This window comes from Rousettus aegyptiacus, unplaced genomic scaffold (genome assembly GCF_014176215.1).
Source record: "Rousettus aegyptiacus isolate mRouAeg1 unplaced genomic scaffold, mRouAeg1.p scaffold_m13_p_14, whole genome shotgun sequence".
Classification (NCBI taxonomy): Eukaryota; Metazoa; Chordata; class Mammalia; order Chiroptera; family Pteropodidae; genus Rousettus; species Rousettus aegyptiacus.
In genome coordinates, this window is record NW_023416289.1 from 34,349,782 (window position 1) to 34,493,960 (window position 144,179).

Below are 144,179 nucleotides of genomic sequence, written 5' to 3' on the forward strand. Positions count from 1 at the left end.
TGGTCATCCCCAGGAGGAATTTTGTAGCTAAAGGTTGATTGTCAGGGATCTTTAGTCCTTAAATGGCCTACAGGGCCCTGCAAGGTCTGCCATGTCTCCAGCCTTTGTCTAGTGCCAGTCTGTATTCCAGCAACCTGGCTCTCCATACTCCTCTTGTACACGCTGTTAATTAGGCATGGCATGTCTTTGGTCAGCACTGGGTCTTGGTCAACCCTCTTTGTACTTGATTATAGCACAGAGCATCTTCATCACACCTACTGCCTTCTCACTCATATTATTTGTGTGGTTATTTGATTGTTTGGCCTCATCAATGGACTTTATGGCCCATAAAGGCAGAGACGACGTCTCCTTTCTTTATCACTGTATCCCTAGTGTCTGGATGTAGTTGGTACTCAATACCTATTGATTGAATGGTTGAATAAATGAGCATCTACTATTTTGCCAGTTCAGGATTAGAGCTTTGTGGAAAACCAATATGAGAAAAAAGTCTGTGAACAACCCAGCATTTTCTAAATAAGTATTTTGATTAGCTTGTGATAATGTGACTTCTGAAGGTTTTTGCTTCCTATGAGAGAAGGTGCCCAGTGCCTTCTTGGATGAGGACGTGTGAGCAGAACATTGGGGAGGTGAGCCTTCTTGGCATACAGGAACTCTCAGTGCTGAACCATAACACCATCTGCTAGATATTTGCCATGTTTTCCTTTTATAACATCTGATTTGTGACAGGGTTGTCTTTTGCTTATCTTTAATCTTATATGTTATTAATTACTTTTTCGAGTTCTTCTTTTAATATCTGAATTTAGGAGCAGTTTGGTGAAAGGGTTGGTTGCCTTTAATATGAATGTTGGGTTTTCTGTTGTCCTAAAATTCCTTGAGAGTGTTAACAAAGTAAGTTTACCTTTAAGGAAAACTGGTTAGATTTGCATTTCTGAGGAACTGTATACAAATTTGTATTCTAAGATATTTACCTATCTTGCACTGAATGTATACACAAGAGTCTTAACCACTGAAGAAATGATTTCTTTATTTTGTAAAGTAGTGTTTATTTTAACCTGACTGTTCATGTAGCAAACCGGCTCTGTACAAAGACTTCCAGAGTTAGACTGTAGCAGAGACCTCTCCAGAATCCCTACTCAACATCTCCACCTGTTTGAGTGTAAGCATTTCAAATGTAATATATCCAAAAGAGAGCTCTCGATTTTATGCTCTTCCCCTGCCCAAATCTGTGACACTAAGACTCACTAAATAATACTTTTATCTACTGAGTTGCCCAAACCAGAAACATAGGAATCATTTCTGATACTGTTTTTCTTTGCTACACGTGCATGAATTATAAGCAAGATTTGTCTATTCTGCCCCAAAATATATCTCATATGCATTCACTTCTCCCTCTCTCCATACTAGTTCAGAGTACTGTCATCCTTTGCCTAGACAGCTGCCTCCTAACTGGTCTTCCTGCTTTCTCTCTTACCTATCTCTGGTCCCCCAGTTCTTCACACAATAATGTGAATCATCTTAAAATGGATTATGTCAGACCTTATTTAAAAGTCTTTAATGTCTCCCCATCACATTTAGGATTAAATTCAAGACCATTATCTTGACCTACAATTCCTAAAGAGCTGGCTCTTGAATATCTGCATATCTGTACAATCTCATTTTATGCCTCTCACCCCCATTCTTGCTATCCTCCACCCATCGTGGTATCTTTTCTATTTTTTTTTCCTTTATGGTCTTTGTACATTGCTGTTTTATCTGTCTGGAATGTTCTTTCCCTTGTTCTTCCCAAGGCTGGCTCTATCTCACAACTTAGTCTTAGCTTCTCTTCCTCTGAGAAGCCTCCCCTGACTATTCTATGAAACCACCATATAAGCACAGCCCTCCTAATTTCAGTCTCTGATTTTTCCTTCAAAGCCCTCACTACAATTTTTAAAGGTTTCTTTTGTTAACTTATTGTTGAAGCTTGAAGCTAGACTGAAGCTTGAAGACATATGGATCAAATAAACTGATTAGGGCAAGGGCCATTTTGATTTCATTCACAATGAACTATGCTTAGTAGTGAGCCTTACATATAGTAGGCACTTAACTCTTTGTAGAAAAAATTGATGAATAAGCATTTTATTGAGAGACTTGTAAATATTAAGCTCTGAGCTAATCTGTAGGATCATAATACCCAGATAGCCCAATCTATCACAAGGAAAGTTTTAACAAATATGAAATAATAATTTATAGGCCATATCATTTGGCTATAATGCAGTTAAATTGTGAATCTATAATCAGAAATATTTTAAAGAACTTGGGAACCTAAACACATTCTGTAATGTTACTTAAGAGGAAATCTAAGGCAAACAATGTAATATACTAAACACTGATGAAAACATGTATCTGTATCTGTTAAAAATTAAAAGAAAAGATTAAAGGTAACTGAGTTAAATATACAACTCAAGATGATAGGAAAAGAAAGCCAAATAAGTAGGAAGCAAATAACAAAAAAACAAATTAAAAAACAATTAAATGGAAAAGAAGAATTGGTCAAAAAACCAAGAGTCACCTTAAAAGACATCAAATGGTCAAATCTTTAGCAAAACTGATGAAAACAAGAATAGATTAACTGATATTAACAGATAAGGGGACATAATGACTAAAGAAGCAATGGAAAATCAAAGAATAATATGAATAATTACATGGTAATAAATTGAAGGGAAATGGACAATCTTCATAGAAAATATAAATGACCAAAACTGACTCAAGACAAAGCAGAAATATAAATCCAAAATTAAGAAAACCAAGTCTAAAATAGTCCATGCAAAAAGCATTAGCTTTAGATAATTTTACAGTGAGTTATACTAAATTTGCAAAAAGCAGAGGATTTCAATTTTTTGTTGTTGTTGTTGTTGTTGTTAACTGTTGTGGAACATATAAGCAGCAAGATAATAATCCAAATTATTTTCTAAAGCTAATATAACCTTGATACTGAAACCAGATAAGGGTAGCATAATAAAATAAGAATTTAGATGCACAAAAGTAAAATGTAACCCCGTAGTATCTGCTTGCATGTGTATATAAATCAGACCCTTGTAATCAAGTAGGGCATAGGATGCAAATATGTTTCAACATCAGAGAATTTGCCTTAACTCTTCACATTAAGAGAGTATATAGAATAATGTATAATTTTTCCAATAGCTATAGAAAAGATTATATAAAATTAAACTTATTATGATAAAATTTATAGAAAACTATAACTTAGGGAATTTCCTTAACCCTCAATAAGGAGACTACAAAAAAAGCTTGTCACAAACATTTCTACTTGATGGTGAAAAAGAAATACCCCTTTCAAGTCTAGACTGAGACTTATTCCATTATCACCCCAAAGGTCCTAGCCAATGCATTATGATAGTGAAATGAGGTATGATTGTCAATCCAAGTAAAAAATGATCATTAATAAAGGTGTTAAACATTTTTTAAAATCCAGGAAAATCTGTAGACAAACTCAGAATTAACACGAGAGGTCAGCACGTTCATTGGATACAAAAACAACAAATAAAAAGCAATAACAGATAATTCTTCTAAAAAATTCATAACCTAAGACATATCATGAAATAATATTAGACAAACTCAAATCGAGAGACATTCTACAAAATACCTGACTAGTACTCCTCAAAACTGTGAAAGTCATGAAAAACAAGGAAATACTAAGAAGCTGTCACAGCCCAGAGTTGCCTAAGGTTAGAAATATAACAACCATATGTAATGTGGTATCCTGGATGGGACCCTGGGATAGGAAGGAAGGTATTTCTGGAAAAATAGGTGAAATCCAATTAAAATCTGTAGTTTAATTAATAGTTTTATACTACCATTAACTTCTTCATTTTGACAAGGTAGAGGAAAATGAGTACAGAATCTTTAAACTATCTTTGCGACGTCTTTTTAAATCTGTTAAAGAAAAAAAAAAAAAACAACTATATATAACCAATTAGATAAGTAACAGGAACAAAGACTTCCTAAAGTAAATAGGACCTTTATAGGAAAAAAAATTACAATATACTGTTGATGGCCATAGAAGACATAAATATAAATGGGTGGCATATTCCATAGTCAGAAATGGGAGGCCTTAATATAACATTTTCAGTTTCTCTAAAATACTCTATGGATTTAATAAAATTTCAAAAATCCTAATATGATAGTTCATCAGGCCTGACGAGCTAATTCTAAAAGTCGTTTGAGTACAGAGGGCTAACAATGGCCAAAGACATTTGAGAAGGTAGGGCAGTTGCTCTTTCAGATAGCAAGATAATGTAAAGTTGTAATAATTAATATATGTTAACGCACAGAAGTAGATGTGGGCCACTGGGACAGACTAGAGAGTTTGGGAATAGGCCCACTCATGTACAGAGAAACATAAATATGTTTGGAAAAAATTAGATCCCTACCAGAGACCATACACAAAAGTAAACATAAAACAAAAACAAAAGGCTTTCAGAATATCTTTATGACTTTGGTATAGGGAGGGATTTCTTACAATATGAAAAGCAGAAATATGAAGGAAAAGACTGTTAAATTTTACAGCACCAATATTTAACACTCTTTATGACAAAAGAAATTGATGGCTTTCCTTTTAACCTTGTTTATGGTACGGATTTTAGACTTATGTTTAAGTGTGATTGGTGTAAGGAGCAGGAGGTAATTCAAGCTCGAACACAATGTCTTATTTGCTTTTGAATAAGATCACCCTGAATGCTTTGTAGAGGATATTGGAGGGAACAGTTTGGAGTGGAAGCAGGTGGTCAAGCGAGTAAGCTAATATTTAGGGGAAATGATTTGGGATGTGGCTTCGATGTAGCATCAGCAGGACTTGCTGATGAACTGGATGCTGGCGGTAAGGAAAGAGGAATCGAGAACAATTGCAAGGTTTTCGGCTACCACAACTGGTGCCCATTTATAGAAATGGGGAAAATGCTTTTAGTTGCCTAGTAGACATTGAGGTGGAGCAGTCAGCTGTTAGGCAGACAATTTGGGTATATGAAACTGAGCTTCTGTGGGACAGTCTGTGGCAGAGGGTTTACATTTGAGAGCTATAGGTGTGTAGGTGGCATTTGAACCATGAGACTAGGTGAGACTGCTGCATGGGGAGCAGACATAGATGGAACAGTCTAGTGACTGAGCTCTGAGTAGTTAGAGGTTAAATAGGGCAGAAGCCAGCTAAGATGACAGGGAAGAGGCCCTTGCCATGGGGGGAAAACCAGGGTAGTATAGTATCACAGAAAATAAAATAGTCTGGATTTTTTTTTATTATCATTGTTTTAATGAGGACGTCGAATGTTACTGATGAAACAGATTTCCTAGCTACATAGGGAACTGCTGAAATTGAGCAATTTCAGGGGTGTGGCATAGTAAGGGGAGAGAATGTGATGTAAATGACAGAAGACAACTCTGTCAAAGGGTTTTTTGGGGTGGGGAGTAGTAGCTGGAGGAGCTCTGAAAGAATGTGGTATCTAAAAGGAATGAATGATCCAGGTGCCAAGGAGAAACTTGTATTGCAGAGAGAGGTCTGAGGAGAGGGAATGGTGTCTATAGAATATATTAAAATCACACCCAAAACCATAAGCAAATGTCACTGGGCAGCTCTAAACTGTAGAGTGCTGGGTATCTGTGCTGTCTAACAGCTCCCCAAGTTCTCCCAATGTATAGCCAGACTTGAAAACCTCTGACCCCAAAATAGTACCATATTCACTTTCAGTGGTGCCTTCAGAATTTCTGTAGAGGCTGCTGAGAAATACATTTCAAAGGTGCATAGCAAACACTGTTTTCATTCACATTTTGTTTCTGTGGCACTCCTGGGTAAGAAGAACTGTTGAAGACTTGAGGAGTTTAAAACATCCCCTACGCCCAGCCAAGACCTTCTTCATGTAGTAAGCAACTACAGATTTATATTTATACCTACTAAGTATAACTACAAATTTTAATTTGAGGTATCATATTTTATGTGCTCTTAGATAACCTGCATTTTGTATAACTATCTTATGAATTCTTTAAAATTAAAATCATACATTTTTATTGGCCCCATAAAATTGCAATATATGGATTGATGAGAATACAATTATTCTGTGGAGTATATTTTTCTGATAAAAACGGTGCTCCATGAATATGCTCGCATATAATCTTTTGTACATCTCTGCTCATTTCCTTGGCTTTTTTTCCTTCAGAGTGGAATAGTTAGTTGTATCAAAGGGTACATAAACGAACTTTTTGTAATTCCTTGATTTTAGTATTAGAAAAGAAATACATATTTCTGACAGGGACATTCAAACACTACAGATTGGAGGAGGGAAAAATCCCTCCTTCTTCCTCTCCCCAATCCCTTTTCCCTAGAGGTAATCAGTTAACAATTTCTTGTATACTTTTCCAGAAGTTTTACCTGCACAGGTGTTCATCCTTAACAAACAAACAAAAACACTTACCAGTTTATTTCTAAAAACTTCATCAACTTGTGTATTTCACTAACTGTTGAGTCGTGAATCCTTATTAGTCCCCGACAGCTCTACCTCATCTTTGTCACAAGTGAATAGAATTTCCTGGTGTTATCTGACAGTCTCTTGCTCTGTCCTACAAGGCATTCATTGCCTTGTGATTTTTTTTTGTGGAGAACGTCCCATGAACCGCACTTGTCCGGATTTCGGTTTAGTGTTTAAGAATCGGGTCGGCATTTTTCACCCATAGGTCTGTCAGCCATTTGTATTTTCCCGTGGCTTGCCACTTTCCTCCCCTTTTGCCTATTTTTCTGGCTTGGTTTGGTCTTTAATCTTACTGATTTCCAAGAACTTTTCGTTTATTAACAAGCAAGCCCCGTGTCTTTCGTTTGTCCCAGGCAGAAAAGTCTCTTCTCACACTTTGTTGTTTGTCTTTAGACTTCAACATATATGTTTTTGTCCATCAGATTTTCATTTCTTAGACATATATGTATATTTTTTCTTACGCAGTTTTACTTTTGGGAGCCGTCAGTGGACATTTCTCCGTATTACTCCTTTTTCTTTGTTTGGGGGTTGCAACCCCTCCACCTTTTTCTAGACCCCTCTCGGGGCCCCTCGCGTGGGCTCAGGTGACGTCAACCTCCAGCCTGGGCGCCAAGCCGTCGCCACGGCAACTGCAGCCTGATTGGCAGGGCCTGGAAGTGTGGCGAGGGGGCCCAGGGTTGGTAGTGCGGCCGCTGATTGGCCTGTGCTGGAGCCACACCTCTGCGGAGAACCTCACAAGGAGTCGCGGGCAGGGGCTCCCTGCAGAAGCCCGGGAGCTGCAGAGGACGAAGACGGAGAAGAGCAGCAGACATGTCCACTCTGGGCTGGTGGCGTCTCCAGGCGTGGGGGGCTGTGTAGGCACGCTAAGCCATGCACGGGCTGCGCCTCGGTTGAGCCGTCGGGCGCAGCGCGGTGTGGTGAGGTGAGTCGGGTTGTTCGCCCGTGCACCTCTGTGTCTGGTGGGGCGTGTCGGTCACATGCCGCAGGTGTGGAATCCCCCCCCCCTCCAGCAGCCCAGGCAGGCTGGCGGCCAACATCACCTGGCGGGGGTCCTCACAAGGCTGGCTGCCGCGCTTGCCGCAATAGCGCCATTTTGCGCGGCCGGAATTGGTCGTGGAGTCGGGGGCTGCCGCGCCATCTTGCTAGGGTGGAGGTGGGGGACGGATATGGGACAGCGGCAGCGCCGCGGACTCTTGTCACTTTGAGCTCGCCTGGGTGGGGTGTTGAAGAAGCGGCCCGCTCCTAGCGAGCATGGGAAGTGCGGTCTCGGTTTTGGGGCACCCTGCTCTCGTCTGCTGAGTCGGGGGTGCTGCAGAGCACTACCGCTATCCCACAGGGCCCCTGATCCTTGGGGCACCATGCATTCCTGCCGATTTTGGGGGTGGGGCTTGATTTGCTGCAGTGGCGGTGGGAGGGACTATGGGCTGTTGGGGGCGGGGCCAAGGGCTGTTGTGCCTGAGTGTTTTCTCTGTCCGTGATGGGTGGGTTCGGGGCACGTGTAATCTCGCGCCATCTTTGATATGGGCAGCTAAGGATTGCTGTCGTAGGCACTGTCCTCATTGGTTGACTGCGGATTGAGGCGGGGCAGAGGCTTATCCCTGGCCTATGATGAGCCTGGTGAACCCCGCCTATCTCTGCCATCTTTGATGGGATTGGCTGAGGTTTGCCACGCAGGCGTGGTCTTGGTTAGGTGACTGCAGGGGGCGGGGCCAAGGTCTGTAGTCTCCGCGGTGGCCTGGTGTTCATTGCAGTGATTGAGGTTGTGGGGTCCTGTTGTCCTCACACCTTTTTTGCTGGGCATGCGTTAACCCGCAGAGGCTTCCCGCGTCGGTACCACCCTGACTGGCATGGGTCAAAACTCTGACTTCTGAGATTGGATCACGGTTAGCAGCCTGATTTATTGGCCAGTTCTGTGGCATCTTGTGGTGACACCAGGCACTATGCTTGGCATTTGCTGTAGCTGATGCCGTTGTGGAATTATTTGTCCTGAGGGACATAGCTACATGCTGTCAGTGTACCTGCTGTTTCTCCTTGCCTAGGCTCACCCCTTTCCCCTGTTGTCGTCCCAGGGCTGTTTTCACTTGAAGACGTGTCTGGCTCTATCTTTTGACTGGGGGGAGAGCTAGGGGTGGGGGGAATAGCCAAGATGCATTGTTTAAGTGAGGGGCTGAGGGGTGGGGCCGTCCTTGGGCAGCCCTGCAGTCCTTCTTACTCTGCAACTATGTATGTTGGTCAATAGGTGGCAGCCGAGGCTTACTGTGCAGGGGCCATCATGAATGATGGAGGGTCTGCAGGAGCGGGCCTGGGGTTGGGGCTGCAGAGCCCCGCCCACCTTACCGCTACATTGGCCAGCAGGTGGCAGGCGAGACTGTGCGGGTACCGTCTTGAATAACTGCAGGACTGGATGCAGGGAGTGGGCCCAAGGGAGGGCCGCGTGTCCTGAGTGACTGATAGGGTTTGCATACCCCTCCCCGCTCTAGCATTGTGTTGGCCGATGGATGGCCACCGAAACTTACAGTGCAGACACCATTTTGAATGATGGTGGAGCATGGGGGGCAGGCCTGAGGGAGAGGCTGACGTGTTTTGCTTGACTGGCTGAGGAGGAGTGCAGACTCTAGCCCATCTAGTGCTGCGTTTGTTGGCCAGCAGATGGCAGCTGAGGCTTAACTGCATAGGCGCCATCTTAAATGACAGTGGAGCTGCAGGGGGCAGGCCCAGGGAAGGGGCTGTCTTGTCCCGAGTGACTGACGAGGTGCTGCAGATGCCCTGCCCGCTCTAGCTCTGTATTGGCTGACAGGTGCCAGGTGAAACTTATTGCAAGGGCACCGTGATGAATGCTAGTGGAGCTGGAGGGGCGTGCCCTAGGGAGAAGCTGCGGAGCCCTGCCCACTTCACTGCATTGGCCAACAGATGGCATCCGAGGCTTACTGCATGGGCATGCATCCTCATGAATAACCGTGGGGCTGACTGCAAGGGTGGGCCCAGAGAAGAGACTACTTTGACCTGAGTGACTGGGGCTGAATACCGGTGTTCAGCTCGGCTTTGCATTTGTTGTTGGTGGGTAGGTGGCCGCAGAGGCTTACTGCGCAGGCGCCGTCTTTAATAAGGCAGAGCTATAGGGGGCGGCCTGGAGGTCACTGCCAAGGCTTACTGAGCAGGCGCCATTGAGTGAAGTGGGGCTTTCAGGGGTGGGCTGAGGGGCTTCGGTGTCCTGAAGGACTGGGTACAGAGCCCGCTTCTGCCGTCTGTGTTGGCTACTACGCAGGCGCCTATTTGGCAAGCCTGGTGCGTTTGCTGCAATGACGCCATCTCCCGGTGGCCACGCGACGTGGTGGTCGGTGGCCTGTTTCCTGAGGTGCCAAAGCCAAGTGTTGGGAAATGTGGAGACAAAGTTCAGCTGCACAGTTCTGAGGGTCAACTAGTAGAAAAACGGGTTCAGAATTTAGGAATTTTAATAGATTTGGGAAGGGCAGGATCTTTAGTGAGAGAACGGAGGCGGCGGGCTGTGCATATAAGTTGGGGTTTGGAGGTTCCAAGTGCAGTGGGAGTTTGTGCAAAGGGGAAGGCATGAAGCCGGTGGAGTGGAGAATTCAGTAAATGGTCATGATGGGCATGTGGCGTGGTAGATGTCCAAAGGAGGGCACTTCCTAGGCCGTAGGGGCGAGGTTTGGAGTTGGGCTTCTCAAGCCCTGGAGGGGCGGGCTGTGGGAGAGCTAAATGGGGTGGGGCCACCTCCTGGGAGAGTTGGGGGAGGGGCCACTTATGGGCAGAGCTGCTTTTGACGCTGTTGCTGCACCTTCCATTGGACTGCCAGTAGAGGGCGATGGGCAAGGGGTGACATTGGGGTAAAGGGAAGAGCTTCTAGTCCTAGCTACACCAAGACTCTTTAAATCATTAATCAATCAGATCTCTCTGTTTTTTAAATAGGGAAAGTGACACTGGATTCTTCTTTCCCCAAGTAGGTGGTGGGAGAAACCTAATTATATATTGACAGTGACAGCTTTAACTTAAACCAGAACCGTTACCACGGAGGCCTCAGGTTGAATGCATGCTCTGCCACACAGTGGGACTTAAAGTATATAGTGTTAATCTATTGGGAACGTGTTGATATCCTCTAAAATATTACATAAGATTAATGATATCATTACTTAGTAATAACAGCATTAAGATCCTAATGTAAGCTAGCCCCTTCATGTTACTTAAATTTTTAGCAGAGTTAAATTTCTGGCTCTGCATCACTGGCTATTAAATGGCAGAACTAGAGTTTCAACTCACTTTCATAAGGGATGCCTATGTCATTATTCCACAAGGCCTCCATGAGAAACATCAACTGATGTACTGTTTTTTCAAAATGACTTAAGGTTGATCTATACTAGTCTGCCATGAGCTCTGAGATTGAGTTCTCTGAACCTCTGTTTTTCTTTGAAGTGAGAGCCAGAAAATAGCACTGTGGTGAGGATTAACAGACAATAAAAGTAAGGTGCGAAGATCAGTATGTGGCATGTAATTAGCAGTAAATAATAGTATTCTCTTAGCCATTTTTTTCCTCCAATTTTTAACTTGTAACGTGTCCCTTTCCTTAAAAGGAATGGCCATTGCCACATAGCTAATATGTGGGGAATTGGGTTCTTGAATTGATTTAATCCAATCAGTGTCTTTACTATTTTGCTTTGCTTGTTAGAAAAGGTTCTAAGACATCCAGAGATTGACTTGCACATCCATGGACATAACCTCATTGGGAAAAGATTGTGATTACAGCCAGGTACAACATGTACCTCAGGATGCACAGCCCATTCATTGCCCTTCCATTCTGGGAAAGGGGTGGGGGAAGCAGTTCTTCCTGGTCTCCTTTGACCTATGTCATTTACTATAGGAGATAAAGATAAAGCTGTTGTGGGATCATTCCAGCCTGAGGTATCCAGGAATTGCAAAATAAATTTGGTGTCTTGTGTTTTCCTTCCCCAGCTCTGCTTCCTTGCACTTCTACCCTTCTCAGAGACGACTGGCAAGAGGAGGAGGGCCTAGCTCCAAACACTAGGTGGCTTATTCCAGGTGAGCTGAATTTTCTTTTCACACTGCCACACCCATCCTTGGAGTGAGCACATCCTTCCTCATCCTGACACTTGTCCTGAGCACGTGTTCCATGTAGCCACACAAGCACCGTTTGTGCTCTCTGAGAATGCACAGACTCTTCTGGTTGATCATGTGTTCTCCAGAAATTATTCTGGCCTCAGGCCATCCTTCTCAGTGTCCTAACTCTTCCCAACATTCAGCTACTTCTTCCGGCCTACTCTTTCCCTGTTATTGGGTGATTAAAGAAGCATGAGCAATTCTTCATTCATCTATCAGACATGGCGCCAAGTAGGAAATGAAGTGTTCCCCTTAAGCTCATAGTCTCTTAGGTAATGAAAGACAATGAAAAAATAATTGTGTGGCTCCTGCCTTTAAAAGAGAACACTCACTGCAGGCAGTTAACTTAATCTGGCAGAGTCCATATAGAGCCTCCCTGAGAAAGTCAGGGACATTAAAGTTGAGTCACAAAGGATAGTGGATGATAATCTGTCATGGGAAGAGTAATCTTAAGGAAAGGGGACAGGAACCTTCCTAAGGGATCCAGAGAAAGGAACCAAAAGTCCAGGATGCCTAGGGCAGAGTGAAAGGACAGAGTTAGAGTGGCATGGTGGGAGAAGGTGGGGCTGTATTGTGAAAGGCCTTGCAATCAATTGGAAGTATTTGGGCTTGATCTGAAGTGCAGTGGAAAGCCATTGAGGAATTCTGACTATGAAAAATCAGATTTCAGTTTTTAAAAATATCATCTTATTGAAGGGTTCAGAAGAGGAAGGTAGAAACAGTGGGTACAGGGAGACCACCTCAGGTTCAAGTGAGAGATGAGGGTTGCAGCAGGGGAATAAGTGAAGCAGATGGATTTGGGAGCCACATTAAGGAGACAGACTCAGCAGGGATTGCACACTTTGTTCATGGCTGCTGGCTGACTCAGATCAGACTCATGAATCATGCTATTACCCAGGGAAGAGAGCAGAATAGCCAAAAGTTATTCATTCCAACAGCAAGCTTTGCTGTGCTTGGCCTGGGACAGGACAGAGTCATGCTGGATTTCAGGTCTTCAGAGGTGTGTGGCATAATCCCTGGACTTGATGTCTTTAGAATGAGAATTCCTATCAAATGAAATGTAAGGAAACATAACATGCTCACTACAACGATAGGTGGCTATGGCTATGCAGATGGTGTTACCATCTGGGGAAGGGCTGACATACCTTCTCACATGGGCCCTGGGGGATGGGTTGGTTTATTCGTGGCCTCAGTGAATGCTCCAGGTATCCAGTGTCAGGTGCTCAAGCTTGTGGAAACTCAGGAACCTTGTTTTGCCTAATGACACATCCATATTAATAAAGCTCAGAAGACTTAGTGTGAGCCATGCTGACATCAGTTTATTTTGGAAAATAATATGACCGAAATATGGTATTACTGGTCTTTCAATTTTGGTTTATTGGTTTATGATAGGAGATCACTATAGCAGGGTATGATCAGCAAATTCTCTCCCTATAGGCAGACCTACATGGGAAACAAAACCGTATATGCAGGTGGTCTGGTGAGTATGGAATCATGAAGATAAGGACAAACTTGGATAGCACTGGCATGTAAGGCAGCTTTGTGCCACCATCTGGTTGCAGTGAAGCTCTTGCTGGGGGTACCACGATAGCAGAAGCCCCAGCCCATAGCCCCCACCCCACAATCTCCATTCAAGTCGGGTCTGATAAGAGTCACTCTTTCTTCTGGATGGTTAGATGAGCAGTGCTTTATGGCCTGCCTTGTCATCCCCTCCTTCCTGTAAAAAAAAATTCTTATCAGCCAAATTTTGACACCTAAGTCTGGTCAGAGATGTTATATGGACTCAGAAGGTATTTTTTGTCTCTGTAAAGTAGCCTTCTTTGTGTAGAACCATATGGGGGTTGATCATAAAACTAAACTTCCGTTTTTCAGGATTTGGGGGGAAAGTCCTCAAGAATGGACAACAATAAGGAGTTTTGCTGGATTGTAGTAAATGCTAAGTGTACATGCTAGAGGTGAGCCTTGGGTGATATGGAGATTATCTGAGAGGAGCCACCCAGCAGACCAGAGTGGAAGATAGTGGCCAGTGTGGCACACCTGGAGAGGCAGGTACAGTTTTCATAGGTACCGAAGATTACTTTTTGGCACCTCCAGTTCGAGTACCACAGCCCTAGACAGTTGAGCTGCAAGTTATACTGGTAGCCGCAGAGAGTTTGGGTGAACAGGCCCCAGACTGATGAATCTTTTTGGCGTTAAGTATCTAACCTGAGAGGTAAGGGAGCTCGGGGCTGGGTTGGCATTTTCCTCAACATGCATGCAGATGTAGAGAATGTCAGTCTGCAGAGAGAGGCAGGAGAATGGTACGCATGAGGAGAGAGAAGAGGCTGCACAGCATGCTGTCTGTGAGAAATGAAGACAGTAACTCCCTCCGTTCCTCACTTTAAAGGTCTCAATTCCAGCCCCTTTCACAAGGTAGGTAGAACAAGTGAGGGGGCTGAGTCCAGGAGTACTTGATGAGGGACCAGAGTGAGTAGGTAGACACAGGTTGATGAAGGTGTCATGGAGCTTCTCTTGCAACTGACTAGATAGATGTAGGCAGCCTGAGGGCAAACAGTGGGGTCATGGAATTTCTTTGTCTCCAGGCAGCCCAGCCACATTTCCAGCCTCTGATTCATGTTCTTTGAGTTCTTCCCAGTTCAGTTGAACACTGGAGCCATTCATTGATCCTTTGACTGAGGCCAAAGACCCCCCCAGTTGTGCCAGGAAGGCCTGACAAATTCTTTCAGTTAGATTGCGAGACCCATGCTTTTGTTTTCTACTCATTTTTATGAAATAATAGTAAAGTACTATAAAACACCCAAATGATAGAAGTACTGCCAGGTAAACCACAGTGGCAGCACCGTTATCCAGCAGGCAGCACCACTGTCCTGTGGTTTTAGACAGTGTAGCTCATTCATGGTACTGCATGCAGTGCTTACATTTCATGCTTAGATGTCCAGTGTCTTTAAGAACAGATACTTGGTGGTAGAAGAACAGCTAGAAAACCTGCCTGTATGGAGGGTGACACTTTACTACTGGTTCCCATTATTTGTCCTCTCTCCTTCCCTCCCCTTGGCATTGGTGGCGTATCTAGGCCCCTAGGACCTGTTGTGCCTATTTCCTGTGTGTCCCAACCTATGTCTTCAGACTTTTAAAAATCTTGCCCTTGACTACTTAACTCATGCTAGGATTTCTGCTCCAAAGAGAGTAGAGAGAGATGTGAAACTTTTAGTAACTAGGGGTATGTGGGAGCCCACTAACAAGTCAGGAAATGAAGGTGATAGGTTTGCCACGCAGCCAGAATTCAGTTTGAACTACCAAATGGGACAGCTGTCGGTGAGGTCAGGGTCTGGGTATGGAGCCCCATCAGCAGTGCACTGGCCCAGAGGGACTTGAAGATAGCCAGTGGAAGACTCCTGGGACCATTACGGGGTAGCCAAGGGGGCAGGTGAAGTGGTCAGTGAGCTGCAAGTGTGTCTTGGGGACACTGCAGGGGATAGGGGTACTGATGAGCAATAATAAGCAGAAAGTAAAAGGGAAAACAAACAGCAATTGAACATACTTCCAAATCTTTGAAATTTTTTTCTGATTGTGAATTTAAAATAACACTAAATTGAAATTCAAAAAGAAATGGAAATAATCATTTATTGATCATTCATTCTGATTTTCCCCATTTTACGAATAGTCTTTAGAAAAGTTTATATGGAAGTTTTCTTCCAGTTTAATTCGTACATACTGCCATATGTTTAAGTACCTGTGTACATGTTTTTTTTTAATGTAAGTGAGATCATGGCCCCAATCCATTACCATTTCAAATTCAGGCTGTAAGATCGAATATGTAAGGTGTTAGACGGTGGTCGGGGGAGGTTCAGAGACCTTATATGATGTGTTCATCATGTTTTTAGTCTCCATTTATATGGATGTGTGTGTGTATACATGTGAGCTTATACATACTACTTTGTAGCTATTTAACAGTACAAGACCTTCCATATAAATACATCTCCATTTATATCTTTGTTTTCTAAAAACTTCCTTACATTCCATTGGGTGAACATTCACATTGTTTTCTGTGTATCTATAAATGGATATACTTAAATTAAAAATCCCACATGTGCTGTATAGTTTCATACACTAATATTTTCATTTAATGCAAGCTTTTTTTTTTATATTAGTCATTTTCCATAAACTGGTATACCCATAGAATGGAATATTCTGTGGCCTTTAGAAAGAATGAGGTAAATCTGTATGAGCTTTTATAGAAAGATACTCCTCATAAATTACTGGGCTCATACATGTGCAGAACTCCTGGCATAGTCTCATGTTTGTAAAAACAAAACGTTAGTGTATGTATATATAGATTTTCAAAGGTTTAATATAATAACATGTGATCCAATGGGTGTGGCCTACAGTCTTTAAATATTCCTTAGTGTCTGTTTGTATTACCTTGTATGTTTATGATCAGAAAATAAAGCTACAAAATTTCTTGGAAACATGACTTAATGTTACATAACGTTCTATTAAAGATTTCATGTTTTAATTCCTCGTTTGGTGAAATTTTTGAGTGCACTGATTTATTTTAGTGAGAATAAAGTGTTTGTCATTGGCTTTAGAGGCCTTAGGCTTCTAGAGTACCCATGGCTGAAATACAGAATTTCTCGAGAAAGAGGCCAGACTCCAGCACTGGCTTTATTGGTTCCCTGATCTCTAAGGCCTACTCCAACCTCCTCGGAAATACCTACTTACCATTTAGTTTTAAGAAAGTACCTAGTTTGTATTTAATAATTAATGCTGTTCTTAATTTTAAAACTGTATTATCGACTAAATTCCCACGTGTGTGTATACTTAAATATAAGTCAGTTTCAGGACTGTGTTATGCTCCATTCGTGTATGTCCTTGCACTCATATGGTTGTGTTGGAAAGAATTCTTTGTTTTCAAGTTTGAGTCATTTTACAGACAACCCCTTCACCCCTGCCACCCACCTACCTTCTTACTCAAAATTGTCTTGATATTTCTGTACATTTATTCTTTTAAAGGATCTGGATTCTCAGTCTGTCAAAGCTCCCGCCTTTTTATTAGATTTTCATTTGTATTTAAGGAAAGATTGATGACAATTTCCACGTTCTTGTCCCAAAACATTTTCATTTATTTAGAACTTGTTTTATACTCTTCTATACATTTAAAAAATTTTGTGTGGGGTTGCAGACTGTTGAATTTATTTATGGGAATTTATTTTGCTATTAATAGAATTTTTTTTTTTTTTTTTTGCTGTATTTACTGATAAGGTTTTTCAGGTCAGAATAATGCTTTTCCCACAAACTTAGGCCTTTCATTTCTTTTTCTTCAATTGCATTACCTAAGACTGCCAGAACAGCATTGAATGGTAGTCGTGGTGGAGGGTCAGCCTCCTTTCTTTGTCCCCTCCTCGAGGTGCAACACCTTATGTTCGCTTACATTTATTTGAGATCAGTTTTTTTGTGTGTGTTTAGATGGTCTCCTAGCCTCTTTGCTAAGAGTTTATAAGAAAAGACTGTTGAAGTTTGTCAACGTTTTATAACATGTGGCAGTGCCATGTGTCCCCTTCCCCCTTTAAACCATGGTATGTAACAGCCTACCCTAATAGAATGTTATCCTTGTGTTACTGGAATAGCCTTTCATGGTCATAGGCTATTATGCAGACTTACCTAGATGGGATTTATTAAACGTTTTACATCTAAGTACAAAAAAGTTTCTCGAACACCTTCTATGTGTCAGTCTCATAAAGGTGGAAATACAGGGATAAGAAAGATGGAGGTCCAGGCATTTCTTGTCTGTTGTAGTCATGCATCTTCAAGCACATTCCTGATGATATGTGGAAGCTTACTGATGGACTGGCCCTGGACAGGCTTGTCCTCAACCTCTACTCCCTGTGATCAGATCAAACAAACCTTTACATGACTCCTTTTTGCTGCTTTCTTAGCTGCCTCCAAACCACTGTCCTCTATTTGCCTCCATGGTGGGCGTGGCTGTTGCTGGTGGAGGCCGAAGCCAGACTGAGGAAGTGTATGGAGAGGGTAGAGCAGTTATGCTTTTGATTGGCCAGAGACTCTGTCCTGGAGGTGTTGACCTGGGAACCTGGTCTTTCCCAGGTGAGGTGAACAAGGGCCCTGGCAGGTACTAACTCAGTGTATGGCCCCACTCACAGTATCCCTTTAGACTGTAAATGGAAGACAGGGTGAGCTAGGGGCAAGGGGCCCCCAGCCTCATCTTGTAGGTATCAGTAACCCTGTGGGACACTGTTGACCACCATGAGTGTTTCCTTTTCATGAGTATGACTCTTGGTTGTTCTGTCCCATGTCAGGACATCAGTCATATAACAATGCATTAACAGGACATATACTTCTCTGACACATGCTTGTCCCTTCCCATGGCTCCATGTGTAAAATCCTGTTACTTGCCATTGTTTATTGCAATAGCTTTTTAGTGCTAAAGGGTTTTTCCCTTTTATAAACTGGAAATTAGATGTATATATACAAGGACTGAATCATGGTGGGTGGCTGACTTTTTAGCCTTTTCGTTTCTAACACTTTGTCTTGATTATCTTTGTACTTAAGTAGAGACTTGCTGATTTTTAATTTTTTTTTTAAACTTATGTCACAGTGACATCCAGAAATGTGGTTCACATCTGAACCAGCCAGCTTCTCACCACCGATTTTTATTTTTTGAACTATTTGTCTGAATGGTGGGCAAACAAGTTTTCATTTTAATATTTTGCATTTTTTTTGATTTCTTATGTAATTTGGCATTTATTTATGATGTAAATACTAGTTCATTACTAATTTTATGAACCTTATATTAATGTTCTTAATTTTAACATTGGGCTACTTATCTTACTGCTGTATAAGAGCTTTTTCTATTCCAAATAATAGCTGTTGTCCATTATCAGCTACTTCAATGAATATATTCTTAAACATATGTCATTGCTTATCTCCAGGATAAAGTCATAGAAGTAGAATCTATAGGACAGGATATGTACATTTTTAATTTTGATAAAAGCCAGGTTGCTCTGCATAAAATTGACATTGCCAAACTGTGAATATTCCAGTTTTTTCACGCAGACATGTACGTCATCTACCTTTATGATGAGTCTATTCCTGAGGCCCTTTTTTACTCTCAGGTGAATTTCCTGTGCCATCGTGGGCAAGGAATAGTTACAGTCCCATTTTTCTAAGGTTTTCCTGTTAAAAATTTTCATTTTTTAAAGCTGTTACTGATCAAGGGTTGTTTGTTGGCCTGGTTGTAAAATCTTGAGCATATTTAACGGATCACACGTGGTTACTGCAGTCCTAAACCTGAGGAGTGAGTGAGTTCCATAGGAGCTGGCAGGATACTTGGGAGCATTCAAATAGTTGTATTACTAATGAATTATGAGGTCCTCCATCTCTGTTCTATGCCCCAGAAGGTTTTTATAACATGATATAATGCTTTGGTCTTTGAAACTTTACTTCCTCAGTTTTCCTCTGCTTCCTGAGTCAGGATTGCCTATTTATGTTTTCTTCAGAGAACTATTGATTCCCTGTCAAATTTTTTAAGCCTTCAGCTCTCATACATAGTTTTCACCTATTCATTCTTTATGCTTCAAATACATGCCTATTAGAAAAATTAACGTAATAGAGAAGTATATGTGTAAAACCAAAGCTGTCCTCAGTATTTTCTGATTTTATTGTCAGGTGTGAAGAGCCCTTTCCTGCTCCTGGATAATAAAAATTAATCTTTTCATTTTGTTTGTTTATTTTGATTTTAGTTTTAGCATTCTTATGTATGTGTGACCTTTCCCCCAGTTGAAGATTGGCTAGTTTTCCTATTACTGTTTATCGAAATACTCCTATATCCCTTACTATTTTTTAATGCCACTTTCATAGACTCAAATATTTAACTGTATGGTAGCTTTGTATTGTGATTCTTAAATGAATCTGTCTTTTTGTCATAAGTTATAAGTGACTTGTTGTCTTATGTGGCCTCGATGGTATAGAGAAGACCATCCTTTGTTATTTTTTTGTCGTCTTTCAGCCTTTAGTCCTATTGTAAAAGAACTTTTCTTATCCCGAGATTATATTAAAACATTTCTTAAATTTTGTGTATGGCTTGTTGGCCTTTTCATATGAATTTTCAAAATACCAAGCCCAATGGAATTCTTCCAGGTCAATTTTAGAACCATTGTCCAGCTTTCCAAAATAAATATTTTTTGAAATTCCATGAGATAATATGGATTAACTTGGGAGAGGATTTAGAGCTTCAATATACTGGATCCATATGTCTCCTATAGTTATCTTATGTGCCTTCAGTTACTGCCTTTTATATTGCAGTATAATTTATCATTTTAGTCACATAGGTGCTACTTTTTCCATTCTTTTTTTATTCTGAAAATGGAATTCTTCACATCTAAGAAAAATTGTTAATACATACTTGAGTCTGCTACAAGTGATTTTCTTATTAAATTACTACAAGGTCTGTTTCCATGATTCACAGTATCCAAGTGGACAGTCTAATCAGAAAATAATAGTTAAAGATAGTTATATCTTTTCTGTGCCTCAGATTTGTTTTTCTTACCTTGTTGAAGCAGGGTAGAACTCTATAGAATAATGATCAATAGTGATAGCGTTAAGGCTTTTACTTATGCTTTTATAAGTGAGTTTGGCCTGAGGTTTGTTAGTACTAATCTTTGTCTTGGATTTTTGAATTATTCTGGTTTCATAAAGAAAATCTGAAAGCGTTGTTTCTCTTTTCTGGTTGGTTTATATGACATGGGAATTGACTTTTCCTTGAAAATGATAGAAAAGGCCTCACCTGTAATGGTATCTGAGTTCACAGCCATTTGGAGAATTAATTCTCTGATGCTCTTTTTACATTTCTTTCATGTTTATTTGTCTGTGTGTTTATTTCTTTAACATATCTGCAGGTCCCTGGCATTTTGACTCTGTTCCTGTGGGTAGCGGCCTGTTCTGAAGTTTCAGAAACGGTCCTGTTCTCAAACAGGTGATGTGTGTACCCGAGGGTGTCCTGTTGTCTCTGAGAGGTTGGGCTGGTGTCACCGAGGGAACTGGAGTTTTCTCTTGAGTCTGGATGCCACAGGGCAGGCTTGAGCTCTCTGCCCTCCCCTCTCTCCCACGTGGGCACTGGGTTTTGAGGACTATGTTCTGGTCAGGGGCAGTCCCTCTTAGGTCTTGGGTAAGGTTGTGCTCTCATCCAAGATGTCATACCAGTGCTCTAGAGCCCTGGCACTTGCCCTTTCCCCTGCTGTGGAACTCTTCCGTCCAGCAGGGTATTAACTAGCACCCTCCTGTAGTCACCTCTGCTCCCTAAGGAGGACAGGGAAGGCAAGGAGGAAGTGGCAGCCCCCACAGAAGTACAAAACTATCAGGTAAGTTAATTCCGCCACCCAGACCTGGATTGTTTTCCTTATGTTGCCTACTTTAACACCAGTTGTGGCTGACTAACAATAAAAAGGCTACATAATAGAACTTATTTGCAGCTAAAATGGTTTAAAGGGAAATACATAGCCTTAATGGTTTCATGAGGAAAAAAAGATTGAAAATCAGCTGTTATACTCAGCCTAAAAAGTTTTTTTTTTTTAAAGGGAGGAAGCAGCAAATTAAAAATTATGGCAGCTAAGCAAATAAATGGTACGGAAGATCATCAAAGTAGAAAGCTTGTCCATTAGCGATAAAGTAAACCTTTAGCAAGACTTGCAAGGTGAAGGCGTGTGCAATAGCATGAAGAAGCCCGATGGCTATTTCATCACATTTGCACTGGTTATGTGGATAACATAGGTTTGTTTAGGGTTTCTACGGATTCACTAAAATCTCATTAAATTTCCCCCCAGGGTAAGGCCCCATTGTCAAGAGAGCTTCACAGACATATACCTGTCTGGGAAGGGACTGGTAGAAGAGTAGGTGGGTGAGGCTACTCTTGGAGATAGACCTAGAGGTTAACCCAGGGTGTTCCCTCTCTCTGACCTGTGCTGTGCTTATGCAGGCCTGTGTCTAAATCCAATTGTTAAATGGGTTTGCATAGGTTATTCAGCATGTAGTATCAGTGTTGATACCTGGCTTCGTGTCTGGTGTGAGGGGATACAGTGATGGAGATGTCTATCCGCAGTCCCATCATAGAGTTGACAGATTGCTATGGGGAGACAAGCCAGTTAACTCAAGGATTTAAAAAGATGTGATCAGCGCTTGGAACACCCAATAAAGTGAGTCTCAGGAAAGATCTAAGTGGCAGGAGCCTGAAGCTGGGTTTGGGGACAGATGCTCTTTAGGAGGGCATGCACTACCTCATGAGGGATCATCCTATGCATACCTGAAGACACAGACAGTCTACAGCAAACAGAACTTGCCACCATGATAGAGATGTCCTGTGCTGTCTGGTGAAATGTGACTAATGGGGCTGAGGAGCTGGATTTTTAATTTTACTGAATTTTGTTTGAAGTAGCCACACTTTATGCAGCAGCATTGGCACAAATTGTCTGTGAAAATAAGAGCACTAGCCATCCTGTCACCACCTGGAGCTGAACAATTGTGACATTTTCATGTGTTTTTCCATCTTTCACACGTCTGCTGCCTTTACAATTGTGTTAAGGGAAGAAACGCTCAGAAATGGCAGGGTTGGTCCCCATCCCCTAATTTTTCTGTCCATTTTTGCTAAGAAAACAGTTGACACCCAGTTTTAGTAACAGCTAGCACCCTGATCATTTCCCCTGTGCAGGGCTTCTATAGTTATACCTTTTAGGTATATTAGCTTATTTCACCTTCACATTTCTCAAAGGGGGTTGGGGGTGTCTGTTCTTTATTTGCAATATGGGGACAGACTCTAGGACATTGGGTAAGTTGTCCAGGGTCACAAAACCAGTTAGTAGAGCTGACTCCTCAAACAGGTCCTGGGGTGCCCAGAGGTCATGCCTTAGTGCCTGTGCTAAGGCACACTTGGTGTCCTTTGTGTGTCTGTGTATGGGGGGGCTTGTGCGTCTCTCCCCCATGTGATGCACAAAGCATTGTAGATGCCCCTTGTCAGGCAGCAGCACACTGCTGCCTAGTCCTCGACTTCTGGGACATGTGTGTATCTCCTTACGATCTGCAGGTCCCTGAGTACTGACTGTCACAGGCTGCTGCATCTTTCCTGTTGACTCATGTTCGGTTCCAACACTGAAAATTTTACTTAGAGAAATGCTGCCTCCAAAGTACTTGTCTGCCAGCAAACCCAAGAGGTCGTGGGCCCCAGATCTATATGAGCTAGACAGTGACTTGACTAAGGAGCCGGATGCCGTCATAGGAGGAGGTGCAGCTGACTCTGAATTCTTTCATCAGAGGTTTCGGAATTTCCTCTACGTGGAGTTTGTTGGGCCCCGGAAGACCCTAATCAAACTCCGAAACCTCTGCCTCGATTGGTTGCAGCCGGAGACTCACACCAAGGAGGAGATCGTCGAGCTCTTGGTTCTTGAACAGTACCTGACCATCCTCCCCGAAAGGATCAAGCCTTGGGTGCGAGCAAAAAAGCCACAGAGCTGTGAAAAGCTAGTTACTCTGCTGGAAAGTTACAAGGAGATGTATGAGCCAGAAGGTGAGACCAAGAGGATGTTGGGGCCATCAGGAGGCCGTGAGCCCCTGGGCCTCTCAGCCTTGGCACTGCTCGTGTCCTGGGCCAGATAGTTCTCTTCACGGGAGGGCTGTCCTGTTGTGGGGTGTCTAGTGGCACCGTGACCTCTATACCCACAAGATGCCACTGGCACCACGCCCCCAGGCTATGACAGCCAAGTGTGATGTTGCCAGTTTCCCCTGAGGAACTGGAGTGCTTCCATGTGGCCCCGGCTCCCTCTTGTGAAACTGAGGAGTGTGGTGCCCCCAAAGCTACGGTTGTTGGAGGTGAGGTAGCAGTCTTAGCCATGTCCCCACAGAGCCCAGGTAGGAGGCAGGGGCGCGTGAGGCTCCGATCACTGCAGCCTCTCCTGGAGGTATGCTCCATTAGGGGTGGCGACCTCCACTTTTGCATTTGGGGAAACTTGCGAGTGGGTACGAGGTACCAAAACATTGAGTCGATGTCTGCTGTCCTCTCAGACAGCAGTGGTGACGGCCACAGCGAAGACAGCATGAGCCGAGAGGGAGCGGCATCCCCACCACCACGCTCTGCCTGTTTCTGCAGTGAGTAACCCAGGCAGGCTGCACTGCCGCCCATTGGGGCGCATTCCCAGACCTGAGCCCAGTTTTCTCCAACTCTGCCGTGTGTGCTCGTAGGGATGCTCAGTGAGGCCATCGCCACCTTCCCTGGGGCAGCCCTTTCTGCTCAGAGATCTGAGGGGCAAGTAATTTAGTGACGTAATGAGACTTTATATCAAAGTAAGTACAATATATGGAGCAAAACACTGTTTTAAATGCTGAGAGAAATGTTTGAGACTCTTGGACGCTTATACAGTGGGCTTTCTCAGGCTGTGTCCAGGCTCTCCAGGAGGGGTGAAGTCCATTGCCCCTTGGCCTCTAAAGCCATTTTATTTGTTAAAGGTTCTTCAGAGAACTTTTTAAAGCATCACTTTGGGTGGGAGTTGTAGTCAAGGCATCTTGCACATTGACATGGGTCAGGCTGAGCCAGACGTGGAAGGTGTACAGTTTGTTCTTCTAAGTGTGGTCTTGACCATGTAGAAACTGGGAACCCAGCAGGAATGTTGGAGGCGGGGCTGAAGCAGGTCCCCCTGCCTACCACTGGGCAAAGCCCCTGAAACTGCTCCAGGTCCAGGGTGCTGGGAAGGGTCTAGATTGCACTGGGGCATCCAGAGACCTCAGCCTGGGATTTGCCCTCCGAGAGTGTGCATGTGGAGGGCAAGTATATGCATCACAACTCCTTGTTAATGCCTCCAACGTTTGGCTTTCTCAGGAGACCGGGACCGGGACCGGGACTGGGACCAGGAATGGGATCGTGACCGACACCGGGACTGGGACCGGGAGCGGGCCTGGGAGGAAGACTGGGACCGGGAGCGGGCCTGGGAGCGGGCCTGGGACCGGAGGGGCAGGAGCAGAGACCTGGAATTTCGAGACCGCTGGCCATATGCCAGGAATCCCAGAAGCAGTGAGTCCCACCCTCTGACCTCCCTGGCTCATGGGCAGGGGTGACCAGGCTTGGTCCCTTTATGCTGCCTTTCTCTCCCAGGACTTCCTCAGCGGGATCTTTCCCTACCTGTGATGGAGAAAACTTTTGCCATGGAGAGAGGGCACAGACGTAGGGACTGTATGATGGATTATGAGTCGCAATCCCAGGTATGTTCACATTTTTTCTCTGGAAAGGCCATCTTCATGTCATGCCAGAGATGCTTTCTTTCCCAAGAAGGTGGTGTGTACATTGATCCCCTGAAATCCTACCTGTGTCGAGTGAGAGCCTCAGTTATTCCTTTAAGGAGCCCAAGCCTGTCCCCAGAGGTGACAAGTGGGTAGGGATAATGCCACCTGTTTTCTGATTCATCCACGTAGTCAGAGGAACTCTTTGCCACTCAGCATTTGTATCACTTGGTAGATTGGTCATGCACAAGTAGGCCAAGGAAGCACAGCGATTCTGGAGATGTGTTTGGCCCTCAGGGAGCCAAGAAAGTCATAGGTCCACAGAGCAGACAGCAAAAGAGAGCAGAGACCCTGGAACTGACATGAGAGGAGCTGGTTTTGGAGCTCGGCTCTGCCACCTGCCAGCAGTGCAACCTCAGACCAATTCCTTAACTCAGCTGAACCATCTGTAAAATGGGTGTGTTGATTGCCTCATCAGGACTTTAGTGAGGAGCAGTGAGATTCATACATACATGTCAAGTGTTTAATAGAGCATCTGGTGGTCGTGAAGAGGCAGTGTGCTAGGGTGATTGCTGAAGGGAAAAGGATGTGGGATTCAAGCTGACCCTTAAGGAAGAAGGTAATTAGTTTGTCACAATGCGGTGTGGAGGAGGGTCACAGCCTGGGCAGAACTTTGAAAGGAAGGAAGATCCCAGTGCACTGAGCCTGTGTCTCTTACAGTGAAGCACCTGCCCAAGTCAGGCCCTGGAAAGTAAGGCAGTAACTAAGATGGTTAGGATCCCTGTCTTGGAAGCTTTCTGTCTTAGAACAAAGGACATCACCAGTCATGCAGTTAGTTCTGCATATAAATATGCCATGCTACTATTGATTGTTTAGTGTATTGTTAAGGCAAAATTTAAGGTTAGCAAGATATTGGTAAAGGGTCCTGATTTGGATTTGAAATTAAATGTCTTGCAGGAACACTTGACTTGTGAAGGATGGGGAGCCACTGGCCCGGTGGAGCCTTGGGGCAAGGGGATTCCAGGCATTAGGGAGAGCTCAGGCAAAGGCTCCAAGGCAGGAACTGACAGATGCTGGTTAGGCTATGACCCAGGGTCGTAGGACCAGCTGGCCTGGAAGTGTTGTTGGGCTGATCACTGGTCTCCATAGCAGAGCAAGGAGCTTAGCTCTGACCCACTACACTGAGATGTATTAATAATAGTTTCTGTACTCTAAGGCAGGGTCACAGGATAGAGGGCTTTGGATTCCTCTGGAGGTGACAGGAACCTATAGTTGTGCAGAAGGGATATGGGTGGAGCTTCTGCCTTAGTGGTAACTGATGAGGGAGGGGACATGGAGGTGGGTGGGGTCAGAATAACTTGGGTTCTCTAGCCCAAATGTAGGTTATGTCCTCTTCCCAGGGTTTGGTAGCACACCTAGTTTGTCACTAACTTTGATTTCTTATTTGGAAACACAAAGTTGACCAAAATTTTAGGAATCCACACAAAAATATTAATTGTAGGAACATTGTCTTAAACTTAATTTTGAAAAAGAAGCTTCTCTGGCATGCATTTGCCACCTGTGAAGACAGTAGAGTGTTTTCTGAACATAGTTCTGTGAGCTAGTGACCAGGTTTTCAGTGGTCTGTGGAGAAGTGAGAAGCACAAGTATCATTTTAGGGTGTTAAACTACTCTAGTAAAATGAAGATGATAGATTGGTACTTGGATTTTGTGTTCTTTGCTTTTTAAATGCCTTCTTTGCCACTAAGGAGTTGGCACCACATCTGTGTGGTCCAAAAGTCTGGGCAACACTGATTCCCACTGACTCAGAATGGTACAAATAGCCACGCACAAAACAGAAAATTCTCATCTTCTTTTATCATTATGTGTAAATCTCTCAATGTTTCATGTCTAGGTCATGTGAAAATGAAATTGTGCTAGCACTGTTTTACGGATAGCATCTTTTCATGTGGAACTTGAATGTGGCCTGTGCATATTCAGACGCCATTGGGGATTAAAATACAACGTGAACAGCTGCTTTAGAGCCACCCACTAGCAATAGATGGACAGTTTTAAATCAAAGCATCATTTTCCTTTCATAGGAACAATATAGTTCAAAATTTAATGGGCATTTATTTTTCTCAGGTTAGGTAAATGGAGACAACAATATACGAGAAATTATCCTCTGCTTTTGCCAACACCAGCCCCCAAGTTTTTGACCTCATCTGCTCTCTGCCAGCCACCAAGTTAGGAGCTCTGGTTTCCTCCCTCTTGCAAATGCGTCTGCTCTTTCCTCCATCGCAGTAAACCAGTGCTAAGACCTCGGGAACACTGGTCTCACCTGAGCATGGCAGCACTCCTGTCTTCAGAAACATGCCATCTGAGCACCAGAAATGGTGCGATTTTGCCATATGGGCAGCAATTGTACCAATTTTGCAGTGCCTCCTCAACTTTTGTAGCTCATCGCTGTCCTAGAAATTTTCAGCCCTGTCCTAGAGTTTCATTTGTGAAGCTCTGCTTAGTGTGGATGGTGCTTTTTGGCTGGTGAATTTCTGGATGTTGGCAGTTGCATGAGTGAGGCTTTCCTCCTAAGTCCCAGGGCCGGTGCCTGTTTCTCTTACTAGCAGATGTAGCTCATTGTGCAAACACTATCTTTGTTACATTTCCATGTGGCTGTAAGGTCCATATCACTTCTTGGCAATGGAACTATGAAAACCTTAATGTCTCTATATAATACTTAAGAGTAATAGTAGTATACATTTTCTTTACCTTATTATAATAGTAATACATTTACATAAGTGTTCTTAACATTTAAACAACATACCACATTGCAGAAAGTCCTCACCCATAATTTGGCAAGGCGGGCTAATGCCCTTCTCATTTTACAGATGAACCTAAAGCTCAGAACAGTCTTAGGGTTGTGTGGCTCATAAATGGCGCAGTCCTCCTTTACCCCTTTAGTTTTACCAGGCTCCCAGGCCTGCAGGCTTCCCATGACACCATCCTCAGGCCTGGGTGCCATGCTCTTTAGGATCACAACTCTTCGAAACCAGTAATGTCCCTCCCAGTGCAGCAATGAGAAAAGGTTCTGTGAGATTATGCACAGAAGACTCTCCTGAGTAAGGCAGGGAATTTAAAAATTATTTTGGGGAAAGTACCCATTAAAACAAAAAAAAAGGCAGCTATAAGAATGAAGGTACTCAGAGCTTCAAAGTTATTTACACTTGGGTTATTTGGACCTGCACACCATAAGAGCCCACAGTGTTGCCCTATTGTATAGTGGTGGTGTGTGTAGGATGTGGAGGGCGGTCTGGAAAGGAGGCTTACATCACACTTCCTGACCAGGTGTCAGCTAAAATATGTTTTCTTTCTATTCCCTGCATAAGCCAAGTGTAGTTGATATTTAGCCTGTTAAAGCTTTCCCACCAGTTCCTCTCTCTGTGTCAGAATCTTACCCACTATCTGATGCCCCACCCAAGGCCCTCTACAAAACCTTCGCTCACTACTCAGTCCTCCATGAACTGTCTCTTCACCAAACTTGTTGAACACTGATTATCTGTACCCCACTTTATTGTTTATTGTTCTCTAATTGTTTCATGAGTCTTTTCTCTCCAACCAAATTATAAGCTGCATGAGGGCAAGGAATATGTGTCATACGTCTTTTGGATCTTCCTCAGAGTATAGCGCCAAGGTAGGTACAAAGTAGGTCCCTAGTAAACCTTGGCTTGGATCACTCAGAACCCCAAATGCTGTGACACTTTCTACATGCCTTTATATGTAGCTCCCATATTGCCAGCATTCTCTTTGGATGCCCGTGGGAACAGACTCCATTGAGAGGTCTTTGTTTGCTGTTTTAGGATGCAGTGTCATACCAGGACGTTGTGGACCTTACTGAGGACAGGAAGCCTCAGAACCCGATTCAGGACAACATGGAGAACTACAGGAAGCTGTTATCACTGGGTAAGCAGCTGTTTCTCCAGTCTTAGGAGCACTTTGTCACCTTGTTAATATAGTTGGACTTTTAAGGGTAATGAGAGGCCATCGAAAGATTTCAAGCAGAGGAGACAATGACGAGATTTGTGTTCTTAAGAAATCACTCTGGCTCTGGGTGAAGAATATATTGTGCAGGGTAGGGGGACAGGGAGATAACTGGCATAAGAGTTGATACTTTCTCTAGAGTGCTGGCAGTAGAGATTTTAAATACACATTTAGAATGGGATCTGAGCTCCAGATTGGACACTCCTACAGGACAGCTATCGCCAGTCCTAGTAGGCAGGCAGCTCTGCAGGTCTGGCTCTGGGAGGAGAGAGCAGTACTGGGAATGATTGTCAGTCATTCAACCCTGGAGGAGTTCCGCCATGAAGAAAGAAGAGTCAGTGAGTAGGAGGAAAATCATGGTTGCTGGTTCAAAAGAGGGTGTCAAGATTTAAGGGATGATTGTGAAAAGGCGAAGACTAAAAAGGATGTGCTGAATTTAGGGACATGCGGAGGTCTTTGTACAAATTTGTAGGTATAATCAGGAGAATAAATTTAAATTTGGATCAGAACGGGCTAAAGAATGATAGTAAGGAAATGAAACAGCAAAAGAAGACATCCAAAGGATTGATATGGGCCACTTCATATGTAGTGGCCCAGAGAAAGACAGGCATCAATTTATGGTGATGTGTCTTGATCCCCAACTTGAGTATGAGCCGTCATGTTATTTTTGTGAACAGGGGTTCAGCTTGCTGAAGATGATGGCCACTCCCACATGACACAAGGCCATTCATCGAGGTCAAAGAGAAGTGTCTACCCAAGCACCAGTCGAGGTAAGCACTGGTAGAGCATACATAGTGGCCACTTTAATCAATGAGATGGGCGCTATGTATACAGATAGTAAGTCCTCACTTAACGTTGTCCATAGGTTCTGCAACTTACGTGAAACGACGTCTAACGAAACCAGTTTTACTGTAGGCTAATTGACGTAAACAGAGTTAACTTTCTACGGGATCTCATCAACACTGAAACAACGTTGAACGAAATGATGTTTTTCAAGGACCTGCTGTATTCACAAACCTTTTACAATTGACATTCACACCACCATCACAGAAGTCCTGTTATTTTGCACAAGTATAGGGACTAGGGAGTATTTACATTTGGGGTTTCTTTTCAGGTCTGAAAACTATTCCTGAAACCAAAAAGTCAGCCCATCGGCGGGGAATTTGTGAAGATGAATCTTCTCACGGGGTGATAATGGAAAAATTCATCAAGGATGTTTCGCGTAACCCCAGATCAGGAAGGGCGCGGGAATGTAACGATCGGTCACCGAGGTTCCCCAGAAGGCCAGACCATGATTGGAGAGACATTTCATTCAACAAAAGGGAGTCGGTGATTCAGGAAAGGGGCTATGAAGGGAGTGCCTTTGGGGGAGGTTCTAAGTGTAACCCAAACCTTGTCTCCAGAAAGAGAGTTCTTGAAAGAAAAAGGCGCTATCAATTTGACATAGATGGGCAGGGCTCAATTCATGATCAGAAGGTCCGTCCAAGGAAGAGACCCTTTGAGTGTAGTGAGATGAGGAAAGCCACGAGCACGAGCAGCCTTAGTTCCCCATCCTCCACCGTGTCGCAGCCACTTGATTTTGGAGCCATGCCCTACATGTGTGATGAGTGTGGGAGGGCTTTCAGTGTGATTTCAGAATTTGTTGAACACCAGATCATGCACACTAGGGAGAATCTCTATGAGTATGGTGAGTCCTTTATTCATAGTGTGGCTGTCAGTGAGATTCAGAAAAGGCAGGCGAGAGGGAAATGCTTTGAATGTAAGGAGTGTGGGGAAACCTTTAACAAGAGTGCTGCTCTTGCTGAGCATCGGAAAATTCACGTGCGGGAGTATCTCACGGAATGTAATGAGGACAAGTACGAGGAGCCCTTCATGCCCAGCCCAACCTTTAGTGAGCTTCAGAAAATATATGGAAAAGATAAATTCTATGAATGTAAAGTGTGTAAGGAAACTTTCCTTCATAGTTCTGCCCTGATCGACCACCAGAAAACCCATGGTAGAGACAACAAAGATACTGTGCATAGGGAGGCTTTTAAACCCAGCCCGCGCCTCAGTGAGCTCCAGAAAATGTACGCTAAAGAGAAAATGTATGAATGTAAGGTGTGTGGAGAGACCTTCCACCACAGCTCAGCCCTGAAAGAACATCAGAAGATCCACACTAGAGCAAACCTATTTGAAAGTAAGGGTAAAGTGTGTGAGGAAACCTTTATTCCCGGCCAGTCTCTTAAAAGGCGGCAGAAAACTTACTCCAAAGAAAAGCTCTACAACTTTAAAGATGGTGGGGTTATCTTTAGGCAAAGCTCAGAGTTCACTGAGCATCAGAAAATTAATTCTCGAAAGAACCTTTATGAAAGCAGAGGTTATGAGAAGTCTGTCATTCGTAGTGTGCCTTGCACTGATTCACAGAAGAGTCATACTATAACTAGACCACCTGAAGATGGGAGCGAGAAGGCGTTCATCACTAGCTCTAATCCTGATGACAACCAGAAGCTCCCCACTCAAAATGTCTGCGAGAGGAAGCCATATGAGAGGTCTGTTATTCATAGCTTAGCCTTCGCTAAAGCTCAGAGAAGTCACAGCACAGGGGGAACCAGTAAACCAAAAGTGATTGCTGAGTCAACCATCCAGAGCTCAAGTGTTGTTGAACATCAGAAAGTCCATGCTAGAGAGAATGCTTCAGAAAGAAAGAAATATCAGAGGTCTGTTATTCATAGCTTAGCCGCTTTCAGATCTCCCAAAAGTCGCAATGGAAATGAATTTGAGTGTAGTGAGAGGGGAGAATCTTCCATTTATATCTCAGACCTTCGTGAAAAGCAGCAGAAAACTCCTGCCAGAGAGAATCCTTATGAAGGGGGTGAGAATAACAACAGCAAGGATTCCGTCATATGCAGCGTGGCCAGTGCTGAACCTCAAAAAGGTGTTAATGCAGAGGGAGCCAGTGAGTATAAGAGGGACAGCCAGTCTGTTTCCAATGTAAATGTCCGTGAACATCAGAAGGCTCGTGCTAAGAAGAAAAACATTGAGCATAGGAACTGTGAGACCTCTGTAATTCACTCCTTACATTTTGGTGAACCTCAAACATTTCTCCCCAGAGAGAAATTCTATGAATGTCCGGAGTGTGGAGAGTCCTTTGTTCGTAGGTCGGACCTCACTGAGCATCAGAAGATTCACGATAGAAAGACCACCTCTGGAAGTAGAAACTATGAACGATCTGTCATTCGCAGTTTAGCCTCCACAGACCCTCAGACAAGTTATGCTGAACAGTCAGTGGGGACGAGTTATGCTCAGCAGCCAGCACAGAGAAATTACAGTCAGCAGCCAGCGCAGGCAAGCTATAGTCAGCAGCCAGCATGGTCAAATTATAGTCAGAAGCCAGTGCAGACAAGTCACAAACTTGTTCAACAGCCAGCACAGACAAGTTATGCTGAACAGCCAGTGGGCCAAGAATGTCAGGAATGTGGACAATGCTTTGCAACCATCGAAGACCTCAGTGCACATCAGAAGATCTATGCCCAGGAGGAGTTCCATGGGGGGAAGCAGCTTGGAGACTCTGTGATTCAGGGCATAGGCCCGGAGCGGCCTGAGCAGGATAAGCCTGAGCAAGACGAGCTAGAGGAGCAGGATGAGCAGGGTGATCCTGAGGACACGATCTATGGGTGCAAGGATTGTGGACTTGGCTTCGCGGATCGCGCAGACCTTAAGGACCACCAGAAAGTTCATGGCAGAGAGCATCTCATTGACACTCATGAGTACACTCACTCTGTCATTCACACCCATTCCGTGAGTGAGTATCAGAAAGATTACACTGGTGAGCAGCTCTACGAGTGCCCGGCATGTGGGGAGTGTTTTATTCACAGCTCATTCCTCTTCGAGCATCAGAAAGTCCATGAGCAAGATCAGTTTTATGGCCGTAGGAGGTATGATGAGCCTTTTGTGCAGCCTTTGGTCATTAACCCCCAGAGGCCTCGTGCCCCACAAAAGAACCCTTCTACAGGGTTGTTCCTTCAGTGTCACGTATGTGGACAAGATTTTATTCATGGCTCTGTCCTTAATGACCACATGATGGTTCATACTGGAGGGAATTTACCCGAGCAGGGTGAGGGCAGCGGCAGTGCTGTCAGCCCAGGTTTGGCCCTCACTGAGTTACAGAGAAGTCAGGCTGAAGAGAAACACTACGAATGTGAAACCTGTGGAGAATCCTTCCTTAGTCAGTCAGACCTTAAGGATCACATGAGAATTCATGAGAAAGATGAGCCCTATGATTATGGGGCTGCCTTTGTTCACACTTCATTTCTTACCGAGCCCCCCAAAAGAGATTCATCATTCTTTGAGTGCAAAGACTGTGGGAAGTCTTTTATTCATAACACTGTTCTCACTAAACATCAGAAGTTTCATGTTGAAGAAGAGGAAGCAGCAACCCAGGAAGTTGAAGCCAGTGTCCTTGTTCCAAGAGAAGTTCTCCGGATCCAGGGGTCAAATGTAGAAGCTGCAGAGCCGGAGATAGAGGCCACAGAGCCAGAAGTGGAGGCTGCAGAGCCAGAAGTGGAGGCTGCTGAGCCCAATGGAGAGGCTGAAGGGCCAGATGGGGAGGCTGCAGAGCCAAATGGGGAGGCAGAACAGCCCAATGAGGATGCTGATGAGCCGGATGGTGCAGGGATTGAAGACCCTGAAGAAAGAGCTGAAGAGCCAGCTGGAAAGGCTGAAGAGCCCGAGGGAGACACTGATGAGCCAGACGGTGCAGGGATTGAAGACCCGGAAGAAGAAGGTGATGATCAAGAGATTCAGGTTGAAGAACCATATTATGACTGCAGGGAGTGTAGAGAAACCTTCACTTCCAACTCGGCCTATGGTGAGCACCTGAAAACCCATGCCAGGGTGATAATATTTGAGCCTGGAAGTATCTATGGGGAAAGCTCACACTACACTGAGCATGCCAGTACCAGTGCTAGTGACAACGATAGGGCTGATGACAAGTATTTCAAATGTGACGTTTGTGGGCAGCTCTTCGGGGATCGCCTGTCTCTTGCTAGACACCAGAATACTCATACTGGCTGAGAAGACGGTGTAAAGGTTCAATAGCCCCTTTACCTAGAACTTTACCCTTATTTTCTAAACCACAGAGAGATGAAGCAACCCATAATATCAGAAGGAAACCTCTGTTGTGGGCACACCTGACTTTTAACATCAGACAACTCAGAATGTAAAGAAACTGAAGGCAGAGATCCCTTTGATCCCTTAGCTCTCCCTCCATTAAATGTCAGTGTGTGCATGGGAAAGCTATAGCACAGAGCTTACTTTTCACCCAAATAATCAGATTGAGGGAAGATCCTAAAATATTCTGAGACTACAGAAATTGCCCCCACCCACCTATTAAGTGATACCTCTGTAATCTACATATAATGTTTCCTGAGATGTATGTAAAATAGCATATCATAGCAAAACAGTAGATCGCAAAAACTTGGACTTCATTTCGTATACAAATAGTTTACTGTGCAGAGGTACCTGACCTGGTACTATGATTTTTTTTTTTTTTTTTTTGGAGGACGAAGAGGAAGAGCAACAAATTAGAATATATATGTAAGCGTCTTAGATCCTGAGCAAGATTAATTGTGTATTATTTTAACCCCATCAGTATCTTTCTGAATAATTGTGTACTGTTTCTTATTCTTAAATAGTCTCATAAAGGTGTAAGCATGAGAGAGGAAATGCCTTTTGCTCTTGGCTGTTTGAAAAAAAAGAAGTGTTTAGAGCTTCCTTTTCAGCCATTCTGTCTACACTAACACTTTGGAACCTAATGCTGTATAAGCTTTTACAATATGTTGATTTACCTTTGTGACCCAATATGGTCATTTGGCACACTGTACCTTGCGGTGATTCTCATGCAAAAATATTACAAGTTTTTTTTTTTTTTAACTGACTTAATGTGTGTTGGATAGTGAATTCACAAAAGCTGACACTTTTCTTTGTAAATCTTCTTTTCATTTTAAAGAATGGGTTGCAACCATCACGAGCTCATAGTAGTGCCTAATGAAGGTTGAGAACCATAGGGAAAGACTCTCATGTTGTAAATAAGGATGCAGGCTAACAACTTTCTTCAATTCCTTTGTGTGCTTCCTGCCTTAAGTGACAAGTAGCAATGTGGCTTTGTTAGTATGTATTGCCACAAGTCATTTTGCACCCTTGGTGCCCAGGAGCTAGTATCCTTAGAGCTTTCTGTCGCTGAACTTAATTTTCCTTCACCTGTCTGACCCTGAACCCCATGTTTAAGTTGCATTTTTAAAAATTTAAAATCTTTACAGTCAACCCAAGCTTAACATGGACTCAGGTTCCCTGGCAGCCTTAATTTGTTTTGTTACCGTATGTTTCTTCTTCTTTCCGCTCTCCTGAGTATTTCTGAGCTATCCATTAGTGTTGTGTTTGTCTGATCGCCTCAGTTTCCCACTTAATCACAAGTTGACCTCATGGCTTGAGGTTTCCTGTGGCTTATTTTGTGGACCACCTGTGCTCCTTTGCTCCCCCTACCCTCGCATAATGACTATTAAGATATTTTTTGGCTTTGAGTTGGCTGGCAAAAAAATTTAAAAATTTTAAAAATGCTTAAAAAGTATATTTGTGGAAAAGTGAGCAAGAGATAAGAGCAGACAGTTTGGACAAGCGGAATTAAAATACCCGCTGGAGGAATGAATGTGTGTAGATCGCTCTGTCCTAGATCCGCATAGTTAAGGCTTAAGGTGAGCACGTCGGGGCTGCTGAGAGTGCCAGGGTATGGGGAGGCAGGAGGGTAAGAGCGTGAAGCAGAAACAAGTAAGCCAAAGAAAGGAGTCCTAACACTTCACCAGATCTAAGAGGGTGAGGAAGCAGACAGGAAACATCAGAAACAGGTTGGAAAGCCCAGGTGATGAGAATGAATCGATCAGGATGTCCTGGGCGATTTAGAAGAAGGGGCCATTTCAATGGCATGATGTAGGTGAGGGCCAGCTGCATAAACCAGAAGTTGGAATGGACATTCAGGAAAATGAGGGCAATGGGGCAATTACATCAGAGAAAGACCCTTGACATGGAGCCATTGCTCATGTCTTTGGGGTGAACGTGGGTTCATCCCTGTTGGCAGTATTACTTGGTCAAACTTTTTCAGACAATAACTTGCCAAATGTCAGGGTGTCCATTCCAACCTTGTGATAATGAAAAATTAGGAACAACTTAAATGCCAAACAATGGGAGAAGGATTAAGTGAACAAATCTGTGGACTCTTTTGCAGCTGTTTAAAAATGATAATCATGGAGAGTTATTTAGCAACATGGAAATATATTTACAGAATATTAAGTAGAAAAAGCAGGACACAATTATATTTATACTACAATTATAACTTTTAAAATATATGCTTATAGTCAAAAGCTGTTGCGTTGTAGGCTTATAGTTGAGCAGTATTTTTTAAATTCTTTGTTCTTTATGGTAGTGTTACTAAAAAGTTTATAATCATGTTTTATTGTGAAATAATTTGAACTCATTATCAGACACTTGGAAAATACAGAAAAGTGGAGGAAAAAGAAACATATTCCCACCATCCAAAGACAGATATTCCAGCATATTTTTTGTTCTCATTTCTGTGCACACATTTATGATTATAACTGTGTCAAAATGTGTATTCGAAATCCCTGTTACATTGTCTTTGTGGAATTATGGTTAAACACTTTTATCTTAATGTTTTCAAATGTTCCTTATAATAGTGTTCTGATAACAAAGTTTATTATGTTTGTTTCCATCACAACCATAATACATACCCAGAGGAGGAATTAGAAAATACAATAAAGTAGAAAAGGAAAAAAATGACCCATATTCCCAACACCCAACAACTGCTGTTAACATCTTGATCTGTTTCCTCCATCTTGTTTCAGTACACAAGCTTGTGATTATGACAGTGTTGAATATGTCTGCATAAAGTCTAAGGTGAAAAAAATATGGGGAAATTAATTAAAATAGTGTTGTCATTGTGGGATTATGGTTAAATATTTTGTCTCAAATTTCTTGAATGATCATTGATGTTTTGGTATTAAATCTTATGTATATTTTCATTGCAAATATAGTACATACTCCCGGCAAACTTTGGGAAATTCAGTAAAGTGGAAGAAAAGAAACTCACCCATATTCCCGACACCTAACAATAATTCCTGTTAACATCTTTAATCTGTACACCAGTCTGTGATTATTAGGGTGTTAATGATAAGTATGCATAGAGTCAAAGATGGGAAGAAATATGGAAAACAGTTAAGAGATAGTTGTGTGGTTGTTGTGCGGTTATGGTTAAATATTTTGTCTTGATTTCCTTGAATGATCTTTAGCACAGTGTTGCAGTAATTCACCTTTATTATGTGTACTTCCATTATAAACACAGAATGTATTCATTGTAGAAACTTTGAAGCTGCAGAAATGTAGACGAGAAACTCATCCATATTTTCACTATCCAAAGACTGTGGTTAACATCTTTATATTTTTTCATCTTGTTTTGTGCACAGGTTTTTGGTTTGTTAATATGGTTGTGGTCGTTCTATCTATCTGTAATAGTGTCAACAATAAAAATAAAGTTAAAAATAAGATAGTCTTTTGTCCATTTTAAGTGTTTGAGATTATTAAATATAGCTTTTGGTTGTTAAAATTATAAATCCAAAACTCTGCCTTCCTAGGCCTCTAAGTTTGGCTTACAAATCTTATTTCATTTTTAAGTATCGCACATTTCAAAATTATTTTCAAGGGATTTTTTTTTAATGCCTACAGCACCTAATACTCCTAGGTGGTCTCCCATCCAAGTACTAACCAGGCCCAACCCTGCTTAGCTTTTGAGAGCAGACAAGATCAGGCACATTCAGGGTAGCATGGTTGTAGACCCTCTAAGGGATCATTTAATACTCTATGATTCTACATTATTAATTGCACCTAGAAAATTAAAACACGTGTTCTAATATTGGTTTTAAACTTGATAGTAACCACGAATATATTTTAGTTACTTGGGTCGGTCGGCATTTTTTAATTTTAATCTTAAAACAGGAGATTCTCTCAAATAAGAACAATCACTTAACATAAAAGTGTTAATATGGTTTAGAATTTCTTTAAAGTTTGTATTCCTAAATCTTCCCTGATGTTAAAAGGTGTTTATCCTCAGAGGATTCATTTCCCATTTTTTAACCTTATCACACTCCTGGAAATGTCCTAGGTAATTTGGCAGGCTATTGTCCCAGATAAATTGGGAGGTAATTTTTAAACATGCTGGTAATTCCATCACAACCAGAGATTTTTCAGCCAGGTTGCTAAATGGATCATTGTTGGCCACTACTATGGGTGACACTATGCCCAATATGGGACTGTTGTATCCCCGACTCCATGACACAAAGGAGATGTTTACATATTCTACATCCTTCTAATCCCCTGCATATCACATGATTGAACTCCAAAGATTGAAAAGTGTACTTTTCAATTATTCTGTGTTCTTTCATATTCTCAGAACTTAACTTTCATTCACATTCAATTGAAAGCTTGTTGAATTTTGGTTCTCTCATAGTGTCTGACTATTTGGTCATAACTTTGACAGTCCCATGATAAAGGGGCATCAGTGTAGGTTAGGATGAGAGGGTTAGTTATTTAATATTGATTTCCTGAGGAATATATCATGGAAGGAAATTAGAGGAAGGATGAAGGGAAGGCCACATGGAGTTGCCTCATCAGCACCTAAGTCGTCAGGGATAACCACTCCTAGGCCACCGTGTGTGTTCCATGAGATTTGACCCCTCCCTGACCTCCACTGATTGGTGCTCATGGATTCCCAGTATCCCATCAGACTGAGGCTGCATGTGGTGCTATTCGGGCTGCCTGAGCAGACAGACACACAGACATCACTCCACTGGCAGCACTGACTATTGTCCTTACACAGAGGGCTAGAGCTGTTCCGGTAACTTATCCTTGAGGTCTTAAGTCTTTAGCTGTGCCTTTGAGTCTCGGAGCCACCCGATATCTTTCCAGTCTACTACTAGTTTACTTGGCCAGAGTTCATTATGTGCAACCCCCAGGAACCCTGATACAGAAGCTGATGCCAGAGAATAGGTTGGAGAAAATTAACCACGAGGGAAATGTGAGGTACTTGGAATTCAATATTGGGTCTTGGGATAGGAAATTGGAAGACCAAGGCAAGCGGCAGTAAAATACCCAATTATTGGGTGTGGTCAGTCATCTGTAGTCATTTTCCTGGGCCAAAGGGCTTGCTAGCTGCTGTCAGAGACAAACCCAAAGACTAAGATGATAGAAGGTGTCTACAAACACCTCAATCCCGCAGGTCACTGGTTAAGCAGCTAAATCCCTAGCTTTGTCCTATTCCTAATGTGAAAAGTTTGGGCATCCCTAGGAAAGTGGGGTCCTGGCAATCAGAATGATGGTACTTAGGAGATTTGGAAAGATTGAGACCTGAGGCTCCAAACCCATTGGAATACTCATTTCACCACTTCCCTCCCACACAAGAGAAAGTTGGAGGTGCTGGCAAGAGGGGCAGTTGTTGAAATGCTTCTGATCTCTGTGGCAGTTGTGGGGAAGCCAATTACAGGAATCATGGCTGAGGTCCTGGGGCTTCTGATATAGATTCTTGGGTGCGATGCCCCCAAAATGATTTATATAGCAATATATAAAAGTCTAGATCTGAAAGAGGGCCACCATAGGGCCATCATACTAGAGTCACAACCTCCTTGAATCAGTTTATCAAAAGACCACTTAAAGGAGAGTCCAGAGAACCTTGAGGAAGGACCTTGCTATATATCTGCCTTCCACCACACCCTCTGCAAAGGGGCCTGCAGCCTTTTACATAGATATTCCATTTGCTGGTAAACTTTTTAAGCACTAGTGTATGTTGCATCTAAACAAACACTGATTCTTGGGGACCAGAACTTTGCAAGGTAAAGAGCAATTAAGATACAAGATGCTGTCTGCAGGCAAGCCAGCTCCCCAGAACTGGGCTTTGCATCTTCTAGCTACATTGTCCAAATTCATCACGCCTCCCCTGGGAAGGCATAAGTGGAAAGGAAGCCAAGACTGGTAGTGTATCCACCTTCTACCAGCCAGACATCTGGGGACAGGTTGATCACACCAAGCTCCTTTCATCATAGGGCAGTATTTCATCTTCAGTGGAACATAAACATGTCCTGGATGTAGAATTTTATTTCCCTTCCCACCAGCCTCAGTGTCTGTGAGCTTACTGCATGCTTCATATACCACTGTAAACTGTTTGTAGCTATCACAACAATGCTTCATAACAAGCAAACACAAAACCTCAAAGACAATAAATTTTATTTCTCATATCTAGGATCAGCTGAAGAATGGCTAGGTGGCTCTACTCTTAGCTAAGCTTGGTCACATGTCAGGGTTGGCTGGCTGTCAGCTATTGCAGGCTAGGGGTAGATGGGAGACTTATCTACATGTCTTTCATCCTCTCCAGACTAGTGGACCACCTCCTTTGGTGGTGCAGGAGTGCAAGAAAGAGAAAAGTGAAAATACACAAGGCCTCTTGAGGCCTAGACTTGAAACTAGTATGCTGTCACTTTTACCTCATTCTATTGGCCAAAGCAAGTCACCTGGGATGGGGGATGTACCCTTCCTTTAGAAAAAGATTTCTAAAGCCACACGACAAAGTGTAGTCCTTAGTGTTTGATTTACAGCAAGCCATTATAGAGGCAGCAAGCACCCCAAACAGCGAGAGTGGCCCCACCAAGCTCCTTCCCTGGGAACTACAGTCAGCATGTCAGCATCAAGCCACCATAGCTTTAAACTGTGTCCTTCAGCATCAGTGCTTTATCTTGGTTTATTGTATGTGTCCATTAGTAAGATGTGTCCCAACACAATTGCTTCAGTTTATACCATTTCGGCTTACAAAGGGTTTCATTGGAATGCTGTACTTTCAGATAGCAGGAAAACCTGTACTAACAAACTGAACACAACAGCATACTCAACGTCATACTCAACAGTGAAAAGCTGAAATCTTTTCCTTTAAGGTCAGGAACAAAACCAGGATACCCACTTTCACACACACACCTATTTAACATACTAACATACTACTGATAGTCCTAGACAAAGCAATCAGGTAAGAAAGAATTATAAGGAATCCGAATTGTAAAGGTAGAAGTAAAAGTCTCTCTCTCTCTCTCTCTCTCTCTCTCTCTCTCTCTCTCTCTCTCTTTTCTTTTAATACCATGGAAGGTAACATTCATAGATTCTAGGGTTTATTCTGCCTAACCTCCCCCCTTAATTTGGAGAAGAAGGGACAGAATGTTGCCTTCTGTGTTTCTGGAGTGAGGAGGGAGGAGCTGTCCTTCTGCATGTGTCTCCTAAGGTCAGATGTTGCCTAGACCAACTGTTAAGAGCACCCATCCCAGAACCAAGCTGAGTCTGGCTTCAAATCCCAGCTTCCCATTTCCTAGATGCTCCTAAACGGCTTTGTGTTTTCATTTCCTACAAACCAGAGATAATAATATCTATCTAGGACCGGCTGTATAATTTGGGGGCCCAGTGAAATATTAAAATATTGGATCCCATGTTCAGACATTAAGAATTTCATACATTGACAGAAGACTATTAAACCTACCTAGGGACACATCTCGAATCCTATTCCCCATACCCAGGAATGGATGTTCTGGGGTTTGGCTGTGGTAGGAGGTGGGGCTGGTGACACAGTGAGCCCTGAGTTTGGGTTCTCCATTGTTTACCTTCACAATGAGGAGATGGGGTCCCAATGATCTACAACTATCATCCAGTTGACCTGTGAGTGAGGGATCAGGAGTCCCTCTCCTCCCCTACTCAGCAGTGTCCTCTGGGGTGAGAGGCAGTGATTCTGGCCTGGACCTAAAGGAATGCTCACCTCCACCCGGCCCTCCGGATCCAGGGGAGGGGTGGAGGGCCCTCCCAGACCCCAAAAGGCCTTCTAGGGTCAACTGCTTTCTGCCCTGGGCTCTAGCCATTGTCTTTCTTTCTATTCTTCCAACACCACACAAGTCCCCATCTCTGAGCCTTTGCACTGGCTGTTACCTCTGCCCAGAACACATCTGCTGATATCAGTTTGTCTTGTTTCTTGGGCTCCTTCAGAGCTTTGCCCTAATGTTATCTTTTTAGGGATACTCTCCTTGGCTATCCTGAAACTGCAACACTTCCCAAACACCCCACCCACCATATACTCCCTAACTTTAATTTTTCTCTGTAATATTACATTCCACTATCTGATTCACTATTGACTTTACTTATATTTTATAAGTAAAAAAAAAAAAAAAAAAGCTTCTCTTTTGCATTAGCAAAGAAATGCCATAAGTTCAGGGGTTTATGTCAGTTCAGTCCCCTACTGTGTTCTCAGCACCTAGATCAGTGCCTGGCAGTCGGTCTCAATAACTTAGTTAAATGAGCAGTCAGTCCCATATTTGGGCTCTAGATCCAGACTTCCTGGGATTGAATCCCATCTTTGCTACTGGCCAACTGTGTTGTGTTGGGCATGTATTTCAAACCTCCTGACCTCAGTTTCCTCATTTGTAAGACAGGGTTGTTTTCATGTTTCAAGGAAGAAATCCATGTAGCCTGCTTACTCTCCTATAAATGTCAGTTAATTTTTTTTCAGCTTCAACAAATGAATTTATAAGTAACTCATTTCACCAACGATCCTATACAATGCCTACCCTAACTCTACCTCAAATACTTCAAGCAAATCCTTTATTTATCATTGCATCCATTTCTTAAAAACTTATAATCATTAAACCAAAGATTATATATTTGTTGTATTACACTGGAATTAAGAGATTATGGGAAGATAATCAGTTTTAAAAAATATCAAGGACTAGGACATAGCAGTAAATGGCTGAGGTAGGATAGAGGATAACATTGAGAGGAGCCTGGACTACAGCAACCACATATTCACAAACACAAATTAATTTCATCTTTCAACACTTGCTAAAGCTGTGTCCCTTTGTTCCACTTCTCAGCTGCTTTTTCATAGAGTTACTGGTATATAAAAATGACTCAGGCACACTTGCCTCACATTCAAATTCATGCCTCTGCAAAATTAGACCTTCAGAACACCCTCCTATACTCTGCATCTAATAAATAGCTAGTGTTGCCTGTCACTGGTACCATATTCTTCTTGCCTGAAATGCCCAATATTTCTTCAAAAACCAAATTCAATTCTCTTCTCCTATGAAGTCTTACTAGAATAAGATCCTGTTCTGTTCCTTCTGTTATTGTTCTTTGCACATTAGAATTTACTTAACTATTTACTTGCCAAATAGCTGGAAGGGTTAATCAGTTTAAGAAAAAATTCCCAAATCAATACACAATTTTTATTGCATCTTTAAAATATCACAGGTAAGTCTGAGGAATCATTCAACATCTTGGTGTTTCTGTAGCTGGACAACTTTGACCTTATTTAACAGCTTGCTGAACTGTTCCTTTTTTCAGAAACAAATACCATCCCAAAATTTTCTGATATCCTTATTTTTCACTGTTGTGGCTTGTTGAATCAAAGCAGCTGAATTTGATACAAGCTCAATGTCGTTTCCTTCAAGAATTAACATCTTTCTGGCTTGAGATACTAAACAAGCAACACCTGACCTCATCCGAATCCTGCGGATATATTTCTCACCCAAGAAATTTCGAATTTCAACAAGAGAACCATTCTCCTGAATAATGACGTTGATGGGAAAGTGAGCATACACAGACCTCATCTTGTAACAAAAGCCCAGTGTAACACCCTTGATCATGTTCTGCACATAACTATACATGGTGCGAACAGTAGTCAGTTTCTTTCTATTTCCCCACCATTTGTCAACCCGGAGCCTCTTCTTTTTCTTTCCAAGGAGACTGAGTTCTACATTAATGTGATTGAAGTCCCCCACAGGGTGCCTCTAGGGCCCTTTACAATAACTGAGCATCCCTTCAGAGTGATATTCACATTTTCTGGAATGTCGACAGCCCGATTGCTGAGAATGGTCTTCATCCTTGCAATAGATACAGCAAACAGAGCATGGCAGTTAATTTTGCTATTATTATCACTGTTGTACCCCAGACACCCACTGTATTTGTTTCCTTTTCATTTGTTTTTATTTTTTCCTGCTTTGTAGAGAGATAATCAACAAATAAAAAATGTATAGTAAGTCTTAAAGTTAAGTAGTGTCAGTCCTCCAGTTTGCTCTTCAATATTGTGTTGGGTATGCTGGGTCTTTTGCCTCCATAGGAACTTTAGAATCAGTTTACTGATATCCATAAAATCAAAGAGGTTTTCAAAATAATGTCAGATTCATCAGTTTAGGGGTCCTTGGCTTCTCTGGGCCTGTGTTCCAAGTCTGTATTGCAGCTTGGCCAGGACTCATTCTGCAGCTCCCCTAGAGACTCTCCCCCTAGGAAGATGGGTCTCTGTCTCAGCCCTGGCTTTTCCAGGGCTTCTTGCTCTCACCTGGGTGAGTCCCTGGATGATTAGGTCAGGTACAGACCTGAGTTTGATTCTTTTTCCAGCCTCATCTGCCTGTGGCTATAGGCCATTTCTCTGAGCCTGAGTTTCCTCATCTGGGAACTCATCCATCCCCCCCCACCCCCCCACTTCTACTCTCTAGTACCAACTCTGTGTTTCCTGGGGGCAAATCAGTTAACCTTTCTGAGCTCCTGCTTACTTGGCTATTTAACCATTTCATACCTCAGTTCGTCATCTGTAAAATGGTGATATTAATACTCCTTACCTAATAGGGTTTTGAGGAATGGTCATTACATTTGTGTTAAGGCTTAGAACAGAGCTGGCATAGGGCGAATGTCCAAGAAACATTAACCATTATGTCCTCCTCCTCCTCCTCATCATCATCATCATGTACAAAATAATTATTACGCATTTCAGTACACTGTCCCCGCATATGCTGAATCCTTGATAAAGGTGCTCTGGTTAAATGCAATGGCTCTTAAACACAAGAAAACATCTTCTACCTTGCTCATGAAAAGAGAACGTAAACTAGAACTATGCTGAGATACTGTTTCTCAATCCTCATTTTGGAAAACTTTTAAAAGCAATATAACAGTGGGAACTCAGGCACACACAGGTTGCTGGGGGTCTAATATGCAGCAGTGTCTATAGAAGGCAATTTAGAAATCTCTGTCAAATGAAACATGCATGTGCCTTTTGCCTCAGCAATTCCACTTCAGATTTTTCTTACCAGAAGATTTACAGACCAGCAGAATAGATGAAAGTCAAGGTTATGCACTCAGTAAGGACTGCAGTAGCAAAGGACTGAAAACAACTGTCCAGCAGTCAGGAACCGGTTAAATAAATTAGGTCACAGCCATACAACAGAATCTAAACAGCTGTTGGAAAACAGTAAGCAAATTTTGTCCTGATATGAAAAGCTCTCTGAGATACACTGATTAGTAAAAAGAATTCAGGCTCAGAACAGTGGGTAAACTGTGCCACCTTCTGTATAAAAAAAAAAGAGGAAATGAGAATACAAGTATTTATGCAAATGTAAAATATAGGTATTACATTTGTACAAATACATAATTATACATAACGGTGAATATGTATTATAGCAATGTATGTATTATCTATTATATAATTACATTTTATGTTACTTTATATATCAGTGTATTCTTAAATGTGGTATTATAAATTATCACATTTTTAAATTACATTTTATATTTTAAAATACTTATATTAGATATATATGTACAGAATATTATAGTGTAGCTATATGTACATAATAAAGATCAGTGATAATCACACATATGTGTGCATATGCATGTTTGTACAACATGCATACATATATCTATATGTGCATAAATAGTGAAAGTACACAAAATAATTTCATTGGTTACCTGTGTGCATGTGGTTTATAGCACATAAAAAAATTGGTGGGTGACGCACATGCACACACTGAGAAGATTTTTTTCCACTGAATAATTATTTACTTAAAACATTTTGGACTTATGGAGTGATCATTTCTAAGAGATACAAATGGCTAGTCACTATGTCAGTACACCTGACACTAATATAATATTGTATGTCGACTATACTGAAAAAATAAACGTAAAAAAACTTAAACCATGTGTTAACTATTCAAAAACATAACCAAAGCACGTTAAGGAAGAAGAGCCCGAGCACCTCCCTCTCCCTGTCCAACCCAGCCCTTGCGCGCCTCCCAGTGGAACCCGTAAGAGAGGTCTGGCCGCGGGCAGAGCACACGCGCAGACTTCGCACCGCGCATGCGCCGCGGATTTGGGCGCGAAATCCGAGGCAGAGCGGTTCAATCAGGCGAGCACGTCTGGCAGAGGTGAGAACGCTGGGCGCCCGTCGAGCAAGTGTGTGTGCGCGGCGTGAGGGACGAGGATGCGGCTGGAGGGGACGCGAGGGCGAGGTTCGAACTCGCAGTCACGCCGGGAAGGCCTCAGGGTGCGAGAAGCCCAGGGCAGCGGAGTGCGGGCCTCCACCAGGAAGATGCCATGACGGGCCGGGAGGCGACGGGCGGGCACCTCTGCAGTGAAGAGTGAGGGGAGGAAGGATGGGCCGCGCGCGGGGACAGAAGCAGCCCTAGGTCGCTGAGGCGACCCGAGGGCATAAGACGCACTGGGGCGGCCTCCCTTGCCCCCTTTCTGCACTTCAGGCCCCACTTTCGGTCCTCCGAGGCCTTCGGCCCTCTGCCTTCTGGACCAGACAGGTCGGCCTGCTCTGCCCCGCAGTCAAGGCCCGCCCTTGGCCCTGACCCTCACCCTCGGATTCCGGCTCGGATCTTCCTCTCTGGCCCTGCCCCTGTCCCCTCCTCAGTTCTCCCAGCTAACCCTCGCCCACCACAGTCCCACCCCTGCTCCGTCCTCCTCCCGCCCCGCTCTGGCCACCTTTCTCAAAGCACTGCCCCTCTGCCCCTTTGCCCCCTTTTTAAAATGTATTACCTGCTTTAGAAAATTACTTCAAAATTCTTTTCAATTACAGGTGACATACAATGCTATATTAGTTTCAGCTGCACAACAGTACTTAGATGTTTACAGAGTTTACAAAGGGGTCCCCCCATAAGTCCAGTCCCCACCCAGTACTTCGGTCTCGATCTCTGCGCTTCATCCTCTGCGGTGGCCGCGCCACTTCTCTTTGTTTCCCTCTGTCCCAGCTGCGGACCCTTCCTCTCGCTCAGCCCTGCCACTCCTCCCTCTGGGTCCTCCGCTATTTCTCTCCTTACCCCTTCTGTATCTCCTACCTGCGCCAGCCATAAGCTTCCTTTTTCGGCCCTGTCCATCTTTTCTGTGCTTCCTCTTTGCCGCGCCACACTCCTCTGCTCTGCCCCCGTACTCTGCCCTACCTGGCGCTGCCCCCTTTCTCTTGCCTTGGCATCCCTCTTCCTTTTGCTCCCTTCTGTCCTGTTTCCTCCTCCCGTTGTAGTCTCTTGGTCTCCATTCCCTTCTTTGGATACTTTCAGCCCTACTCATCTGGAAGCTCTTCCCTACTCTGAAATCAAAGTAAATTTTTAGGGACTCGGTTTTTTAAAAAATATTTAACGTGATAGCTGCTTTTGTCACTGTACTTGTTGACATGACTTCCTCCGTGTTTCCCAGAACCCCTTAGGAGGAAGAAGGGACTATTTGGGTAGAAAATGTAAATACTACCTTTATTCTTTTAGGAAATTTACTTGCTACATTATTTTGGTTCAAAACTCATTTTTGCATTAAATTACATCATACACATTTTTGCCTGACTATAAAGCATTTTTCTTAATAGTAGATTAAAAAATTGATTCTTCAGGGTAGTATGTCTCATGATTTTCAGCTCCCGCTTTATTTAAACCTTACATCAGCATGAGAAAGTTTTCCTTTTTTCCCCTCATTTTAACAGATGAGAGAAACTAAATTCAGAGAAGTACTACTAATTGCCCAGGTTTTCACATCATTTAATAGAGAATATAGGAACTGTTTATTTCTTGTATGTCAAATATTGAATAACGAATGCTCATTGATAATACCCTAGTACAGTGTTTTAGTTTACTTTCTATTGTTTCTTCCTATACTTTATATGGTTAAGTGTATAGTCTATGTACAAGTTTGTTTCCTGCTTTTTTCACTTAATACTATAACCCAGATGTTTCCTCCAACCATATAACACAGCTAAAAATATTTTAGTGAAATATATTATATATACAGAAAAGGTCCCAAATGATAAGTGTAGGTCTGTTTTCACAGTGAACATACTGTGTCTGTTATGAGCTCCTAGATTAAGAAATAGAACATTACCAGCTTTCCAGAAGTCCTTTATGCTGTCCCCACCTAGACATTGCTACTGCTCCCCCAGTCCCAGTGGTAACCACTCTTCTGACTTCTAACACTTAAGATTTGTTTTGCCTGTTTTTGACCTTTGTGTAAATGGAATCATGTGGACTTTTTTTTTTTTTTTTTTAAAGCTGGTTTCTTTCACTCAACAGCAAGATACATTCATGTTTTCATTTCTGTTTAGAGGTTCAGTGCACAAATATACCATTCTACCATGGCTCTGTCTCCTTGAACACTTACTATTGTCTGATTTTTTCATTTTGAGCATTCTGGAGGGTGTGCGGTGACATCTCATTGCAGTGTTAATTCATATTTCTCTGATAGCTAACAAAGTTGAGCCCTGTTTTGTAGTTTATTGGCCATTTAGCTATCTTTTTTTTTTGTGCAATACTACTCAAATCTTTGAACCTTGTTGCTTATATTGTCTGCTTTTTCTCACTGATTTGTATGAGTACTTTATATATTTTGCGTATGAATCCAATCCTTTGTAGGATATATGTATGGTAAGGCTCTTTCCTCATTCTGTATAGTAATCCATAGTTTTAATCCATTCATATTTTGGAATGAAATCCTTTATTCTGTGGCTCATTAAATTAATTCAATACATCGTGGTTAGGGGTTCAAGTCTTTTTTCCTTTCAGTGCCAGTTCTGAAATATTTTTAGCCTATGCCTGTGGATTTTCCAGACCTGGGAATGAGACTCAAGCAGCATCATGTCTGTAGATGTGCACATCTCTGAATGTGTATTTAGGCATTTGTGTGAGATGAGCTACCTCCTTTCAAATCTCCTTCACGCCACTGTCTAGTCCTAACTATGCAAGCCATTTGTAAGTCTCTCTATGTAATTTCTGTGGTCCTATATTCTTTATTCATATGATACAACTCTTCCCACCCTCTTCTGCAACAGTGTGCTCTGGAGCAGCCTGCCTCTTCAAGTATCTCCATTCTGTGAAGGGCCAAGCTGTAAAGATGCTGCACATGACACAGGTTTTGGATATCCTGAGGAATCCCCAGTTCTTTTGTCTCCGGGATCAGAAGGAGAATCCAGAAACCATTCCCATAAGAAACCTAGAAACTCTGAATTTTTCTGATGAAAAGTTTAGGCATTTTCAGTACCTGTCAGTGACAGGGCCTTACCAAGCTGTGAGCCAAATCCGGGAGTTCTGTTGGCATTGGCTGCAGCCAGAAACCCACACCAAGGAGCAGATAATGGAGTTGTTGGTGCTGGAGCAGTTTCTAAACACCCTGCCAGAGGAAGTTCAGACATGGGTGCGCTCAAAGCAGCCCAAGAACAGCAAGGAGGCAGGAACCCTGGTCGTAAACTTGATGCAAGCATGTGGAGACAAAGGTGAGAGAGGGAGGAAACAATTGACCATTTCCATTTATTGAACACCTGCTTTATACCTGGCATGTAATGAGAGCTGATAAAAAATTTAGTAATTGGCAGAATCAGGATTCTGACTGGCTCCAGTCTCTTCATTTAATCTCAGTATTATACTGCCTCTGGTGGACATAGGAAATATTATACCAGAATGGATAAAAACTTGGCCAGAGGCACAGAACCACTAATGCAACCAGAATTAAGGAGAAAGAAAAGAGAGCTCCCCAGTTTATGAGAAAGAACAGATTAATGAAAGGTGCACTTGGAAAGAGACTACAGCAAGGAAGGCTTTCAAGGTTCAGGTTTCTGTAGGTAAGGTGATGGCTGTCTTCTAGGTCAGTGAGTGAAAAAAATGTAGGAAAAGCTTAATAAGAGCTGCCATTGTTTTTAATGCCTACTGTGTGCTTTACATATGTAATGTTTAATTCTTCAAAGAGCCTTTCGAAGTACAAATGTTATTTACATTTTGCAATTGAGAAACAAGTTCCTTTGTGTCTGAGTAGACGGTGAGACTGGGAATCACTTTATTTAGAAGGCAGTGGGGAGCCATCGAGGGTTTTAGAGCTAGTTGATGACCAGAGAGCTTTTTCAGCACTTGCTGTATAGAGCCGAGAAATGATCCTTGTGGTCTTTCTCTTATCATAGGAGGTCCAGGACTGCCACTACCTCCTGTGGCAGGAGAGGGTGGTATGGGTGTGGTAGGCCCCTCTGTCTGGGGCTATTGCCAGACTAGACTCAATTCCATGGTCATTCCTTTTTTCCTTCTAGTTTTTTCTGCTCAGGACTCTGTCCTTGCAGAAGAGAAGATCACCAAAGAACACCAAAAAGAGGACACAGAGAGGTTTGACAGTTTGTCATCTGCTGGATCCCAGGTAAGTCAGTGTTTCTTCTGACTTGGTTCTCCAATACGGGGATCTTACCATCCTGATTGTTGGACTTCCCTATCTAAACCACATCCTCGTTATCTTTAAGTCTTCATATAAATATCATGTAACTGTGCCTCCCCATGGCTACCCTACGTAAAATTTTCTAACTCTTTGTATGTCATTTCTCAGCTTTGTTTTTCTCTGTTGTACTTATCACTATCCCAAATAATATATCTTTAGCATTTTTTCTCTTTTCCTGTTTCTTGAATTAACTTTTTGTTTGTTTAAGTATCTATTTTATCTTTACTATAGCTTTATTCAAAATAGCCCTTACGTGATTTTCATGATTATGTTCCTTTTTATATATGAAACAAATGGAAGCTATTACAGGGACATGATACTATTGTGAGGTGTTTTTTTTTTTTTCTCTAGAAATGCGCTCTTCAATGTTCTTGTTAAATCACATTTAGAAATCTAAAAGACAATTACTGAAATTAATACATTGTGCTTTTTTTAGAACCAGAAAAAATTCATAAGGGGTGGCAATTGGGGGAAAAAAAAAGTCTAAGAAGGCTCCTTGATGGAGAGATAAGGAAAAAAATGTTGAGAAACATTGTTCTAGAAGATCTCCTGAGAGTAACCCTCTGTCCCTGCAGTGTCCATGTCAAGGATCCCAAATGAAGGTACCCACAGGGACTGAGGAATTTATAAATAGGCGGATTACGACAAACTGGGGAGCGCTTGCCCCATCTAAGGGCAACTATGATTCAACTTTAGCTGATGGTGCCATGTGAGAATGTGGGCCCAAGTCTTCTGATTTTTTAAAGAGAAGCCAAAACTCCAGTTAGTAGTATGAAATCTACAAACTTTTTAGTGTTGGTAACTAATATGCATTTTTTGAAAGATTTAAAAAACCAGCGTGAGCCAAATAACCCCTCTGTAGGAGCTAGGCAGCCAGTGCATGACTTCTAGTTTAAATTAGTTGTTCATTGATCTACATAATGTTTCCCTGAAACAGAAAAATGAATATTAATTAAACAGGCATCATAGTCCTATGTAGTCTCCTAATATGCTTTTTAAAAAATTTATTATTAGTTTCAAGTTTACAGTACAATGGTTAGATATTTATATAGTTTATAAAACAATTTCCCTAATTGCTCCTTCTTTCCTCTGCTTCTCCACCTAGCCATTACATTTATGCTAACCGCATTCCCTATGCCATACACCCCATCCCTGTGACCATCTGTCAACTACTAGTTTGTACTTCTTTAACCCTTCACCCCTTTCTCCCTGCCCCTCAATTCCCCTCCCCTCTAGTCGTCACCAGGTTGTCCTCTATATGTGTGTCTGTTTTTCGTAACTAGTTTGTTCTTTCTATTCCTTAGATTCTGCATATAAATGAAATCGTATGGTATTTATCTTTCTTTGGCTTATTTCACTCAGTATAATAACCTCTAGATCCATCCATGTCGTTGAAAATGGTAGGATTTCATTTTTTTAATGACTGTAATATTTCGTTGTATATGTGAAACATAGCTTCTTTATCTAATGGTCTGTTGATGAGCATTTAGGTTGTATTTTGGCTATTGTAAATTGTGCTGCCATGAACATAGGAGTGCATAGATCTTTATGAATTATTGTTTTGGTTTTCTTTGGGTAAATACCCAGAAGTGCAATTGCTGGGTCAAAAGATAGATCCACTTTTAATTTTTTGAGAAACCTCCAGATTGTTTTCCATAGTGGCTGCACCAATTTGCAATCCCACCAACAGTGTATCAGGGTTCCTTTTTCTCCACATCATCAACAACACTTGTTCTTTGATTTATTGACAATAGCCATTCTGACAGATATGAGGTGATATCTCGTTGTGGTTTTAATTTGCATTTCTCTGATGATTAGTGACCTTGAGCATCTTTTCATATGTCTATTGGCCATCTGTATTTCCTCTTTGAAGAATTATCTGTTCAGATCTTCCGCCCATTTTTTAATTAGATTGTTTTTTTTTGTTGTTGAGTTGTATGAGTTCTTTATATATTTTGGATATTAACCTCTTATCAGATGTATCATAAGCGAATACCTTCTCTCAATCAGTCAGTTGTATTTCTTTCTTCTACTGTGAATGAACATTTGTGTCATTTCTAGGTTTTGGATATTACAAACAGCTGTGTTATGAACATTTGTCTAAGTACACACAAGCAAATATCCCTAGAAATAGAATTTATGGGTCGAAAGTGGTTTACCAATTTACATTTCCCTTAGCATCTTATAAGAGGTGCTGCAGGCCCATGTTCTAGATGACATTTGGTATTGTCAGACTTCTTCATTTTTGTAAGTTGAATGAATATAAAATGGTATATTGTCATTTTGATTTGCATTTCTCTGTTTGACCATCTCTTCATATTTGTGAGATTTTTGTGTTTTATGGATGAGTACTGAGGCTTAACCTACCCACACTCACAAAACTTATAAGAAAGAGCCAGGACTTCAACCCAACTCTCTGATTCCTGAGGCCGAGGTATTCCTCCAACCAAATATTATAGTAATTAGCAGCAGGAACTATCTCAGAAATATTCCCCCCTCTCTCAGATTACAAGACAAAGAAAGAGACTTTGCTACATCCCTGTCACATCCAGATTAGAACACTTAGACTAGAAGCTTTCTGTTGATCTAAATGTCGGCACCATGTTCAGTCCTCTCTCATCAGGCTCCTCCTCCCCCACCCCCGGGAGAATTTCTGGATTTTTATCATTTGTGATTGTTTTTGGTGTTTTAGGAGTTAGTGACTTTCCAAGATGTGGTTGTGGACTTCACCCCAGAGGAATTAGCATCCCTTAGTGCTGCTCAGAGGAACCTGTACCGGGAGGTGATGCTGGAGAATTATAGGAACCTGATCTCCTTAGGTAAGCCTTTGCCATGGAACTTGGCTTCTGCCCACGAGTGCAATGGTTCTCAACTCTTTTCTGTCCTTTCATCGGTTATAGTGGTTCACCATGTTGATGAATATCAACACAGATCAGAGATAATATTTTAATATCAAATTGACTGTTACTCATAGCTAACACTTACTGAGTAGTTAATATGGGTCAGGCATTAGTTTAAGAACATTATATGTCTTAACTCCTTTAATCCATATACTGGTCCTGGGGTGGTATATGTCTTATTATTATTGCCATGTTGCAGATGAGGGAACTGAGTCATGGAAAAGTTAAATTATTTGTCTAAAGTTACACAGCTACAAAGTGGCAGAGCCAGAATTTGTGTCCAGAACCTGCTCCCTTAAACTTTGCTGTGGGGCCTGACGGGTCTGCTTTGTTAGGTCTCTGCATAGCAGGAGGATTACAGCAATGATTTTTGAATGAGTGAGGAATTGCTGAAAACTTCAGGTGTTCCAAAGGCTTCTACTGGCCTTGAAGTTTAAGAGTAAAAGATTGCCAGCCTCTTTTCACATCCAGAGACAGGGTTGTTTACCTCTCCCCAAGCTAAATATTTCTGTCGCCAGTGCCAGGATCCTTTTTTCAGTGGCTTTTTTTTTTGTGGGGGTACCTAAGGCCTCCTGAAAAACAATCAAAACCAAACCCCATTCCATTGGCAGTAGGCTGGTACTCTTATCCTTGTGAAGCCAGAAACCTACATGGGAACATAGAAGCACCTTACCTCCAATTCGACACAAGAGTGTATGAGTTGAACCACAACTTTTATTGGTCACAAAGAAGGCACAGTGGAGTGCTTTTTCCAACATAACAGTTTTCACTGTAGAGCAGAGTTTCTCACCCTTAGCACTGTTGACACTTGAGTCACATCCTTCCTTGTTGGGGCACCCTGTGCCCTGCGGGATGTTTAGCAGCATCCCTGGCCTCTGCCTGCTAGATATCATCAGTAGCACTCCTTCCTTCCTTCTGAAGTTGTGACGACCAAAAATGTCTCCACACATTGCTGAAGGTCTTCTGGGAGCAGGCTTGTTAGAAACAGTCTTCATTTTTCTTCCGTGTGAATTTTCATCTTCTGTATTATCTCTGAGCCTTTAGAGCCTGGGCTGGGAGTCGCCATGAGTACAGGACAGAACCCCCAAGTCATGAGTGTCCTTCTTCAACAGGGTACCAGTTCTCTAAGCCCGATGTTATCTCACAGCTGGAAGAGGAGGAGTCACATGCGATAGAGGAAGACAGTGACAAAAAGATGTGTCAAGGTGGGTAGTGTAAGGTAATCCCCTAGAGACTGGACTCATGGAGAGATAATGCTCCCAATCAGGCCAGAGTAGGCCTGGGAGCTGTTAGTTGGATTGCTCCTCACAGCCCATGCTCATCAGGAAGGAGGCTGGTAGGTGCTGTCACTTCAGTCTTCCAGGACCTCACCACCTGTGTGTGCTCAGTGCTTCTTCTCACCTCCTATCTGGAGCCCATCCCTTCCTGCAGATCAAGTCCCACTCCTGCCCAGCTCCAAAGAGATAAGTCTCACTCTCCTCAGTGCTCCAAACCCTCCCTTTGTCCACAACTCTCCTCTCTCAGCTAGAATCGCAGGTCTTCCCTCTTTCATGGAGATAAGCAGGAAACCCTTTCCAGCAGCCTCCCTTTGTCCCTCATGCTAGCTCCTCAGACCTATCTATATCCTCTTCCTCCCCCATCACAACAATCTGGTTTCCATCCCCCTACCTTCCAGCACCTGTGTGCACTGACACACATGTTTGCACTCACACACATGCTTACACTCACACTGTATTCTACAACTTTCCCAAAAGCTCCCTACTGGCATCCTTATGGCTCAAAGATAAAAACCTTCTAGACTTTACCTTTTCCAAACTCTATGGCTACGATATGGTGATGTTTACTATCTTTATAAAACCTCTCCTTTGAATTGGGCCATCATGAGTGTCAGCCAGGACCATGGCTGTTCCTCAGTTGCTGTTAACAGAACACCATACCCAAACTGGCATGAGCCATGCGGGGATTAGTTTCAATACTGGTCAGCCAGGCTTCAGGGATGTTTGGATTTCATGGCTCAGTGATGTTATCAAGACTTAGTTTCATTTTCTCTTTTCACTCTGCCAACAAATCCAACTGTGCTTTCTTGTTTCTGTCTAAAGAGAGTGTGAGAGAGCAGGTGTGTCCAAGAAGCATTCTTAAGAGTGAGGAAGCTTCTTTCCTGGAAATTCTTGACATGCCTCTCATTTCTCAGTGTCCCATTTGGGTCACACCCCATTCCTGAGCCTGTAGCTGTGCCCAGTCCAGTGTTAGGTGACACAGCCCTCCTGGTTTTCCTGTGTGGGTAGGGAAGCAGGTCCCCAAATAAGGTCCAGGAACCGACCTGGATGACTCCACCCGCCTCTCTGTTTCCTTCCTTATCTTCTCTTCTTACTCTAGTTTGTACATTCATTCTTTGATGCATTCCACAGATATTTATTGTGCCTCTGTGGTGGTCTAAGTGCTGTCCTACATTCTGTGGATACAGTAACGGACAAGACAGACCAAATCCCTTCCTTCATGGTGCTTGTGTTCTAATGGGGGTGACAGGTAATAAATAGACAAATGATAAGCAGCATATGAGTGTAAAGCAGACAGAGTGACATGGGCAGCTGCTGAAGATGGGAGGGTCAGGAGAGCACTCACACTTATTGAGGAAAATTTGAATGAGACGAGGTAGCTAGGTAGAAATTGGAGAAATAATGTTTTAGGTTGGGGGAATAGCAAATAACAGAGGCCCTGAGGCTGGAATGAGCTTGAGTGTTCCAGAAATGGGAAGGAAAGATATATGGTCTGAGTGAAATGAAGAGTAGAATAAGAGGTGAGGTTGCAGATATAGATAGGGGCCATCCCATCTAGAGATATGTTAAGGAATGTGGATTTTGTTCCAAGTACGATGTGAAAAAGTTATTTGAAGTTTTTGAACCAGGGAATGAGGTAGTATTGATCACAGAACTGTGCTGTCCAGTGTGGCAGCCACTAGTCTCATGTAAGTACTTAAATTTACACTAATTAAAATTATATAAAATTTAAAATTGTGTTCCTCGGTCATGCCAGCCACAGTTAAAGTGCTCGTTAGCTACATGTGGCTAATGGCTACTGTATTGGACAGCAAAAGTGTAGACCATTTATATCATCACAGGGCCTTCTGTTGGGCAGCGCTGTTCTATAACGATCCCTCTGGCTGTTCTATGGGAAATGGGCTCTAGGAAGACCAGCAGAGAAGCTATTTGGGAGACTGTTGAAGTCCAGCAGGCTGAAGCTGATGGAGGCTGGAGCTATAGTTGTAGAGTGCTCAGGTTTGCAGTATTCTCTGGAAGAGGAACTGGCAGAACATTCTGAAATACTGGCTTTATAGCAGGGTGAGGAAAACAGAAGTCAGTAAGGACTTCTTCAAAGACTTTCCTAAAATCTAACTCATTGTGATGGCCCAGTTACACTCTTTTGATGATTTCCTAACCTGTATTCCCACTCTGTGTTTCGCCCGTACTTTGCTCGCATGTATCAAGTGTTTGCTGGGATACCACTGCCACGTTCGTCAATGTTTCGTCTAAGTTAAAGTCTTATATTTGATTTCCTTGGCTTCAGTTTCTTCCCTATCCAGAGAGCTGCCTATATAAAGTACAGACTTTTGGCCAGCTTCTTATCCCTCTCAAAAGAAAGTCCAAACTTTTAATGAAACATTTAAATCCCTCCCGATCTCTATAAGATCTGTCCTGTAGTTTTTGGCCCCTGTCTTCTGTTTCTACTATAATGATGTGTGTCTGTGAGTAGAAAGAGTAGAGGACCTTCTACATTTCTTTTAGATTGGGAGGAAAGACTCGAGACCAAAGATCTGACTGCAGAGCAGAACCTGCCTATAGCAGAGTCATCCTTGGTGGCAGGAATGGAGGATTTGGAAGTGGTTCACTTCCAGCCTATAGAAGGTGTAGGAGACACTTCTCTTCACGGTCTGCCGGGCTCAGCCCAGGTCACCCAGGAGGAGCTTTTGAGCCAGGTAACAGTGTGTGAGTCCAAAACCCTCACTCAGGAAATTAGCCATGACTGCAAGGAACCTGAGAGAAGTTCACATCTTGCTAAACAATCCAAGGGGCTCTTAGAAAAAGACTCCCAGGAATGTGTTGCTCCTGGAAATGGTGGCAGCCCTCCACCGGAGGTCCACAATGAGCCTTTTCTCCAAGAGAGCAGACTAGGCAGATGTGAATTTTATGGAAGACCCTTCAGTATCCAGATGGCCCAGGAGAGATATGAGCAGATCCATACTGGGAAGAAACCCTCCGAAGGTGAACAGTATGGAGAAGCCATCTACCTCATGCCGTGCCTCAGCAGGCCTCAGCGGACACCTTCTGGTGAGTTCTCCGGAAAGGCTTTCATCCAGCGCGCCCACATCTGTGGCCGTGTGAGAAGCCACAGTCAGGGCGACTGCTATGAATGCTTCCAGTGTGGCAGAGCTTTTCTCCATGATGTGCATTTTTTTCACCATGTCAAAGCCCACAAGGCAGCAGAAGTTATTTCCCCTGGGCTGTCCTGCAACAAGACGTATTTAATTCGCTACCAGCGGAAACACGACTATGTAGGAGAGAGAGCCTATCAGTGCTGCGACTGCAGCAGAGCCTTCAGCAGGAGTTCACACCTCATTCAGCACTACCGGATTCATGCTCAGGAAAGGCCTTACCAGTGTCGGCTGTGTGGGAAGTGCTTCAGTCGACCCTCATACCTCACTCAGCATTATCAACTCCATTCTCAAGAGAAGCCCAGTGAGCGCAGCTGGTGTTGAAAAACCTTCAGTCAGAGAACATTTTTTTCATCTTTGGCTTCATCCTGAAAAGAGCCCTCTGAGTGCTCTGAATGTGAGAAAGCTCCCCACCAGCCCTCAGAACTTGTTAATAACTTGAAAACTTATCATGTTGGCATAAAATAGGGAATGGTTGCAAGAGTGTTAAACAATCTTTATGTGTCAGCAGTCACACAGTTCAAAAACCTTAAAAAGAAGCTAACAGATTTCACCCTTCTTTGGTGATATTCATAGAATAGAAAACCTTGATTTTGACATCCTGACAGAAACAGGCATTCTATTGCCTGAGTTTTTATAGAAGTGTTTATATACAGTATCTTCGTGGGGATGTATCAGCACAGGACATGTTCAAAAGATTTTTGAGGTGTACCTGTATGGATTCATCCACAAAGCTGATGGAATGGGTGTATTGTACCTCATAATTTACAGAACGGTGCCATATATATTATTTGATCTTTTAAGGAATATTGATTGCAGTGTACTTAGTAAGGCTAATTCTTCCATTTTTACAGATAAAGCAAACTTGAAACTGTCAAGTTGTCAGTTGATTTGACCTAGGGTATAAGTGATAGAGCAGGAATGTGAACCCAGGTTTTGGTAGGTTTTTTTTTTGTTTTTGTTCTTGTTTTTCTTTCTTTTTTTTTTTTTAGATTCCATGAGATACTTACTTTATAGCTTGATGCTCAACCCAGGTTTTTTTCATTCCTGCCATATCCTTTCTGAAGAAAAGACACAGTACTATTCTGAGTGCAGCCATCTTCCTCTCTAATAAACTAATGTTAGCATCTTTTCACATTATACAAGATAAGGGCACTTATGGTATTAGGTTCAGAAAACTAGTAGGGTGAAGTTCTGATAGCCATTTCTCTCATGACTAAGGATTAGATGATGACTCTTTGAGACATTAACTCAGGGAACTATATATTTTTGTTAAACACTATCTTATAATTGTTCTCATAGATCATAAAGCTGATACTGGTCACGTTTTCTTGGTAGTTGTCTGTAGTTGAGGGGTTAGGGCTTCTTTTCATTTTCCCTCCTGTTTAAAAATCCTGTTTGAAAACAGTAGTTTTGCTTTCTTGGGCTTCAGCCTCATCAGGATGGCCAGCTTCACCTAAAATCCTAATTCTGTGCTAGGCATACTTCATTCTTTAAAGGTATGAGCCCTCGATTGCACTAAAAATCTCTTTCATACTATATTGCTGTAATATAGAAAACTTTCTATCACTGACTTGAATGGTGGTCAGATACAAAGACACGTGGTAACCAGTTGGACCCAGAGTCCCAGAATTCAGTTCCTAGTTTGGAAAGATCGGTTGTTGCCATGCTATTCACTGCCTGTTTTTCCACATCCAGCCATTTTTGAGGTTGATCTATAATGCATGGCTCCAAAGTCATGAAATTAACAACAATAACTTGTCAGAACTTATACTGGCCAAATGAGTGTTAGCTACCATTTCCTCCTCTGCATTTCCAGCATTCTTGATCAAACAGTCCTCATTGGCCAGCTCTGTTTGCTCACTATGGTTCACTCTCCAACCCACTATAATGGGTTTGTGATCTTGCCACCACTGTCAAAAAGGGGACATCTTCCTATGCCTTATTGCTGGTGATGTTAATTAACCTCAATGCCTTAGCTAAAAGTGGTGTTTGCTGGGTTTTTATGTCGTAGAGTTACTATATATTTCTCTTTATAATTAATATCTTATAGGAGAAACTTAGACCATGTAGGTATCCAGTTTCTCCTCAAACTTTCACCCACTAAATTCTAACATCTAGCAAGTGGATCTTACCTACAGCCATTATGACTCTGTGGTATTATAGTGATGGTTTTTCATTTCCCTCATTCCTCCTACATTTAGTAATTAGAATTCTCAAGTGAGGAAGAGTCATGCTTCCTATTTATTCATTTATTTATTTATTCAGTAATTTATTGATATTGGTATTTATTTTATTCTGTTGGCTGTAAGTCAGCATTATCATTATTTATTTTGTTCAAATTGTCCCAGCTCTGGGCATTGGGAGCCCTTCCAAGTTGGCTCCCAGCCTTTTCTAAACACATATAACTTTCTACACTCTCCTTAATTTCTCTCCCTCTACCTCCAGAAAAACCCTGTCATGCCTTTATGATGGTTTCTGCCTCTCATGAAATCTGCTTCTTTCCATAGGATCCCAGATTTACTCAGGCCCTTATCAATCTCAGTCATTTCATTTGTCCTTTACCATTCTTCCTAGTTCTGCATTCTACCCAGAAATATTTTCTTTCAATTGTCTTATCTCTATTTTCTCAAACTTCAACACATCTACTTAAAAAGGGAAATTGTAAATTACCTTAAGCAAAGGGCTTGAGTCAAATTTCCCGGATCACCTCCAAGATGGTGTTTGCAGTTGGCTCCTTTGAATCAGATCCGAACATGATCCACAGATTGCATTTGAATCTCTGATCTCTTGAGCTGTCCTAAAGCAATCTCCTCTCCATTTTCTAATGCCTTTTGTGACCCTGGGATAACATAGAGACATACTTCCTTCCTGTTGCCATGCAATTCCTAGTATCTATCTAACTGTTCTGGTACTCTTCTAATATTCAAGTTTAATTTTTTTTTTTAATTTAGAAGCACTCATTTTAAAACATGTTATTTTAAATTGTGGTTAACATAAGATTTATCATCTCAAACATTTTTAAGTGTACAGTTCAACATTGTTAAGTGGAGTCACATTGTGCAGCAGATTCCCAGGACTTTTTCGTCTCATTAAACTAAAACTATGCCCATTAAACAATAACTCCCTGTTTCCCCATCCCCCTAGCCCTGTCAACCATCATTCTAGCACTCGTTCTTTTTTCCTTTAAAGCTTTGTGTGATTATACAAGTAATACTGGAAGAAACTGGGCCAGTTGTCCTGTAGAATGTCCACCATTCTAAATCTGTTTGCTTCCCGTGGTGTCCTCAAGCTTGTTCCTCTCTCCTCTGTATTTTCTGTAAATGGAAATTGGTTATAAACTCTGGAAACTTAATTAGATTCATCTTCAACTCCTTTGGCAAGAATACCTTATAGGTGATTTTGTGTGCCCTGTGTCGTATCCTGTCATGAGGCACACCTTGCTGGCTTTTCCCAGAGGCCCAGTCACTGCACCAGTCCTAGGTAAGGAGGTTTCAAAATTTCTACCACTACTGGATTCTTTATAGACAAGCAGCTGTATTCCTTTCTTCATTACCTCTTGTAGACTTTACATTCCTCCCTTCATCACTCCAGCCTGGGCTTCCTTCAGACACTTGAATGAAGAGGTGATGGAGACTACTTAAGAGGTCTGGATGAGGACCCTGGGCCAGGGAGGGCATCAGGCTTCTTGAGGAGCCTTAACTGGAGAAAGTCAGGGACCATCAGACATGAAAAACTTTATCCTGGTGCTGCTTTATGCCACAAATGGCAGTGGCAACAACATGGATAGTTAGCTCTGCCTGTCACCCCTGGACTGTTCGGAACAGGGAAGATACCTAAGCTGCTGCCTCCATATTTCATACACTGGAGCTTACTGCAGGGGTAGCCCCTGGCTTGCCACTCTGATTTTCAGCCTGCTGCTTTTCTTGCTGCTTTCCTGGTTTTCCCACCCAATTCCTAACATCTGACAGTTTGGACACCGCTCTTATATTTGGATTAATTTTTTTAAATTTAGATACACTCATGTTTTAAACTTTCTTTGTGATTATGCAAGTAATACAAATTCCTTGAAGATTAGAAAATAACATTTGTTTTTTAATATTTGTATTTCTCCCAGATATACTTGCTGCTAAAGGAGTAAAAAATTATCCATTTTTCCTATGCATAAATCTATACGGATTTTTAAATAAGATAAAGACACATTTTTATTAAGTGGTATTATGCCCTTAACACTGTTTTGAAGGTTGTAGTTTTTATTCTAATATAAAATGAATATCTTCTCATATCCATAATTATACCCCTCAACTTCATCTTTCAGGACTACCTAGTACTTGGTTACATAGGCATGTTCTAATTTATTTCACTAGCCTTCTTAGGTTTGAAACTAGGGCCGCTGGTAGTTTATCTCTTATGCATAAGTTGCTGCTATAGTCATACTTCCTGTTCTCTCATGGGTCTTAGCATGTCCCTTATCAGTTTGCTCTAATGTCTTTGCAGATGGTCGTGTTTCCTAAGGGGAAATTCCAGGCAGTGGTATTTCTAGGCCAAACAGTATGTGTGTCTGGAAGGCTCTGGAAACACTCTTGTCCTCACCTCAGCAAGGTCTAAAAGTTGTGCTGATCTTTTTCTCTAGCGAACAATCAAATCACTCCTCTTTTCACACCCCCTTTCTCCTTGAATAATTTGCACTGTGAATTTATTTTAGAAAATAACAGGACTATAGTTTTATTAGGTTTATTTTCCTCACTAAACAAACAATAATATTAACCATATTAAAATTTTAGGAAGCAAAAAAGGACAATAAACTTCCTAATAGTCCCAGACACTGGAGTCCGGGCCCAGGGATGTAGTCATGGCCACAGGCAGAAAGGCCTAGGAGGAGAGGGTAGGGTGTGGGCCGTCAGACCTGAGGCCTGATCTCAGCCCCTCCTTAGAAGCTGATTAAACTTAGGCTTCTTAGGAAATAGGGTTACAGTGTCCCCTGAACTGTTGAAAGACCTGGAGCTCTTCTGTGTAAAAGAGCCTAACAGTGCCTGGTACATAGTAAGCACTCAGTAACCAGTGGCTACTATTTTGGAATATTTTGTTTTCATATACTATTCATTTACTTTTTAAAGTTTTCTTAATGACAATACAGAATTATAAACCAAAGTTACATATCAAAATACAACCATGTTTTATCATACTTTAGTATTCTCTGTAAAAATAAATTTATGTGTAAAGGTTTTTCATATGCATGTCACAAATTTGAAGTTCTTTTTTTCTCACTTATTTTCTAATGACAAATTTTTAATGACACATTATATAAAGCTTTGATTAACTGAGCATACAGCATTGTATTTATAGTTTTCTTAGGATAGATTTTTTTAAAATTGTTATTACTAGGTGAGATGTTATATATTTGTCTATGGCTCTCTAAAGATCTTGCTGAATTTGTTTCTTCAGGGGCTGTGATGGATGTGAATAAGTGGAAAACTTTGCCCTCCTGAGTCAGGGACAGGGGTTGCTAATCAGTTACACTTTCTCCAGTTCACTGCACCTGAAGCATCTTTCTAACACAGCCCTCCAGGCTGACTAGGCAAGCTGAGCGAAGTTTCCATATGCATAGAAATGTCTTTGCCATGCCTGGTATAAATAAGCCTTTGAACCACTTTACCAGCATTGGACATTTATCACTTAATCCAACAGAAAAGTTTGCCTATTTGATAAACTAAAAAAGTGATTCTTTGCTTACTAATGAATTGTTCCCCCCACATGCTTTTAAACTTATTTGGGTTATAATCTATGCCCTTTGCCTATTTAGTTATTGTCTTCGCACTTGTACTTATTGATTTACATGAACTCACTTTTCTTTTTTAAAAGTATGCATTTCTAAAGGATTGTTTATTTTTTCATTTTAAAGTAGTACTTGACTCATTGAAGACAATTTCTGTTTTACCAAAAAGTAGATCTTTCCCCCTCCTTTGGCACCTCCCACCCCCCAATATACCCCGAGCAGGTTAAAATTTCAGTTTGTTTTCTTTTAGTTTAAAAATAATTAAGAGAGTAGCTGGAAAAGGTCTAGCTTTCATGGTACCTTTGTGCCTTTTCACCTTTTTACCCATGTGACTCTATTACCTATTTAAAGATATTTAGTTTTCATATAGCTGTGATCATTTCATGTGCAGTATCTTATTTTTCCATTGAGTCTTACAGTTTACACACTGCTCTATCACCCCCTTGACTGTCATTATCACCTCCTTAATAATAGCTGCACGGTATACCCAGAACTTTGTATGTATGGCTCTCTCTGGTTGAGTGTTTAATTTAGTTCTGATTTTTCCCAATTATAAATGATATTGTAATGAACATTTTGGTGCTTTAATATTTCTCCAAACTTAGGATCTTTTCTTTAAGATAAATTTAGCCAAAGGGGAATTTCTGGATCAGGAGGAGTGTAATTGTTTTAAGGTTCTCAATATGTACATCTAAGCCCCTTTGAAATCGTTACACCAGTTTGCACTGTTGCTGGGAACATGTGGCGGTGTGTGTTCCACGTATCTTCTCTGGCATTGTGTGTTTGGAGCATTTTTCACCTTTGTTAATTGAATAGGGGAAAGGTATCTAATTAATTGCATGTATTTGATTGTTAAAGAAGTTGAACATTTTCTTCTAAGCTTTAAGCAATTATATTTCTTCTTCCTAGCATTTGAGCAATCTCTTTGTATAATAAAGATATTCTTTATCTTCATTTTGTCCATAAATATTTTTGTTTTTTGTTTGGCATTTTCTTTGATAAGGTTTCAATTTTTATATAGCTTAGTCCTCTGTTTTCTATTCCAAGCCTATAAAATCTAACTTTCTGTAAACATTAGAGTCTTTTATTCTGCAGTTTTTCATTATTTTATGTTTTTAATATGCTTTAAACATTCTTGATTTTACTTTGGGGTATTGTGTGAAGAGGATCAAAGTTACACCCCCATTGTTAGTTGCCCCAGCAACAGTTAGTAAATGATTCAGTCATATCATTTTACAGCGTATGATCTATGTCTGTTCCATCTACTTTTTTTCATTGGCTTTTTGTTCTGTTTTATCCTAGATCTATATTTGAATTTCAAAGCCTTATATATAATGAGTTTTTCCATCATCATGCCTTAAAAAAAGTATATACATATATATGTGTATGTAATTTTCTCTTATTGCTTCAGAATATTTGTTTATTCCAGAAAATTTATCAATTAACAACAGACTTTTAATGATTACTGAGGTGAATTTATAAATGAATTAGGGAGAATTAACATTGTTACCCTTAATTTTTGCTTCCGGGAATACAATATTGTCCTTTCATGCAATCAAGCTTTTTTAATTCAGTCAGTAAAGTTTTGTAGTTTTCTTCTAAGGTCACAAGTTTTCCTTAGTTATTCTTACCTATTATTGCAGTTGTGGATTTTCTTGTGTCGGTTTTTGTTGTATTTCTCACAAAAAGACAGCATCCCAGGAATGGGGTCACTTCATTGCCCCACTGCGTGCATTCAAGCCAGCCCAATCCCAGGCTTCCAGAAGCAATTGGGGACCGCAGTTGCTCTTGAAATGTTGATGAAAACTGGGACTCTTTCTCCATAAAAATCCAGAGAAGCCTAGCAGCGTGGGTGGGTATGTGCATGGACAGACACACGCACACACACGTGTATGAATACCAGCTCAAGGCATCGGCCATGCCCTGACTTGGGCCTCAGCCTGGAATCTTTCCTGTCATTGACAGTTCCAGATGAGAAGCTCTGGGTCCAAGACTCGTGCCCAGGCCATCTGATAAGCAGGTCTCCTCCAGGTGGGACCTTGCAGGAAGAAGTACTGGACCCATTGCCATGGTTCCTGGCCCACTTCAGCCTTTTAAGTAAAAAGACAGGTTTGGAATAAAGAAGAAAGAATGTAAACTCCTGCCTCTAAGGGAGCCAGGTGGGGAGGACAGAGATGTGGTGAAGAGCACTGGAGTAATCTTAACCAAAGGAACTCCTGTTACCAGGTCCTTTGATTATGGGAAGCCTCCTAAAATTTTAACGTGGACAATTCATTTTTACAAAGCCAACTCAGGACTGTAAAGCACCTGTGGTCTGCATCTAGTCCCAGGGAGCCATTCTGAGGCATCTGAACCCTTCTGAGTAGGGCACTTAATAAAGTTTTTGAGTCTTGCCCCAGCTGGGGGAGGGGGGACAGGGTGAGCGGGTGGGAGAAAGAGTAACTTGCTCAAGAGTGCACAGCTAGAACCAATGGTGTCAGACCGAATATAAGCCCAGTGTGTGGTTACTCAGCCCATGCAGTGCCTCGTGCTGTCCCAGGACCCCTAACCCCAGGAAACTGTCAGTGACCCCTTACTTGGAAAAAAGGGCCTTTTCAGATGTGAATAAGTCAAGGGTCTTGAGATAAGAGACCATCCTGGTTATCTGGTTGGGCCCTAATGTCCTCACAGTAGCCTTACAAGAAGGGACAGAGGGAGAATTGACACACAAATGTGTGCACACACACAGGAGAATGAGATTTGAAAACTGGAATAGTTTGGCCACAAACCAGGGCATGCCAGCAGCTACCAGAGGTGAAGAAGTAGGGAAAGATCCCTGGACCTCCAGAAGGAGTACAACCTTGCTGACACCTTGATTTCAGCCCAGGGATACTGATTTTAGAATCCTGTCCTCCAGAATTGTGAAAAAGGAAATTTCTGTTATTTTAAGACACTCAGTTTGTGATATTTTGTTAAAGCAGCAACGGGAAATGGATACACCTGGTTATGTGTTAGAAATGCATATTCTGAGGCTCCAGCCCAGACCTACCCAGTCAAATTCCAAGCATGGGGCCTAGCACTCTGACAAGGAAGTGAAGCTTGTATAGGAAGCAGCACTTATTCCCCGATTTGGAGAATGATATATATTGGAGGAAAGTGAGTGCAAAGGCCCTGAGGTTGGTAGAAGATTGGTGTGTTTGAAGAAATACAGTAATGCCAGCACGATTGGGAATAAAAGATGCAGTGCAGAGTGCAGGAGGCTGCAGAGCTGGATGGGGTTCTAACCATGGAGAACTCCAGGCAGTGAATGGGCACTAGAGGTCTGCAACAGGGTTATGATGTGACCTGATTTGTATTTAATATAATGACGTGGCTCTGGGTGGAGGGGAGGTTGGGAAGGATAACAGTGAAGGTAGGGTGACCAGGGAAAAGACTGTTGCAATGGTCCAGGGCAGAGATGATGGTGGCCGTGGGGATGGTGAGAGTGGATGGATTTGAAATACACATTGAGGGTGGAACTGATGAGCCACAAGGATACCCTGGATGTAGAGGGGAATGGGGAGAGGTGAGGGAGACAGAGAAGTCAACATGCCTGCTAGGTTTTGGCCCCGAGCAATTGCCACTCAGTGGGGTGAAAACTGGGGATGGCACAGGTATAGAGGAGAAATGAGCTGTATGTACATGTTTTAAGTTTGAAATGCTTGCTATACATTCACATGAGAGTCAACAAAAATATATTCATTCACTAACCAATTATTTATTGAGCTGCTATTATGTGCGGACAGTGTTTTTGTTCCTGGGTCAACAGTGTGCTCATCCCAGCTCACAGAGCTAATTATTGAATATTCAAGAATGATGCAAAACAGTTGTTAAGCTATCGATCCATTGCTTGACATCAGCTGTGGTGACATTACACCATGGAAATTGGCAAACGCTACCGTTTTTTTCCAGAGAGTTTGTTTACCAGCACAGCATTAGATAATGGGAAACAGGCAGATGTAACCTTTACCTTTATTCAGCTTTCATTCTTGTGTGAGGGACAGGCTTAAACAACTAATTATACAATTAATTAAAATTGCAGTACATATTTTGGAGAAATGAGAGTGCTGAGAGAAACAGAGGGAAAAGTGGCTTAGGTTGGCCAGCAGAGTGATCAAGAAGTGATAGTTGAGCTGTGATCTGAAGGCTGAGCAGCACATTTTTACATGGGAAATCAGGATTTTATTGATGAGGGGTCATATTTTGATTGACAGTGTCTCTTTCTTTCTTAGTGAAACATGAATAATGTATCTTCCAATCAATGATGCTTCAGATTTAATAGCATTTATTAATCTGATTAGAGAAAGGGTGTCTGAACTGGGTTGGTGGAACCCAAAGAGCCCACACAGGCATTATAGAAATGGCTGTGGAGTGGGGGTAATAAACCATGAGGTGCTCAGTGATCTCAGCCTCCCCGACTTCAATACCAGAGCAGCTCTGGCTTTTGTTTTTTGTTGTTCTTCATATTTGTTTGTTCAGAAAAAAAAAAATCACATAGTGTGCGCCAAACACTACACTACACCCAGGAGATACAGCATTGAAGGAAATAGCTATATTTGAAGGTGGGGAGGAATTCAGGGAGAGCAAACAAACTGAATAATTTAGGTAATTTCAGAAGGATGATAAATGCAATGGAGATAATAGAAAAGGATGAGGAGATCAGAGTGACCTGGAAGGGAACTGCTTCAGATGAGAGAACCCAGGTGGGTCCCTCTGAGGAGGTGACATTGTTGCTGAGACCTAAAGGGTGATAGGGAGCCAGGCACTCAGAGATCTGGGGGATATAAAAAGTGCCAGGATGTTTTCTGTCTCAGAGAGTAGATCTCAGGTAATTATAAAAGTGATATCCCATCACTTTTGCCATATTCTGTTGGTTAAAATAAATCACAGGTTCTTTTCACACTCAAGGGGAAGGGGTTATAGTGGACAAGGAGACCTTAGAGGATGGTAGAGCAGTGAGATAGGGGCAACCTGGTCTCAGGATGACTTTGTGGCGTTGAGACACTCAGGATCCCTTCAAGTACAGATGTTTAGGTGAAAGAAATAAACATTCTGTATTATTTAAGCCACTGTCACTTGGTCTCTGTTAAAGCAGCTGAACCCCAAACCCAACTAGTACAGTGCTATCAGGTAAAAACCGCAGAAAGAAAATGACCCTTGACATACCCTTAGGAAGGAGCCACATGAAGACTATAAACCATATCTCTGCAAGTCCAATATGGCCTATTTTCTTCTGAAATAGTTACTTATTCTTCTGAAGTCATTGGCTTGCATTTTGGACAGATATTAGATGAAAAGCATATACCACTACAGGAGGATGATGTTGAGTAGGCCAGGGTGCTCCTATCTGTGGGAGACCCATGGAAACTGAGGTGAACTGAGAAGATGAAGTGACTCCCATGAGTTAAAGTACTTGCTCCCTCTCTTTCTACCTCCCCTGTGTACATATAGCCCGAATGAAATGCACATCAAACATGTTACTATTTTACCTGGACACTCAGTAGGGCCTCCTGCATAATTCATTGTCATCCAAATTTGTTGCCAATGTTTTGGACTACAAGTGTGCTCCTGTGGCCTCTGGGGGCATGAGCACCTCCACCATGATCACAAGAAAAATGGAGTGAGGGTGGATTTCTGGTTCCCCTCCTCCCATGTCCTCTACTACCTTAATCTCTCTTCCTGTAGTTGGATGGATAATGAAGTGCTAGTGAGCCATCTCCCCCCACATGGAAAAGGAGACCTTAGAAGATGGCATGTGAAGATAGAGCTTCTTCAGGGCTCCCTTCATGTCTTTGTTCCTCAGGCTATAGATGAGTGGATTCAGGGTGGGAGTGAGGATAGAGTAGGAGACAGCAGCCAGGCGCCCTCTCAGTGGGGAGTAGCGCCTGGCGGGCTGCATGTAGGCGGAGCTGCCGGTGCCATAAAACAGGAGCACAGTGGCCAAGTGAGAAGAGCAGGTAGAGAGGGCCTTCCAGCGGCCGGCCACAGAGCGGATCCGAACCACCGTGGCCAAGATGCGAACATAGGACAGGACAGTGAGGACAAAGCAGCTCATGATGACGCAGCCACTAACCACAAATCCAACAGCCTCATGGGCATCCATGCTGGCACAGGCCAGGTGCAAGAGTGCGGGGATGTCACAGAAGAAGTGTTCAATCACATTGGAGCCACAGAAAGGCAGGGAAAAGGTGTTGGCTGTGTGGAAGGCAGAGAAAAGGAGCCCACTGACCCAGGCTATCACCAACAGGGAGGTGCAGATCCAGGGGCTCATGGCTGCCCTGTACATCAGGGGCCTGTAGATGGCCAGACAACGATCATAAGCCATGGAGGTGATGAGAAAACACTCTGTAGATCCAAGGCAAATAAAGGCAAAGAGCTGGGATGCACATGCAGGGAGGGAAATCTCCCCGGAGCCCGCCATGCTGGCCACCAGGGCCCGGGGCAGGGTGGTGGATATAGAGCAGATGTCCACCACGGAAAGGTGTTTGAGGAGAAAGTACATGGGCGTGTGCAAGCGGGTGTCAAGGGTCACGGCGGCCACAATGGAGACATTCCCCAGAATGGCAGCAAGGTAAATGAGAAGGAAGGCAGCAGTGCTGAGCAGTTGTATCTCAGGGTCAGTTGAGAAGCCCTGGAGGAGGAAGACAGATGCCATGGAGAGATTGGCCATGCTCTGTCTTTGGAAAAGCTCCTAAGTGTGCTCAAGGAGCCATGCACGAGGAGAGGGGTGTGACAGCTGCAAAGACCTAGGGGGAACCGGTAAAGAAGCTGGCGGGCGAAGTCTGGAAGGAGGTTCAAATGCTGCTTCATTAAACTCAAATATCACGTGTCTTCACTCAAGGTCTCAAAGACGAACACCTACGGAGGCCAGGCAGGTACATACAGTTAGTGAACTTGGCTGTGTGTACGATGGAAGGGAACAGTGGGTGCTGTAGAGAAGTGGACATTCAGTCCAAATGAAGCAGCTGTTCTAAGCTCTTGCCAACTGCCGTTGGTGGACCAAGCATTGCCAGATTCTCTGATATTTTTCAAGAGAAGCCAGAATTCCAGGTTGTTTTTTTTTAAAGTGTGAAACCTCCTGACTTTTATGTTTTAGCAGTTAATTTAAATTTAAAACACTGTGTCACAAACGGGGCCACTAGTTTAAGACTTTTTATCTTACCATATATACTGCTGCATAACTCCATAGCATCTTAATTATAGCACACACCCCAAAGTTCCAACAATCATTTCCTCCACTAGGCACTGAGCTCCCCACCCCCACTCCAGGGCAGAGACCATTTCTTACTCACCTTTTCATTTCCCAGCATCTATCTTGAAAAGTAGGTAGTACACAGAAAGGACATAGTGTCTGAAAATGTTTTTCCAGCCAAACAGCCAGGATTCAGTTTCTGTGTGACCTTGCACAAATACCTTAATCTCCCTGAGCCTCAATTTCTCCTCTATAGAATAGGAGAATGCAATGTTGGGAGGGTCACATGAGGTAGTGAAAGGAACATACACTCATTAAAGGTTGACCATTACTATGATCAGGTTCTTTATAATGTGTGTTCCTTATCTTACGTTACATTATAGTCCCTGGGCTGCTGAGATTGTGTCATAATGTAAGCACAAAAACATATTTTTAAACTTCTTAATGGAAAACATTACTGCCTTTTTTTTCTCACACTCCCCACCATTTTCACTTCCATTTCTGCACTAGGCACTGGCCTGGTGCTTCCAGTTGAGTGTTGGTAGGCAAAATAATGTTCCCCCAAAGAGACCTATGTCCCAATCTCTGAAACCTGTGAATATGTGACCTCATATGGTAAAAGGAACTTTGCAAATGTAATTAAGGATTTTGATATGGGGAGGTTATTTGTATTATGTGTTGAACTATGTTCTTCCCCTACTAAAAAAGAGATATGTTTCTCAGGATGTGACCTCACTAGAGATGTGAACAGTTAAGAGGAGGACATGCTGGAGCAGGGCGACCCCTAATGCAATATAACTGATGTCCTTATGAGAAGACAGTGATATGAAGACACTGACACATGGGAGAGGCCATGTGACTATGAAGGTAGAGATTGAGGTGATGATCTGCCAGCTAAGGAACACCACATATTGGTGATACACCTCCAGAAGCAAGGGACAGGCAAGGAAGGCTTCCCCTGCAGGTGTCAGAGGACGGCCTGGTCGACACCTTGACCTTGGACTTCTGGCCTCCAGAGCTATGAGAGAATACATGTCTGTGGTTTTAAGCTGCTCAGTTTGTAGTACTTGGTCTGGCAGCCCCAGGACACTAAATACTGAGTGAGACCAGTGTAATCACAGGGCTCTTAAAATATGGGAAAGAAAGGCAAGAGAGTCGGGGAAGATGTGATGACAAAGGCAGAGATGATCAGAGTGATGTGGGGCCAGAAGCCAAGGAATATGGGGGCCTCTGAAGGCTGGAAAAGTCAAGGACACGGATTCTCCCTTGGGCCTTCCAGAAAAGGATGCAGCCCTGCCAACGCCTTCATTTCAGCTCCATGAAGTCCCTTTCTGTCTTGTGATTTCTAAAACTGTAGGATAACATGTGTGTGTTTGAAGGCTACGTTTATGATTTATTGCAGCAGGCCTAGGAAATGACACAGCTTCCCTCCATCCTCAGCCTTCTCCCTCTCTCTCATTACCAGAATCTCCTAGCCCATTGGGATGTGGAGGCTTCCTACCTCGAACGAAAAGGAAAAAAAGCAATGTGGCCCATAGCTAATGATATTTCTCCCCTTCTCCTCTCTTACAAGATCCTCAGGGAAGAAACACTGTAGCCAGGTTTCCTCTAGCACCATGCAGGTACCTGTGTGAGATGGGTTTAAGAGGTTAATGGGTGAACACTGCTTACTGTCTAGCTGCGATTTATTTCAGTGTGAGTCTGGAGAGAGAACATCAGACCCATAACTTTTCAGATATGATACTCAGGGAAGAGATAAAATGTGCATTGTAAATTCCAAAAAAGAGTAAGTTCCAACAACTTTCATCAAGATGTTGCCATGATGAGAAACATGGCAACATCTTACCATTATTGAGCAGTCTGGTGTCCCCATGGAATACAGCTTGCAGATTTTGTGCTACACCCCCATGTCAAGCTCTTTACACCTGGGCCAACTCATCTTACCTTCTCTAGACACATTTTTTCATTTCGCTTATATGTTTCTCAAAATTTACTTAAAAAAATGAATATGGCATTTATGCACACATCACTCAAAAAGGAAGTGAGGTGACACACTGACATGTGTAGTGCGGTGCCTGATTTGCACCATATGAATAATAACTATTGGCCCTTAAAGTTATTATTCTTATTCCTGTAAGTCAGTTATTTTTCTTACTCCTGTTCCACCTTTCTCATCTGCAAACCGAGGGGTTTGCAAAGGCATTTTTAAACTACTTCATGGAGGCCACAGGGGCCTCTAAGGCACAGGGAGCTTGTCGGTGGGGACCCAAACCCTTTCCTTCAGCTAGAGCCAGTCTCATGTTTATCCATTAAATTGTCACTGGATTATTGGCTCAGCATTCATTGGATGACAGGATCTTTCTGTGAAAAAATAAGTTTGAAAGTCACCAGCACCAGTACTTACAACCAAGGGGCCAGTGTCATGGTTGGCAGCATAGGCTCAGAAGGAAGCCATCTAGGTTCAAACCCCAGCCTCAACAACTGCTGGCTGTGTGACCTTAGGCAAGTCTTTCAACCTCTCTGTGCTTTGGTTCCTTTATCTGTAACACACAGGAATAACAATGACCCTCCTCCACCAAGGGATTGTCATGGGGATTAAAGGAAGCTCTTAAAACAATGCCTGGTACATGAAACAGCAGTTTGTCTTTATTATTTCCCCAAATGGATGAGTGTATGTTTCTCAGAACCGTGTGGCATGACCTTTACTTGGATGTAAGTTAGATGACCACAAACGTCATTATCTAAGCAGTGGAGAGGAGCGAAGAGCCCTGGTCCTGAGCCTTTATCTGTGGGAGAAATGAGCCTGGCCGGTCAGTGATACAGAAGCACCAGGATAGGATGAGAGTTTCGGAGCTGCCTCTTTGCCAAGCCTGAGTGTCTTGCATAGAATTCCCACCCTGCAGTCTTATGGCCTCAGCTTACGGAGAGCTCACTTATAGCAGTACTTCTCAATCGGTGATGGTTGTATCCCCCAAGGGGAAACATGACAATGTCTGGAAACATTTTCAGTTGTCATGGCTGGGGAAGATGCTCCTGGCATCTAGTGGCAGAGCCCAGTGATGCTGCTAAACATCTTACAGTGCATTGGAAAACCCCTCCCCCATAGCAAAGAAATAGTCTGGCCCTAAAATGTCAACAGCACCGAGCTCCCAGTGCCGGCCTAGTCTTGAGAAACTTTGTCCCACATCAACAGGGTGATAACTGGCATTAAACATCACTTCCTCAGCCAGACACTGATCCGAGCACTTTTCATACATGTAACCCTCTCAACAATCCTCCAAGGCAGGTACTATGTGACTGTTCCTATTTCAAATAAAAAAAGCCAAGGCAAAGAGAGGTTAAGCAGTTTGCCCCAGGTCTCATAACTTTAAGTGGCCATGCTGGGGTTGCAAGCTGGCTGATGACCCCTATAACCACAGGTTTTAATCTTTGCTTTGCTGCCTCCAGTCATCCCAGGTGTGAGATAGGAGCCACTTGGAAGTTTGGAGCAGCCTGACCTACCTGGCTGAGTGTCCTGGCCAGGCCCCCAGCAGCAGGTGAGGCCAGACCTCTTCAAGGTGCTGAGCTGGGCTGGTGGGAGGCCAGTTACTCCAAGGGGCTGAGGTGACAAAGATCCAGTCTAGTATTCCTTGCTTGAGGATGAATCCCCACTTATAAGCAGCAGACAAGGAAAGCATTAGGGACCAGTCAGCATCATTGACTTCGGGTGGGGTTGGCTCTGAGCCATCCCATCCCCTCTTGCCCTGTTCTCTCATCTTTTTGGGAATTCATCTAAGGTCACCTCTGGGGACTTTCTGTCCCATGGTGGCTCCAGGCTCTGAGAACAAACTCTGACAAGCAGAGCATCAGCCATGCTTCCTGGTCACAACCTTTCTAGAGGTTCAATAATGATTCATGCTACTAAATATTATTAATACTATTTTGTATCAAGAAACATTCTTCCATAACTACATTTCTGCTTAATATGTCTAGGAGATAGCTCTGTAAAATAAGTAGGGCCCACACGGAAATGTCATTCTTTTTGATGGCAGAGGAGTATGCCATACTATAGAGGAAAAATTAATATAGCCATCCCCACATTGGTGGACTTTTTTTTTTCAACATTTTTTGTCAAACAATTCTGCAGTTAGCATCATTGTACCTTTCTCAGACATCTTATTCTCATCTTTCAGAGAAGTTTTTATAAGTAATTTTCTTTGTGTAAGTTTTGCATACTTTTGGCTTTTGTGAATGAGATCTAATTCTCCATGATTTTCCTAGTTGATTATTGCTGATATTCACAGAAATTATTGATCTTTGTGTTTGGATCTTGTTTCTAGCCATAAGGCCAAATGTTCTCTATTCACACACATGATAGAATAGGTTCCGTTAAAGTGGAATTGATAAATGTAAGGGAATGCGCATTTTAATTCTAGTTAACTATGCAAACTCAGCACAAACAAGCTTTATCAATGTATACCAACTTCTGTAAAAAAGCCTCAATTTTTTATGTCTTTCTGGCCAATAATGGATATGTCGGTTTTAAACTTATATCCATCTTATGGCCAAAATCATCACATTTTTGTTTTAATTTACATTTTTATAGTTTCTAGAGAGGCTGGCCATCTTTTTACATGTGTGGGCATTCGTACATGTCTTTCCATGAAATGCCTGTACATAAAATATTTGTTATTGGCCTATTTGATTTTCCTTATTGACTTATAGAAATTTTATGTATTATGGGCATTTATCCTTTTTATAAATCTTTTTCCTAGGCTGTCAACTGAAACATTTTCTTAAGAATAGTTTTTATCATACTGAAGTTTACCAACATATATAGTCATGTCAGCTTATTGTTTTCTTTCTAGGTTTCACATTTTTCTTAAGTAGCTGTGCCCACAGGGACATTACAAAAACAGTTACCTCTGTTTTCTCCCTGTGTCTCTAAGCTCTCTACATTGCATTTACCCCTTTAATTCATCTGAAATTTACTTTTCATGCGTGGTGTAAAATAAGACTCTATTTATTATATTTTGACCAAATACAGAGTGAAGAGGTATTAGTTATCCTTTGCTGACTAATGAATTACTCTAGATGTAGTAGTTTAAGAGAAGAACAGTTTCTGTGGACAGGAATCTGGGGCAGCTGGGTGGTTCTCATAGTCTCTCACAAAGTTCAAATCAAGGTAGAGCTGGTAAAGGAGGAGTTTCCAAGGTCACTCACATAGTTACTGGTAGGATTTCCCATGGGCTGTTGGACAGAAGGTCTCAGTTTCTCTCTGGCTGCTGGCTAGAGGATACCTTCAGTTCTTAGCCTCATGGATCAGCTCAACATGGAAGCTTGCTTTCCTCAGAGTGAGTGAGAGGGTAAGAGACACTGCCCAATATGGACCCACAGCATTTTATAACCTAATCTCTTTGCTGTATTCTAGTCATTATCAGCAAGTCCCTAGGTCCAGCCCATCCTCAAGGGAAGGAGCTCACACAAGGATGTGAATGCCAGGAGGCAGAGATGCTCAGAGCCGTGCTGGAGGCTGTCTACCACACAAAGTTAGACCAGGATTCTTGGAGGACATGTGTTAGTTTGCAAGCTCTTCTTCTATTCCCTTATTCTATTTTCCTGTTCCAGAGGCTCAAAATATGTGACCTCGAGGCCTCTGGATTGCCACAAGACCCTTTCAGGGAATAGTCAAGATCAAAACTCTTATGGTATTGCTGATGAAATTGGCGATGATATTGGTGAATGTGATTTTTTATTTATGTATGAAAGTGGTAACATCTGGAAGATTTGCATGATTCAGTGAGTCCATTCTTTCTCCCAAATGACCAGCACATGCTGTGACAAAGGCATGAATTGGCAAAAAGTTTGTTCACATTAGCTTAAACAAGAAAAAAAACTGAGACAGCGCTTGCAGTGTCAGCTCTGTTGATGAAGATATGAGAATAACTGTGAAAATAAATAATGCTTTTTTTCTTTTTGCAAAAGCATCACTTTCATGTCCTGTAATCTTTGAACATTCCTGCACTATTCAAAATGCAATCCAAAGGCATGAAACCAAGAAATAATTGCATATGAATAAAAGTGCTCATTGACTCACTTCTCTTGGCCAGATTTTCCCTTTGTTTCGAGTTTGTTATGCAGCGATTCTAATGAAAGATGCTCATCTCTAGACTCTCATCAGTCAGATGCTGAATTATGAGAACACTTTCCAATCCTTATACCCAGATGAGTAGACTTACTCCACAGCAGCACCAACTGCCTTGACATTTTGCCCCTAACCTTTTCCTGCTGAAAAAGAAATGTTTTGTAGCCCTTAACAATTTTCCTGCAGGATGAAGTTCAAGACCTTATCTAGCATTAGATGTCTTATTCTTTATGAATTCTGAATAATGAGTTTTAAAAGCTCTAATACATACCGTCCAAGTATCAACATCTTCAAAAGTCTGTAACTATTACCTCAAAATCTCGTTTCCGCAAGTGCCGAGCACCACATTTAGCTTCTTCCCTTGTTTTCTGTCGCCTCCAAACATAGCTGTAATTCTTGGCTCAATAGCACTTTGCAACATCATGCATATAAATCATGTAACAGGAACCAGATCTAAATCTGAGCTTCCAAGCTCATTCAGCCTCTGTGCAGAATTCGGTTCTTTGCATTCGTAGGACTGAGGCCCTCAGTACCTAGAAGTCACCCCTCTCCATAAGCAACATGTTCTTTTGCTTCTGTTTTGCAATCACCTGGAGAATCCAGTTCTTTTAAGGACTTCACCTGATTAGGCCAGGCCCACCCTGTATAATCTCCCTGTTGATGAGCTCACACTGAATTGATTAGAGATCTTAATCACACCCGCATAATCCCTTTTGCCATGTGACATAACATAATTATGGGAGTGATATCTCATTATATTCACAAGTATCATCTCTACTTAAGGGGACGGGATTCTATAAAAGTGTGAGTCATTTGCAGTCATCTTTCCCACCAACAGTGCAAATGAGTTCACGTTTACCCATACCCTCACCAAACATGGTCATTGTCAATTTTTAAATAGTTGCCAATATCATCAGCAAAAATAATAGTAGCATGGATGTATCTACTGCTTACTAATTTTCAGACACAATTCTGAGTTCTTCATCTGTATTAACTCATTTAATCCTCACAACAACCCTCTAAAGTTATTATTAATCCTTGATTTATAGATGAGAAAACAGAGGCTCAGAGAGACTAATAATTTGTCCAAGGCCACACAGCTGGTAAATGACAGAGGTCATGACATTAATCCAGGCAGTCTGTCTCCAGAGCCTTGAGCTCTACCATGATACTCTACTACTGAATCCTATGAAAAAAATTGAACTTTCTATTTAGAAATAATTTTAGATTTACAGCATTGCTACAAAAATAGCACGGAGTGTTGTAGCTGCCAGCCCCTGAAAGACACACAGACTACTAGAACTCAGTGAGTTATAGGGAACACACTCTTTATTCGGCCAGCTGGGTCTGCCAGGGGTACACAGACCCCAAATTAAGCAGCCTTGAAATGTAGAGGTACAAGGTTTTTAAGCCCAAAATCCCATTCTTCATTCTGTCTAAACACAAAGGTCTATTTTTCTTTTATTCACTACCTGTCAACCCACAGATCAGGTGTGCAAGCAAGGGTAGAGAAGCAGAAAGCTTACTGTTAGAATGTTATGTTCCTATGGGCAATAGCCTAAGTTCCCATGGTGATAGCCATGTTCCTATGGGCCATAGCCAAGCAGTAATTTCCTGCAAGTAATAAATTTCTAGCAGTCATTTTTCAGCCACCACATTCCCCACTGGCCTTAGCAGACAATCAAATCTTTATTTCTTCATGTGGAATTTGCTCATAGCCTCTATTCTATAATACTAAAAGTCTAATAGAATTAATTCTTTTCCTTATATATGCAAACAAGAAATTAAGGACACATGTACCCACATGACCTCCTCTCAGCATCCCCTAATATCACAACCTCCATAACTGTGCACATCCATCAAAGAGGAGATTAATATCAACCATTAGTAGTAACAAAACTGAAGACTTTATTCAGATTTCACCATCCATGTTCTTCTTCTCTCTCAAAATCCAATTTCAAATCTTAGTCGCATTTACTTCCTCATTTTTACTTTACATTTATTTTGGTACACAGTATTTTCTATTTGATAACGTATTTTCTATTTCTTGACCATTTTCATTCTCTTGTGAATTTTATATTTACTTTCTTTGTGCATGTTTGGTCTTTTATAATTTGTGAGAACTTGTATATTAGTTAACATATTTGATTTTAAAAATGATCTTACTTAGTGCTTTAGTTTTCTAGGGCTACTGTGACAAAGTATCACGGAATGAGTGGCTTAAACAACAGAAATTTATTTCCTTATAGTTCCAGAGGCTGGAAGTCTGTGACCCAAGGGTCAGCAGATAGGTTCCTTCTGAGGGTTCTGAAGGGACAATTTGTGCTAGACCTGTCTCCTTGGTTTGTGGATGGCTCTCTTGTCCTTGTGTCTCCTCATGCCACCTTCCCTCTGTACATGTCTGTCTCCACATTGTCCATTTTTATAACGACAACAATCTTATTAGATTAGGACCCAAGCTTTTCCAGGATGACCTCATCTTAACTAATTAGATCTGTAAGGACCCCATTTCCAATTAGGGTCTCATTCTGAGGTTGTGGGGGAGTACTTCAACATATGAATTTTATTTAGAGGGATACAATTCAAGTCGAAACACTTTATCATTAATTCTTTAAATTTTTACATTACTGAACCATTAAGCAAATATGTTTTGAGCTCCTCAATGTACTAGTCACTTCTTTAAGGACCAGTATAAACCAGATCTCAAATCTCATAAATCATGGATATTATATTCTAGGTGGGGGCCAGACAGTAAATAAGTAAACAGATAAATAACATTTTCAAGTAGAAAGGCAGCAGGGAACTTATTGAGTCTGGCTGATCAAGGACAGATTAATGAGGAGATGACAATAGAGTTGAGACCTGAATGAAGTGGCAGAATGAGCCACACAGTGAAACAGAAGGGACAGCATATGCAAAGGTCTTGAGGTTGGGAGGCACTTGGCATGATTGAGCACTGGAAAGAAAGGCCTAATGTGACTGGAGCAGAGTGGAGGGCGAGGAGTGGCAGGAGATGAGGAGAGGTAGGGATGGTGAGATCACATGCTTCTGGGTGGTGGTAGGAGTATGGATTGAGAGTAAGCATGATGGGGGGGCTTGTAGGACGGTGTGACATGGTCTGAATTATGTTTTTGAAACACCACTGTAATTGTGGTGTAAGACTAAACTTTAACTGGGCAAGGGTGAAACCAGGGTGTCTGGGTAGTCTGGCAGGGTCTGCTCTGGCAGGGGTCTGGCCAAGGTTGATGGTGGCAGCAGAGGTGGTGATGGGTGGGCATAAAGGTATTTATTTTGAACATGGAGTTGAAAATTCTTCCAATGGTTGCATATGGGCTGTGGGAGAAATAATAGTAATATAATACGCAACAGTACATAACAATAACAATAGAATAATATAAAATACATAGTAGTAATATAATATATAACATAACCACAATATAGGAATATAATATAATATGATAACATAATAGTAAAATAGTACCTAACAATCATGAATACATGCTTGCTCTGCCGTGCACTGTCACGTGTATGTGATATATATAATTACATACATGACCAAATACATATGTGATCACACATACACATGCATGTGCACACTCCTTTGGTTTTCATAGTAACCCCATGTGGTCGGTCTTAATACAGTCCCATTTCACAGATGAGGGAATCATGTCCAAAGCCAGAGTGAGTAAGTGGGGAAGCCAGATTTAACCCAGCCACATGATCCTATATCTTTAACCATCATGTTTTTGTGTCAGAGATGAGTTCTAGGCTTTTCGCCTAAGTTCCTGGGTAAACAGTGATGCCTTTCATAACCAGGGAAAATTGCAGGGACAATAGTTTTGGGAATCAAAGTGAAGGTTCTACTTTACTTTGTAAACTGTGTGATAACTATTAAGACACCCAAGGGAAGAAACCATATGGGAGGGGGATCCCTGGGACAGGGGACCGTGGGGAGGTCCTGGCTGGAGTCGTCGGCATATCGATATCAACTAAAGCCATGGGGCTGGCTGTTTTCACTCTGGAAAGCATGGCAATTAGAGAGCACACATCTTTAGCGTTGCCGCCCGGCTGTTGTTATGTTCAGTGTCTACAGAGAGATGATAAAACTTATTAAGCTCCCAGAAACAACTAGTGTCAAACTCTTTATTAAGCTGGAGCTCCTGGTAGCTCCCCAAGGATGAGAACTCTGCTAACACACTCAGGGCCTGAGGATGGCCCACTGGTGATGCAGGCTGGGGTCTGTAATGGAGGCCCAGGTGTGACTGGAGTAATTGGCCTCTACTCACCTCCAGTAACCCTAGGGACCAGGCCCTCTGAGCTAACTAGGACCTGGACTGGCCTGGAAACCGTGAGGGAACTTTGTGACATGTTGAACTCATTAGTGAGGAAGGTGAGAATGCGGCAGGCAGCCCTTCCCAGGTGGTGGCTCTGTCTGTGCTGAGGAGACACATCCCAGGTTGCATTTCGGCGTGCCGCAGAGTGGCACTGCCTTGCCGCATATACTTCAGCTCTATGAGAAGTGATTTCCTCCTCTTCCTGAATGGGCACGTGAATGAGGAAGGGGCTTTGACTATTTGGTTCCCTCTTAGCATCTTCAGTGACAAGAATGGTGCTGAGCTTACAGAGCACACTCAGTGGAAACTTGTTGAATGACTAAAGGACTGAGGCTATCCTATGTGTTTTGTCACTGCAGTGGTTCCCAGAAGAGGTAACTTTGCTCCCTGGGACATTTGGCAATGGTTGGAATATTTTTGGTTGTCACAACCAAAGAGTGCTGCTGGCACCTAGTGGATAGAGGCCAGGGATGATGCTCAACAGCCTACAATGCACAAGACAGTCCCCACAGCAAAGAATGACTCAGTCCCAGAAGTCAATAGTGCAGAAGCTAAGAAACTCTGATTTACGGGCTCCCTCCCTGGAGCGTCAGAGCCAGGTATTTTTGCATGACTTGCTCACTGCTGTCTCTCCAGCATGTAGAGACATGCTGTGCTCCATAAACACACACTGAATGAGATGAATGATACTCAGCCCCATCCACTTGCTTGAGAATTTTATGCTTCCTTCTCCCCTTTCAAACGTTCATTGAGCTTTTTCTTGAAGCAGGTCCAAGTTGTGCCCTAGAAGTTTGCAAATGAGCTAAACATGGCCCTTGTTCTTAAGAAGGGCTCATTCTTGTGGGGAAGATCTAAATTGTCCACCCCCATGCATGAGCTTCAGAGAAATAGAAATAGAACTGGAGATAAAAATACACTGTGATGTGATGACAATGGCACTTCGCTCCTGTGGTGATCCTCCCCCAAAACACAAAACCACCATCTAATCATGAGAAAAAAATCAGACAAATACCACCTGAGGGGTGTTCTACAAAACCGCTGAGAAGAGTGACTTTGCAGTGGAGAAACCTGAAAACATGTTGTAATCAAGTTCATGCCAACAGTCATATCATGCAGATAGTATGACAATTGATACAATGGACAAAGTGGCACTTTACCTCTGTGGCTCTATCCCAAACCCCACGGTCCCATTCTAATTATGAGAAAAACATCAAATATGAATAGACAGCCATCGTACAATGCACCTGCCAGTCCTTAAAACTGTCTAAGTCACCAAAAACAAAGAAAATCTGAGAAACCGTCACAGCCCAGAGGAGCCTCAGGAGACATGATAACTAAATGTAATGTGGCATCCTAGATGGGAGCCTGGAACAGAAAAAGGACATAGGATAAAACTTAGCAAATCTGAATAACGTATAGACTTTTGTTAATTTTACGCATCAACCTGATTGGGCCATGGGATCCCCAGATGTCATTAAACATTATTTCTGAGTGTTTGTGGGGGTGTTTCGGGAAGAGGTTAGCATTTGAATTGGTAGACCAAGTAAACCAATGGCCCTCCCCAGCATAGGTGGGCATCAGCCAATCTGTAGTCAGTGTTCAAATTCTTTAATTTAAGTCAGTTTGTTCCTTTGAATATTCTAATAAGACTCAGCCATTGCACTTGGTATTATCTGTCTCTTAAATTTCTTTCCTTATTGTTATTTATTTTTTTACCCATCCCCAGCCCTCTCCTTTGGCAACCATCAGAGTGTTCTCTATATCTATGGGTTTGTTTGTTTTGTTTTGTTTATTCATTTGTTTTTTTAAATCACATATAAGTGAAATCATATCATATTTGTCTTTCTCTGACTCATTTCACTCAGCATAATGCTCTCTAGGTCCATCGTGTTATTGCAAATGGCAAGATTTCATTCTTTTTTATGGTTGAGTAATATTCCGTTGTGTATATGTACCACCTCTTCTTTATCCATTCGTCCATTGATGGACACCTAGGTTGCTTCCATATCTTGGCTATTGTAAATAATGCTGCAATTAACATAGGGATGCATATGACTTTTCAAATTAGCATTTCTGTTTTCTTTGAATAAATAGCCAGAAGTGGAATTGCTGAGTCATAAGTCATTCTATTCTTAAGTTTTGAGAAACATCCATACTGTTTTCCATAGTGCCTTCACCAATTTACAGTCCCAACAATAGTGCACGAGGGTTTTTTTTCTCCACATCCTCACCAAAGTTTGTTTACTTTTTGATAATAGCCATTCTTATGAACGTGAGGGAGATCTTATTTTATATTTCTTTTAATCTATAAGGATTTCCTTTTGCAAATTTTCCTCACAATTTATTTGTTGAAGAAATGGTAGGACTCTTGCTACCTAATGGTGAAGTCCATAAGCTGTCAAATAAAATATTTTAGTTTATTTTTTAGTAAACTTTTAATGCAAGTGTTACCTACATACAGAAAAGCATGTGAATCATAATTGTGCAGCTTGATGAGTCTTCACAAATGAACACAGCCTTATAACCAGCAACCAGATAAGGAAACAAATATTTTTGGCACCCTGGAAACCCAGCTCCTTCCTGCTTGCAGGTGGGCACATAAGATGGATAATGAGCCCTGACTCTGTGGTCTTCAGAGAGAATGACAGTTTCAAGGTCTCCAGCTAGAAGTTGATAGCTCATTGAACTCGCCTTTAGCTAAGCCTCTGAGGTGTGGACGCACTGGGAGCCAAGACTTTATCTTTGTCTTCCTGGAGACCAGAGCATCTTTTGGTTATTTGGGGAGAAAGGGTAGTTCTTCTGAGGATCTAACTAGGGGTGGGAGTGTGGATGCCCCTGCTTTGCTTTGGGAGCTGGTGAAGCAGCTTGGCTTCCGTTTCTTGCCTCATCCATCATCTGAAGATGACTTTACAGAACAGAATGAGTGTGCAGGTGGGAAAGAGGGCTGCTAGGTCATGTGGGCAGAGACAGGCCTTCTCAGGGCTTTGCTTTTTCTGTTCTGAAAATGAAGAGCATTGGATGAACTTCAGGAAAAATTTATACTTCATAACTAAAATAATCTCTTCCTCCCTCTATTCCTCCTTCTCCCTCTCTCAATTCTTTTTCATCATAACTCATTTTTGAAGTAAGACAATCCAAGTGACATCAGACACATGGCAAGGTAAGAGATGTCCCCAGATCTATCCCTGTTTCACAATGTTCAGCAATAAGCTGAACATCTAAAACTCAACAAAAGGGACCCAACCTACACACCAGCATGTCTGAGCATGAGATCTGCTAATAGGAGCTACCACAGGTCAGAACCCTGGGAGTCAGGTGATAGACTAGGAGAAAAAAAGAAGCTGTCTCTCACAGCTGGAGCTCCCTGCAGGAGGAGGGTGAGAGGAGAAGGTACAACAGGTCCCCTGAACAATCCTGCCTGGGAAAGCTGTGAGCTCCACGTGGCTGGTGGCAGTGCCCAGGTATCAGGGCAGAGAGCAGAGAAGTGAGGATGGCAGAGAAGCAGGGACTGCAGAGAAACAACAGTTGATTATTATCAACTGTGGTTGTAAAACGCAAGGCTGAGCCTCAGCACCCTTCTTTCGACCCAGAGGACCCCTCCCCCCATATCCTCCAAGACTGAACACTGTGGAGCCCCAGGGGAATCTAAGCAAATGATACCGAAACTGTTACTAACATTGACAGGGACTGAGACTGAAGGTAGCAAGCATAATTGAATATCTATAAGGGAAAAAAGGCATTAAGACTTTACATAAAGGAGGGATCCAAGAGGCTTAGATGCTTTATTTGCAACAGGCTAAAGAGAAACCTTTATATAATAAATCTTCTTTCTGGAAAAAAAGCAAAATACACTTCCATTAATGCCCAGGCAGAGAAATAGTCCATTAAACACCATGAACAAACAAGGTAACAAGGCAGCTCAGAAAGAAAAAGAAAAGTCACCAGAAAATAAGCTTAAAGACATAGAAATATGTGACTGAAATGACAGAGAATTCAGGATAGTACTTCTGAAAAACTCAATGAGATCCAAAATGAGTCATATCAACAACTTCAGGAACTGAAAAAACAACTACATGAGCAGCATGAGTACTTTATCAAGGAGATTGAAACCCTCAAAAGGAACAAAATAGAACTTCTGGAGATGAAGAACACACTGTAAGAAATGAAATATGAAATAGCCAGCTTGGGAAATAGTCGACCAAATGGAGGAAAGGATCAGTGACATTGAAGACATAAATTAGAAATAAATCAGAAGGAAGAAGAGAGAAACCAAAGAATTAAAAATGATGAAAGAGAAATACAAGATACCATCAAGAGAGGAAACAAGAATAATGGGCATTCTTGAAGGGGAGGAAAGGGAGTAGGGATTAGAAAGCATTTTCAGACAAATAGTTGATGAGAATTTCGCAAATCTAAGGAATGAACTAGAGCTTGGAATTCAAGAAGTCAATAGAACACCTAATTATCTCAAGCCAAAAAGGCCTTCTCCAAGACACAGTATATTAAAATTATCAAAAAGCAACAACAAAGGCAGAATTCTCAGGGTAGCCAGGGAAAAGAAGACAGTAACCTATAAAGGAAAACTCATAGATTATTGTCAGACTTCTCAGCACAGACCTTGCAAGACGGAAAGGAGTGGAATGAAATATTCAAAATATTAAGTGAAAGGAAGTACCAGCCTAGAATAATGTATCCAGCTAAGCTCTCCTTTAGATATGAAGGTGAAATTAAGACTTTTCCAGACATACAAAAATTGAGGGAATTCTCCACTACGAGGCCTGCACTGCAGGAAATTCTGAAAGGAGTCAGCTTACCTAAAATAAAATGACAAAAACAATACGTAATTAGGAGTAAGGTGACTATCAGGCAAATGGAAGCAGAGGAGTGCAATCATTACTAATAACAGAACATTATAAACTTAAATGATAAGAGAATTGCTATAGCAAGATTGTAATGAACGTTCACCATACAGAGGGACAAATTGAGAAACAGTAACTGAAAAGGGGAGGATTCAAAGATCCAAATTCGCAAAAAGGAATGGAGATAAGGCACACACAGAAGAAAATGGATGACTCTATATGCATGTGTGTGTGCGTGTGTGTATAACTATCTTTTACATATTCATAATGGTAACCGCATGCCAAAGATTCAGATCTAAAGTATATAACGTAAAACAAGAAGAACCAGAGGGAAAGCCCTCAAAAGCCCACCAAAATAAAGAAAACAAACACAAGGACAAGGAAGCAATGGAAACACTGAGCTACCAGAAAGCAAAAGATAAAATAGCTATAAGAAGACCTCATATTTCAATAATCGCCGTAATGCAAATCGACTGAACTCACCAATAAAAAGGCACTGATTGCAGATTGGATCAAAAAACAAAACCCAACCATATGTTGCCTCCAGGCAACACATCTCAGTTCCAAAGACAAATATAGACTCAAAGCGAAAGAATAGAAAATGATATTTTGAGCAAATGGCATTCAGGGAAAAACAGGAGTAGCAGTACTAATATCGGATGAAACAGACTTCAAAATAAAAAAGGTAAAGAAAGATGGATACTGAGGGACACTTCATAATGATGAAGAGAATCATACACCAAGAAGACATAACACTTATTATAATACCTATGCTCCCAATCAGGGAGCCCTGAAATACATAAAGCAGTCACTAACAGAGCTAAAGGGAGAAACAGATCAAAACACTATCATAGTAGGGAACCTAAATACCCCACTGTTGGATATAGACAGATTATCCCAACAGAAAATCAATAAAAAAAATAATATCCTTAAATTACACATTAGACCAACTGGACAAAATTGACATTTACAGAGCCTTTCATCCCCAAACAGCTGTTTATACATTCTTCTCTAGTGCACATGGAACATTCTCCAAAATTGACCACATACTGGGACACAAAGATAGTCTCAACAAATATAAGAGAGTTGAAATCATTCCAATCATATTCTCCGATTATAATGCATCAAAGCTAGAGATCAACTGTAAAAAAAAAAAAGATGAGAACCACAAATACATAGAAATTAAACAACATGCTACTGAAGAATGACTGGGTCAGAGAAAAAATAAAAGGAGAAATCAAGAGATACATAGAAACAAAGGATAATGATAGTACAATATATCAGAACTTTTGGGACATGGCAAAAGTGGTCATAAGAGGAAAGTTCATATCATTACAGGCCTATCTCCAAAAACAAGAAAGAGCCCAAATAAACAACCTAATGCTTCATCTTTAAAAATTTAGAAAAGGAAGAATAAATGAAGCCTAAAGTCAGCAAAATGAAAGAAATAATCAAAATTAGAGCAGAATGAAATGAAATTGAAAACAACAAAATAATAGATAAAAATAAATGCAACAAAGAGCTAGTTCTTTCAGAAGGTTAATCAAATTGACAAATCCCTAGTTAGACTCACTAAAGAAAAAAGAGAAAGGACACAAATAAACAAAATCAGGGATGATTTTTGTATTTCATATTTCTGATGGACACTGCAGAAATACAAAGGATCATACAAGAATACAATGAAAAAGTATATAACACCAAATTTAATAACCTAGACGAAATGGACTAGTATGTAGAAAAATACAACCTTCCTAGACTGGATCAAGAACTGGAAAATCTAAATAGAACAATCAGCACTATGGAAATGGAAACAATAATCAAAAACATACCAAAAAGTAAAAGTCCAGGACCAGATGGCTTCACCAGTGAATTCACCCAAACATTTAAGAAGATTTAACACCTATTCTCCTCAAACTCTTCCAAAAAATCAAAGAGGAGACAATATTTCCCAATTCATTTTATGAGGCCAATATTACTCTGATACCAAAACCTGGTAAAGAAAAAACAAAAAAAAGAAAACTATGGACTGATATCTCTCATGAACACAGATGCAAAAATCCTAAATAAGATACTCGTGAACCAAATAAAGAAATGTATTAAAAAGATTATACAGAACAAGCAAGTGGTCTTCATCCCAGGGACACAGGGATAGTTCAACATACACAAATTGATTAATGTGATACAGCACATAAACAACTTTAAAAATAAAAATCATATGATCATATCAATAGATGCATAAAAAAAAGCCTTCGACAAGATACAGCATCCATTTATGATCAAGACAACTAAATCGGTATAGAAGGAAAGTACCTTAACATAATAAAGGCCATATATGACAAACCCTCAGCCAACATTAATCTGAATAGTGAAAAACTAAAAACCTTCCCTCTAAGATCAGGAAGAAAGCAAGACTGTCCACTATTGCCACTGTTATTCAATATAACATTGGAGGTCCTAATGATTGCAATCAGGCAAAAGAAAAATATAAAAGGCATCCAAATAGAAAACAAAGAAGTAAAACTGTCACTATTTGTGGATGACATGATTCTCTACATGAAAACCCTAAAGATTCCACAAGAACACTACTAGAAACAATAAGCAAGTACAGTAAAGTTTCTGGATACAAAAATCAAAGTTCAAAAATTCATAGCATTCCTATACTCTAATAATGAAGTGTCAGAAAAAGAAGTAGAAAAAATTCCTTTTGCAATTGCAATAAAAAGAATAAAGTACCTAGGAATAAATCTAATGAAATATGTGAAGTATCTGTATAATAAAAACTATAAGACTCTATGAAAAGAAATTGAAAAAGATACAAAGAAATAGAAAGATATTCCATCTTCTGGATTGGAAGAATCAACATAGTTAAAAATGACCTTATTATCTAAAGGGGTATACAGATTTAATGCATTCCCCATAAAAATCCCATCGGCATTTTTTAAAGAAATAGAACAAAAAAATCATCAGATTTGTATGGAATCACAAAAGACCCCGAATTGCCAAAAGCCGTCCTGAGAAAAAAGACTGAGGCATCACTCTGCCTGACTTCAAATTATGCTACAAAAGGACAGTAATCAAAACAGCATGGTATTGGCGGAATAACAGAAATGAAGAGCAGTGGAACAGAATTGAGAGTTCAGAAATAAATCCATGTTTATATGGACAAATAATTTTTGATGAAAAAAAGCCAAAAACATACAGTAGAGAGAGAGAGAACTCTCTTTACTAAATGGCGCTGCAAAAACTGGAAAGCCACCTGCAAAAGAATGAAACTAAACTGTTGTCTATCACCACACACCAAAATTCACTCAAAATGGATAAGGACCTGAATAAAAGACCTGAAACAATAAAATGCATAGCAGAAAACATAGGAACCACACTCAAGGACCTTGGAATTAAAGAGAATTTTATGAATTTGACCTCAAAGACAAGGGAAGTAAAAGCAAAAAATAAATAAATGGGACTACTTCAAACTAAAAAGATTCTGCACAGCAAAAGAAACCATCAACAAAGTAAAGAGGCAACCATCTGAATGGGAAAATATATTTGCAAGCAATGCCTCTGATAAGGGCCTAGTATCTAAAATATACAAACTCATATAACTCAATAAGAACAACAACAAAAAAACCAATCCAATCAAAAAATGGATGGAAGACCTGAACAAACACTTCTCCCAAGAAGACATACAAATGGTCAACAAACATATGAAAAGATGCTAGCTATTAGAGAAATGCAAATCAAACCCACAATAAGATACCATCTCACACCTGTTAGAATAGCTGTTATCAACATGACAAGTTGGCGAGGATGTGGAGTACAACCCTCATACACTGCTGCAATCCCTCTCCTGGGTATTTATCCCAAAGACTTGAAAACTCATATTCAAAAAGATATAAACTGATGTCCATAGCAGCATTATTAATGGGGCCAGGATATGGAAGCAACCAAAGTGTTCTACGACCGCTGATTGGATAAAGAAGCCGTGATACATATATCCAATGGAATATTATTGAGCCATAGAGGAAATGAAATGCTGCCATTTGCGACAACATGGATGAACCTCAAGATAATCATGCTAAGCGAAATTAGCCAGACAGAAAAAGTTGAAAACCACATGATATCGCTTATATGTGGGATATAAATCTAAAAGCAACAAATGAACAGGACAAACAAACAGACTCATGGACATGCACAATAGACTAGTGGTTACCAGAGGGTAGTGGGGAGCAGGGAGGTAAATAGTATCAAAGGAGTCAAATATGTGGAGATAGAAAGAAATCTATGGGAAGTGAACACACAATGTAAATATATATGCCTTACTGTTAAAATGTACAGCTGAAACTGGATTTCATTAGACACTTACTATAAAAATATAAATTTCAGAAATAAATAAATAAAACAAAATAAACTAAGGCAATCCCAAAGATTGTCTACAAAAATGTTCATTGTAACATTCTTTAGAATTCTAAAAGACTGAATACGACTGGATCATGATAATAAGATAGCACTTATGAAATGCTCACTGTTCCTAAGCTCCATTTATCCCCACCACAAGCCCATGTGGTAAGTACTTTACCTCATCTCATTTGGCTGAGAAGGAAACTAAAGCTTCCTCATGTAACTTATGTAACTTTGAATTGGTTAAATATTATTTGCCAACACCATGTGACAGGATACGGTGCACCAATTAAAATCACAATTATGAACATTTTTATTTAACGTGGGAAAATATTCAATGGATGAAACACACAAAGTGCAAAACGTGGTTAAAACTCAATTGCAATTTTATTTTAAAAATGAAATTTATATTTATTTTATATATATTTATATATAATGTATCAAACATTCACAGGGATGATCTGTGAGTAATGGATTAACAAATAAATTTTCATAAGCTGCCCCCCCCAATTTTTTTTGAAAACTTAATGTTTTCTCATTCTGAAGTGTTAGATTAAATCATAGTATAGTTAGATGAAGTTATAGTCAAATCATATCAAACATTTCATATATAAAACAAAATTCTGAAGGCTCTCAGCCAAATGATAAACCCTGAAAGTAGGCTCTGGTTTCTAGGGAATGTTCTCGTCCTCCTCTGTATATTTCTGTGTTATTTCTAATATATTTTAATTTATATTATTTTACTAAATTGTGGGAAAATACAGCATACAATTTGCCATCTTAACAATTTCCCCCATCTTTATTGAAATATAATAGACCATCAGTTGCTTGTATCTACATTGTGCAATTCAATGAGTCTTTTTTTTTCATTATGGTTGGCATACAATCATATACCAGTTTCAGTTATATAGCATATTGATCAGAAATCCACATAACTCGCAAAGCAATCACCCCACTAAATCTAGTAACTCTCTTCCCCCTTACACATTTATTACAACATTATTAACCATCTTCCCCATGCTACACTCTACATCTCCATGTCTGTTGTGCAACTATCCATTTGTACCTTTTAATCCCTTTGCCTTTGCTTGGTTCCCCCCTTCTCCTCCCTTCTAGTATTCCTCTAAATATTCTCTGTATCTATGAGTTTATTTCCTCTTTTGTTGTAGTTGTTGATTTTGTTCTTCAGATTCCACATGGATGTGAAATCGTGTGATATTTGTCTTTCTCTATTCGGCCCATTTCATTCAGTGCAGTACCCTCTAGGTCCAAAAAGGAAATATCTTTTTCCATCCCCTTCCCTTTAGTCTGCGTGTGTCTTTTAATCTGAAGCGAGCCTCTTGTAGGCAGCAAATGTAGAGATCTTGTTTTCTTATCTATTCAGCCACTCAGTCTTTTGGTTGGAGCTCTTAATTCTTTTCCCTTTGAGGTACTTGTTGATAGGAATGTAGTTGTTACCATTCTTTATTACTGTTTAAAAAAATTTTTTTATTAGTTTCAAGTATACGGTACATTAGTAAGACAACTATATGTTCAGAAAAAGGGTCGCCCCAGTTGTTCCCACCCTCCCTTGGCCTTCCACTTACCCATCATATTACTGCTAACTGCATTCCCTCTGCTGTGCTCCCCATCCCCGTGCCCAACTATCAACTACTAATTTGTACTTCTTTAACCATTCACTCGATTCTCCAGCCCCCCGAATCCCCTTCCCCTCTGACCTTCACCAAATTGTCCACTATATTCGTGAGTCTGTTTTTGATTAGTTTGTTCGTTTTGTTCCTAAGATTCTGCATATATTGAAATCATATAGTGCTTATTTTTCTCTGTCTGACTTAAATGACTTCTAGGTCCATCAGAGCAGTATCTTTTTCCATCTCCTTCCTTTTCATATGTAGGAGTCTTGTTTTCTTATTTATTCAGCCACTCAATCTTTTGGTTGGAGCTCTTAATTATTTTCCATTTGAGGTACTTATTGATAGGAATGTAGTTGTTACCATTCTTTATTCCTGTTTTGGATACATGTTTTTCTTCTTAAAGCAGTCCCTCCAACATTTCCTGTAATACTGGCTTGGCGATGATAAATTCCTTTAGCTTACTTTTGTCTAGGAAGCTCTTTATTTGTCCTTCAACTTTAAATGACAGTTTTTCTATGTAAAGTATTCTTGGTTGTAGATCTTGGGTTTTTATCATGTCGAATATTTTGTGCCAAGCCCTACTGTCCTGCATAGTTTCTTTTGAGAAATCATCTGCCAGTTTTATGGGTGCTCCTTTGTAGGTAACTAACTGCTTTTCTCTTGCTGCTTTTAAGATTCTCTCTTTGTAGTTAACCTTTGGCATATGAATTATGATGTGTCTTGGTGTGGGCCTCTTTGCGTTCCTGGTTTTGGGAATTCTATGAGCTTCCTGAGGTTTATGTCTACTTCCTTCACCAGGTTAGGGAAGTTTTCCATCATTATTTCTTCAAATAGCTCTTCAACATCTTGTTTTCCTTCAGATACCCCGATGACACAGATACTTTTACTTTTAATAGTGCCCCATAGGCTCCTTAAATTATTATGATAGTCTTGGCTCCTCTTTTCTTGCCATTCTGATTGAGTGTCTTTGGCTTTCCCATCCTCTATATAGGTCGTTTGGTCCTCTTCCTTATTCACTATGTTTATTCCATTTAATATACTTCTCATCTCAGACAATGTGTTCTTCATTTATGACTGGTTCCCTTTTATGATTTCCATTTCCATATTTTTTTTATCTCTTTGTTGAAGTTCTCACTGAATTCATCAACACTTCCCCTGAGTTCATTGAGCATCTTTTTAATTAGTGTTTTGAACTCTGCATCTGTTAGATTGCTTGACTCCATTATTTCTAGATCTCTGTTCTGTTCTCTCATATGGTTTCTGCTTCTTTGCCTTCCCATTTTGGCTGCCTTTACTGTGTCTCTTTCTATGTACTAAGCAAAGCTCTTAAGTCTCCCGGTCTTATTAGTGAGGCTTTGTGAAGTAGGTATCCAGTGACACAGTCCTGAGAGGGGTTCACCTGCAGGCCAAAGTTAGCCTCAGTCTCTGCCCTTCCGGGGCCACCTGTTAAGATTCAGCAAGCAATCCACAGACGCTGTGCTTTTAGTTGCCTGAAGAAGCCACGCCAGAAACCAAGGCCGGCTGCCACCAGTGTGGGTATAGGCGCTGCTCAGCAAGGAGCACCTAACTCACTGAGGATACACCTGGATGTGGCCCGGGTGGGGCCATGACCTGGGGAGGCAGATTTTCAGGGAATCCTCTGGGTGGAGTGACCTCTGTTATCCATTTTGATGACATCTGAGCTATGGGAGCGCTGAGTCTGCGCACTGGGAGTGGGGAGGGCTCAACAGAGGAACAATGGATACCACCGGCACTTCTGTTACAGAGTGAGTCTAGCCTATAAACTCTCTCTGACAACTCAGTGTCTCCCTATAAGTCCTGATGCATCTGAACTGGCACTGGTGCTCAGAGCAAGCAGGTCCGTCACCACAAAAGTCTGCTCACGGCCACGGCCCCATTAAGAGACATCTGCAGCTTCTGGCTGCCGCTGCTGCCACCTCAGACCCACTCAGCCACTCGGTACCAGGGCACCTCACATCCTCACGCTGTCCTATCTTTTGTCATTGCAGATTGATTTCTTAGGTTCCTCCCTAGTTGTATGGTTTGTTCATCTAGATCCAAGGCAATTTTTCCTTGCTGTTTGCTCCTTGTTTCTGTCATAACTTTGATTGGGTTGCCAGAGGGATGAACAGAGCCTCTATCATCTACGCCATTTTTCTCTGCCTCCATCTTAACCATTTTTAAGTGTATGGTTCAGTGGTGTTGAGTACACTCACATTGTTGTGCAGCCAAGTTCTGAAACTTTCTCATCCTGCGAAATGGAAACTCTGACCTCATTAAATAGTGACTCTCCATCCCCCTCTCCCAGCTCCTATCACCACCAACCTATTTCTGTCTCTATAAACTTGACTACTCTAGGGACCTCATAGGGATGGATCAGATATTTTTATAGCAAGTCTGTTTGTTTGTGAAGGTCTTTCATTCTTTCTTCGCTGTCTACAATTTTTGTAGAAGAAAAAATTTTAGAAAGAATCTACATGCCAAAATACAGAAAAAATTAAAAATGTTCCAAGTGAAATAACTCCCTGTGAAACTTCAAGGGCAAACAATCACTGTCAGCAGCATCTTTTGTGTTTTTCAAGGAACATTCTTTGTGTAAATAAATATATATCATATACAAATATACATATTCTTCCCTGTTATTTATGGAAATCATATTCTCCAGTATATTCTCCAGTGTTCTGCACCTTGCTTTTTACGTATCAGTACCATTCCTGTCCATGTGAGTACCTGAGGATCTGTTGAGTTTCCCATTCTAAGAATATACTGGAATGTATTTGCCTAGTCCCTTCAAATCTCCTCTTTTTAGAATAATGCTCTGCCTCAACCAACCTCATGCACAGACCTTTGAGTGCACATATAAATCACTCAGGGTGATAAATTCCTACAAATGGTATTGCAGGACTAACAGAGATCCTAAATGTTCATGTGGACAGATAATGCTACTGTGCCCTCCAAAGAATTTTTTCCAACTTACGCCCTGCCAACTATGTACATCAATGCTGGTGGGAAGATCTTTGTAGTCGTTCTTACTGTCTCAGCATGGAAAGGCTGACATGGAAGATGATAAGCTCCCATCAAGAGAGATATGCAAGCAAGGGCTTAAAAACTACTTGGTGGGGATGTTGTCTTGGCCCTGGCTCCAGAATCACTGAAGGAAAGTGGGTGAGGTCACTGGAAGAAACAAAAGATTCTGTAATTTGATGACCCCATCCATACTCTAGGGAGCATAACTCAAAACCCATCAACTGTTTGCTGATTTACAGATTCAATGCCTTTGTGCACAAGAGTCGGCAGCAGGCTTCCTGACCCTCACCCGCTTCCCTGTCTTGAGAGCAGTGGTTGGAAACCGTGTGTGAGCTGTTTACACATACTCAGGTACCAACCTTTTCTCTCATGCTGTGGCAGTTAAGTCTTCTTAGCTCCAATTTACTTGCATGGAAGTGGAGGTTTAGAGAAGGAACCAAACTGTCCAAGGGTCACACAGTTAGGAGGGATGTCTGGGATTATTTATTTTTAATAGTTAATGATAATAACTATTTCTGGGCTCTTACTAGGTGCTAATCCATGTTTTACTGTGTAGTCTGGGTTAACTTCTAATCACCACAATGAGGAAGGTATCATCCCAATTTCACATGAGGTGAAGCCAAATAGTATGTTAATAGTATAGAAACACATTTTCCCTGAAAAACCTTAAAATTTTATGGTAAAACTGACGTCTTACTTAGCTACAATCCACTTGCATCCTCTGCCACTACCCAGGGTGTGTCCTCCAAATCTGTTTCTGTTGGGTGCTGGGTGCTGTTCAAAGTCTATGATGTTCAAGCTCACTGGATTCTCATGACCCTGTGGATAGGGACTTTAAAAAAATTTTTTTTCTCCAGTTTTTTTTTTTAACTAGGGAATGGAAGTTCAGAGAGGCCAAGGTCCTTGCCCACAATCACATGGTGAGGAAAGGGTGGAGCCCAGATTTGAACCCAGCTGTCTGAACTTTGCCCTTGGTCCCATGTTAATGATTTTATTTATATAAAATATTCAAAACAGGAAAGTTCAGAGACAGAAAGAAGATTACCTGTTCCTTAGAGCAGGTGCAAGGGCTTGGGAGTGACTTCTAATGTGTACAAGTTTCCTTTGGTGCTGACTAAATGTTGCAGAATTAGATAGTGGTGAGTGATGGTTGCATACAACTTTGTGAATATACTAAAATCCACACAATTGTACATTTATGAAGGGTGAAATGTATGATATGCAAATTACATCTCAATGACAATATAATAAAACATTGATAGCTTGAGTCTGCCCATTCCCTGGTCAGCCAGTCAGCCTCTGGACCAGTGTAGGCTTTTGTGGAAAGCTGCCTGGACCTCCTTGTTCCTCAGGCAGTAGATGATGGGATTGCACATGGGTGTGACCACCGTGTAGATGACAGACAGCACCTTGTTGAGGTCCATGCCTTCGATGCGGCTGGGTCGGGCATAGATGAAGATAGTAGCCGAGTAGAAGATCCCAACCACCACCAGATGAGAGGCGCAGGTGGAGAAGCCTTTACGACGGGCGGTGGCTGATGGCATATGGAGCACAGCCCTGCTGATGGCCACGTAGGAGGCTATGGCCACAAGGAGGGAGCCCCAGAGGATGATGATGGCAGAGATGAAGTCCACCAGCTCTGTCAGGGCCACATGGGTGCAAGACAGGTTGAGCAGAGGGGAGACATCACAGAAAAAGTGATTGAGGACATTGGGGCCACAGTAGGACAGACTAGCAATGCATGATGTCTTGACCACTGAGACCAGCAGCCCACCAAGCCATGAAGACATGGCCAAACCCAGGCAGACCTGGGGCCTCATGAACAGTGGGTAGTGGAGTGGGTGGCAGATGGCTACATAGCGGTCATAGGCCATGGAGGCCAAGAGGGTGCACTCGGTACAGATGAGGGAGATGAAGAAGAAGAGTTGGGTCATGCAGGCTGTGAAGGGCACATGGCAGAGTCCAGTCCACAACCCCATGAGCAAGCTGGGCATGATCACTGACACGTAGCACATCTCGAGGCAGCTCAGGTTTCCCAGGAAGAAATACATGGGCTTGTGGAGCTCAGTGTGATTGTAGATGAGGTAGATAATGAGTGTATTCTCCAGGAGAGTCAGCAGGTAGAGGGACAGGAAGACAGAAAACAGGATGTCCCTTATGTATGGCCTCGTGGACAAACCCAGCAAGATAAACTCCTGGACTCTGGACACATTGCCCAGCTTCAGGGGCCTCTCCATCTGAGGACAAAGCACATCTACAAGATATGGTGCAACTCTATCTCTCTGCACCTGCCTCACCCTAGATCCAGCCATTGTCTCACTCAAGTAAATGAAATAACTGCTTATCTGGTTTCTCTGCTTCCATTTTTGCCTTCAGCAGTCCTCCATGTAGCAGCTAGTGGAGACTTTCAAAATCATAGATCATATAGTGTGTTACTCTCCTGCTTAAAACTGACAGATTTCCCCATTATTTTTAGAATAAACATCATATTCCTTTTTATGGTCTTCAACCTCTCCAATTTTCTGATTCCTGTCAATTGCTTTAGATTAACACATGTCATGATTCTTCTTACATCTAATGAAGACTTATGGGCTCCCATTCACTTTCTCAAAAGCTCCATGGTCCTTCAAGCCTTAAGAAATTCCCACACAGACTTCCTTCTGCCTGGACCATCCTTGTTCCCATTCTCACTTTTCCCATTTCTGAGAAACTTAACATCCTTAGTATAAATTTTTCAATGTCTTATCCTCAGATAACCCTTCCTTGAAAATCCTCTATGAAACTTCAGTGTCATTATTCTCTATCCCCATATCCCTTTGCTTCCTTTCAGAGAGATTGGTATCAGTTTAAATTACTTGTGTTTTTGTTCAGTTGTTCATCTTCTCTCCAACTGGGTTGTTAGTCTGGGAGGGGGGTTCTGACTCAGAACTCTATTCTCAGTACCTAGCAACAAAGCACATTGCCCAGTATGTTGTAGGTACTCAACAAATTCATGGTGGGTCACAGTTGGTGCAGCAACAAACGGTTGAGGTGTTGGCTGGAAGCACTGGGACTCCTCCTAGGTGACCTTCTCTTCATTCTCTGATGGTTGTTTATTAGAAGGAAGTAAATGGGATATGGTTGGAAGAACTCACCTTGGGGTCAAAAATCCTGCCTTATCTAATTATTACAATTGTTAGCACATTGCTTGATCCATGCAAGCCTTCATTTTTTCCTTCTGTGAAATGGGAATACTGATACATCCCATGAGATGTTGTGAAGGTTACATAAGACAATGTAAGGAAAAGTTCTAGACAAGTGAGGTATTACTTTTGACGAAATTGTATCCATCTAATTTTTAGGTAGCATTTAAAATAAAAAACCAGGAAGAAAAAAAAATGATGTAGATGATAAAAGCTCTGTTCATCCCTCTCGTGACCAAATCAAAGTTGTAACAGAAACAGGAAGCAAACAGCAAGGAAAATCACCTGGGATCTAGATGAATAAGCCCTACAACTACAGAGAGAATTAAGAAATCACTCTGCAATGGAAGGAAGTAGGACAGAGCAACGATGCAAGCCGGCTCAGTCCCCAGTGGCTGAATGGGACAGCAGAGGCTAAGGAAGTGGCAGCCAGCAGCTACAGATACCTCTTAAATGGGCCATGTCCATGAGTGAACTTTTGCAGTGATGGACCTGCTCGCTCTGAGCACCAGTGCCCTGTCAGCAGTGCAAGGGGCACAAGGGACTTGCTGAGTTGTTGGGGTGAGGGTCAGAGGCAAGAATCTCTCCTGGACAGAAGTGCTGGTGGTATTCTCTGTTGAGTCCTCCCCACTCCCAGTGCGCAGACTCAGCGCTCCCATAGCTCAGATGTCATCAAAATGGATAACAGAGGTCACTCCACCCAGAGGATTCCCTGAAAATCTGCCTCCCCAGGTCATGGCCCCACCCGGGCCACATCCAGGTGTATCCTCAGTGAGTTAGGTGCTCCTTGCTGAGCAGCGCCTATACCCACACTGGTGGCAGCCGGCCTTGGTTTCTGGCGTGGCTTCTTCAGGCAACTAAAAGCACAGCGTCTGTGGATTGCTTGCTGAATCTTAACAGGTGGCCCCGGAAGGGCAGAGACTGAGGCTAACTTTGGCCTGCAGGTGAACCCCTCTCAGGACTGTGTCACTGGATACCTACTTCACAAAGCCTCACTAATAAGACCGGGAGACTTAAGAGCTTTGCTTAGTACATAGAAAGAGACACAGTAAAGGCAGCCAAAATGGGAAGGCAAAGAAGCAGAAACCATATGAGAGAACAGAACAGAGATCTAGAAATAATGGAGTCAAGCAATCTAACAGATGCAGAGTTCAAAACACTAATTAAAAAGATGCTCAATGAACTCAGGGGAAGTGTTGATGAATTCAGTGAGAACTTCAACAAAGAGATAAAAAAAATATGGAAATGGAAATCATAAAAGGGAACCAGTCATAAATGAAGAACACATTGTCTGAGATGAGAAGTATATTAAATGGAATAAACATAGTGAATAAGGAAGAGGACCAAACGACCTATATAGAGGATGGGAAAGCCAAAGACACTCAATCAGAATGGCAAGAAAAGAGGAGCCAAGACTATCATAATAATTTAAGGAGCCTATGGGGCACTATTAAAAGTAAAAGTATCTGTGTCATCGGGGTATCTGAAGGAAAACAAGATGTTGAAGAGCTATTTGAAGAAATAATGATGGAAAACTTCCCTAACCTGGTGAAGGAAGTAGACATAAACCTCAGGAAGCTCATAGAATTCCCAAAACCAGGAACGCAAAGAGGCCCACACCAAGACACATCATAATTCATATGCCAAAGGTTAACTACAAAGAGAGAATCTTAAAAGCAGCAAGAGAAAAGCAGTTAGTTACCTACAAAGGAGCACCCATAAAACTGGCAGATGATTTCTCAAAAGAAACTATGCAGGACAGTAGGGCTTGGCACAAAATATTCGACATGATAAAAACCCAAGATCTACAACCAAGAATACTTTACATAGAAAAACTGTCATTTAAAGTTGAAGGACAAATAAAGAGCTTCCTAGACAAAAGTAAGCTAAAGGAATTTATCATCGCCAAGCCAGTATTACAGGAAATGTTGGAGGGACTGCTTTAAGAAGAAAAACATGTATCCAAAACAGGAATAAAGAATGGTAACAACTACATTCCTATCAATAAGTACCTCAAATGGAAAATAATTAAGAGCTCCAACCAAAAGATTGAGTGGCTGAATAAATAAGAAAACAAGACTCCTACATATGAAAAGGAAGGAGATGGAAAAAGATACTGCTCTGATGGACCTAGAAGTCATTTAAGTCAGACAGAGAAAAATAAGCACTATATGATTTCAATATATGCAGAATCTTAGGAACAAAACGAACAAACTAATCAAAAACAGACTCACGAATATAGTGGACAATTTGGTGAAGGTCAGAGGGGAAGGGGATTCGGGGGGCTGGAGAATCGAGTGAATGGTTAAAGAAGTACAAATTAGTAGTTGATAGTTGGGCACGGGGATGGGGAGCACAGCAGAGGGAATGCAGTTAGCAGTAATATGATGGGTAAGTGGAAGGCCAAGGGAGGGTGGGAACAACTGGGGCGACCCTTTTTCTGAACATATAGTTGTCTTACTAATGTACCGTATACTTGAAACTAATAAAAAAATTTTTTTAAACAGTAATAAAGAATGGTAACAACTACATTCCTATCAACAAGTACCTCAAAGGGAAAAGAATTAAGAGCTCCAACCAAAAGACTGAGTGGCTGAATAGATAAGAAAACAAGATCTCTACATTTGCTGCCTACAAGAGGCTCGCTTCAGATTAAAAGACACACGCAGACTAAAGGGAAGGGGATGGAAAAAGATATTTCCTTTTTGGACCTAGAGGGTACTGCACTGAATGAAATGGGCCGAATAGAGAAAGACAAATATCACACGATTTCACATCCATGTGGAATCTGAAGAACAAAATCAACAACTACAACAAAAGAGGAAATAAACTCATAGATACAGAGAATATTTAGAGGAATACTAGAAGGGAGGAGAAGGGGGGAACCAAGCAAAGGCAAAGGGATTAAAAGGTACAAATGGATAGTTGCACAACAGACATGGAGATGTAGAGTGTAGCATGGGGAAGATGGTTAATAATGTTGTAATAAATGTGTAAGGGGGAAGAGAGTTACTAGATTTAGTGGGGTGATTGCTTTGCGAGTTATGTGGATTTCTGATCAATATGCTATATAACTGAAACTGGTATATGATTGTATGCCAACCATAATGAAAAAAAAAGACTCATTGAATTGCACAATGTAGATACAAGCAACTGATGGTCTATTATATTTCAATAAAGCCAGAAAAAAATGTTTTTAAAAAAATTCTACACCAAACATAAGTGATTCTGGGTATCTTAGAGTAGAGAAAAATCCGTATCTCCCTATTCTGAGATTCCTCTATTAATCTGATGGCATTTATTGATGAAATTTACCACTATCTAGTAGTGAAAAGAGTCAGCTATGTTAACTTTCTAGAAAAAAAAAAACAAAGGAAATTTGATTCCTTTTTTTTCTAGAGAGTGCTATATCCACCCCACCTCCCCCACCCCCAAATGTCTTATTTAAAGATGAAGGTAACATTTTGCATATATCTATGTCCAGGGTATGTCCTTCACATAAAAGATTTAATTTCTTTTCAATGCCCTGCAAAGTAGCTGTCATTTTCTTATGCTAAAGACAGAAACCGAGGTTGTCAGAGACTACAAGTACAAAGTGAGAGCACTGGGATTTTTCAACTCGGTTCTATATGATTTTACTACCCATCAGTGCCTCTCATGTGATTGTGTTGCTTGCAAAGGCAAAGCACACCCTTGGTCTGTTTTAGAGCTGCCTGGAGTCTCATCTAACTTCAGAGAGGATTGAATGAAGCAGTGAGGTTGATAGTTTAATGATAAACTGCCCTCTTCAGGAACATGGTGTTGGAGCTGTCCACAGTTCGAAAACAATCACGTCATTCCTGCCCTGAGAACACCCCCACCAGAGGCAGCTTCTGTGGTGAACACGACTCTCCACCAGGTTGCCAGCACTGGCTGGCTGTGCTCCTCTTGATTCTAAATGAGAACACCTAAACGATCCACTCTCCTTTTGTGTCCCCCCCACCCCCGCTTGGCTTTTCTCTTCTGTCACCCATGTTCTCTCCACTCCTGCTTCTATCCCTCTCTTTCTTTTCCCCTGCACCAGACTTAACTCTGCTATAGTCTCACAATCAGTGGCCTTAAATAGAAGTGGGCTTTGTTTGTTTGTTTTTGTTTTTGCTTATCTCACATAAGAAGTAATCAATTTAATTCCAAAGGCCACTTTGGAATTATTCTGCCCAGAATCAGGGTGCACAGAATTTTCATTTAGGAGTTTTATTTCCTCCCACTAATGGCGAGCATGAACAATATCCCCCAGCACATGGAGATGAACAATATGTAGCCTGCCAGGGGAGTTTTCTATCTGGCTTTTTTTTTTTTTGCTAAACTCAGACAAGTTGGTTTACCTGTTTGGCCTTCAATATACTTTTCTAAGAAAAAGATGGATATAATTACCTTCATCTCAAATTCCATAATATCTCTACTATTAAATAAGTGTCACACAGACCTGGATCTTAATATAGGACCTTCCACTTAATAGTGGTGAGGTTTTGGACAAGATACACGTCTTCATTGAACTTCAGTTTCCTTACATGCAAGTGGGGGATTTATTATAGTACTTAACTCATAGCATTGCCATATACTAAGTTTCTGGCCCACAATAAACCATAAGTAGTATGCCATCCAAATATAGGTATTTATCTTTATGAGATGAACATTATTGCATTAATCTATGTTGTAGCCATCCTGCGAGTGAAGCATTAGCCTTTGCATTTCGCAAAAGAGGAAATAAAGCTTAGAGAGGTGGAGAAACTTGATAAGTTTACACGGATGGGGGCAAATCCAGCAGCCACACCTAGGTCTCTCTAATTCCAAAGCCAATGGTCATTTTTTTATACTCTGCTGCCTTTCTTTGGGAAAGAAGCTCCACATGTTTGAATGTGTCCAATGAATCTGGCCTTCGGCCTGACCTCAAGACTGGATTTCAGTGCCAGCATATTTATCTAATCCCTTCTAACAAAGGAGGCAGTCATGCAAAGCACAACACAGGGGAGAGATTTGATGAAGAAGTATTTACTTCTAGAAGGAAGGACTGGGAAAGCCTCATGCAACATCTGATATTTTAACTGAATCTTGAAGGATTAATAGAATTTTGGAAGTTGGAAAATGGGTAGAGTAATGGGCAGCCCAGGAAGAGGAACCACACCAGCAAAGACATAAAGACCATACTTTGACCACAGTCACTCACGTAGTTGAGAACTTTAGCCCAGGTTTTTGGCTTTCAACTCAGTCTTTGGTTTTCCACGATCCATGAGAGACGTCTTGGTGTGGTAGAAAGAATTTGGGCTTTAGAATCGCATGGACCTGGACTCCAACTTTAAAAACCCTGCAGCCCACTTGTATGAGATCAGGCATTTTAACTTATTCTTACTGACCTCCAGCTTCTCCATTTGTAAAACAGGGACTATATTTGTAACTACATCATAGGAAAGCAGTCAGTGAAGCACCTGACACAGAGTACATTTGCTATACTCTGTGTAGCAAGTATTTTCTTTTCATCTTGATAGTCCCTTCCCTTTGCCCTCTATTGAACTATCCGGTCTCCTTACCTGAATAACTTGAGTACAATGGTTCTATGAGAATGGATACAGTGAACCTTCTTCCTTTCCTGGGGTCTCTGGTCAGTGACTAAGTGGCCTGAGTACACACTCAAGGACAGAATTTTCAGGAATGGAAAATTTTTTCAGTAGTCAAAAGGCAAGGATATTTCCTTGAGTTCCCGCCAGCCTGGAAGGAGCTGTCCTTGGTCCTGAGCTGGAGTTTCCGCCAGACCCACCCCACTGCGCACTCTGGGCACTGCCAAGTTGCCTCTGTCATCACAGACAGAGAAGCCAGCTTAAACCACAGCTCAGGATCTTTGAGACCTCCCTCCCCTAATCTCTGTGGAATTAAAGAACAAATGAGAAGGATTTTTTTTTTTCTGAATCTCTGTTGGGCAAAGGAACACCTAATTTGGAATCCATCTTTAGGCCACATCAATCAACATGCATTGATACCCTACTGTATGCTAGAATGTGTTCTGTATTCTGGAAACACAAAAATCAATCAGACTTGACTTCTGTTTTGAAGGTCTGTGGCAAAGGTGGGTATTTAATCAGATGAGGGCCAGAGATTGGGGAAGAAGAGAGGAAGGAGACTAGTCTGGTACAGGGACTTACAGGAGACTTTCAGGAGAATGTGGCAACTGAATTGAGGTTTCAGGGAGCCTGTTAAGGTTATATTCACTTGGCACAAGGCAAGAAACTCCACATGTGCAGCAGGCACATACTTGTGCAAGGTCATGTGAAAGATTTTTTTTAACACATTCTCTTTTTTGTCTTATTATGAATTTAGAATTTCTTACTATGGAATTAATATTTCAAGCCCTGCACTATATGTACCCAAGCAAGATCCCGTGCTTCAGTCAACATGGTTCTCCACTGTTTCCAACTCCTTCCTGTGCCTGTAACACATGGTTTCCTTTCATACTTCCATACCTCAGCATATTCCATTTCTTCTGCCTAGAGGACCACCCCCTGTCCCCTTTCCTCCTGCAGAAATGAGTCATCCCTTCAGGTTGAATACTTGGAAAACTATCACTAGCCTCCTTTATCACTGACCCCAACCCTTCTTTTCTTTCTTTGTGGATTTTTTTTAATTGGTGAAATATATATAACACAAAGTTTGCCATCTTAGCCATTTTTAAGTGTACAGCTCATTAACATTAATGACGTTCACATTGTCAGCAACCGTCACCACCATCCACCTCCAGAATGCTTTGTCCTGCAAGATTGAAACCCTATAACCCATTAAACAACTCCCTATTCTCCCGTACCCCAGCCCATAGAAACCAGCATTCTATTTTCTGTTTTTATTAACTTGAGCACTCTTGAGACCTCATATAAGTGGAATTATAGAATATTTGTCTTTTTATGACTGGCTTATTTCATTTATCATAATGTTCTCTAGGTCCATTCATGTTGTAGTGTGTGTCAGAGACTCCTTCCTTTTTAAGGCTGAATAACATTTCATTGTGTGGATGGACCGCATTTTGCTCATGCATCTATCTGTCAGTGGATACCTGATTTCACCTTTCGGCAACTGTGAATAATGCTGCTATGAACATGGATGTACATGTATTTCTTTGAAAACCTGCTGTCAATTATTTGTGACCCCCAATCTCCTTTTGTTCCAATGATGCCTGGGGCTGGGTGGATGTCTAGCCTGCAGGGCTAGATCCAGGCCAAGTTGGAGTTTATGGACATGAGAGTAGCTTCCAACACCTGATGGGTTCTGCTGAGAAGAATTGCAGTGCCTATTCTATCCAAAAAGGTCATCTCAGCAAACTGAGTCAACAAAATGGGAATTTATAAGGCAAACCACATCTAAGTCATGTAACCATATGAGTAGGGGACTTGCAGGGAGACTCAGGTTAAAATCTTGACTGTGCCAGATACTAGATGTGTGAAAATATTCTTCTTATAACTGTATTTTTTTGTGTTAAATTCAGTTGATACCTTCGTGCTTTAGTAGTTGAGGTCTTGGTGTAGATTTCTTTCAATGTAAAAATACTGGAGGGTGTCAACATACTTGGAGGAAGTTTTCAGTTGTTTCAGCTATGAAACAAATATTTGCTTTTTAAAATGTTTCAATTTTATAGAAGTAAATATGCCCTATTCCATTTCAAATCAACTATCCATAGGTAATGCAAGGAACAGATGTTATATATCTTTTCAGAAAATTTTCTATATATGAACTATATATATATATATATATATGCTCTTGTTTTTCACAAATGGGATCACACTATGCATACTCTTTTACAATTTCTTTGTTTAACCCTATATTATGGTTCATCTTTCTATATCAGTATATATAGGTCTCCCTTCTGCTTTTGACATTATAAATTATTCCATTGTATATTAGGCACTGTGATTTATTTTACCAATTCCAATGACAAATTTTGGTTATTTCCCATTTTTTACCATTCTAAACAATTCTGAAATGAAGTCTTATACAAATGTCTCTATGTATTGGTGTAAATGTATTTGTAAGATCCATTGCTAGTTGTGACATTTTTGGATCAAAAGAAATATGCAATATAAATGTGGAGAGATACTGCCAAATTGTTTCTTAGAAATTTGTTTTGGTGTACTCTCCTAACGGTAGTGAATGAGAGAAGATAATGTTCTTAACAAAGATGTATTAGAGCACCATTAGATAGGGAAGTTAGTACCATGCCAGGAGATACTTGGTCTTGTTCATCTTTCATCCTTGGCACACAGCACTGGGACTACTCCATAAATACCTGCAGAGAGGACAGAGGGAGGGAAGAAGTTTATTCTGAGAGGAATGTGGACTAAGGTGAGCTTGACTTTCAGTAGCAGGGAGTGGATCTGAAGGATGAACAGTAGCTCCAAACTCTAGCTGTATCCAGGCCATGATTTGGGACTATCGTTAGAGGCAGGGAGGACGATAAACCAGGCATGACCCAAATCCAGGACTCTGACAGCTTCTGTAACATCTTTGAATGCCTCTTTCAGGTGCAAGCAAAAAATTTAAAAATTGGAATGTATCAGCTCATCTTGGGTAATATGGCACAGAGAAACCCAGATGCTCCAATGATAACATCATGATTCAGTGTCTTTCTCCACCTTGAGAATCTTCGTCCCTCTCTATGGGTTTTATTACAGATACGTTCATTCTAGGTGCCTCTTGGCAGGTTCAGATCTATATCCTACTAGTCTCCAGTACCAGAGAAAGCCAGTCTTCCCCTAGTAGAATCAGCTTGTAGGGTTTTTCCACCTGAACTCACCTGAGTCTTGTGATAATCTCAGAAACAAAAATCGCTCGTGGAGATAAAACATAGCAGTAGCTCCAGGGAAGGGTCGATACAAACTGAAATAGCTTGAGTGGGGAGCGATGGCCACCTCCAAACTGGAGTGGCCAAGAGAAGAGGAAGTAGGTGGTAGACACACCTCACTGCAGGGGTCTTCTCCGGCTGTCTGAAGGCACTGCACCAGTGCTTGCTGCCCTGTGGGCTCTCTCTCTGGAAGGAGACCCTGTCCTTTCAAGAAGGGAGAGTCCTCACAGCATATCTGAATAATCACTCATTCTTTATTCATTCTTTTGGAAAACAGTTATTGATTGGCTGCTGTGTGCCGGTCATGGTGCCAAGTGCTGACATAGCCAATTTACGGCTTAGTGGGGACTGGCAGACATGAATCCAGCCAGCACACAGATACAATTATAACTGTAACTGAATAGATGTTTTTCCAAAGAAAGCACCCAAATAGCCAATAGGTGCATGAAAAAGTGCTCAACCTCACTATTCATCAGGAAATGTAAATCAAAATCACAATGAGATATTACTTTGCACCTATCGGAATGGCTACTAACAAGGAGATAAGACATGAGTGCTGGTGGGAATGGAGAAAAGGGAACCCTTGTGCACTGTTGATGAGAATGTAAATTGGAATAGCCACTATGGAAAATAGTATGAAGTTTCTTCAAGAAATTAAAAATAAAAGTATCAAATGATTCAGCAATCCCACTTCTTGATATATACCAAATAGAAATGAAAACAGGATATCAAAGAGACACATTCACTCGTGTTTATTGCAGCATTATTCATTATAACCAAGATATGGAAACAACCAAAGTGTCTATCACTGGATGGATGAATGGATAAAGATGTGGTTCATATATAAATAGAATATTATTCAGCCATGAAAAAGTTCACACTTACACTCAAAAATTATTTGTTGTTTGCCTGAAATTCAAAATCAAAAGGGTGTCCTATATTTATGTTTGCTGAGCTGGCAATGGCACTTAACAGGAACCATGCTATGACCCTGTTTTTAAACATGGAGAAAGTTCATGCTCTACTATCAGGAAGAGAACCCTGTTGTCCTCGACAAACTGAGTGTCAGGATAATGGCTGGATTAAAGACAACAATTAGGGATGTTCTCTGGGTAGGGCTAGGTGAACAGTTCTGGAATCATGGAGAAGCCATGGAATGTGGATCCCTTTTCTTTGATAATGCACACGCCCCAACACAGCCTTCACCTCCTCATTCTAAATGCATAGATGAAGGGGTTGAGCATGGGGGTTGTCAGAGTGTGAGAGATGGACACCACCTGCTCGCTCTCCAGGGAGCAGCTGGCCTTGAGTGACAGGCGGATGAGCCCTGTTGGGTCCTAGAACAGAACCAACATGATCAGGTGGGAGGCACACATGGACAGGGCCTTGTGGTGCCCAGTGGCCAATGGCATCCACAAGATGGTGGGCAAGACCCCAATGTTGGAGGTGGCTATCAGACAGAGAAACTATGACAACCAGCACTGTGGCTGCCAACACAATGGCCTCCAAACTTGATGTCCCCACACACCAGGCTCAGCAGAGGGCTGATGTCACAGAAGTGGCAGATGCCACAGGGCCCACAGGAGGAGAAGGCAAACATCCAGATGGTGAAGACCAGCCACACGGGGACCCTTGCCAGCCAGAACATGGTGGCCAGCCCATGGCAGAGCCTTGGGCTCAGATGGCGCCATAGTGCAGGGGCCCACAGATGGCCACGTAGCGGTCCCAGGCTATGCGATTAGGAGGAAGAGCTCCATGTGATGCAGGAATCCCTCAGGGGACATGCCCCACTCGGACCGCAGTGGGATCACCAGCAGCTGGGGCACAATGTCCAGAAGGAAGCAGATTTCCACCAGGGCCAGCTTGTATGGGAAGAAGCTCACAGGCAAGCGCAAGGCCGGGTCCAGTGCAGTGAACCCTGTGACATGTGGTACCCAGCAGAGTGAGCAGGAGGCGGCCAGAAGTGCTGACAGGCTGACAGCAGGTGCAGCACTGTCCCTGCAGGAGACTCAGCAGTAAAAGTCATGCGCCCAGCTCTGATTGGCCCAGGGCAGGCCTTCAGGGGCCTCAGAGAGCCTGGTGAGGGAGGAGGGAAGGAGAAGAGTGAAGGCCAGAGTTGCACCTGCCTGCCCTGTCCACTTAAACTTCTCCCATGACCTCTGAATGAAGGCCAGCGGCCCATGAGGCCTGGCTGGAGTGGCCTATCTGCCTCTCTAAGTTCGTCTGAGCTGCGTCCACTGCTCTTGTCCGCACCAGGGCCTTCCAGCCCCCTGGAGATGCTTTTCCCGTTGGGTGCTGGTTTCATTGTTTCCCTTTTGCAAGGACCTGGGTGGATTGGTTGTGGCTACTTGTCCTTCTCCACGGCCCTCCAACCTGCTCCCTAAGTCCAACTTCAAAGACCTCACCACCTGTGAAGCCCACGGTATCCTGCTGCCTCAGGCCTTGTGCACTTGCTACTCCCTCCATCCAGATCCTCTCCCTAGATAGTTGTGTATCTTTTTTCTCTTTTCCTGTGCATATCAACTAATACACGCTCCCTGACAGTCCTTTCTCAATGACCTGATTTAAAGTAGCCCCCCCAACATGTACAGACGCTGGTCACTGTGTGACATCCTTTCGTTGCTAAAAGCACATCTGAAGTAGCCTGGATTGTTTACTTGTTACCATCTGTTTGCCCCATTTATTGTGCCACAGCCATAAGCCCCTTCTGCCTGGTTTGCAGCTGCATTTGTGGCACAGGAAAGAGTGACTGGTAGGTGCTCAGTAAAGTTCGGTCCATGTAATGGTCAAGTCCCTTTTCCAGTAGAAAACATACAAAATATGTACTTTCTCCCCACACAATATTTTTTATTCTGTTTGGTTCAAATATATTCTATTTCATTTTTTAAAATGTTGGTTTCGACCATCTAAATCAGTGGATCTCAACTGGGGATGATTTGACAACCACAGGGGACATTTGGCAGTGTGTGGGACATTTGGGTTTGTTACAACTGGGATGCCATTGGCATTTAATGGGTAGAAGACAGGGATGCTGTTAAACATCCTGCAGTGCACAGGACAGTCCCCCAAAACAGCAACACAGAATGATTCACCCCACCCCCCATGTGAGTAAAACCAAAGCCTAGAAAGCTGATATAAATCAATTTCCAAATCCACTAATGGCCCTCGACCTGCAGTTGGAAAAGAAAGACCCTAGGCTAGCAGGACAGATAGACCTAGTAAGAAAACAGCACGACAAAGAGATAGAGACCCTTGGCTGAAAGATGGGGTGATAGAAAACTCAGGGTCACTCCTAGCCCTACCATGGGTGAGCTGGGTGAAGTCGGATGAGTTTCACCACCTCTGAGCCTGTTTTCTTATCTGTGAAGTGGTGAGAAAAGTATTTCCCTAACCTGGAGGATGGCAGGAAATGGTCCAGCCAGAGCACTTAGCACTCACCTGGAACACAAGGATGGCCTGGCGGTCTCTTTTTTTAATCTGATCATGTCATGCTTCTTTTTGGAATGATGGCCTTGAGTGGGGGTTTGGCTCTTTATTCTAAGTGCTGTGGGGAGTTACTAGAAAGTGGCAGGATTATAGCAGATCTCTGTGGAATATTGTGCAGCCGTTAAAAAGGAATGCAGCCTGGAGACCATGAAATGGAAGATATTCAGGAAATACTATGTTAAAAAAAAAAGCCAGCAGCTTGTAGAAGGAGAAGAAGAGTATGATATAACTTATAAGAAACAGCTATCAAGGGCAATGTCACAAATTTTTCCCTAGCGTCATATATTTGTGTATAAATGCATAGGCAATGCAAAGAAGGACACTCTCCTACATTGAAATGATAGCGGTTGCCTCAAGGGTGAGGACTACAACTGAGGTTAAAGTCAAGATGAACTTTAGACTTCTCCCTTTTACATTTTATTAAGAGGGTGTATTTATCGGGTACTGCAACATTGCACTTTATCAACTCTGAGTTCATCTCTTCACAAAATTGACCTACAGGGTTGGACTCAGAGCCATGCAGACGACCAAACCATATGTTCCTTCAATCTACATCCACTGGGTTCAAAGATGTGCCTATGGAACGAATTTTAATCATAATTTGCTTTGCCAGTTGGAATCACTCAACTAAGAACAGGTTGCACATCAGGGCACGTTGCTGTTTCCTGTTATGCTTGCTCCTAGAATTCTTCACGCCCAAGGGGAGAAACAAATTCTCGCTGTGCCACAGAACAGTGCATTCCAAAAATGCGGGTTGTGATCCACTGAAATAAGTTTAGGAGAAATTGACCCGCAGTCTCAATGAAGTACTGTAGAAGAGATTTATAAAAATAAAAAATAAATTAAAAAAAAAGATGATGGTGTATAATAAGGTGAAAATTGTTTCATGAAACTTTGTTTCAGTTATATGTGTATGTGTATGTGTGTGTTTGCTTATCCAGAAAATAAGCTGTATTTCTTCCTAGTTCTCATTGTCTAAAATTTTTTTTTGTGAAGCACCACTATAGAAATTGATTGTTATGAGAGGAGGGATGTAAACTAGGACCTCCTTTTGTTTGAGCTACATCTAAGTCTGAGAAACATTGTTTTAAAACATTGCAAAAAGTAACAAAACAATGGCAGGTGGAAAAAATCTATGGCAACTCTGAAATCCTATGAGTTTATGTAAAGGACAGAGCAGTTTACCAGCTCCGGGCCTCCTGGAGGAGAGAAGGCCAGAGCCTCTGATTCCTATTCCTGCTATAGCTGTGGTCTTGGTTTTCTTTTTAATAGAGAGTCTGACAGTTTTGGTTTAAACTTCACACATTTTTAAAGAAATTCTCTTCCTCCTGTAATAGTCACTACTGCTGCAACCTCCCCATCAGCCTTCCCTCCACTCTCTGCCCAGCATCCATCATGTCCACACTCAGCTAAGTCCACTTCCCCTCCTGTGAAACCCCTGTTCATTTTCTTTGCCCTCCCAGGAATGATACAGATAAACCTTCAGGCTTGAAGTTATGCCCGGGAGAGAAAGAGAGGAACTCAGTCTGACAAATGCCAAGCGCTCATGCAGGATCCACTGCATACCAGTCACTGCTCTATGCATGTTACCAATGTACTGAATCCTCACAACAGCCCTCAAATTAGATGCTATCATCCCCCATTTACCAGTCTAGGGAACTAGGTTAAATAAGGTTAAATAAGCTGCCCATGTACCCACAGCTTACAGGAGTACATGCCAGCCAAGGTCTGAACCTTGGCTAGAATGACAGAGACAGAGAAATCGTTAAAATGCTGGTGAATCTTAGAGAATTTTCTTCAGGGACTTTTAGGCTATGCAAAGGAACTTGACCAGTGGTCCTTGGAACAATAAGAACATCTTTAATCTGATAAAGGGCTTTCACATCCTCCAGCAGGGCCCACCAGGTAGGAAAAGTCCAACAAAACCTCTTGACCCTCTTTGAGAGAAGGGACCATCTCTGCCTTGGTCCCCGCTGAATGCCCAGGGCCTGACCCAGAACCTGGCACACAGAGGTGACTTCTCTATTTGAGAATGCCTGTCTCTGTAATTGTCCCTCCTGCAATATGATTTCCAGGCACTGGTTGCTAATATCTCTGTGAAGTCCCCACCCCCACCTTTGGGCATGTCAGGGATGACCTGAGCATATGATGCAGAATGACAACTGCCTCTGTTAATGACCCAGCATCTCCTTCCATGTGGCCCCAGTCTCACCTCTGGACAAGAAAGGAACCAGCTGCCTTGGAGCTATTCTTCGAAACAGTATTTAGGGTGGGAGGCTTGCTATGGGAGGATGGAGTTAGAACTTAACTATCCCGCCAAGCACCAGTGCAAGGACAGCCCAGAATGAGACCTCGAATAACTGTGCAACCTGGGAAAAGTGGCTTAACCTTGATGAGACCTCCATTCTTTCATCTAAAGGGATGTAACGATCCCTATGGCTCAGGGCTAGTTGGAGGGGAACAGCCTGGTAAAGAGTAAATGCCCCAAATGTTTCAGGGAGTTGTCTTTCAAGCCAACCAGATGCAACTTAAACCCAAGCTCTGCCAATGACTAGCTTTGTGAGTTACTAAACATCTCTGAGCCTCTGTTTCCTCACCTACAAACTGACTATAGTAATGGTGTCTACCCCATGAGACTGCTGTGAGAATTCACTGAGATCTCATACAAACCGTGGGATACAGTGAGCATTCAGTAACTGTAAGCAGTGATCATCAACCTCGCCACCACCAACATCAGTACTCCAACCTCCACAATTATCATCACTATCGCCCCCACCATCACCACCACCACCATCAACATCAGCACCATCAGTACCATCACCATCATCATCATCATCATTATCACCATCATCATCACCACCCTTCTGACCTCCTGTCTCCAGGATGTCCCAAAGGGGCTGGATTCTGTCTGCTCCCGTCACAAATATAAAAAATCCACTCTTTACCCCAGCATTTGAGGCCCCCAGAAATTTGTGCCTACCCACTTCCCCATCTTCATGTCTTACCATGTCCTTACCATACTTCTCCACACCCTGTGACTCCTGGTTATATCAGGGGAGCTGAAATAATCTCTGTGCTTGTGATCTGTGCACTTTCCCATATGGCTGCTATGCTTCACTAACAAAAGCAACAATAGCCATTTTAAGGACCTTATTGTAGAAAATGAAAATGCAGTTGATCAATTACTAACAGCCTACTGTTGACCAGAAGGCTTACTGATCACATAAGCAGCCAATTAACACATATTTTATATGTTGTATGTATATACATTGTAGTCTTACAATAAAATGAGCTAGAGAAAATAAAATGTTATTAATAAAATCATAAGGAAGATTTACAGTGTTTTTTGGAAAAAAAAAACACATGTAAGTGGACCCACACAATTCGAACCCATGTTGTTCAGTGGTCAACTGTCCTAGCTATTGCTGACAGTAGTTGGGTGCATGGGCTCTGAAGCCAGATTTCCTCACTTGCTTGCTTGGGTGAAGTGTTTGAACACAGTGACCCATAATTTTTTCTCCTGTAAATGGAGCATAAAAGTTGTATTTACCTCCTAATGTGTGTGTGATGATCAAAAAGTCCTGCATAGAAGTGATTAGCATGATGCCTAGTTCTTTTCACACCATCAATAAACATTCTCTAGTACTATTAACATTGCATGCCTAACCACGTGCCACGTCTCCAAGGCCTGCAATAGTTCATATCATATTGGGAGTGCTCAATGTGTTTGTTAAATGAACAAATGATTGAGCAAGTGACTGTTGTCATTTGTTAAATGCCTGCTGAATGCCAGATGCCTGTTTAGGTGTTTTACCATCCATGAGTCAGTTTAGTAAGTCACAAATAGCATTAAAAATAAAACGGAGAAGAGATTATCAGCATCTCAGGATGTATATGAGAGAAGCTTCAAATATATCTATGTCTGTATCTATATCTAAATCTATATCTACAACTATATCCCTTTCTCACATCCATATCCATTTATATACATATATCTATGTCTACGTCTATGTCATGTTGAAATCAGTGTTGATGTATCTGTGTGTCAATCTAGGTTCACATCCCTATCCATATTAATATTTATATCTATATATTAGGGACATATAGAAAAGAGACAGAGAGAATGTATAGATATTACGTGTATATGTAATATGTATGTGCACATGTATTACGTGTGTGTGTATATATGTCTTATTGTATTTGCTATATATACACGTACATGTTACACATATATGTCTATATATAGAGAGACAGAGACACAGAGAGATAGACAGAATGAGTAGCATAGTGATTAAGCTTGTACCCTTTGACCAGCATCTCCCCATTTCCCCCGCCACCAAGGCCCCTGACAACCACCATTTTACTCTCTGTTTCTATGAGTTTGATGTTTTTTAGATGACATATGTAAGTTGCATCATTCAGTATTTGTCTTTGTCTGGCTTATTTCACTTACCATAATGCCCTCCAGGTCCACCCACATTGTTGCAAAAGGCTCTGGACCTTGACTGCCTGCATTGGGCCATCATGCACCTCTTACTAAAGGTACCTATTACCCAACTTATTCGTGCCTTTGTTTTCTCACTGCTAAATGCGTACACAAGGACCACAATACTAGTTACCTCATAAGGTTTTTCTGCAGCTTGTATTATAGCACATAAAGCCGACATAAAGATGCTCAGTACATCGCAAACTTAATATAAAGTGTCACCTATTACATCTGAGTGACAATAAAAAATGAATGTCTTACTTTGGCTTGGGGTCCAAAAACCCATGCCTATTCTACCTTATTTATTTCATCCTGACAGTGCTTCTATGGGGCCGCTATTTTGTCCTATATCAGGAGTCATTGCTAAAAATCAGTTTTCACATTATTAAATGGTCAAAAGAAAATTAAAAAATAGAAGAACCTTTTGTGACCGGTGAGCATTATATAAAATTCAAGTTTCAGTGTCCACCTATAAAGGGTTGTTTTGGAAGCACAGCCCTGCCCTCATAAAGTTGGAAATATTTACTTCCTTTACAGAAAATGTTGGGGACCTAGCCAGTCACAGAACGCTTCAAGAGGTGCGCGGGGATCTGAGGGAGACAGGGACTTGTTCAAGGTCACAGAGCTCGGCGTCAGGCCCCAGTTCTGTGTCTCCTGCTGCTGCGGATCCCAGGATGGGAGGACGCGACCCCCTCCGGCCAGCATGGGCGGAGCTGGCTGCGGTGTGGATCTCGCTTGTAGATGCGTGGGTTTGGGACGCGCGTGGTGACAAGATGGGAGAAGGCCACCAGCTTGTGGCACTTGGTGGGGAGGGCGCTGGAGCTCTGGGGGCTCAGGTACGTGGCGGTCACCAGGAGAGCGCTGCCACAGCTGCAGGTGGACAGGGCCCCAAGAGGCTCCTAGAGGGATGTAGCATGCGCACCGCCGCCCGGAACCGCGGCGTAAGCGGCGGGGGGCAAAGGCCGGAGAGGCTGGGTGCGCCCGAGTGGGGCTGCATCTGCCCTTAGCATGGAGGGCAGCTCGCAGAGGATGGGGCAGAAGGGCAGTCGCTGCATGGCCGCGACCTTGGGCACGGACAGCAGAAAGCCCAGCGCCGGGGCAGTGGCGTCCAGGGCGGCGCAGCGCGGGGCGTTATGGTGAGCCCACAGTTCAGGGGTGGCACACGGCCAGGCCGCGGTCCGTCGCCCTGGAGGACAGGAGGATGGTCTCGCAGCCACCCAGGGAGGTCCCCAGATAGAGCTGGGCCCCTCGGGCGCGCCAGGCATGCGCGCCGGAGCCGGCGCGAGCATGGTTTCACAGCCGCGGGGTCCAGCAGCGCCAGGCGCGCGGACAGGGCCCACCGGCAGATGCAGCTGCGGGTCCAGGGCGACCAGAGCCACCAAGAGTACCGCCCATAGAAGGGACGCAGGAGTGGCGGCGCGCACAGCCCCCGCAGGAAAAAACCTGAGGTTCCCGCTTCATACTAGGCAGCCGGGCCCACCCTGGGGGAGAAGCGCAATTGTGAGGCTCCAGTGAACACAATGCTGAGGCCGGGGCTGTGGGCGCGAATCCTTCCTCTTTGTCCTGTTGCTTCCTCTCCACCCCCGCCCCCCGCCCTCCTCTCCCCTCTCAGTCAGTCTGTCGGTCTCGGTCTCGGTGTTCCTCTCTCTCATCTCACCCGCACCTCCCTAGTCTTGTCAATCTCGCCCCTCCCTTTTCCTTCTGGGCTCTCTCCTTTTTCCCTTGCACTCCCCTCCTCTGCCTCAACTTCGTCTCCACCCCTTGCCACCGGTGTGACTTTGGGGAGGTAACTTCCACCTTTCCGAACCTGCCTTTCCTTTCTCTTAACGATGGGATCCTAAAATCCAGCTCGCAGCCTTGGGTGGTTGGCTGAATGTACAAGCCGAACACCAAGCTTCCCACGCCTTGTGATGTTTCATTCCTTTCCTCTCCAAGTCAGGTCCAAACCCTGACGTTCTGACTTTGGACTGGCCACCTCATCCTCTATGGCAGTCCAGTTATATTGAAGACCTTGGCTTTGCACCACAGGGATAAACATTACTCATTTCATGTTGTATGACCTTGAGAGAACGCAGAATTTGTTTAAAATTTTATTTAGAACTTTGTTTCACGTTCACTATATGTTTTTCTTACATTTCTTATACTTTTTTCGACCAGTTATCACATCGAAATTAGCCATGCTGGATAAAAGTCAGGTCAACTCAATCTTTTGAGTATCTGTCAATCAAGGTTATCCGTGCCTGAATTAGGTTAGCCTTCTCTGTTCTATTTTTCTGTAATATTTTGTATGAGCATTGCTTTATAATTACTTGGAAGATTTGGTAAAAATGTGTTGTGAGAAACACCTGCAGTCCAGGCGGGATGCCTGGTGCTTGGAGCAACAAGGTCATCATCAGAAGCAGATGTGAACTTGCACACAAGGACACATTGCAGGGAGGGCACACACGCCTGACTTATTCTGGGACTTCTTGCTCTAGGGATGAGGATGGGAAAAAGATACCTGAGAAGAAATAGCTGAAAACATGGCGAGTCTGGGAACTGGCTGTAGTTTGTATTACTAACCTGATAGTAATACAAACTACAGCCAGAATAAAAAGCCATGGAGACAGGGGTGGGGGCTGCTAGCATTGCCATTCCTTGCCATTCCTCCTCTCCCTTATCCATGTTAGTAAAAGCATTTCCAGACTCCGATTCTTCTTCCTAACCGTCTCCACAACAAAAATGTATTTTATTCTCTCTTTATTTCTCTCCTGTTTTATCTTCTTTCTTCTCCCTCACACATTTTCCCTCAATTTCTGTCTTCGTCTCTCTGCCTGGTCTGTCACTCCCTTCCTCTCACATATGACGGAGACGTGTGTGTGTGGGTTCACAGAGCCCATCGCTCGTGGACTGTGACCCCCACACACAAACATAAGCTGGGTCATTTACACACCTGTCTGCACCCCTGCGGGATTTTTTCCCTCCTTCTGTTCTCTCTTCATTCTCCTCTCAGCTCTCCTGCCATCCCCACCCCCTACCCCTATTTTGAATCTTCTCTTCGACACTGATACAAGCGTGGCTCACCTGAGGGCCATGGTCGTGCTTCAGGAGTCCTCAGGCCCCCAATGTGAAATCAAGAGGTGCCTCAGTCACTGGTCAGGAGGAGGGTGATGTTCCTCCACCTCAGGACCTACACAGGGTCAGAGGTCAGAGCCTCATTGGACACTCCCTCCCTCACTCCACCTGCCCTCCCTCCTCTGCTCTCCCTTCTCTCTTTTCTGTATCCCACGTCTTTCTTTTGTTTCCATTTGTCTCTGTTTTGTTTTCCCTCTTTACTCCCCACCCTATGTCTCCAGCCGTGCCTCCTCTCCTTGGGTCTTTCATTGTCCCTCTTCCTTCACTCCCTCCCTCCCTCCCTCCCTCAGTTGCTTTCCCTTTTCTGCTCCCCTTCTAGCTTTGTCTGTCTCCAATCTTCCTCTTCCTCTTTCCAATACCCAAACCCCACTTTTATGCATTTTGTCTCCTTCCTCTCCTCCCTGCCATTCTCCAGGCCCTACAGGCCCTGGCTTCCCCTCCCGCTATGGGTTTCTCTGACAGTCTCTCTGTTGTCCCTTTCCTCACAGTTCTATCCCTCATCTCCCGTCATTCTCCCTAAATTTCTCCTGGCTTTTCCCCTTTCCGTTACCTCCTCCTCCCCCTCCCACTCCCTCCTCAGGACTAGCTGATGAAAATCCATGTGGGGCCAGCCAGCTCAGGACTCTGATCCCCACTCCTCCTGTCCAGGCACCAGGGCCTGGAATGGACAAGAATGAAGCAGGGTGTGAACAGATAAGCAATCTATTCATCACTTTTTCCTTCATCCGCTGAGAAATCTTGGGATAGTCACTTTCTCATCGACATCATTCACACACACACACACACACACACACACAGACACCCTGAGCCTAGGTTCTTGCTTCACTTTCTCAGAAGAAATAATATAAGACCACTTTTTAAAAATATGTTTTTGTGTCTTCAAGTATGTGTGTGTAAAACACCGTCTATAAAGTTATTGCACAGAAATAACTCACAGTTCATTGCCTAGAGCAGGCAACCCAGAATATTAACTTATTTCTTCTTCTTTCAACACCAAGTCTTACAGATCAGTCTTTTTCAACCAGAGCCTCCTGAAGGCCCCTTTCATATCCTTGTTCCACAGCTGTAGATGAGAGGGATCATCATGGGGGTGAGGACCCTGTACAACATGGAAATGATCTTGTTGCTATCGTGCATGGTCTTATCCTGAGACATCATGTAAATGGAGATGGCTGTGCCATAGAAAAGGGCCACCACTGCAAGGTGAGAGCTGCACGTGGAGAACACCTTGCCCTGGCCCTCCGTGAACCTCATCTGCAGCACAGCCACCAGGATCCTGCCATAAGAGGCTGCAATGAAGGCAAACAGAGCCAGCAGGGTCAGGGCACTGGTGCCCAGCATGAGGGACTCGTAGAATTGCAGGTCAGAACAGGCAAGCTTGAGCAAAGCCATGAACTCACACAAGAAATGATTGATAACATGGCAACCACAGAACTCCAAGGGCATGGTCAGCACGGGGACCACAGTCAGCAGGAAGGCTTCAGTCCACGAGGTCCCAGTCAGCAGACCACAGAGCAGGGACCCCATGAGCATAGAGTAGCGCAGTGGGTCACCAATGGCCACACAGCAATCATAAGCCATGGCAGCCAGCAGAAGACACTCCACAACACCTAGATAGAGCCCTGTGGCCATCTGGACCATGCACTATCCTAGTGAGATGACAGGAGTGGTCACCAAGCAGTTGATAAGTATCTGGAGCACACTGGATGTGGTGTAGCACATGTCCAGGAAGGACATTTTGCTGAGGAAGAAGTACATAGGTGTCTAGAGTCAGAGGTCATGGTAGATAAGGAGCAAGATAAGGCTGATCCTCAAGAGGGTGACTACATAGGACATGAGGAGCAGGCAGAAGAAGATGATCTGAGCCCATGGGTGCTGGGAGAGCCTGAGCAGAATGAGATAGACCTTCTCCATGCTGTTTTGGCCATCTATGCTCCTTCCAAAACCCTAGCTAAGTGGGAAAAGATGGGTCATCATGAGAGGTGGTTCAGAAATGGGAAGCTTCATACAAATAACTGTCAAGGCAACAATATTAAGGTGTTACACAGATTATTACCCCTTCACCCCTGCGTTGCCATGTCCCTTACTGGAAACATTGCTTAATATTCAGCAGCATTCATTGGCTCATCCAGTTATATAATCATTTATTGATCTGTACCTGGATGAATCGTTGGATGGATTGGGTTATTCATTCATTTTGTTCTTTTACATATTGGTTAATGAGTTTTTTCCTTCATTCATTCATGAGTCATTCACTCACGAATCCATTTATGGATGGACTCACTCATTGCTTCTTGAATAGATTCATTCACTCATTCAACCAACATTTCTGAACAGCTGCTAACTTGGTCCAGACTTTATCCCAGGCAAAGGAATTATAATGAAGAACAAGGAAAATAGGCTCTGCCTTCAAGGAGTTGACAACTTAACGAAAACTTGAAAAGTAACACAAGTATGCTAAGTTGGCTCACATTTGTGCTTAATTGGCTCCCTTCTTAGCAATGAAAACACTTAAAATTATTTAGATATCAGGATATTCAAAATAGAGATGTTTACTATTAAGAGCAAAGTGGAAATATAAAGAAAATCTAAAAATGGCAAGTCCCGCCATCCACTCATTCATGAATTCAACAAACAAATGTTTGTCACCCATTTCCTGAGAGTCTCTTCTAGGTACAAGACCAAGTAATAAAGAAGATAATGTGCTTGAAAACATGATTCCATTTAGGAGCAGAACCGAGAATATAGACAAAAGCAGATAAATAATAAATAATCAATAATCGAACCTTCAAACCCTGTAGTGGAATATCATAGGAACTGAGGACGGAAGGTGCACCCAACAGTGCTGGTCTTTTTGATGAGGAATTCAAACATCTTTAGAGAAAAGAGTCCCCCAAGAAGGGGGCTGATTGTGGCACCCACCTAACACTAAGAGTCACCATGCTTCCAAGCCAGTGTTACCATCACCAAGTCCCATCTCTGCTCGTGGTCTCAGCTCCTCATCTGGAAAATGGAGAGAATCACCCCACTATGTGGAGAGGCGAGTTGGGGGCTTAGGTGAAGGGACAACAGCAGGCACAGGACTGGCCAGGTCCACATGGACACTGAATAAACATGTCTCTTCCAACTTCCACTTTACCAACCCGGGGCCTCCCACTACTCTCAGAACACCCAAAGACCTTAATATGTTTTCGTACTGCTCCTTTCCCTGAAAATCTATATCTATATGTATCTGTACCAAGTTCTGAACTCTTAGGAGTTCATCGTACAGATGTGATCACATGTGCAAAACAAGAGATCCACAGGACTAGCTTTAAACCCATTCGAAAATATGTAAGTAGTGGGCTATATTCCAGAAGATAGAAAACTATCTTAATATCTATAAATATGGGACCAGGTAAAGAAATTACAGTCCATCCATAACCCAGAATACTATGCAAAAATGACAAGAATAATAAAATTTTTTATGTTGATATAAATAGATTTCTAAGATATTGTTAAATAAAAAGGAAGGAAGAGTGAGTTTGGTGGAGGCAATAATTAGGGTGAGAACAGTGAGTGTGCTAAGGTGAGAGGGAGAACAGTGAATAGTTTTTTTAAATGAGAAAGAAAACACATGTATAAATTTGTCACCTTCTTTGACCTGACACCCAACTTGAACGCTGTCACTTGAACTGATGAGAGAGGACATGCAAGTAGGACAAGGGAGCACAGTGGGGATACTGTAGTACCTACCTAGCACTTGTAGGAATTTGAGTTTTGGGTAAAAGAGACCTTGCCTTAATCTGAGGGAACAGAAGCATCCCAAGGAAGTGTGGAGAGAGAGAGAGAGAGAGAGAGAGAGAGAGAGAGAGAGAGAGAGAGAGAGAGAGAGAGAATATGACCTTACTAGCATGGCCATGTAGGAAAGGGAAGAGCATGCAGGATGCAGGCAAAGGGGAAAGGATGGATGGATGGATGGATGGATGGATGGATGGATGGATGGATGGATGAATGCATGGATGAATGCATGGATAATGGATGGAAGGAAGGAAGGAAGGAAAGAAAGTGGATGTATGGATGGAAGGATGGATAGGTGGATGGATGGAAGTTTGGATGGAGAGATAAAGCTGTATGAGGTATAACTCCTTTTCCTATACTTCTCCCACATACCTGGCACCAGCAGGGTCTGATCCGGGAGCTTCACTCCTTCCTTCCATGAGGGGAGCACACATAAACAGGACTCAAGGTACTCTGGAACTTAGTAGAAGATAAGAAGATAATCCCAAGGAGGTCCATGTAGAAAGTCTTAGATCACAGCACTTTCTCAAGCAGTGTTCCCAATATAAGGACCTCCCTTCTCCTTCTCTCTGTATCTCCCTTCCAGTCTTCTGTACAGTATCCTGAGGGCAAGCTGAGGCAGGAGAAGAAACAAGGGAGTGGAGAGAACTGGGTAATTGGAAGTTCCCTCCCTTTGAGATCTCTGGAGTTTCCTAGGCGCCCCCTAGGGACCCCATGCTCATTAGCAGAAGATGGGACTGAGAAGTTGGGACAAAGGAAACTTTCTAGGTTCCTCAAAGTCATTAGAGGGAAAGTTTGGTGAGTGGCTGCCCCTCTCACCAAAACCTGAGCTGCCCTGCGCATATGCGTGCAGGTACCTGCAGGTGGAGACAGTCTGGATGTGTGGATGTTATCCCAGCCACACAAGGGCTGGTTATGGAGCCTTCCTGAGACTCACTTATGTATGAAATGGACAGAGAAATCCCAGCTGTTGAGGCCTAGAAAGGGCTCGGTGAGAAGACTGTGCATGACTGTAATCTGAGGAAGAGAGATTCAGCCTTTGACACAAAGGAGCTGGCCTGGCAGTCACAGCTAGGCCTTAATGTTCTCCTGTGGCACAGCCACAATTTCACGGTGCACTGACACAGACAAGGCCATTCTGTGACTGTGATGCATGAGACACAAACGAGATGATTCTGCAATCATGTATGAACGCAGACAAAAAATGAGCAGTGGCCAAGGAAAAAGAAGTCCTCTCAGACTTTTAGGGTGACCACCCATCCCAGTGGGGAGATGGTGGCCAAAAGTTGCAATTATGTGGGATGAATGTCTAGAGAGCCCGTATACAGCCCAAAGGCTACAGCTAGTAATGCTGTGTTGAAAATCGAAAATTTGCTGAGAAAATAGATTTCAGGTGCTCTCACCACACACAAAAAATGGGAACTTTGTGAGGAGATGATATGTTAATTAGTTTGGCTGTCATCATCTTTGCTTTGCGTGTATGTGTATCAAATAGTCATGTTATGCACCTTAGATATATGACTTTTATTTTAAAAGTTACATTTAAAGAAATTGAAGAGGACCTACAAAATTGAAGAATGTGAATTGGAATAGTCAATAATTTTCAGATTTCATTTTTACCTTTATCAGTTTATAAGTTTTGTGTCATTCTAGTCAAAATCACACAAGTGTATATGTTTGCAAGGATAAGTCTGTCTGAAACTAGACAAACTTGTTCTAAAATTTACATGAGCATAAACAAACCAACTCTAATGGTGCTTACCTCAAAGCTACAGAAATAAACAATGAAAAAGCCTTACCAATGAACTAACAAAGAAACTGAACAACACATAAATGTTTATTTAATTTATAGGAAAAAACAACATTGCAGAGAAATGAAGAAAGAATGGTGCTTTCATTATTTGCCTTTAGCCCAACTCACTACTATTAAGAGAAACATGAAAATTTCCCAGTCTAAACTGTTTTTTTCTCCTCTTTAATTCCTCACCCCTCTCCTACTTCCACCCCTGACCTACTGATGTTGCCCTCTCTCCTTAAGAACTAGATTTCTGAAGGTGGGGCCTGCACCTGCAGGATATAGTCCGTGGCTCCACCTGGGGTGCTAACCCAGGACCTTCTGTGTGTAAAGCACGTGTGCTAACCACTACACTATGAAGCCACTCCCTCAAAATTATGTTCCCTCTGAAGAAAAAAAAAAAGTCAAAAACAAAGTCAAAAAAAGTCAAAACCAATGAAACTCCTAGAGGATACATTGATTTTGAATGTGTTTAGACTTTAAAACCAGTGCGATTGATAAACTTGATACATTTAAACTAAGCACTCTATCAAAAAAAAAAAAAGGAAATGCGAAGTTAATATAATGTGGGAAATTATTTGCAGGACATATATTTGAAAAAGAACTCATCTTGAACACAGAAAAAACTGCTATAATGCAAAGAGAGATGTAAAAAAATTCAATACAAAACATTGGGGAAGAAATTTAAATTAGCTCATCAGAAAGGAGGAGGCCATTAAATATATGGGAAAAAATGCACAAACTCCTTAGCAACCAGGAAAATGCAACAGAAAAATGATGTAATGAGATATCTACAAACTCTCTTATACAGTTGACATCAAAAAAGCGCTTACGGTTAGTACTTGGATGGGAGACCACCTAGGAATACCAGGTGCTGTAGGGGTTAAAAGAAAAAAAAGCGCTTACTGCCAAGTTTTGGAATGGAAGATAACATGGCACTTTTCTTTCACTTTTGTTGGAAATGGTAATCGGTCAGCTGTGGCAATAAATTTGGCAGTGTCTACCAGTTTAACACAAATTCTGTGATGAAGCAATACCATGCATACGTGTGTAGTTGATGGTAATGCATGGACTCGAGCACTGAGATGCGTACAAGAATGTTTATAGCAGCGTCAAACCAGAAACCACAGAAATGTCCATTAACACAAAAATATATGAAAAAAAAATTGACACGAAAAAGCAGTAAAAACGACCAAATGAGAGTTGCATGCAATAACATAGTTAAATCTCACAAACATGCTGAAGGAGATATCACAGAACACCTAGTGTCTGAATCCATGTATATAAAGTATCAAAACGGCTAAATGAAATTATACCGTTAGACATGGTATTGAGTTAATAATATTTTGGGGGAGAGGGGTAAAATGGAGGAAGCAAACTCTGCAGACTCAGAGATCTTGGATTTCCGGCCTCCAAAATTTCGAGGGAATGGAATTCTGTCGTGTAAGCCACTCTGTTTGTGGGCCCTTCCTACAGCAGCCCGAGGAAACAAACCACTGGCCCTCCTAACGGTTCCCGCAAAAGGACTCATCTGATCTGTGTTGCTATGCTCCTGCAGAGGCCAGGAGCCCAGCGGTCCTAGCTCCGCCCACTCCTGCCCTCCCTCATGAATAGTCATGTCCCGTGCTCCCCCAGGTTTTTAAGACCTTCCCCTATTCTCACCTGCAGGATGAGCTTGCTTCATCTCTAAGAAGCTACTAGAAGACCAAAGACTCAAGTGCTCTGTGGCGTGGCTTCTGCCTACCATGTGAACAGTCCTAACCCCCAGCACCTCAGGATGGAACTTTATTTGGAAATGGGGTCACTGCAGATATAATTAGCTAAGATGAGGTCATACTGGAGAAGGGTGGCCTCTAATCCAGCATAGCTGGTGTCTTTATGAAAAAAAATTTTTTTTGGAGGCAGAAAGGTGTGCAGGGAGGATGCTACGTGAAGATTGGGGTTGTGTTGCCAGAAGCGAAGGAACTACCAGAAGTTTGGAGAGACACCTGGAATTGATCTTTGCGTGGTGCCTTCAGCGGGAGCCAGACATCTGGATATCCAGCTCTGGCCTCTGGAGCTGTGGGACAATAGATTTTAGTTGTTTAAGCCATTTAGTTTGTGGTACTTTGTATGACAGCTCTAGGAAACTAAAAGTTTTAAAATATCTATGTCTCTGAACCACATTCTCTGCGCTTGCCCTATTTTTATCCTTAAAAGAAAATGTTAAAATATAGTTTTTTAAAGGTAAAATTAAAATTAATAAACTTTTAATCAAAGGTCTACAAAATATGGTATTATGTCAACTAGGCCATTTCAACTCAACTCAATGACTTTCAGTGCTGAACATGGTACATTTAACATAATGGGTACGCTACAGGAGGCAGGTCTAGTGCTACCTCACTACCGCGTTTCCACCTGGCACTGATCCTCAGTCCACCCTGTTTATATTGCACACCACCCAAAAGAGGTGTTGCCTTTAACAGTGTCACCTCCTTTCTACACACAGGGGAAACAAAGGCACAAGAGCTAACGAGTCCAGCAAAGTCACACTGGCTGTTAATGGCCCAGGCAGGAGCCAAAGCACAGCACCGTGAGGTGCTTTATATTAGGGGTTCATGAAATCCAGCCCATTTATCACAACCATTTATTTATTAATGAAATAAAACAGGATGGACTGGAATACAATTTTTTAAACAGGTGAGGATTTTGTCCCTGGGACATCACCTTTTTGCTCCCCCATAAGACGAGATGCATCTGAAGGCTAAATAGTTTGTCCAAGGCCACTTAGCCCGGAGTTTGAACCTGGGGCCTATTCAATGCAAGTGTAGGGGCTCCGAGTCACCGGGCAGCCCTGTCGCTTTATCATCACCCAGGTCAGATCATCCCTGCCAGGAGCAGAGAGATCATCGCATCAGAATGGCAAAGCCAGCCTCAAGTGACACTCCCTGGACACGCTGCACTGTCATTATGACAACCATTCTGTCCTCTACCTTCCCACACGCTGGGCCCAGGCATCTGCTTCTGCCTGAGCTTCCAGCCTGTTGGCAGCCCTACAAATCACAAACCACCAGTTCATTAAAATAAACCTCAATCTGTCTGTGAATAGACGGAAAGACAGGTAGATAGAAACACATATATAGAGAGATTTGTATCTATCTACTTACTTCTATATCTACACTATTGATTCTGCTTCTTGGGAGTATCTTGATCGATTGGATTTATTTTATTGCTCCTTCTTAAGCTGGGAAAAACCCAGATGTTTCCAGCAACATCCTTCATCACAATGAGAACTTGGACACATCAATGTCCTTCAGCTGAGGGCCAGCTCAATCAGTGTGAGGTGCGAGTCAGGCACGTGCCAACTTTGGGCTTCTTTCACCAGTAAGGGGTAGGGAGGTTCAAGTCACATTTGGAAATCTCTTTTTAAAGTGATAACAACTGTATCTGACATGTGGCCCTGATAGGAAAGGTCTGGGAATAACAGAGAGTAGTTGGAAGAACTTTGCACATTTTTTATACAGGAGGAGTTTATGCAATGACACAAGTGTGTGTGAGCCTAGACTGGATGTGATCCATATTTATGTGTGTGTGTGTACAATAGATCACACACACACACACACAAAAACACACTAATTTTCCACCCTTCCTTGAATCCACCCCATTTGCAATGTGTCCGTATTCCCAGTCCTTGAACCTGGGCTGTACTGGTAGGTTGCTTTGGCCTCCAGAAAGCTGTGAATGTGAAAATGTGGACTCTATGAACCCTACCTGGCAGCCGTGTGGATGAGCCCTGGCTGGCCTGTTGGCAGATGAGTGAGTGCATGGAGCTGAAGGAGCTGTGTCAGTGGAGGCCACCTCAAAGGAGCCAGCCCAGTTGGCCCAGCAATGACCACAGATGCATGAGTGGGCCTGGCCAGAACTAGAAGGGCTGCTTGCCTAACCCAGCCCACAGCTAATAAAATTAAGCATGCTGGTTCACAGACTCTGAATCAGTCTGCTAGGGCTGCTCTAAAGAAGTACCACAGACTGGGTGGCTCACACACGGGATGTGTCGTCTCTGGGCTCTGGCGGCTGCCGGTCTGGAATGAAGGTGCCAGCAGGGGTGGGTGTCTCCCCAAGGCTGTTAGAAGGGTCTGTGCCAAGCCTCTCTCCTTGGCTTGCTGACAGACGTCTAGGCCCTATGTCTTCACACCATCTCCCCTCTATGCCAATTTTCTCCTTTTTATAAGGACACCAGTCCTGTTGGATAAGCACCCACCCTAATGACCTTTTTTTCACTTGGCCACCTCTGTAAAGAATGTATCTTCAAATAAGGTCATATTCTGAGGCACTGAGGGTTACAAAGCCAGCATGTCACTGGAGTGGGGACAGAAGTCAACCCATAACAGGTAAATATAGCTTTTTAAAGTAATTGACTTTATAAATTGTAGCTAAAGGAATGGAATGTTTGAGCTGTTACCATTGTCTGTTCTTTGAAGACAATGGTCCTCTCCTGATTTCGGCAAAGGTGGACAAGGGTTCATAAACCCCTAAGGTGATGATAATATATCCTTGTTGTAAAATCATCACTGTTTTTCATAAAAGAAAAAAATAGTACTATTTCTCTTGGTATATATTTGGACTATTTCTGCTTTTCTTTGGTAAAATCGTACTTGCTACTGTTTTCTATCAAAGAAAATAAGGCTATTTTCAATAGAAAACAGTAAGGGAGAAGGGATTAAGAAGTAAAAATTAGAAAAAAAGTACAAATTGGTAGTTACAAAATAGTCATGGAGATATAAAGTATAGCACAAGGAATATAGTCAATAATATTGTAATAACTGTGTATGGTGCCAAAGGGGTACTAGAGTCACTGGGGGATCACTTTGTGAGTTACATAAATGTCAAATCACTATGTTGTACACCTTAAACTAATATAATATTGTATGCCAGCCGTAATTGAAGAATAAAAAAATATTTTAAAAAACACAGAAAAACAATTACTGAAAATATATGAACTGAAAAAAATAAATAATAAAAGAGTTGCATTTATAATCACACCAAAGAGAATTTTTAAAAAATAAGGCTATTTTATAATGAGGATTTAAAGTACAGTATAGGGAATATAGTTAATAATTCTGTAATTGTGAATAGTGCCAGGTGGGTACTAGACTTGTGGAGGTGATCACTTCATAAACCATATAGATATCTAATCACTATGTTGTATGCCTGAAACTAATATAATATTGAATGTCAACTGTAATCAAAACATTTAAAAAATAATAAATTTTTTAAAATAAGGCCATTTTGAATTCAACATTTACTGCGGACTTCTGCTTCTGGCCAAGATGAAGTGACAGGGACTATACAAAGGGGCAAAATATAAAGCGTAGTGGTTTTTAAGGCAGGCCCCATCAGGCTGTGACAGACGGTGATTACTGATACATAAGGATGGGAGAGGTGAGCCCTACAGCTGCCTTGGCTTACTGTCTTCAGGGGCTTTCCAGGTCACGGTGCTGGGGCATGGAGTCAGCCCTGTAGACTCTCAGAGGTGGTAAGACACAGCTGAGCGTCCAGGAAGACTAACGTGGCCACATGTTATAGGAAAGAGCTCTGAAGATATACAGCTACAGAGAGAGGATACCAGAGGTCTGCAGAGGTTCCCTTGAGCACATAGCAGCTCAATGAGCTGAGGCTAGAGAAAGAATTACCCCACAATATTAGAGCAAACAGTGCCAAGCACACACACCCAACCAGGACACACAGTTTCCCTAATGCAGACTATTCCAGCTTTTAAAAAAAAAAAAAAAAGGAAAAACACACAACAGTGATTCCACACCACCTTCAGGAATGGTCCACAAGAATCTGGATGACTGGCCTACACTTTCTGCCTCATTTCTCAACCCTGCCTATCTCAGTCAGCCACTGCCACTAAGCTTTCATGCAGCAAACAGCTCCTCCTCTTGGTGGCTTGCTCCCAGGTTAATCCTGTTAAAACCCTGGCAACCATATGAGAAGTCTCATACTCTGAGGCCACCACTCTGTGAGGAAGCCCAGGTTAGCCACACCCAGATGCCTGGCCACGCCCAAAAGACACTGGACAGAAGAGCCCAGACCCAGTGACATAGCCCCACCTGGTCATCCTGGCCCTCTCTAGCTGTTCAACTTGCCCCAGGTGTAGTACCATTGTGGAGCAGAGTTGCAGCCTTCCCTGCTGTGCCCTGCCTGACTTTCTAAACCATGGAAGAATGAAATGAACATAACCAATGTTTTTCCTCATGATATACCTGAGTACAAAGGTCCTTTCCTGTATTTGAGTAATTCTTGATTTTAACTTCCTGCGGTAGGGGAAACTTTTTAGTGCTCAAAAAAGCTGCAGTCTTCTGAGCGCCCCGCACGGTTTATAAGGAATATGTAAGAGATTTTTCAAATATTCAAATATAAAACCAAACAAAAAAAATCAGCGGCTTAAAAACCACAATCCTTTAGTCTCGCGCTCACAGGTCCGTGGATTGGCTGGAAGTCTCTGAACACGTTCTTATCATGATGACGCCAGAAGCTTCCAGAAGGATGAGGAGAAACCTCACAATGCCTCTTTAGGTTTACATAGAAAATGAAGATTTGACTTGTAAAAAAAGCCTGTGTGATGGTTTGTGAGTCGCCATGGGTGTACATAAAATAAGGTGGCGTCTCACAGTTGATGGCATGTTGACTTTCTCCCCGTTCTGTATTGACATGTTTCTTGGCTTTCCCAATGATTTAAAAATGATTTCGTGCTCATGTGTCTAATGGCCGAAGAAAGAATTTATGAAGGCCAACAGAATTCTTTCATAGAAAGCACTTTAAAATAACTGTTGGCCAATCGTAGAGTCTGTGTACGCGTTAACTATTACAATCATTTACCCATGTAAATGGATTTGTCATCTTCTTTGCTCTGGACTGGAATTACATCCAATTCTGAGACAAATGACTTCCACGGCTTAATGGTGAAAAGCGGGTTGCAAAGCTCAGTTCCAACCTTTTCTGTGGTGTGCAGCCTGTGGTGAGAGACTTGACCTCTCTGATCCTCAGATTCTTTTTTTCTAAGCCTGTAGACTCTGCCCCTCCTTAAGGAAGAAGAGTCCCGCCCACATATTACTGGTCCCGCCCACAAGCCTGCGCGTCAGCCGTGTTGGGCGGAGCTCGGGCAGACACGGCCAAATCCCCGCCCACATCCGCCCCGCCCTCCTCGGGATCCTTCGCGACTGGGTCCCTTCGACTCGCTCCGTGCAAATGCAAGGACTTGTGGGAGTTGTAGTTTTGTTAATCCAGGTTCTGCGGGCCTGAGTCGCTGCGCAGGAGGGGCGCGGCTCATTTTGGGAGCTGTAGTTCTTGGGAGTCTCACGCAGGCCACGCTCTCTCAGCGCGCCCGCGTAGTCCGCGCTGGCCTGGCGCATCGGCCCTTTAACGGAGTTAGCAGCATTTACCTGTGCGGGGCGCACGTGTCCGCGCCACTGTAGGACGAGGCGGGTCACTGGGAGTCCTCGCTGGCCGGATAGGGCCAGAGACCGAAAATAATCTGACCCGAACTCATCAAGCTCGGCAGCAGGCGCCCCAGACCTGCCTACTGTCCGGGAGGCGAGGGCGCCGATGTGTGGTTGCGTCTGTCTATATGTCCGTCTCTCACTCTCTTTCCACTCCCCATCCCCCATGTATCTTTTGGTCTCAGTATGTTCGTGACTCTGGCGGCTTGTGCATACAAGTCCTGCCTCTCGTGTCACCGTGTTTGCACCTGCGTAACTCCACAACTTCGTTCCCATGTACTTGTGAACATGACTCCCGTGTATGAGTCCGTCCGCGCATGTTGCGTGTGGGTGACTCCATCAGTTTGTGCCCTTGCGGGTGTATAACTTGTTCGTGCAACGTGATGTGTTTCTGTCCCTACATATCACTGTGTGTTCACACATGCCAGAATATGGTGACGTGTGCGTAAACGAGTGTGTGTCTGCACTTGTGCGACTTTGGGCATGTGTGGAACTTGTTCTACTGGGGATGAGGGGTGTGATTCCACATATGTGTGTATGAGTGTGCAACTGTGTATGAAGGCTCAGTGTGTGTGACCGCCAGCCTGGAGCTGGGCAGCCTGGGTGTGCCTGTATCATTCTGTGTGTGCCTGAGTGTGACTACGTGTAGAGGGCTGTGTAAAGTGTGTCACAGGATATTTATGACACCTCAAGTGACATCACTGTGTGTGCTTCTGCACATTGGGAAGGCCCTGCACCAATGTGACTCGGGTGCCTGTGAAGTCTACCCACCCGGTGTGGCTCTGTGTGTGCTGCTGTGGGTGGAGCCCTAGCACATGGGCTGCCTGAGTGGAGTGGGGCAGTGTGTGTGACCTTGTGTGTTTAGCTATGTGTGCGGGTACAGGTGTGGGCTGCCCGCGTGCTTGGAGCCATGCGCCTGTGTGAGACTGCCTGCCTCTTTGTGTGTGGGGAACTGTGTGCTGCAGCATTGGGTGACCTGTAAGGGCACATGAGTGCCAGGGCAGGTGGTGGTATAACTGCACCCCAAGGTGTGATTGCATGTGTGTGTGTGAGAGAGAAAAAGACATGATGTGTGTATCTGCCTCTGACCATGTCTGTCTGCCCATCGATTGCCTATTTGTGCATGTGACCATCATCCTGGGTTCCCCTAACCCACTGACCTCCACATGCACACATACTAAACACCCTGTACTTTTGCTCTGCCTTCCTATCTCTACCAAGAACCCCCTTTCAGGGCTCCCCATTTCTTTTTCCCACAGATGCCTACTGGGCCCACTGAGGCACAGTCACTAGAGCAGGGCCACAGCCTGAGTGACATGGACAGGACCTAATGCTCCCAAGACCATGAGGTGGGTACCTCTGCAGTTATGGGGACTCAGCTGGGCCCAGGAGGGGCCAGAGGGCTGCCTATGGGGGTGGCACCAGAACTCCAGGTCATGTTCCAGTGCTGGGGAAGAGCAGCATTACCGGCAACTGGAACAGCTAGTGTGAGGGTAGTGCGGAGGGTGGTGCTGCAAAGAGTGCAGTCTGGAACCTGTCAGCCCCAGCATGGGCCCTGGCATTGCCACTCCTGGGGCCTTCCTGAGGGATAATGGGGTAATCCATGGCAAGAGCTTCAAGGGTGCTGGGTATACAGCTTTGTGTCCAGCAGGTGCTGGTTATTATTGCCACCATATGATAGTCTATGTTGGCCTGAGTGACCAAGAGAAGCACTTCTCAGAGGGTCCTGTGTCCCTGAGTCACCTGGGGCTTTCGTTAAGCAAATTCCAAGTCACCGCTCCCACTCCTGGGGCAAGGCCAAACTCTGCCTTTGTTGCTGCTCAGCTGGGCCAGGGTGGAGCAGTGAACCTTTGCTACTTACGTCCATTATCCCCCAAAATGAATGATCAGTTCTAATGTTTTTAAGCCTAAATTGCCTTATACTGGACACATTCCTTTGCATCCTACCTTGTTTGCCAACACTGTATTTGAGGTTCTCAGCTGGTGCAGTTGCTGACAGTCATTCATGTTTATGCTGTGAGACAGTCGAGTGTGCAAATGTACCCCATTTAGCTGTCTGTCCCCTTGTTGATGGACAGTTGGATTGTTTCTAGTATTTGGCTGTTACAGACAATCTCAGACAGGCTTCCTGGCACACACATGTATTCACGTTCCAGAAAATGTAAGGACTGGGCCACTGGGGATGTGTCCTCAGCTCTCCTGGAAGGTGCCAGCATTTCGTCTAGTACATGCTACCACCAGCAGTATACATACAAGGGATGTGGGGCTGCTTTTTCCCCTGTGTGTGGGGAGGACCAGTTCTTCTACCAGAAAGAAAACTGTCCCCCTGGGTGTATGAGTCAGCTCAGGCCACCAGAGCAAAATACTGGGCTGGGAGCTTAAACAACAGACATTTGTTCCTCACAGTTCTGGAGGCTGGCAGTCTGTAATCAGGTGCCACCAGGGCCAGTTATGGTGAGAGCCCTCCTCCTGGGTTACAGATGGCCATTGTCTTGCTGTGTCCTCACATGATGGAGAGAGTGAGCTCTGGTCACTTCCTCTTATGAAGACACCGATCCCATTTATGGGGGCTCTACACTCAGGACCCCAGCTAACCCTGACCACTTCCCAAAGGCCCCATCTCCAAACACCATCACATAGGAGGTTCGGCCTTCCACATATGGATTTTGGGGGACACATTTCAGGTGGTAGCAATAGGTAATAAGCTAAAAGATTCATTTGTTTTCTGCAGAATATTTTTAAATTGGTTTCAGTTCCTTTAAGTCAGTGATTCTCAACCAGGGTCAGTTTTGTCCCTCCGGAGGGCACATGGCCATTTCTGCACACATTTTCGGTTGTCACACCCAGGGGTGTATTTGGCTGGGGAGAGGGCAGTGCACTGGCATCCAGTGTGTAAAGCCCAGGGATGCTGCTCAACATCCTGCAACTCACAGGATGGTCCCAGGACAGAATGATCTGACCAAAGCTGTCACCAGTGTGTAGGCAGGGACCCTGAGTTGGGTTCTTCCTAACCCAGGACAAATGACAAACTTTATTTTTTTTCTTTTGGATCTGGTACCCAGCTGTGAAACCGAGGCAGCAGCTTTGGAGTGGGGATATCAGGACTCCTGGTGACCACCACCCAGGGTTCAGAGTTGGGTGAAGCCTGGACACCCGAGGGTCAGTTCAAGGACCGGCAGAAAAAGCTAGAAAGCTTTGCAAAGCCAGAGGCCCACCAACAGGACCCTGCCTGGAAGTGTGGTGACCTCGATGGAGTCCTGGGAACCAGTCCTACGGTTATCCAGATCACTCACGGGCCCCGGGGGCACGGCGTTCGAGAAAAGAGCCTAAAACAGAAGGATGCAGAGGCTGGGGGCCCCGGGGAGCCGTGGAAGAGCGAGGACTGTGGCATGGCCTTCAGCTACAGCTCGGCTCTCACGCTGCCCCGGAGGGCACACACCAGGGAGAAACCGTTTGCCTGCCCCCAGTGCGGCTGGGCCGTCAGCTGGCGCATGCACACGGGCAAGCGGTCGCACGCCTGCACCCAGTGCGGCAAAGCCTTCAGCCAGGGCTGCTACCTGGCGGCGCACTGGCGCACGCACACTGGCGAGCGGCCGCACGCGTGTCCCGACTGTGCCAAGGCCTTTGCGCGCCCTGCGCACCTGGCACAGCACCAGCGCGTGCACACGGGTGAGCGGCCTTTCGCCTGTGGCCAGTGCGCCAAGCCCTTCCACGGCCGCGCGGCCCTGCTGAAGCACCAGCGCGTGCACATCGGCGAGCGGTCCTTCGCCTGCGCACAGTGCCCCGAAGCCTTCCCTTTCTCCTCGGCGCCTTCACACATGAGGCGCACCTGGCTCAGCACCCGCGCGTGCACACCGGCAAGAAGCCTTACATGTGCACTGAATGCGGTGCCCTCTTCAGCCAGAGCGCTTTGCTGGCCGAGCACCAGCGCATCCACACTGGCGAGAAGCCATTCGCATGTGCACAGTGTGACAAGGCCTTCACTCAGGTGTCGCATCTGAGCCAGCACCGGCGCGTGCACACCGGCGAGCGGCGCTACACATGCGCTGACTGCAGCCGCGCCTTCAACAACCGCTCGCACCTGGCGCAGCACCACCTGGTGCACACGGACGCCAGGCCCTACGAGTGCCTGGCCTGGAGTGCGAAACCGCCTTCGGGCACGTGTCCCTCCTCGAGCACCAGAAGATCCACACCGGCGAGAAGCCCTTCCGGTGCGGGGACTGCGGCAAGGCCTTCAGCCAAGGCTCGTCGCTCACGCCGTACCAGCGCACGCACACTGGGGAGCAGCCGTACGTGTGCCCTGACTGCGGCAAGGTCCGCAACTGTGCCTACTTGATCCAGCACCACATTGTGCACACTGGGCTGCGGTCCTATGAGTGCGGCGGCTGCGGCAAGGCCTTCAGGGTATCATTCAGCATCAGAAGATGTATGCCAACAAGACGCCCCATGAGCACGGTCCCTGTGGGAACACCTCTGTCCAGTTGCCACACTTCACCCGACCCCTGAGCTCGCACAAAGAGGAGAAGCCTGTTAGTAGTCGTGGCCCTGCAGAAACCTCCGGGGACCAGCAATGTAAGAGCTGACGATCACCGGACCTCTGGTACCAAGCACTGTGCTGAGCGCTTTCATGTTTGTCTCCAGCCTTACGGCACTGGGGGGGCATACTTTTTCATCTCCCTGCTGCCCAAAAAGAAACTGGGGCTCAGAGAAGTTCACGGACTTGCCCAAGGTCACACAGGGAAGATGTCACAGGGCCAGGACTGCACCCCACATCTGCTGGACTCCCCACCACCTCCCTGACCTACCAAAGTAGACCCAAAGAAGTATCTGTGGGTCTTAGGCTGGCCTCATAATAGTTAATTTCATGATTGAGCAGGCATTTGTTTAATAAATTAAATTGGATAAAAGGTTCAGCTCCCTTGACATCTCCTGGACAGGCTCTGCATACAATACTTCCTCGCAAAGTGCTGGGTGACTGAACGAATAGCTGTACATCCCAGCATCAGCCCTGGAGTCAGTTAGGGTCAAGGACCACACAGTTGGTTCCTCCTGGTGCCCCAGACATCACCCATCCCAGGTTTCAGCACACAGTAGGTCTTCAGGAAATAGAAACTAATAGGCCAGGTAAATGAATGAATAGTAGGTAAACATCCTTAGCACCAGCCCTGGATCCCCTCAGGGTCAGAGGCCACACCAATTCTGGTTCCTTCCTGTGGCCCAAACTTTGTTGAGCCCAGGCCTTCACACATAGTAGGTCCTCAGGAAGTGCCAAGTGACAGAGTGAGTTGTACATCCCAGATCAGCCCTGGAGCCATTCAAGCATTCAAGGTCAGGAATGACACGGTTCCCCGCCCCAGACATCACCCAGCTCAGGCCCCCACACTCAGTAGGTCCTCAACAAATATTGAGTTGACTGAATGAATAATTGAGCATGTCCATCTCCAGCTCTAGAGCTCTCAGTGTTGTGGACCACACAGTCTGGCTCCTCCCTCTGATCCAAACTTTGCCCAGCTCAGGCCTCAGCACACAGTAGGTGCTCAGGGAGTGTCGAGTGAATGGACAAATGAGTGAAATAGGACCCTCGTCTACAGACTTGAGACTGAGTTCCATCACCCAAAAGAATAGGAAAAACGCACTCTCTGCAGCCCAGCCGACAGGTTGTGGGCGGGGCCGGTGTCTGTCCCTTAGCCTTTTTGCCTGGTCCTAGTGCGGGCGCAGGGGCCCTGGCACCCTGGGAGAGCTCAGGCTTCGGGCTGTACCCACAGGCGCAGGGCTCCCACGGTGAGCTCTACCGCGCGTGGGTGGTGTTTCTTGGGGCACTGCCTTGTGTTTTAGCTGATTACCAGGCTGTGACCTTCTGTCCCTGCAGCGGAGCACCGACGGGAGGCGGAGCTGTGCGTGAGGAGAGCCTGCCCGCAGCCCCTGCTGCAGTAGGAGGGGCTGGGACCCTGGGGGACGTGTTAGGAAAGTACGCGTTTCAGAGCATCTACAGTCTAAGGGTTATAGGTAAGGTAAAGAGAAACAGGAATTGGCATTCCGCGAACGCCACAGCGCTGGCTGCCCAAGCTACTTCCTGGTGGCAGCGTGCAGCAGTCCCGTCAGCCCAGAAACGGCTCCCACAGTCGGAGCAGGTGGTTTCATGGTGAGAATTACAAGCCAGGGGCTACCCGGTAGCCAGGAGGGGTCCCGGTTTTTTCCAACGATTTTCAAATTTCTCATAGTTGACGATTTTCCCGCTCCACCGTGTGTTGCAGATATTGTCCTGGGAGAGGACAGAGCAGCGTCAAGCACATAAGAGAGAGGGTCGGACGGGAGGGGTCACACAGGCTGGTGCAGGTGTTGGGGAGTTCCTGGGAGGCACAGCGGAACCCCGCAACTCCTCGCCCCAATCTCAGCCTTCCCAGGATACAGTTCCTCCAGGCAGAGCCACCAGAGGAGGATGAAAGACCAGGCTGTTAGGACAACAGACGAGAACCGCTTCAACCCATAATTGTCAGGCGGTGGGAGGTGCTATTAGAGGATGGTGGTCGGGGGAGAGTGCTCTAAAAAGCAATGTTTGAGCAGAGACCTGAAGACAGTGACAGCAATGTGAGCTGCTGGGGAAGAGCATTGCAAGCAGAGGAAACAGCCAGTGCAAAGGTCCTAAGGAGGGCACCGTTATGCACTGGTGGTAACAGCGAGGAGGTCAGTGCGTTGGAGAGGAGAGGAAGGAGGGGACAGCACAGGGCAGCTCATGGGGGCTGTGCCGCCTTTGTGGGGACTGACTGGTAATGCTGAACTAGGGGGATTATGAATGGCCTTCATTATGGTTTCATGGCATCTTTCTGGCTGTTGGGTGGAGAACAGATCATCAGGGGTGTGGTGGATACTTCCACCATCAACAAGGTGACATTCCTAGGACATGATGAAGCCTAAACTAATGGCCACTGCTCACGTGATTTCTATTAGCATCAGGATTATTTCCAGTCCCCACAAGTTTGATTAGGACTGTGGCACCATCTGAGCCTTCCACAACCCCCTCGGCCCCCTACTAGCCCATCGGGCCTGGACGTCCAGGGTGGCCTCCTGGTGCACCCCCCGTTTCCACATGGCCCTGCTGCAGTCCATTCTCCACCATTTTTCCCACTGGTCTGTCCTGCCTCTGGCTTTTGCAGCTGATGTTCCCTCCCTCCATCCCTAGTCCACCCCAGCAAAGCAGCTATGGGGGGTGAGGTGTGTGTGACAAGGATCTGCTTCAAGTTCCCCACTTTGCCACATGGAAGAGGTGAGCATGGGACAGTGATAGCCATGCCCCCAGCTGTGTGGAGAAGGAGAAGGTGGTCACCCCCAAAAGGGAGCACAATTGGGAAGGTGACAGAGAAGAAAGGCCCTGGGAACCCACTGTAAATTAAGCCAGCTTCATCCTGAACTTGGGCGCAATGTGAATAATATCCCTGTGCTTAAGCTCATTCGAACTGAGCTTCTCTTATTTGCAACCAATAAAATCCTAAGGAATGTAATGATTGAGACTTACATTCTTTTAAGGGCCAGTTGTGGCTCATTGGATGCAATCAGCCCAAAAGAGAGATGACCAGAGAGGACCCCATACTTGTCCCTGACCTAACTCTACCAGCAGAGGCCATCGGAAATCCTGGTAGAACAAAATGACACAAAGAGCCTAAACACAGACGCACACACAGGAATTTAAAAAGATCAGGATGGTAATGCCAATCTGTTGACCACTGTTAGATAAAGTAAAATTTAAGGCAAAGGATTAAATGATTAAATTGGTTAAAGACAATTATTTGATATTTGACAAAGGATTCACAATCAGGTTTTCACTAACATTTATTGAATGCCTACTATATGCATGTCACCGTGTGTGGTGTTTACACATATTATTTAATTGGCAAAGACATAACAATGGTGTACTTATGATATGCATCAAATGGCACAGGTGCTGAATATATAAAGCAAAGATTGTAAAAATATATTGACAAACATAATCATACTAATAGATTTTCACATAACCTTATTGGTTTCTGGCAGACGGGGTAAGCCAAAATTAAATAACACATAACTCTCAACAACACGATTGATAAGACTGAATTAATTAACAGACATGTAGAGTTTTGAATTCTACAACCATAAAATACATATTTTTCTTAAACGTCCATGAAGCATGTACAAATTTGGATATGTTCTAGGCCACAATAAAAGCTTTTAAAAAAGGTTTTGAAAGCAGATATATTATAGGCCACATTCTCTGTTCACAGTGCAGTAAATCAAGAAAAAAAACCTATTTTTAGGTAAACCAAATCACTGAGTTTCAAAGCACTCTTTAGAAACATTATGATGTATTTAGACAACAGCATAAACAAGAACATGAATAATTAAACTGTAAGATGTGGTCAAGGCTATAACCAGAAGTACATTTATATTATTAAGTATAGTATTCTAGCAAATAATTTTATAAAAAGATAACATAAACAAATAAAGACAAGGAATAGAAATAATTAAAAAATAAGCCAAACACATATTAAAGGTAAACAAATTAAAAAGTAGAGAAATAATGGACATAAATAAATCTTAAAGCTGCTTCTTCAGAAAAATAATAATAAACTAGATACACCTTTGAAAAATCTGATAATGAGTAAACCACAAACAGAAGTTTCTTCCAAAAGAAAGGGGATGGAACCAAAGAAAAATACAATTTTGTTTAATTATAAAATAATGTGATTAATTAAGCCAATCATCTGAAAAGATATTCTAGGTGATAAAAGAACACTATCAATCATAAAAATTAGTGAAGTAAAAAGGATTTATAAACTGATAACATGGCAAGAAACTGAGAAACCCATCCCCCCTCCTTAGCTCTAGGATCTGATTCTCTTACTAAAGAATTCTTTCTAAATGTCAAAGGATTGATATTTCTCAAGTTACAAAAAATATTCAAAAGCATAGAAAATGAGAAAAGTTACTTCTGTGATGCAAGCTTAGCCAAGGTACCCAAACTTGGCAGGGACAGTACCCATCTTACATATGAAGACAGAGGCAAGAATCGTACAGAAAATATCTAGAAATAGAATTCAGCTTCTGAAAAGACAGGTACTCCACAAGCTTACGAAGACGAAGATAATTTGACATTAAGAAATCTATTAGATTTCATCGAGCCCAAGATGTACTTTTTTTTTTTTTTACCTTCTCTGAAGTCATAATGTGTGTCTCCTTGTTGGTGGCATCTTACAATTAAGTGGCATTTCTTCCTTTCTCAGTGGTATACAAAATAATACATTTTACAGTTGATGAGGTCTTAAGTTCAATACAATACAGTTAATGCAAAATCTCACACCGGAAGGTGAAATACAGCAACAACAAAAAAATAATCTCTATGGGCATTGAAAAGGCATTTGATAATATTCGACACCCATTCCTGGTGTTCAGCCATGACCCTACGTTAAGGGAACACAAGTTGTCCCTTTTGGAACAAGGGCCACCACTGGAGTTAAATGTAAACCATCATAGGCATCCCTGTCAAAACTAGGAACAAGAAAAGCACACAGAGGATTAAGAGTATGGTTGTTTGTTGTGGGGCCTTTGGCCATTCCACAAAGCCCTGGAACAGAAGAGAAAAAAAAAGGTATGAATATCGTAAGGGAGGAGCCACCACTATTACCTGCAGGAAGATGGGATCACACGATTGGCACATCAACTGAGAAGCCATTTGAATTAAAACTGTACAATGACGTCACTAAATAGATGATAAAGTATGTAATATCCTTATTCCCTAGCAGAGGAATTATCATAACAATGGTACATGTGATGAAAATGTCAGAGTGATTTGTAAAGTCTCCCCATCATAAACACCATCCCTACTCTAATGACTCTCAAATGTGTGCGTGTGTGTTGACCAACCGTCTTCTGGATTCCCAACTTAGATAAGTCTCACTGTCCCCTTGCCATCTCCACTTAGATGTCTAATGGGCATGTTAAACTTGTCATATCCCAAATATCCCCAAATCCCTCCTCTGTGCTCTTAAAAGCTCCTATGCTGTTTTCCCGCACCTTCTCCTTCAGGCTTCTCCAGATATCCACCTGTGATACCCTTGACACTCCTTTCTCTCACCACCCACATCTGTGGAATGAATGAAAGCTCTCCTCCCAGCCCAGTTCTCACCCACATCTCCCACTGCTCTGCCCTAAGTCCAATGTTCCCCCAAAGGCATGATCCGTCACACTGCCATGTCTTTGCACATGCTGTTCCCTCCCCTGCTCAGTCTGAAAAATTTTCACTTATCCCCCAAACCACAGGTGTGCTGTCTCCTGCTCTCTGGGACTTTCTAGAACAAGCCTCCTGGCCACAGAGTTAACGTCTTCTCTGAGCCACTGCACTGTAACCAGCACTTGCTTCTGCACCACCCTAGCTTGCCTCCCTCTCCACGCTGTGAGTCAATATATCTCTTTTCTGGCTTACACCAATCCGAGCTAGATTTCAGACATATAATTGGGAGATGGGATCCTCATGTGCTGCTTAGGGTACTTATGTGATTCTTCTAATAAGATAAATGTTTAAATAAAAGAATTACGATCATTATTTCACATATTAATGTCTTATGCCCCACCAAAGGAAACAATACAAAGGAATGTGCTTGATAAGTCTGTTTGGTTTCACTCGCAGGATCTGGATTAAAACCTAGTAGTAGATTAGTGGGTGGATGGATGGGTGGATGGATGGATGGATGAGTGGACAGACAGATGAGGTAGATAGATGGACAAATGAACAGAAGAATGGATGAATGGGCAGATGGATGAATGGGTGGATATGTGAATGAGTAGACAAAGTTTGGGTGGCTGAATGAGGGGACAGATAAAAGAATGGTTAAGTTATGATAAACTGATGAGTGAAGGGTGGAGGGTGGTAGGAGTTCCATGCACCACATGGAGACCTTCCACGCCTTGTCTGACTGCCATGGGAATGCATCCTGTCTCCTATGGGTGACCATTTGGGGCTCACATCCCCAAATAGGCATTAGTGGAACAGGGAAATTCCTAGCTGAAGGATGGACTGTGAAAACCCACTGAGTTCTGCAGAGCAGGACATTTGTAAAAGAGGAGAAAACCCCAACTTACCTGGGGCTCATCTGAGTCTTCCTCCACCAAGCTCCACTCCTGAGGAAGCCCAATCTCTTGAGAAGACAGACCTGGGCAGAGGTTGGGGGTGGAGGAAGAAGCCGTGAGTGAGTGACTGGGCCAGCTGTGTGGGCTCTGTATTTTCTTCCCACCTGGCATCTTATCCCTTTTCTCCTAATATCCTAACACACACATGTGCATATGCACGCGCGTGCACGCACACACACACAAACACAAACACACACGCACACACACACAAACACACACGCACACACAAACACCTGGCCAAGATCAGGCAGAGAGAATCAGAGACTTGAGTTCTGATCCTATTTCTGTCACAAATTACCTGGAAGATTTAAATTGGGTCACTTGATGTGCTCTGCTACTTGAGCCTCTGTCTTTTCTTTACCCGTCAAACTAGTAAGATAATGCATTCTCTTCAGGCTTCTGGCCAAAACTGAGTGAGAAAGCAGCAGAAGAAGCCACAGAACTAAACCAGGATGGTGAAGGCTTCCTTAGCTCCCAGCCGCCATGGAGTCTCCCCACATTGGAACTTCAACATCAGTCTCACCCCAAGACTGCACAGAACTAGGGATCAGGCCAAAAGTCAGCATTTTCCACCTTCCTGCAGATGTGCCCCGCTAGGAGCCTGACACCTCCTCCTCCCTTTCAGACTGGCATCCATATTATCCACACTCCTATCCCTGGGGAAGGAAGGACCCTGCTCCTGGTAGATGGTCCAGCCCCATTCTGCTGTAGAAATGAATTTCAGGGGTCCCCATCTCAGCAATGGTTGAACCCAAATCCCAGGACTCACTCTTAATATTGCTCTTGTCCTCCCCTCCGCCCCACTCACCAGCAAGACCTCTGATTCTCAGATCTCTGTGCTCACTCTATGTCCACCAACACCCCACCAAGCTAGGTCACCTCTCTCCCAGGCAGCTGCAGGAGTGTCCTAACTGGCCTCCCAGCTTCCACTCTTGACCTCCTCATCCTAAGATACATTCACACGCACACTGGACACAGCATTTCCCAACTTCGCACCACTGGCATTTTGGGCTGCATAATTCCATGGTGTCCTGTGCCCTGTGGGGTGTCTATCTCATGGCCCCTGCCCACGAGATGGCAGTTGCATCTCCCCAGTAATGATAACCCCAAAGATCTTCAGGCACTGATAAGTACCCCGGGGAGGGGTGGTGGGGTGCCGCATCACCCCCAGTTGAGAATCACTGAGCTGGAGGAATCTTTTTGAAATGCAAAGGAGAGCCTGTCCTTTTCCAAGCCTTCCCAGGCTTTCTAAAGACTCATATAACATATAAACTCCCGGCCGAGGTCTACGAGTTGTGCTATCGCTGGCCCTGTCCCTCGTTCCTCAAACAGCGAGCTCGGTGGCACTGCCAGGTGGTTGCATATGTAGCTTTGCCTGCCATCAACACTCTCCCTTGAGTGCATGAGACAACCGCATCCTCATGCACCTCTCACCTTCCCAGCCCCATGCAGGTCACTCTCCATCAATCATCCCATTACTGTCTTCACACCTCTCATCAGACATTATTTTTTATTTGATAAATAAAAAGATGGTCTGTTTTTACCACTGAAATCTGGGCTCTCTTAGGGCCATCTTGCTCACTGCTAGACCTCTT

At 43.0% G+C, this 144,179-nt stretch overlaps 6 protein-coding genes and 3 pseudogenes across 11 annotated transcripts in view; 2 read left to right on the forward strand and 7 right to left on the reverse strand.

Annotated features, from left to right (window-relative positions):
- Positions 1-7,276: 7,276 nt before the first annotated feature.
- On the forward strand, positions 7,277-58,272 carry LOC107502308 (paternally-expressed gene 3 protein). Of its 5 annotated transcripts, XM_036232251.1 has the most exons (13): positions 7,277-7,431; positions 11,475-11,561; positions 20,555-20,631; positions 22,732-23,211; positions 23,706-23,789; positions 24,517-24,708; positions 24,790-24,896; positions 28,751-28,853; positions 29,609-29,701; positions 50,371-50,474; positions 53,242-53,368; positions 54,562-54,654; positions 57,232-58,272. In XM_036232251.1, exons 4-13 carry the CDS (start codon positions 22,818-22,820, stop codon positions 58,200-58,202), a joined length of 2,268 nt encoding a protein of 755 aa, XP_036088144.1. In that variant the 5' UTR covers positions 7,277-7,431; positions 11,475-11,561; positions 20,555-20,631; positions 22,732-22,817; the 3' UTR covers positions 58,203-58,272. The 5 variants fall into 5 exon arrangements, with proteins under 5 accessions (XP_036088144.1, XP_015984865.2, XP_015984867.2 ...); XM_016129379.2 differs by lacking the exons at positions 50,371-50,474; positions 53,242-53,368; positions 54,562-54,654; positions 57,232-58,272 and adding an exon at positions 30,046-36,880 and having other exon boundaries at positions 7,300-7,431; XM_016129381.2 differs by lacking the exons at positions 50,371-50,474; positions 53,242-53,368; positions 54,562-54,654; positions 57,232-58,272 and adding an exon at positions 30,046-36,880 and having other exon boundaries at positions 7,300-7,431; positions 23,046-23,211.
- LOC118611686 lies at positions 37,695-37,813 on the reverse strand (annotated as a pseudogene).
- Positions 43,359-43,950, reverse strand: LOC107502284 (annotated as a pseudogene).
- An 11,104-nt stretch (positions 58,273-69,376) lies between the features above and the next one.
- LOC107502283 (olfactory receptor 5AR1-like) lies at positions 69,377-70,342 on the reverse strand. The gene has a single exon (XM_016129347.2). It carries the CDS (start codon positions 70,340-70,342, stop codon positions 69,377-69,379), a length of 966 nt encoding a protein of 321 aa, XP_015984833.2.
- Positions 70,343-96,532: 26,190 nt separating this feature from the next.
- On the reverse strand, positions 96,533-97,477 carry LOC107502282 (olfactory receptor 5-like). The gene has a single exon (XM_016129346.2). The coding sequence runs from the start codon at positions 97,475-97,477 to the stop codon at positions 96,533-96,535; it is 945 nt and encodes a 314-aa protein (XP_015984832.2).
- Positions 97,478-108,377: 10,900 nt separating this feature from the next.
- LOC107502891 lies at positions 108,378-118,328 on the reverse strand (annotated as a pseudogene).
- A 1,084-nt stretch (positions 118,329-119,412) lies between these two features.
- Positions 119,413-120,105, reverse strand: LOC107502892 (olfactory receptor 13H1-like). Its single transcript, XM_016130595.2, is given in 1 exon segment — positions 119,413-120,105. A coding segment is annotated over 1 exon segment (693 nt).
- A 14,390-nt stretch (positions 120,106-134,495) lies between these two features.
- ZNF835 (zinc finger protein 835) lies at positions 134,496-136,564 on the forward strand (the record flags this gene model as incomplete). Its single annotated transcript, XM_016130609.2, is given in 3 exon segments — positions 134,496-135,231; positions 135,234-135,556; positions 135,559-136,564. Coding segments are annotated over 3 exon segments (1,434 nt in total), but the record flags the coding sequence as incomplete, so codon positions are not given.
- A 3,375-nt stretch (positions 136,565-139,939) lies between these two features.
- Positions 139,940-144,179, reverse strand: part of SMIM17 (small integral membrane protein 17) — a 9,220-nt gene continuing 4,980 nt past the window's right edge. For both annotated transcript variants that reach the window (XM_016130343.2, XM_016130351.2), the window contains exons 3-4: positions 142,537-142,607; positions 139,940-141,022 (exon numbers count right to left, since the gene is read on the reverse strand). In XM_016130343.2, the coding sequence (XP_015985829.1) occupies positions 140,912-141,022; positions 142,537-142,607 (182 nt within the window). In that variant the 3' untranslated portion in view covers positions 139,940-140,911. The remainder of the gene's footprint in view (positions 141,023-142,536; positions 142,608-144,179) is intronic.

Excerpts from the sequence above, each read along its gene's own strand:
- LOC107502308 (XM_016129379.2), top strand. The coding sequence starts at position 22,818 with ATGCTGCCTCCAAAGTACTTGTCTGCCAGCAAACCCAAGAGGTCGTGG. Across the intron at positions 23,212-23,705 it reads GGAGATGTATGAGCCAGAAG|ACAGCAGTGGTGACGGCCAC; the intron begins GTGAGACCAAGA and ends CTGTCCTCTCAG. Across the intron at positions 24,709-24,789 it reads TGCCAGGAATCCCAGAAGCA|GACTTCCTCAGCGGGATCTT; the intron begins GTGAGTCCCACC and ends TTTCTCTCCCAG.
- LOC107502283 (XM_016129347.2), bottom strand. The coding sequence starts at position 70,342 with ATGGCCAATCTCTCCATGGCATCTGTCTTCCTCCTCCAGGGCTTCTCA.
- LOC107502282 (XM_016129346.2), bottom strand. The coding sequence starts at position 97,477 with ATGGAGAGGCCCCTGAAGCTGGGCAATGTGTCCAGAGTCCAGGAGTTT.